The sequence below is a fragment of the Rissa tridactyla genome, chromosome 2, assembly GCF_028500815.1.
Source record: "Rissa tridactyla isolate bRisTri1 chromosome 2, bRisTri1.patW.cur.20221130, whole genome shotgun sequence".
NCBI classification, from domain to species: domain Eukaryota; kingdom Metazoa; phylum Chordata; class Aves; order Charadriiformes; family Laridae; genus Rissa; species Rissa tridactyla.
In genome coordinates this window covers 139,511,366-139,634,708 of record NC_071467.1, presented here as the reverse complement: position 1 = coordinate 139,634,708, position 123,343 = coordinate 139,511,366, and the positions used below count along the sequence as shown (strand labels likewise).

Genomic DNA, 123,343 nt, shown 5'->3' with positions numbered 1-123,343 from the left:
AAGTAGCAAAATATTTAGTAAGGAAGCCAAAGACTATGTGTTTCCTTAGTTTTCTGAGAAAAGAAAGAAATACGAGCGGCAGTTGCAATAAGGAACTAAGATCCTGGCTCTAACAGTGCCAAAGAAACTGTCAAAAATGTGACATTTAAGTATTTCCAGGCCAACTATCAGCCTTTGTATCTGAAGAAGAAAGTTATTCACACAGAACCTGAAATCGTCCAATTCATACTTCACCTTATAATTTCTATTTCAGACCATTTTAAAGAGAGTTAATAACAAATAAAGGAGAAAGGCAAAAGAGCACTTCTCCATGGCTTGCAGAAAAGCAGGTTCTGAAATCCTAACCACATAGGACCAAGGAAATGTCTTTTTTTTAGGTAATTTATAAATAAGAAAAGGATTGTGAGTGTGATCAACTACTGGAACAGGTTGCCCAGAGAGGGCAACCAACTGGGCAAGATCCCGAGCAACCTGCTCTAGCTGGCCCTGCCTTGTGCAGAGGAGTTGGACTAGATAATCTCCAGAGGTGCCTCCCAACCTCAGACATCCTGTGATTGTGTGATACCAGGCCATATTTCGCTGAGAAACTAACCCGTATGTCAGAAATTTCACTCAAAATACAAAAATGTTCTCATAAGCGTGCCTTACTCCTATTGCAACTCCTCAGCAACTGTGTGGATTGGGTCCCAGACTTATGAATGTGTACCTATTTCACCTGACTTTTCAAACACGATGTTAAAAAATTCATTTCTGATCTTCCATGAATGACATGAAAAATGCTTATTATCCCTTCCTCTGTTAAACAAACAACAGGTCTGACAGCGGAACAAACCATACAAAAATACACCCCTATACAGAAGCATTAGAAATCACAAATGCAATAATGAAAAAGATAAGCAAAGCAAATTTTTGCTTTGTCAAAGCAAAATTGATGACCTAACCCTACAGGTTTGGAAAGAACTGACCAAGAACCCTGGCATGCCAGAAAGAGCATGCTCCAGTTCAGATATCTCCCTGTTTTAAAGGTCTGAGATCCCTAATTTGCTTAAGAGAAAAGAAACACAAATGCACATGGGTTAGGGTAGGCACGCTTACCTGTTTAATACCTGGTTTTCCTGCATTGTAGTTTTGAGCTGACTACTAATTGAAAATGTTGCCAGCTATTTTAAAAGCTCTTTCATTTAAATAATAAATTCTACCCTATTAAGTTAATACCTTAGAGACATGTAAAAATCACCAACATTTTACGTAAAAGTCTCTTAGAACTCAAAAACTAGAAAAGTATTCCAAATCATCACTCTTGTACAAGGCATTTCTTTTTCTTTATGAAATAATGGAACTTACTAACATGTAATTGTCTATAAACACATCAATATAAATTGCTGTGTTATTTATTGCATGGCATATTCATTTATTCATTTATATATATTCATTGGGGATTGGACTAGATGACCTTTAAAGGTCCCTTCCAAACCAAACTATTCTATGATTCCATGATTTATATGCCTGTAAGTAATTCATTCCCACTATTTGCTGTTACAGTAAATTATTGGATCAATCCTCCGTTTTCATAGAATATTCATCTGCTTTTATTTTTCACCAGTTGTTTTGTTTGGTATGAGAAGTCTGTCAAATATAAACAGAATGTAGGCTGAAACATTACACAGAATTAATGCAAGGCTTGAAATAAAGAAATTATAGAATAATCAAAGTAACTAGTACATACTTAAAAGAAAAAAATAATTCAATCTGGCCTGCTTCCACCTTAAAAAATTAGTTTAATAGAAGCAGTTGTGACTTCACCTGGAAGACCAGCTAGTATTTTAAAGTATACAAACTAAACATTGCAGTAATGGCTTCATTTCTGCAAGGAAATGCTGACTCCTTTGTTTCTCTCGTTAATCCCTTTCATGGCAGATCTTAATCTCCCAAATCCTTAAAGTTCTTCTTTCAGAATTAGCAAGAATACCAAATGTTGTTTTTTCTTAGACAGCAAAAATTCAGTTTTGCTAAAAATACTAATTTTGCATAGGATCGTAGAAATGAAACTGTCGACTATAGGGAAAACTGAGTAATATTGCTTTGAACTATGCAGAATGGAATTTAGGACTAAAGATTCGTGTTCTGACCCAAGTAAATTCTCCTTAACTCCCTACTTTTTCCCAACCTCAGCCTTTCTGTGAATCTGTGATATTCTGTATTGGCTGTGCTGTTTCATCTACTCTAGAGATGCTTGTGTCCAGGCCATCGCACGGAAGTAAGAAAATTGTCCTCTCTTTGTTGACAGACAGAGCTAGCAACATATGACAATGCTTATGACATCCCTGTCACAGTAAGCAACTCTCCACAGATTCCCATCTCCCCTCCAAAAAGACCAGAAGTTAAAAAATGCAATGGCTGCTACAACCCCTTCCAGCAACTGCTGAAACAGAAAGCATCAGGGACCTGCCATTGACAACAGTGAATGAAAACAGAAGGGTGTTGGGCAATTGCTACCAAGGGGACTCTTGGTTTTGACTTTTCTCTGATTCAGCGGACAGTTACTTATCAATCACAGCATTTTTGACACTGCTTGTTCGGCTTCAGTCTTTTCAGCTGTTGGAGGAGTTACTTTGCCAGTCATTCTGGGACACTGTGGAAGCTGCCACTGTGAATACTTAAGTAGCTCACTGAAATTCCAGCAGCAGGAAAAATGAACTGACAGGTCCTCAGTAAAAAAAAATAAATAATAACAGCACATACGGAGCACTCAGCTGAACAGCTGATTGCACCAACACAGCTCTGTGCCCTGTGCCAGATGTGCACCACATTCTTGGCGTTACCAAAATGTATGATTTTTTGCCCGCAAATGTTTACCGTTTAGCAACAAAATTAGATTGTGTATGAAATACACAACGAACTCTCAGAAAACTATGTAAGAGTATTTCTATACTTTCTGTTACACTTACCCAAGGGCCCCAAGGTCCTTTAGGGCTAAATAGACCTTCCGGTCCCTACAAATAAAAAAAGGAAAGACAAAAATAAAGTACTTTTATTTCTTAACATTTTGTAATAATTACTAATAATTTGGTTGGATTGCCACAAATTTAAAAATACATTTAAAATAAAACATATTGATTTTTAATTCTTAAACATTAACTTAATAAAAAATTTCCTTTTAAACAACACACCAATATTCTTCACTGAAATACCCTGAACCATCCTCCTTCATAACAAACCAAATCTTTTGTTGCCCTTTATAGGCCTTCTTAGATCATTATGATTTCTGATCCTTTATAGATGACAAATGCTTGTTTCATCATTATCTTTTACAATGTACCTAAAAAAGTTTTATAATCCACCCCAAGAGGTTCTATGTACAGTTTTCTTGGCTGCTTTTTTAATGTTCAGGTGGCCATCAAAACATGCCCTGAATAATTTCCTGTTATCTGATAAAACAGTTTCCTTGGCTTCCTGAGAGCCTCTTAAAAGGCTGTTTAGGGTATTTTTTTGCCTTTCCCATATGAGGTATTAAATACTTCCTCTCTAGATAGATGTTTCAACTTTTTTTTTTTTTCTGGTATAATTCCCTTATTCCTAAAGAGATGCTATAAACCCCAGAGGAGAGACAAAATTTCCTGTGCCTTCAGAATATTACCATGTCGCAGATTACTTTTTCTTTCTTTTGACAAAACTTCTTTCCTTTGAGCTCTTTGATGAAATACTTTGCTTAATTACTTGCTCTCAAGGAATATACAAACACTTCTATTTTGTCTTTGACATAATATACAGGATGTAAGGAGAATTACTCAGAATTACCATTGATAGGATTTAGTTATGATCCATGTGACAAATCTAAGCAATGACAATAATGCCTATTTTTCAGCATTTTTTTTACTTACATAAGTGAGAAAATTTTGAGTTTATCCTACATGTCTAGGTAATAAGGTCTCGATTGTTCTTCCCCTGAGCATGTTTCTAAGTCTACAAAGTCAAACAAAGACTCCTGCCTGGCATCTGTAGGGCTTGGATTAGACTCCACATCCATTTGTGATTCCCATCACATTCAAAAACAGAGATGAGACAAAGGACACATCTAGAGAGCGTGTATAGAACACTTCTGTGTAATCACGGACAGGCTGGGTACCACGCCCTTTTATTAAGGTTGCACAATATTTCCTAGTTAAGACTCTAGTTTTCGTTGTTTATAGCTTTATGTAACTTTAAAGACATAAACTGAAACTATTCATGCCAGATGTCTTTCCGTCTAAGTTTTAGCGAAAGCAATCCAGTCATTTCCAAGAATGAGGCTAACGAAAAACAGGTAGTTCTCTTTGGTTAAAGAAAATCGGCATCCTTAATGTTTTAGAGCAGTAAGGTGTACTTTCCAAAGTACAGAGATTAGGGGAGAAGAAAGAAGGTGAAAGAGGGATGCACTTGCTGTAGTTCTTATGCAAATCTACTAAATTTTGGCCAAACTGTAAGCCTTTGGAAAAGATAATCTGCACCCACCCCTTAAGCAATTGGATTGGAACAGGGAAAAGAAATTGGATCGAGAAGCTACAGGGACTAAATGCAAAAAGGGCTGAAGAAGAAGGTGAGAGCCAGAGTCTGTCCTTGGTGGACGATATTCCTCTGTAGAGCTTGGAATCAGACTACATTTTTCCCAAGCTTTTCCATCGCTCTCTAGGGACAGTTCACGTCAATGGTAACAATCCAGTCTTGCCATCTTTTACCACATTAGCTCAAGAGGTAATGTCTGGGGAGAAGGTTTCAAATCTTACCTGAGAATAAAATCTGATCTTAATGAAGTCAACGTTTTCTATGAGGAGTATAACTCTAAGGAGTATAACTATAGTATTAGCCACATGATTCCTGCACTATATCCATAAAACATGTAAATACAATATACAATGAAACATTTCTTTTAGGTGGTTTAAAGAGCTTGAGTGTTGGAAAATAACACCATATCTCTGTTATCTGTTACAGTGATTACTGCTTTTTCAAAATGTGTACTCGATATTCCGCCAGAAAATGTTGCATTTTCATTTCCAGCTACAGGCCCTCATAATGCCTTTATCTGCAAGATTAGAAGTCCCTCCAGTGTCAGGTGTTTCCTCCGCTCATAGATAACAACTGACAGAATAGATCAGGAGAATAATTTTCACACAGAAAATATCCAAAATTTTTTAAGGCTTACTTGTTTTCTGAAGAATTCCAACTTCAATTAACAAGCCACTGCTAATATTTCAGAGGAATGTTACATCAGTTGTCACCTGCCCTCTTCTGACTACAGAAGTGGAGCTCCAGCGGGTTTGTGCATCCTGTTACTCAGCACTCTCTACTCCACACTGGCGAGAGGAATTTCTTAGCTGCAGCAACCGGCTTTGCAAATGCCAACCAATACAAAACACACCTCAACGGTGTCACCAGTTGGAACAGAAATACTCTTTCAACGGCACTAATATGTCATAGAATCACTTTCAGAGAAAGCAAACCTACTACATATGTAATTAAAATTTTACTTAGGAAGATACCCAAGCTTCCCACTGGAAGTTTGAACACAATTTTTTATCAGCCTCACTTATCAGTCATAGCCACCTCTCTTCATGGCTGCAGAAGTACTGGGTTTATTGCACATGCACGTAAGAGAATCTGTATTTGCGATGTCGACAATAGTGGGACGCAGAAAAAAAAGAAGGTAGGAGAGCTACCGCTACTAGAAAACTTGTGCATCACACCCCACTTCTGCATGCGAAGGACTCTGGGAAGCCATTTAGAAGGCAAAGAGGCGACAGCAGGCTCCAAAATGAACAAGATTTCCTGAGGTTTTGTCACTTCAGTTCACACTTGTTGCACTTTTCAGTGCGAACAATACCACTCGTGTTCCTGCTTACGCCTTACTTCCACTAATGTGGAAAAACCACCATTGTTGCCACTGTTACCCCTTTTTCCATGTCCTTGGCGTGCTTACCAACACTGACCCTCCAGCGATGACAGACGTTGAATGTTACATAAAGCACCAACATCAAATAAAATAAGGTGGGTGTCACATGACCCTTCCCCTGCTCTGTCACTGCCTCGTGGGGTGACCTCTGTTCACTGAGTCCTATGAATTCTTGTTCTTTTAAGAAGAAATTTTTCACTATGAGGGTGGTGAGGCACTGGAACAGGTTGCCCAGGGAAGTTGTGGATGCCCCATCCCTGTGAGTGTCCAAGGCCAGGCTGGATGGGGCTTTGAGCAACCTGGTCTAGTGGGAGGTGTCCCTGCCCATGGCAGGGGGTTGGAACTAGGTGGCCTTTAAGGTCCCTTCCAGCCCGAACCGTTCTGTGATTCTACGATTCCGACTGAAAACCCCCAGCGTTCCACCATCACTCACACCCCCCGAGCCCCGTCCGGGCCGGCGGCGCCTCTCTCCATGGGCCTCGCGGCCCGCCCCCCCCGGGGCGGCCCCATCGCCCAGGCGCCGGGCGTGACGTCACCGCTCGCCCCCGGCGGCGGCGGCGGGGAGGGGCGGAGACTCCCGCGGGGCAATGAAAGAAGCACGGCCCGAAGCCGGAAGGGAGCGAGCACCCCGTCGACCCACGCGCCGGAAGCGCCACGGTTTTTCCTTCCCCGCGCGCCGGAAGCGCCACGGTTTTTCCTTCCCCGCAGCCCCCGTAACCGGAAGCCCCCGTGCACCGCCCGGTTCTTCTTCTTCTTCCTTCTCCTCGGTCGGCGGGTCGGTGTCGGCGGGCCCCGCGGGGTGGGTGAGCAACCGCCGCGGCCGGTGGAGGTAGGGGGGTGATGGCGGCAGCCGCCTGTGCTCCGGTCCCTTCCCGCGGTGTCCCGGCGGGCCTCGGCGGCCTCGGAGGCCTCCTCCGGCCAGGCGGGCCGGGCCGCGTCCCGTCCCGGGGGCTCTGCGCCCCCCGGAACTCGTAGGAGCTGGTGGGGGGAGGGGGGTAACAGTCAGGAACACAGAGGAGGCCTGGTAGAAGTAAATAACGCTGCCTTTCCGCCGTTCCCGGTCTCGCATGTCCCTTTCTCCAATTGTGGAAGTTTATGGGATCTGTGGGGGCTTTTTCTTTGTGTGGAGGCACGTGCAATGATTCTGGGCTACTGAAAATGTAAATGGCAATCAACGGGAATGTAAGTTCATGAACGCTGCCAGGCCAAATATAAGTGAAGACAAGGTAATGTTGGGGTGGAAGGTGGGATTAGGAGCGCTAGAATAAGATGAGGAGAAAAAAAGTTGTATTTCTGTAGAAATCTTCAAAGGGGACAGGCCTTTCTGGGCATTGGAACAGACTTCAGACGAAATAGACACTCTAATTACTGTCAATTAGTGCACTTCAACTAGGCAGCAACATTTTCTCCTCCATGTTTTAGGGAGTGTCTCTTTACCAGCAGCACACCCACATATCATGCCACATCACATCTCATCTCAGTTAATCCCTTCTTCTTTAATACTGGTGTGGAGTTTGTAAACACAGCAAATCCTGTCGTCAGTTTGTAGGTGGCTGTGTTGGTCCTGTCTCTGTAGGAGACTAAGCAAAACCAAAGTGTGCTGCAGGAAAAGCGATGTAATGCAGAGAATGCTTAAGGTTTTGGCCTGAAATGTATACACGTTAAACCCTTGGGCTAAAAGTCATTCAGAACCATATTTTTGTTTCTTTAAAGATGATCTCATATTACAAAAGAATTTGGGGTTTGATAACGTCCCTACAAATTGTTTTCTCAACAGTTTCCATATGCATGGATATCACCTGAATTGTCTCACAAGGGCTTAAATTGTGTGTGAATTTAGCCTAAACATGAGTGGCTCCAAACCCGATATTCTGTGGGCCCCGCACCACGTTGACAGATTTGTTGTCTGCGATTCGGAATTGAGCCTTTATCACATTGACTCTGCTGTAAGTTCAGAACTCAAGGCGGGGTCCTTGCGGTTATCAGAAGAAACTACAGCTACGCTATTGTCAATAAATTCAGATACGCCGTATATGAAATGTGTGGCGTGGTATCCAAAGTACGATCCTGAATGTCTCCTTGCTGTCGGACAGGCCAATGGTCGAGTGGTACTTACTAGCCTTGGTCAAGATCACAACTCAAAATCTAAAGATTTGATAGGCAAAGAGTTTGTTCCCAAACACGCGCGGCAATGCAATACCCTCGCGTGGAACCCACTAGATAGCAATTGGCTCGCTGCCGGGTTAGATAAACATCGGGCTGACTTTTCGGTGTTGATCTGGGATATCAGTAGCAAATATGCCCCAGAGACTGCAGTTGCCACAGAGAAAGTAAGACTTTCAGCAGGAGATCCAGAAGCGGGACTGGTAGTAACGAAGCCACTGTATGAATTAGGACAGAACGATGCTTGTCTCTCTCTCTGTTGGCTTCCACGGGATCAGAAGCTTCTTTTAGCTGGAATGCATCGAAATCTGGCTATCTTTGATCTGAGGAACACAAGCCAAAAAATATTTGTAAACACCAAGGCTGTCCAAGGAGTGACTGTTGATCCCTATTTCCACGACCGTGTAGCTTCCTTCTATGAAGGTCAGGTTGCCATATGGGATTTAAGAAAATTTGAAAAGCCAGTTTTGACCTTGACAGAGCAACCAAAACCCTTAACAAAAGTCGCGTGGTGTCCAACAAGAACCGGACTGTTAGCTACTTTAACAAGGGATAGTAATATCATTAGACTGTATGACATGCAGCATACTCCTACCCCTATTGGAGATGAAACTGAGCCAACGATCATTGAAAGAAGTGTCCAGCCGTGTGAAAACTACATTGCTTCATTTGCCTGGCATCCCACAAGTCAAAATCGAATGGTAGTAGTGACTCCCAACAGGACTATGTCTGACTTCACAGTTTTTGAAAGAATTTCTCTTGCATGGAGTCCAGTGACATCCTTGATGTGGGCTTGTGGACGACATTTATATGAGTGTACAGAAGAAGGAAAAGCTAGTTCCTTGGAAAAAGACATAGCAACCAAAATGCGGCTTAGAGCTTTGTCAAGGTATGGTCTTGATACTGAACAAGTTTGGAGAAATCACCTCCTAGCTGGAAATGAAGATCCTCAACTGAAATCGCTTTGGTACACTCTGCATTATATCCTTTATATTACTGTAGTTTGTATCCTAAAGTAGTAATGTACCTTTATATGTAAACCAGTTATATGAAATGCATGAAAGTCTTTAAATATAATGCAACATCCTGTAAATATTTTGCACACGTTAATAGGATATGACTTTTAAATTTAAAAAAAAAAAAAAAGTTTTTCAAACACTTGGGAAAAATTAAGCTTCCTATACATGAAAATACTTATGAAGCAGTATACTGAAGATATGGATCAAAAACTTACAGGAAACAAAGGTCCCTTAGTTTATGCTGGCATTAAATCAATTGTGAAGTCATCTTTGGGTAAGAATGTTCCAACTTTGATAAGTTCTATTGTAGTGTGTTTACAGAATGATGCGCTCATGGGTTTGTCTTTAAAAATTATTGAAAGAGGCTATTGAAAAATACAGAAACAAAGTATTTGTTTGTGTTTTAATATATGTAAGTTAATAGTTTATATTACAGTAATTTCCAGAATTTTCAGTGTTCTTGGGAAGTCAGTAATCATAAAAACAAAATATCCTCAGATACCGTGAGATATCCTCACTATTTCAAACATCTGGATTTTGACTATGGTGCTGAAAATTCTCGCTCCCCACATAACTTTTATATTTTTTTGAAGTCCCACATATGGGTGTAGTTCTAGGAAGCTGACTTTACTGTAGTAAATGTACCAAGTACATTTATATAACTATGTTTAAATTAGCTGCCTTGTTCTGAAGTGGTAATCACCCTGGTGCATCTCATTATGCCTCTCATGCTCAGTAAGGTTTTTATTATTATAGTCTGTTATTTGAATCTTTCCTTCTTTATTCATTATGCGTCTTATTAATATTTATACTTCTTGGAGCAAAAAGTAACTCCTCAGTGGTGGGAAAGCTTCTAGCACGTTGATGCTTGCTAAGAAGAAAAAAACTGGTAGAGCAGGTCCTTGACTGTGTATTATGCCTTTTCAGTGCATAAGGATGCATTGATCGATCAATCCTGTCAACTGTAACAAGAACCTCCAAAATCTGAGGAGGTGAAGGAAAGAAAAAAGACTTAGTGGGGAATATGTGTCAAGTTTAGATGCATGATTTTGAGCAGATCAAAATGATTTTGTGTACGTTGCTCCTTACAATGGAGTTTTTAGCGATGTTGATTAAAAGCACCAAAATACGATACTCAGCTTTTGTACTCTGCTTTATGATTGAAATCCAAGCATTGTGATTCCAATTCAGATTGTGATTTAAGCATAATTTAACTTATTCACCATTTCTAGGAACAACAGAGAACCTCAGGCACAGCAGGAGTGGATCGGATAGACAGGCAGATATTATTCAGTATCTGAGTGAGGAGAGATCCTTGGCTTTGCAGCTCTGTGGGTGGATAAAGAAGGGAACTGACTTAGACGTGGAACCTTTTTTAAATTCATTGGAACAGGAAGGAGACTGGGAGCGAGCTGCTGCTGTAGCACTTTTCAACTTGGACATACGGCGAGCAATACAAATTCTAAATAAAGGGGCTTCCTCGGGAAAAGGTGCGTATTGTTTTTAGTATCTTTTATTTTGGTGTTACATCACCTTAGTAGATTTTTCAAATGTAAACAGAATTATGGAAGATAGTCTGGGAAAGATGCCTGTTGTCATATAAAATAGTTACGTGAAATGGTTGTACCTGGAGCCTGGGAATCTGACAAAGCCTGATCTTTCACTCCTCAGACTATCATGTGCCTTACTGTCTGGTTAAAGTAGATTGTACGTTTCAGAATTTCCTGTTGATAGATACCACAGAAAGTGTTACACTCGGAACTGGTGGGATTCTTCTATTTTAATGGCATCGTGTCTTGGCTTAGATGTCACGTTTATCTGCTTCCATTGGGCTGTACGCAGGTTTCCACCAGTGCAATGGCTGTGGAATAACTGAAATGTAATATTCAGGGTCTGCAGAAAACATTTGTTCTGGAGTAATATTTGGTAAGAGTTGTAGTGTATGAGGGAAAAGTTAAAGATACTGGAGCCAGGAGATGGAGGTATTTTTTTTCTGTTTTCTTGCCAGTATTCCTCCTACAACTCCGATTTGCATCTGCGTTCTCATATCAAATTTAAAAGACAGTCTTGCCACTAAAGTGGGCATGGAGCTGTTAAGGTTCTTTTATACTTAATATTGCCCCTGTTTGGTGGGGGGAAGTGTGTGTGTGCTTTCCATGGGGAAGGTTCAGAGCGGTGACACGCTATCTTCAAATTCAAAAAAATGAAATTGAACTTTCTGACAGAAAGAATATTTAGATGAAATAGATTTAATGTTTTTAGGAAACTTGGAAACTTGAAGCTGCTGTATGCAGTTGTCATCCTCCAGCTAGGTCTGTTAAGTGATGGCTATATATACAATCCTATCTTTTCATTTCTTGTGGATATGAATTATGGTAATTACAATCTTTTATGATAGTGATAGGAGTACCTTTAGCACTTCAAAACTATTTCAAAATACCAGAACCAGTGTGATGTTGCTTAAAGCTGTTGACTTACCTAAACAGAGGTATTTAAAGCAGAAGTTAAAAAATGCCTGTGTACACACATTTATTTTAGCTAGTGTTAATTCTCCTGCATTGTCTTGCATCCTGACAAAATGTTCTGTTTCAAACTGATGCTTTCAATTATAGTTTTAATAGGATTTTTTTAAGTCCTTAACTCGAATATTATTTCACTGTTTGTTTTTAATAAATCAGGTGATCTGAACCTTAATGTAGTTGCGATGGCTCTATCAGGCTACACAGATGAGAAGAACTCACTTTGGAGAGAAATGTGCAGTACTCTAAGACTGCAATTGAACAATCCATACTTGTGTGCTATGTTTGCTTTCCTGACAAGTGAGTCTGGTTCATATGATGGTGTTTTGGTGAGTAAATTTCTCTTACGTTAAAATTCCTTTAAGTAATAGGTGCATATATACACACATATATATACGTAGGGGAAATGCTATATACTCCATCAATGAATCAGATTAGAATGTATTATTTTCTTCTGATGCTGGCAGATAACATTTTTTTTTTCTGCTAAACAGACATCTTGCATTAGTGAATAAAACATGCATAAGCAGCCAAAATATCCAGTATAGTTCACACATTTTTAGAGGATTTTTTTAGCATGGAGTTATTAAACCACTAGAAATACATTATCAAAATAATTTAAGCAGGGCGGGGGAAAAAAGGGGAGAGGGACGTTAATAATAGAAATGCACAAAACAGAGTAAGTGCAGGGGAGTTTGCAGAGTTTTCATCAAGCTACATTTGCATTAAATTGTATTTTATTTTTCCTTGTTTACTTGTTAAAATAATTTCACTGTGTTGAAACAGTAAACCAAATAGTTTCACATCCTCTGAAATTGGTACAAAATTGCCTTGTGAAGAGCAAACTAAATGGTTAATTATGAGATACTTCAAGGATACTTGATCCTTGTCTAGAAAACAACAGAAGTATTTGATTCAGTAGGAATTATTTAGCCCAAGGGAGGACTCCTGTAATGTAACAGGATAATTGGCCTAAACCTGTTGAAAACAAAGTTGTCATAATATGATGCTTTTAGAGTATTAAAAAAAAATAAGAATCCCAGAGGAGAGAAACCTGAGTCTTTTTTTCCCTCTTCAAGAGACAGTGTTCTTGTTCTCTGGATGTTAGGTAATAATTTTATAATTGTTTTTTATTGATGAATTGGAAACTGACAGATCATAAAGTCTTTTATTTTTTATTTTAATTTTCACTTCAGTGAGACATGTTGAAGTTTGCGTGAAAAAGTTTTGCCAAGCACATGTCCTTGTTTTGTCAGTGTCAATCACTGTTTCTATTCTGTGAATATCAGAAGGGAAGAATATGGGCACAGCTAAGTACCAGAATTAATCTACTCAAGGATTTTTTTTTCTTCAGTGTCGGATCTAGTAAAAGGATTAAAAAGCAGAAAGTAAATAGTATTGTATTGCTGCACCTTGAGTGCCAGTATACTTGTGAGAAATGCATGCTCTGGGTATTAGGAATTAATTTTTTGAGGGGGTTGTTTATTTTGTTTATTAACTTTTAGTTGTAATTTTAGCAAGGAATTGAGTGGTTAGGCTAGTTATTTTGTACATATAGTAAATGAAGGTCTGTTTGGTTTTCTTCCCCCTGTGACTTGGTGAGACTCTTGGCTATATGTACTAGAAACACTAAGCCCAGCTCTACATGCCTTGCAAAGCTTCTTTTTCTAGAGTTTCATAAACCAGGTAGGATGTGTTGTACCAGGCTTTCCTGCCATTTGAGTAGATTGTTCCAGGAGCCACAGTCTTGCTCTCATAACCGTATCTGAGCATAAACATTTAATCTGATATGTAGCGTTAGCTTTCTTCAGATGTGATGTTGTCTTTGTACATAATCAATTTCATAGTATTAGTTATACAATAGTGTAAACGTTCTGACTTTTACAAACAATGTATTGAAAAAGCGGAAACTTGCATGTGATGGTAATATTCCCATTTTTCTTTCCAAAGTACGAAAATAATGTAGCTGTACGAGACAGAGTGGCATTTGCTTGCAAGTTCCTCAATGATGCTCAGGTAAGTTTGTGGTTGCATATTTGAGCAAACCGTTAAGCTGGACTTCATTTAGAGATGGAAGAAAGTCTGGGGTGGAGGGGTGAACAGCGCAAGCAGTGAGTCATGAGTGATTTGTTTTTTCTGATCACAGTAGGATATAATGTAGTATGATACAATCTGGTCTTCAGTGTGTACCTGAAGCTTGATTTTTGTTTATTTTTCTTGTTTGGCTGTTTTTTTAATTAGGATTCATGACATGCTAGTTTGTTAAATGCTATTGCATTACCTGTATATCTCTCTTACTTTGTACTTATTCAGTATTTTTTCCCAGATATTTATGTTCTCTTGAATTAAGACTTGGTTTTACAGCAGGAATGTTTTATTTTAAATTCACTGAAGTATTTAAAGAGTATATAACCTTCCTCTTTGCACGTCCTATCCGTAGCCCTAAACTTTGTTGATAAATACTTGAGTTCTTGCAATATAGTGGATATAGCCATATAACTTTTTCTGCATAACATCCAGCAAGCGGCATATTCTGTTAGCAGCAGACACTCTTAAAGAAAGCTATTCAAATCATTAAAAGTTTTGTCATACACCAACATAAATGAGTTAGGAAGGGATGACCAGATGGCAAAAGTTAAGTAATTTTTTTTTTTTTTTTTTTTTTTTTTTTTTTTTACAGCTGAACAGGTTTATTGAAAAGCTGACGAATGAAATGAAAGATGCTGGGAATTTGGAGGGAATACTGTTAACAGGGCTGACGAAAGATGGAGTTGACTTGATGGAAAGTTATGTTGACAGAACTGGGGATGTTCAGACAGCAAGCTATTGCATGCTACAGGTTAGTGTTTCACTCAAAAATAAATCTTTATAGAAGAGAATTAAACAGTTTCTTTACCAGTATAGTACTGGATCTTGTGAACTAAAAAGTATTTTCTATAATAAATTGGGACAATATGTATCATGCCTGTTTTGCGGAATCATCTGAAACAGTCAGCATTAATTGCAAACATGTATCTTCAGTCTCTCTGGTTGAGATAGCTTGAGGAGATGGTAGGGGAGAGAGGCAAAAAGAAAACATAGTCCTTTTCACTAGCTGAACTGGGAATACCTATTTCCCCTGCTTATTGCTGGTGTGTTTCCTGACAGGTTCATTATAATTTTTGCTTCCACAATTTTGAGAGAGAACTGAGGTGAGGTTTTTTTTGTTTGTCTGTAGGCATGGGGTTTGTGGTTTTTCTTTTATGATGGACTTGTGTTGGCCCTTACGTAGTTGCAGCTATTGCCAGCACTGTGTTTAACTGCATGTGTAATCATAACAATGATATAGACTGTGATATGTGACAGAATTTTATAATCCTCATATGACAGACACAAGTTTTTAGGAGAATATGGCAGCACGAGTATTTTCAGCTGGAGAGGCAGACTGAAGAAAATTTTATATCAAACTCACGTTACAGTTTAACAGAAAATTAATCTTTCTCTAGACAAATTACACTGTATTATTTCTCATATCTTGTAATATGCTTTGTAAAGCCTTTTGAAAAAGGTGAATAATATGTATTGTGTGTCTTCAATGTGAGTCTGACATTTTTACCTGACTGCTTTAGGGTTCTCCATCAGATGTACTTAAGGATGAGCGGGTTCAGTACTGGATCGAGAACTACAGGAATCTTTTAGATGCTTGGAGATTCTGGCATAAACGTGCAGAATTCGATATCCATAGGAGTAAGCTGGATCCCAGTTCAAAACCTTTAGCCCAGGTAAATGAATTCTTGTATGAAGTATGACCAGTCCAGAAAGGAAAGTGATGTGGTGCTTCTGCAGAAAAAAGTTGCTGGCCACACCTTGGCTTTTATGAGGTTTCATGTGCAAAAGAAAGATTTCAACTAAGGCTGCCCTAAAAAAGTAGCTGTGTTTTTTTCAAAATATTTTTTTAGGAAGGACTTGATAACTGTTTTGATAGAGAGTAAAGTACAAAAATATGGTAAACAAATCTACATTTCTTCATATCTAATCTAGGAAATTAGTTCCCTACCATTTTATTTGTCTTCCTTTTCTTTTTTCTTTTCTTAACCTGTTATTTGAAAGAAAAAGGCTTGTCTTTCAGAAACTGTAATTTTTCAACACTTTTTCTGGGGAAAATTTTTTCCTCCCATGTTGAAAAACAGTCAGAGATGTATCATCCAGCTGAATTCAGCATCAGTGTGAGGATGATGCTGAAACCAAGGAATTGAACCAAGAACTAGTTCAAATTGGCTCTGTTTTAATTGAAGCGAACCTCAAAGCTGTTTTGAAGCCCTTGAACTTTAAACTAAAAATGAACAGGAGCAACCTTCATTATCAGTTCTGAACATAAGCTAAAGCAAAAACTAACGCCCTGTCCAAATGCTATCTATTTAACATCTGGTAGCATTTTTAGCTAACTTGGTCTTACCACAGCACCTTCCACTCTCTAGTGTCTGCTAAGTATGTGAATTATGAGCCTTAGGGCCCAGGGGTTTCTAAGGATAGCTATTTTTGAATTCATGTATCCGTCACGGGTGTTCAAGGAGAGCTGCATCCGTACTGCTTTAAGTGGGAGGGAGTTGAGTTTACTGCTCGTTCCTTATATATCAACGTAAATAGCCCTGAAAGAGTTTAACATATGTGCTCCTTGGTATCACGTCATAACTTGTGGCATAAGGTATGCAGATAAAGATTATTAGGAAGATCCTCATGGTGGGGACTCCAGAATGGGTCACCTGACTATAAGGAGGGAGAGACCAGATTTGATTATACAGTATGTAGAGTAAACTTAATTTCTTTCATTACTGCAGATATATAATTTTATTATCTTAAATAATAGCTTTCCAAGTTTTAGCAATTATGCATGTTTTTATGTGCTTTTGAGGTAAGTGAGCATCATTAAGGACTACTTCTCAGGACTGTGTGCCACATCCATAAGCCAAAGTGCTGTTAGGAACTCCTTCACAAGTAGCCTTGGCTTTCCAGGGCACTCTCTGGAATATCTGGTAAATTCTAGTTTGAACAAATTCACTTACTGGTGTAGCAAAAGTGGAGCCAAACACAAAAATTAATGGGCTTTTGTTTTCCTTAGGTGTTTGTGAGTTGCAATTTCTGTGGAAAATCAATATCCTACAGCTGTTCAGCTATTCCTCATCAGGGGCGAGGTTTTAGCCAGTACGGCGTTAGCGGTTCACCAACTAAGTCAAAAGTTACAAGCTGTCCTGGTTGCCGTAAACCCCTTCCTCGCTGTGCACTTTGCTTGATAAATATGGGAACACCAGTTTCCAGCTGCCCAGGTATGACACAGTGGGTTTTAGTTATTCAGCTAGTGTACTAGTGAGAGGACTAATTAGTTCCTGTTGGACGATCTTCTGTTGCGCCTTTTTCCTTCTATTTGTACTCAGACTGTAAATATTCATACTCATCATTTTGAGGGAGGAAGACCATAATTGAAAACTTCTTTACATCCCATCTGATTTTATGATGAAACCTATGTCTCAGTTCTTTGGTGTCAGACAGTACACGTAGTTACTTGATTCCAACAGTGAGATTGTCAGTGAAATTCCATGGTTAGACAGGTGAAAAGATTCAAATATTGTGGTGGTCAATATTGTGAGCTTTAAAACTGTAAGAAATGGGAAGTGTGTTTGCTTGAGATGAACTGTAGGGATGCTACAGAAATCTTGGAATGTAAATTAATTGATTTTTAGCTGGAAGAGGAAGAGAATAAATTTAATGTGGTATACTTTCTGTCACTAAGTATGAAAGAGTGTATGGGTCATGCTATCACAGCTAAGAAATATTATGACTAGAATCTTTTGGTTCTAAATGTCTTGGGCTCAGCATTATACAAGCTCTAAATGAAACTGATTTTGCCCATATTTTTAAGTCAGTCTTGTTATAGAGCCATGCGCAGCTGCACAGTTGTCATCTATTTATATCTCTGTTCTCGTACTTTCACTGATCTGTTATGACTTCTTTATTGTAATTGTTCCAATTCATAGCTTTGATTTTTGTTGCTTTATATATATATATATAATTTCTTTATATTTCTTTTTAAAGCAGAACATTTCATGTGCAGTAGAACAAGCCCATAATTCACTAGAACGTAAATCAATCACTGAAACATAAATCACTGTTGAAAGAGATTCTGTCTGAAAAATTTATTTAATAGGCAAGTTTAACATGTCCCTGAGATGTGAAACAGCTCAGCAATACAATTCTTGTTTTGGCTTTCCACCAGTTCTTTTAATAATTTTCCTGGCTTCTCTTTTAAAATCAGGCCGCTTTTTCACATAATGTTCCTAACTTCAAATTTATTCTAATACTGTTACTGGGACTGAAATATAAATGAAGCATAATGACTTACAAGCATATTTGTGGGGGTGGGTTTGCCTCTGCACAGGAGGATCCAAGTCAGATGAAAAAGTGGATCTTAGCAAAGACAAGAAGTTAGCCCAGTTCAACAACTGGTTTACTTGGTGTCACAACTGTAGGCATGGTGGGCATGCTGGGCACATGCTTAGCTGGTTCCGGTAAGTTGATGTTAAAACCTTTCTTATTTCATGTGCGTATGCTGCACTGAGTAAGACTGGTCTGCTTTGCTGTATCTATCATAATGTTTTGTTGGTTTAGAACATGTGCAAAACTTTACTATGATGCTGAGTTTTTCTGAGATACTATGTCCCTGCACATACTTACATTTATAGATTACAAAAATCTCACTAGTTTTATTTTACCTGTTCTTTTCTCTTTTTCTGCTATTGCTGTCTAGGGACCATACTGAGTGCCCGGTTTCTGCCTGCTCTTGTAAGTGTATGCAGCTGGATACAACAGGGAATCTCATTCCAGCAGAGACTGTCCAGGCATAAATATCATTTGAAAACGCAGGGGTCTCTAATGGATGTCCATCGTAGTCGAAGCATATGTTTTAGACAAAGGTCATTTGTGACTTACTGACTGTGAAAAAATAAATTGCTATCAGATTAGTAAAATGATGCGTGTATGACTGTGCTTGGTAGAAACTGGTATTCCTGAAATGAGCCTCTGGGTTTAGCATGCGGTCCTTGTTCAGAGGATTGAAGCAGTTACGTTCAAAAGCGCTCCTCGAACTGTGGACTCTTTGGATTTGCTTTTAATAAAGTTTTCAGGGTAATGCTGATCAGCCCTTTTGTTTTCCAAAGAAAGCAGTGTTTATATGCTGTGAAAGTGGGCCTTCTAAATAAAGACCTGAAAAGTGTTCTTCAGAAGATCGCAAAGTGATGCTGGGGGTTCCTTTGTTCATTGTTTGATCACACTTTCTTGTATGGAAATGATCATTTCCTTCTAACTTCATTCAAAGTGCCACTGTTAATTGTATTCTAAAGATTTTTATTTTAAAGAAAAACCCATTTCTTTCTATTGCCAGGTTTTGTTAATAGTAAAGCAATACCTTGGCAATTCAAAGTCTTATTTAATTTACCTACATACCTAGCTGATGTGAATTTTAATGCTAAAGAATTTCGGAGCTTTGTCTCCTAGCGGTGTCTATATCCTAGAGAAGATTTCACCTGAAAAGTGCAGGTAAACTATAGGACGTTTCATTTGATTGGTTAATTTGTAACATAGTACTGTGAAGATCTGAAATCTCAAGGACTTGGAGGCTTGTAAATATTTAAGTTTTAAACTACATGCCGAGTTTTGAGTACAAAAATATTTAAAGACTTCTGGATAATCAGCATTTCCCTGTACTTCTGAAATATGCTGGGAGGTGCGAAACCAGCCCATATAAATCCTGCTTCTGGTCATTCGCGGACGCCAGCCTTCTCCCAGGAGGCTGCACAATGTTAGGTCATTGACCACAAGTAGTTCTAGATATGTTACCAGCTGGAATTAAGATTATTTATTAATTTGAGAGAGAGTCAATGATACTTTGTTAATACTGTGCCTAGGACCTAATCGGTATTGTTGTCCTTGATTTTGTAGGCAACAAAATTCACACAAATTAGGGGGAAAAAACCGAACCTGTTTTAAGGTATGTGATAATAACATCAGTTTACTTGGTGTGTGTTTATTTACTAGTAGAAACAGTCTATAAGTTACTTAACACTTGCGTGCTATGAAATACTAAATGGAATGCTAGCAATAAACTGGTACCATATTGCCACGACTGTGAAAATTGGTGTTTTAAAAGAGAATATATTGTAATACACCACTAGTTCTGAGTGTTCCAGTGTAGTTGCAACAAGATAGAATGTGGAAGTATTTTCTGTAGCTGTACATGATTGCATTCAGGACTTTCACTTATATTTTCTCATTTAACATTTACATTATAAAACATCTGCTGCGTTGATTTTCATCTAAAATTCTTGCCTAATCGACAAAGATCTTTAAGTTAAAAATCTACGAGGTACTTGTTATTTGTAGGCATGGGAGAGCAGTTACTTTTTTTTTTCTTGTTAGAATATTTATTTCTCTTTCTAGTATTTTTGCACACTTTATGTTGCTGTTGAAGAGCTCTTCAAAATTTATAAACTGGGGTTTAATGTATGATACTCTATTTATATAAATACAGGCAATAAAACTTGCTTTATGGAAATGAGGATTTTTAAGTGTCAAGGATGTGTTTTTATTCCTCTGTAGTAACAATGTTTAGTAAATTTCCTGATAAATTCCATGTTCAGGTGAATGCAACTACTAACTTACAATGTCTCATTTTCTTATGTAAAGAAATCTCATTTATAATGTTTTTGACTTGACTATACCTGTTTGTGTCAAATTCAAATTCTAGATGCTTACTTTGATACTCAGCATGTCTTTGAAATGTTTTGGATTATAAATGTGTGTGTATTCTGGCACAGTATAGCTACCAGTTTTGGCTGTTGCGATTGCTAATCAAACTTTCAGGCCAGTAATTACACCATTTGCAAAATTTACAAAGTAAGAGATGTATGTTTTTTAATGATCAGATTTTTTCCTTGTTTTGCTTTTAAATTAATAAAGCTGTGATTCTGGGGGTGATTTGTTCTCTTCTAACAAAAAGTATAGCTACAGACACTTTATTAGCTGCAGTTACTTTTACTGTTTTCTGCTATCTTCTCGACTCTGATAGAGTTAACTAGATGAAGATGGCCTTACATGCTAAAACGTTTTGACCCTATGGTCAGCGTGGTTCATGCTGATTATATTTTCATTATTATCACTTCATTATTTTCGTTTCATTATATGCTCCAGCCTTGCCTCCCTTCCCTGATTAAGCGCAAGCCCTTTCTTACCATATGCACAGGCTGCTTGCTCCATGCCCAAGCAAGGACAGCAGAGCAGTTCTGGTGATGGTGACCAGGCTCAGCCAGAGAAGTCTGTTGTGACACACCTGACAAGGCTTCTCCCCGCTTCCCACTGCAGCCCTAGGTTCCTGCATGGTGCTTCACTTCACTCTCCATTGCCTCTATTTCCTAATTTTTATTTGCAGTTTAGCCTGCTGGACAGCTAAAACAGACTGATGGTTTAAGAACCATTTTTTAAAACATAGCTCTCCAAAACTATTTAATGAAGACTGGACCACCTAGCAGCCCCTTCAACAAGGCAGGCAGCTTTAAGCTGCCTCTCCTTTTTGAAGCACTTAGTAACCAGCTTCTGCTAAAGCCTAACCTCCACTGCAGCCAAGGGAGCCTAGTTTGGGACCTGCTCAATCTCCTCTCCACCTTTCCAACAGCTATCTTGCCCAGTCTGTGCTTCCCTGTATCTCTGGCAGATGCCTCTTCTATACCAGTTTAATTTTTTCCAGTTATCCTTACTTGGCAGGATGCCCCATCTAAGTATAACAGATGTTACAGGAGGAGAAGGCAACATGATGGTGTCCCCGCATGCTGATGTTAGGAAGAGTGCTCCAAATGTTCCCTTAGCAAGGGCAAGGAAAAAGAGGCCAGGTGCCAGAAGTCAGTCACAAGCATAGTGGGAGCAGCAGGCTTGCTGTACTGCTCCACGTGACAGGAACCTCTCCCAGTCAGGCACAATTGCATCATTCACTTCATACCCCACTTTCCCTCCTTTATCACCCTCATGTCCTCCCAAAGCAGCGACCAGCTCCTATTCATACCTCCAGTTACTGGCCCTGGTTTTGGTGGCCCCTCTTTGGAGTTTATGATATGGTTGCCGTGGTGACTGTCCTTTGGTCAAAGACCCACAAAGCCACTTTTTCCTGTTTTATTCTCTACAAGGTCTAGCAGTTTCTCATACCTTCATCTGTTAGCGCAGTCCTGAGAATCAGCAGCCCCTTGGTTATTCCTTTCCCTTGGGTATCTGGAATGGCTGGCAGTTTCCCACATTGCTATCCTGGTAAATGCATATATGACCTGAGCATTGCTTTAATCTCAAGAATAGTTTTACAGTTCCTTGCATTGCTGTCTTGTTAGTATAGCCATATAGCCAGGGCAGGCCATTTACTCACAAACCTTGATACAGTCTAGAGGAGCAGATGAATGACAAGCACATAACAGAAACTTTTAGTTGTATACCACTTGCCTAGCCTTGTATCATCACTGCAGGACTGGGTGAACAAGAGGAGTCTTCCTTAAAAAAGGGAAACTGTAGCATTTACCACTCAGATGCATGCAAATATTTACACCCAAGACCACATATCCAAGGATGTCTCTAAATGGGGGTAAAGTGCTATAGCCATCTAGTGGCAGACTATTTTATTAGGCCTGGGTAGTCTTGGTAACCGAGAACTATTCGCACGTTAACATTTTACATAATGTGTATACATGCACAAAATACCAATTTTCCAAAGTGCAATGATACAAAAGGCTGTTAAATGCTGGGAAAACAAGCATGCTGTTATTAACAGTGTCATGTTAAGCACTAGAATATACCAGTGACAGCACTACAGGACGAAGCATAGCATGCCACATTGACCTCATGTTCTTGTTTGCTGTATGAGAGTGACTCTCATACTTCAGAAGTCCTCCTCCTTCCCAGTGACAATATCTGTGTCACTGTGTCTTCTAAGTAGAGGGGAAAAAAAAAATAAAAAAAAAAAAAATCACTGTTAACTTGATCGTCTGGTCACTTTGTAGTAACTTTGATAAATCTGAAGTCTTCAAAAACAAAGAAATTCCTTGACTGAAAATGGAGGTGTACATAAATAAGCACAAAGCTAGCAATCTTAATAAGGCACCAAATCTAGCTACTAAACCTGAAACCTGTTTGTATGAAACATGTATGTAAAAAAGATTTTTAAAGCTTTGAAATATTTATTAATTCACAAAGAATATTTTCAAGGTAACATAATCAAAGTGAAATCTAACTTAAGAGATATAAGAATTCTGCAAAGTGCTGTAAGTAGCCTGGACGATAACAAAATTGAGAATCGTGTGGAAGTTTATACAGTTAAAGTCATCCCGGTATGCTGGCTGTATCCTGGTACTCCTGCTTAGGCTCCCACCAAGAATGAAGGTTGTGGTGGGAACTCAACAGTGGCTGAAATCCCCGAGCCTAACTAGACATCCTCCAACTGTTTAATATCAGTGCAAAAAGCAAGTACCTTGTACTCCACTTTAACAAAGTTAAATCACCTGTATCTGGTAAAGCAGAACAGGAGTCACCATATACCACCATAGAAAACAGCACTCTAACATATCATACCGACACAAACAGTTAAATGTAGTCAGATATTTTTTTATTGGAGAAGAGACCATTTTCAAGATGCAAAATACCCTCCCCACATTCAATAAATTTGTATCAAAGCAAATGAAATTTAAAAATATTTACATTAAAACCCCACCAAATGGCTTCAGTATTAATTTCCTGTGAAGTATCCTAGAACCTCTACCAAAATCAACAAAAAGATACCTCCAAAACTTCAATTTCTAGCAAGTCCAATCCTGTAACGGAACAGGTCCTCATGGATGCAAAAGGGTTACATACATACAGTGAGATACCCACAGAAGTGTTCTCCTTGCTGTGTAAATTAATTTTCAAAGAAAACATTCTTCATCAGACACATAACAGCATCTTTTCAGTATATTTGTTGGAAATAAATGCAACTCTTAACATCCTGTCAGGCAAGAAAGCTACGGTACTGTTGATCCCTCTGAAGCTCTAAACATATGCTAAGAAAAATCAGTTGTTCCTCCCAGTACCAAACGGGAAGTACTCAGGGAATTCATGAATAATTTTTAGTGCTTCATTGTAGATTTCCAGATCTGAAACAGGGCAAAGAAAATGGTTATGATGCATAAGTTAAATTCCCCACAAGCAAGTGACAGCATTAAAGCACTGCTTATTTTAAAGCAGTATAGCTGAGTGTTCCCAGTCCCTCTCATTCTCCCCAGTTTTCCCAAGGCAGCTGTGCTCCCATTACTTGCTTTCTGGAGCATTATTTTTAGTCACACAAGGTCCAGTGCAAGGCAAGAACCACACGGTCAGGAGTGGGAGAATGACCAGATTGTGGCAATGATCTAGACTGGCTCCAGCTTCAAGTCAGTCCCTACAGTTTGACAGTAAACCAGTATATTTTGTACAGAATTTTTGCCATGACACTCTCTTTTTCTATGTTCTACTCCATATCTGGCAGCTTGAAGACCTTATCTGGCTCTCCCTTCTTACTTATCAAAGAAGAGTTCAGAACACAAAATGAATTTTTCATAATGTATATTCTTACTTACCAAATGGACTTTTATCTTCCCTGAACTGGACATATGACACACACATGATGGTTGCCTGGTTTGTTACTCTTCCCACTACTTCAATAACTCCCGAGATCTCTTCCTCTAGCTAGAAAACATACCAAAATTGAAATCGGTTTTACCAAATTAGCTGCTGTCTCTACTGCACGGCAATTGAGCTAGGAACTCTTCACAACTGAAGGTTAAGGTTTGTTCATGACAACAGATTTTGTTCCATGTCAAACAATACAGTACTACTGAAGATCCTCCCTCCCCAAAAAAAGCCACAAAAGCCTTGAGCCACTTACAGATTTACAGTTTTTGTAACCGGCAATTCAGTACCAACTCAATAAAATCAGGAAATTTTATTATAATTATATAAAACTCTGTCCTTTAATCACTGAACAGAGACTAATCTAGGACACAGAGGGCAGAAGAATCCAGATTTTAATGCACTGCATTCAAACCTGAGTTGATTACTGAACTCTGTAAGAGCAAAGGACTTTATCACACATGCCAGAGAGCAGTTCCAGTATTCCAGATTCAGGAGAAGAAATGATTTCTTAAGTAACCTGTCAGTAAGTGTTCAGAATACAAAGACATTGACAGTAACAAGCCTTTGGTTGAATTAAGAAAGAAACAAACAAACAAAAAAAGGCTAAATCTTACTCCAAAATCATACAGCTTGAATATGTTTTCTGTCTTTTTTAAGATACCCATTTTAAGACTGTGGTACTATTTCAGTACCGTTCTTCCAATATCTAACTCTAACTTTTCACTTCCTAGTAAGTTTCCTGGAATACGGCAATACATTCCCTCCCCATAATTTTCGGGTTCCCTGTTGAAAGAAGGAACTACACACACACAAAAGAATCTATTAAGGCGGGGGGAGAGTAGAAGGCATTTTGATTAGCAAATCCTGGAATTCCTCCATTTACATAAGGCAAACCAGAGAGATGAAGCCCACGTGCTGCTTCTGCCCACATCACTTCCTCCTCCCCTACACACTGATACAGCAGTGGAACACAGACTGTGAAGTGCCCAATATTGCAGCTACGCATTTATGAAATTCACCCATTTACTTCGTTATGGCAAGTTGTGGAATCATTGGTCAGATTCTGACATCTGAAGTCTTGACAACCCAAGGAGGAAACCTTTTCACAAGATCAAGAAAAGAGTTAAGAGAAATGCAGAACTTGTAGGAAAGACATTTTCTTGCAGTTTGAAAATGAAGTCAGCAAACTTCACATATACAAGACAAAACTCTTTGCCAGATCAAATGTCATTTTTCATCAACAAGGAGAGACTCCTGTCTTGAAAGTGCAATTATTCCACACAGAAATGGTGAGATTTTTCAGTGTTTAACAACTCATTCAGAGAAAAAGATGTAAAGACTACAGACATGCTCAGTTAATCTAGAGCATTTGCCATCACAACGAAAATAATTCTTTAATTACATTTGCTAGAGAAAAAAAAATAATACTTAAAGACAGAAGAGAATGCCAGGGTGTTATTCCTTTAGTGATACGTGATAACCCAGAAAGCAGTATTTTTGTGCAGTAGTTATAAACATAGCTTATACCCATTGTATTAATTACTTGATTTTTAAAATTTTTTTTAAGAAAGAATACTTCAAACTAACTGAAGCTTACTGGAATGCTATGGCAAGTGTTCTATGAGGATACAGACATGTCAACTCAAAAAACTTGAGAATACCATATTCTTGGGTTTTTTTGATTATCATCACAAAATATTCTGTTAGGCATATAAAGGCAATAAGAAAGAGGGAGGAAAAAGTGAAATTAAAATAAAGCTAATACCTGTAGTGGAACATATTACACTGTAAACAATGAATAGAGTGAGGCAAAGTAGCCAGACAGGGATGTGTCTGACAAGGAATGAGTTCTCTCTCTTAACATCAGCTGAAAATTGATGAAGACCAAAGCAGGTCATTAATACGAAGACTGCAAGTTAGCTGTAACTAGTTAAAAATTAATTAGTGAGAAGTTAGAATTAGTAAGATGCAGAGGCAATGAAACATAGGCAGAAAACGGAGAAATCATGGGCTATTTTATTTTCCTGACTAAAAATGTACTACATGCCAAGGCACGCACACGTTACAGAAGGCACAAAATCTCAGGAAAAGAAGAGATGTATTTTTTTCCTGACCAAAAACTCAATACGTGCAAGGCATGCACAGGTTTCAGGAGGGACGACACCTCTGGCATCCACAAGAGGCAACACCCAGTACTTCCAAAGCATTCCTTAACTTACAGGTTCGCTCAGCTCCACAGTCGTATGTTTTCCTTCTCCATCCGAAAGCACGAAAAGCTTCCCAGAAGGATGAATCTACAAAAGATGTTATGCCCGCGCGCTCAAAAGGCAGCCGTAAGCGGTTACGGGTTTCAGTGCCTCAACCAAAACCGCGCAACGGGCCTTTCTCAGAGAGAACCGACCGTTAACGGCCGCCTCCCCGCCTGACTGGAGCCGCCAGCCTCCCTCAGACCAGGGGGCAACGAGCCGCGCCAGGTAAGGCGACAGCCAACCCACACAGGTGTCCCCCCACCTCCCTACAGGGCCTCAGCAAGGCGACACAGAGCCACTCCCTCCCCCGAGGCCCCGCAGCGCGGCCCAAAGGGCGGCAGCGCCCCGCCGAGGAGATCCACGGACCTTCTCGACGCGGCCCACGAAGCAGACGGGCTGCCCGATGTGCTGCGCCAGGTGGCCGGTGGCGATGCGGCGCCGCGGCACCTCATACAGGTCGGCCATCTCGGGGCGATTTCCCGCCCTTCAGCGGAGGAAGGGGGGCGGGGAGGGGGGGGGGCGTTACCCTTGGCAACGGAAAGGCGGGGGGAGGGAAGGAAGTGTCGGGGCGGGATTTCCTCTTCGCCTGACGCGACCCGGAAGCGGCGGCGGCCGTCGGTAAGCGGCGGCGGCGGGTGGCCGGGTCCGTTTGTGACAGTGGAGCGGGTATCGCCGCGGCGGGGAGGCCGGCGGGGGGCTGAGCCTCCCCCTGAGGCTCAGTCCCCCGCCGGCCTCCCCGCCGCGGCGCCATCCGATGTATATTTTGTCATTTAATCCTTTTTTTCCCCCTAAATTACCCCTTATTTTCTCTCCCCTAACGGCACCGTTTCCCCTCACCCTTTAAATAGTCGCTCCCCTCCGGTCACCGCTGCCCAAGCTGAGCGCTCCCGTCACCGGCCTGTTAACAGCCCCTGGCGTCTTTTGCAGGCCGGAGTTGACATTCGAAACGTTGCGCGTAACGGCTGTGACACCCAGGCGTTCCCAGTATAAACTGGGAGAGGAGTGGCTGGAGAGGAACCTCGAAGAAAGGGATCTGGGGGGTGCAGGTTGAGAATAAGCTCAACCTGGCAGCCAAGAGGGCAAAACACATCCTGGGTAGAACCAGCTGGTCAAAAGACACATTTATCCCACTGTATTTAGTGTCGGTGCGGTCTCAGCTGGAGTACTGTTTGCAGTTTTGTGCCCTGTAATTTAAGAAGGATGTTCAGGTCCTTGAATGCATCCAGAGGAGGGCATAGACAAGTGTACTCTTCGCTGGGTTAAAAACTGGCTGGATGGCCGTGCCCAGAGAGTTGTGATTAATGGTGTGAAATCCTCTTGGCGGCCGGTCACCAGTGGTGTCCCTCAGGGCTTAGTTTTGGGGCCAGTTTTGTCTAATATCTTTATCAAAGACCTGGATGAGGGGATTGAGTGCACCCTCAGTAAGTTTGCAGATGATACCAAACGAGGTGGGAGTGTTGATCTGCTTGAGGGTAGGAAGGCTCTACAGAGGGACCTGGACAGGCTGGATCGATGGGCTAAGGCCAATTGTATGAGGTTTAATAAGGCCAAGTGCCGGGTCCTGCATTTTGGTCACAACAACCCCGGGCAACGCTACAGGCTTGGGGAAGAGTGGCTGGAAAGCTGCCCGGCAGAAAAGGACCTGGGGGTGCTGGTGGACGGCCAGCTTAACATGAGCCAGCAGTGTGCCCAGGTGGCCAAGAAGGCCGACAGCATTCTGGCTTGTATCAGGAATAGCGTGGCCAGCAGGAGCAGGGAAGTGATCGTGCCTCTGTGCTCGGCACTGGTGAGGCCTCACCTCGAGTGCTGTGTTCAGTTCTGGGCCCCTCTGTACAAGAGGGACATTGAGGTGCTGGAGCGTGTCCAGAGGAGAGCTACCAGGCTGGTGAGGGGTCTGGAGACCAGGTCATATGAGGAGAGGCTGAGGGAGCTGGGCACGTTTAGCTTGGAGAAGAGGAGGCTGAGGGGAGACCTCATTGCCCTCTACAACTACCTGAAAGGAGGTTGGAGAGAGGAGGGTGTTGGCCTCTTCTCCCAGGTGAATAATGACAGGACCAGAGGAAATGGTCTGAAGTTGTGGCAGGGGAGGTTTAGATTAGGTATTAGGAAGAATTACTTTACTGAAAGAGTGGTCAGGCCCTGGAACAGCCTGCCCAGGGAGGTGGTTGAGTCACCATCCCTAGAGGTATTTAAGAAACATGTAGTTTTGGCACTTCAGGGCCTGCTCTAGTGACAGAGATTGTAGGGTTGGTTTTTTTTGTGTGTGTATGGTTGGATTCGATGATCTCAAAGGTCCTTTCCAACCATGAAGATTCTATGATCCTGTGAAAGCTGGTGAAAGGGCTGGAAGGAGTGTCCTAATGAGGAGCAGCTGAGGACTTTGTCTAGTTTGGAGAGAAGGAGGCTGAGGGGTGACCTCATTGCTCTCTCCAGCTTCCTGAGGAGGGCAGGTGGAGAGGGAGGTGCTGAGCTCTTCTCCCTGGTACTCAGTGACAGGGCATGTGGGAATGGTTCAAAGCTGCACCATGGGAGGTTTAGACTGGACATTAGGAAGCATTTCGTTACCAAGAGGGTGGTCAAACACTGGAACAGGCTTCCCAGAGTGGGGGCCGATGCCCCAAACCTGTCAGTGTTTAAGAGGCATTTGGACAATGCCCTTAATAACATGCTTTAGCTTGTGGTCAGGCAGTTGAACTGGATGATCACTGATCCTTTCCACCTGAACTATTATGTTCTGTTCTATTGTATTCATTTAATTTAATTTATTTTCATTTCACCATTAAAGAGCTTACACTCCATCCCCATGGTCAGAGCAACTGATGGACATAGGACAGAGCTAGCATCTGGACGTGGCACTCTCACCATGCATCTTGCCTTTTTCCATGTGTGTTCCACGACTGTCCCTTGCGTGGAGAGGTTCCTCCCAATTTGCCTTGCAGCAAAGGTGGCTAATGGTATCCTGGGCTGCATTAGATGCATCCTTGCCAGCAGCTCAAGGGCAGTGATCCTTCCCCTCTGCTCAGCACTGGCGAGGCCACACCTGGAGCACTGCATCCAAGTTCTGGGTACGAGAGACGTGGGCATACTGGAGCGAGTCCGGTGAAGGGCCACAATGATGATTACAGGACTGGAGCATCTTACGTATGCAAAAGGCTGAGAGACCTGGGACTGTTTAAACTAGTGAAGGCTTGGGGAGATCTTATTAATGCGTATAAATACCTGAAAGGAGGATGCAAAGGGGATGGAGCCAGGCTGTATTCATTGGTGCCCAGAGGACAGGACCAGAGGCAGTGGGCACAAACTGAAACACAGGAGGTTCCCTCTGAACGTAAGGGAACACTTTTTTTGCTGTTAGAGGGACTGAGCACTGGCACAGATTGCCTAGGGAGGCTGTGGAATCTCCATCCTAGGAGATATTCAAAAGCCATCTGGACGTGGTCCTGGCTAACCCAGCTCTAGGTGTCCTGCTTAAGCAGGGGGTTGGACACAATGACCTCTGGAGGTCCCTTCCAACCTCAGCCATTCTGTGGTTCTGTGATTTGCTTTCCATTTCCAGGACTAGTGTTTCAGGAAATACTTGAGAAAATCTAACTCTGTCCTGACTTAAAAGGGTGATCCCAACACTGCTTATGTGCTAGCTGTCTCTTCTAACCAGCGGCAAGTTAGTTCAGCTTGCTAACCAGCACAAAGGGGGTTTTGTTTGTTGGCTGGGTTAGTGTTCTGATGGCTCAGCAAGCTCAATCATTACCGTCAGAAACTGTGCAGAACCACCATGTGGCCAGGAAGGGGTGTGCTGTGGGGTTATATCTTTGATGAGATGTAGCTGGTCCTCATCTCCTCAGTGTCACTAGGCCATTCACCTTTTCAGTAGTTTATTTGCAAGAGAATATCCTCATCTCCTTAGCATATCTTTAGAGATTTTAAAGGAGAGATGTTATAAATGTAACAGTTGGAGCAAGATGCAGCAGACTGCTGCAAAGTGTCTCTTCTAGGGCTATTTGTCTGCAACATGTTAAGGGTCAGCTGTTAGAAAAACATGTTGTGGAAGTGCTTACTTCCAGCTTACTTTGCAGCTGTTGAAGGTTTGCAGTCAAAAGAGAACTGTGTGCAGGAAAACAAGGAAGTTTCAACCTATTGAGTATTGTATCTAATAAACACCTAGCTTTCTATTTTAGCATTTTCTGTCTTCAGGTTTTTTAATGTTGACATCAGTTTGAGTACCGTTATTTCAATCCTGGCTCTGCCTTTGTCACCTATGCTTTTATTGTCTGACTTGATTGTGGTTGATTTTTTTATGATTCAGCATCTTTGAGTGTTTTTATACTATGGTAATGTGGGTTGCATAGTTCTTGGTCTTTCTGCTTCCCTTAAATTTTATGAAAACTTTAAATATTCCCATTTTATGTAAGTAAAAAAGGTCTTTGTTAGTGTTTTGTTATATGTATATACCTTTTTTGTATTTGTGTTTCTGTTGATGCTAACATTCCTTTCTTCTGTTTTCAAGAAGCACAAACTAAAGGAATATGACTAATATTAATGCCAGATAAAAGAAATGATATGTTGCTGTGGTTTTTTTTTCCTTCTTTACGTAGTAACTTACACTAGGCCAAAAGCTTTTAAACTGTTCTTTCAGTGTCACAGAGAAATCTTTTCGACATGCATGTTCATGGCTCTTAAATTGGTTGTTTTCATGTCATAAGCAGGGCTGTAAACATCTTGCTCTTTTTCTGATTGCTACTTTATTGGTAAATCACAGCAGATGCTAATATGGAAGAGAGAATTGCTCTGACGCCCTCTGTTTTCTCCTTCCATAGATTATATAGTTTAAACTACTAGATGTGAAATTATTCTGGTTCTTTCTTTAAGGTCAGCTTTGTGTCTTGTTCTGACCTCATTTCATCATTTATGCAATTACCGGCAGTGCCACTGCAATTCTGCTTTGCTGTACTCCTGGGCATCCTCTCTTTATCTTAGTCTGCATCTTTGGTGTTTTTAATATTAAATTACCTTTCTCCTCCTATCACTTGTGAACATGCAGGAAAAAGCTTAAAAGTAATGCTAAATATGCTAGGATCTTCATTGTATAGAAAAATGTTATTGGGTTTAAGGTATCGGTTTGGCTCAAAGGTCACCCATACTTCTTGTCAAAGGAGACTGACAAAATGCAGGAGGAATAAATTAACCCCTTTGTGCAGCTCTGTAACTCATCTTTGTCCAATCCCAAGTACGTTCTCAGAGCCTCACAGAAAGACAGAATATTTTTTGCAGCGTCACAGAATTGCTATAGTTCACAGTTTATTACTTGCTAATGACTGAAGTGGTGCCAAAAGCATTATTCTTAACTATCAGCGATTGAGATTGGAGAAAGAAAAAATTGTGTTCACTTTTTGGTGAGGGGGAAACATGAGGAGAAGGGAATTGCATATTCCTACCAAGGGAGATTTTTATCTTTAGGCAGTGAATTCAATTTCAGCTCTCCTATAGAAATAAAATTAATCCCATCTGGAAGGGAAAAGTGCTGTGCTATATAGGAGAAATTACTGCAGGAACGTGGCACTATCTCTGAATGGCGGGTGTATTTTCTGTGATTTTGTGCTGACAGCTTTAAAAAAAACCCACACAGCTAAGTGCTTTTTTCTCTAGTCTGTGTGACCATGCATGCAGGTCCACAAACTTCAAATTTAATTTTTACTCTGAAATTATACTTGTGCGGAAACTGGTTTTTCTCAGCTTTTGTTAACTGAAACCTCATCTTATCTAGAAGTAGTAAAACTCCAGCCTGATTCTGCAAGTGCTTAAACTGTGTTCTTATCTTCAAGAGCCTGAGTGTTTCCATTCAACTCTGTGTTTCTTTGTTGGACAGGGGCTTTGTTCTGTTTTTAACATGTAATTCAAGAAATTTAGTGGTTGCATTTTCCGTTGCTGGAGAGATTTATGTTTACTTTTGAAGTACCACAGTTGATAAAATTCTTAAGAGAGCAAATATCACAAATGTCTCAGCATTGCTTGTTCTACAGCTTTTCCTTTACCTATGCCATACTGTATACAGCTCTACTTTTTGTTTGTGGCCCCTTTCTATTTTGTTAGTTGTTCTTTGTTACTTAGTTTAAACTTAATATTGTGTTCAGCAAAGGTGCTGAAATACTGCAAGTAGTAGTTGGCAAGCTCCTTCCTCCACATTGGTTACGCAGACCTGTGAGATCTACAAGCACAAGTTTTATTTCTAAGTGGTGAACACCCAGAGAAGGAAACAGCCTCACTATGTTAGTCTTTTTAATATATGGATTCCTTACCACCTCCCCAACATTCACAATCACAAAATACAACAAACGCTATTTTCTTACTGCTGGACCAGTGGTTTTAAACAGTGTAAGAACTTGAGGCCTGAGTTTAGGGGGTACTTTTGTTTGCTTTGTTTGTTCTTCTGCTTCAAGCAAAAGGATGTGTAGGGTTTTTTGTTTTGTTTTCTGTTTGAGAAATACTGCTGGCAGTGGGCTTAAGTTAAAGCTACTTCAGAAACTGAAAACTAGAAAGTAAAGATCAAGACTCATGTATGTAGATAAAATGAATTTTCTGGAGTTCAGAAAAGATTGGGATACTCAGGCTGCCTTCTGTCAATGAAAAGAAAACATCTAGTATGTGAAAGTGCTTGTAACATTAATTTGCTAGATCAGATTGTACTGATTGTTAATTTACTCTGAACTGAAATGTCTGTTGTCCTTTAAGCAGTGAAATTTAGGTATGTTAAATATGCAGTATTTAAAAGGTGACATATGTGTGGTTTCCTGTAGGGCTCTTTTGTGCCATGTACATACAGATTAAGATGCTTTTCTTTGTGCAAGAAAGAAGGGAAGAGGAACACTTATGTGATAGAGCTGAAGACTGTACAGTAATGCAGATCTCAAAGAAAAAAATGGGATTGGAGCAACTGCAGCACTGGCACCTGAAGTGGCTGACTGGAATCTGAGCCTTTACGAAAGCTATCTGTAAGATTTAATGCATCAAGTTGATTTTACTTCTAGTTGTTGCACACTTAGGATGAAGGTTAAATTGCATTTTAAACTGTTCCACAACTGCCTCTCCTTCATACATCATCGGAGCAGAAACCTGACTCTTGAGCATTACAGCACAGGTTTTTACCACTTGAGCTATGGGACTGACAACCCTAATTGGTTGCAGGAGAAGACTTATTCCCCGAGGGCTGAAAAAGGAATATGCTGCTGGCGCCATGTGTTGAGCCTGGGTGTGGGGGAAGGTAACGAATAAATGAGGTAATTAGGAGTTTCTACTGTGTAATCTCCACGGAACTGGAAATATCAGTATTTCATGTGGTAAGGTAGGAAAACAAGCAAAAAGAAGTAAGGTGCAGATAAGTAACATTTTTTTAATTACTGCATACCTGGGACTGGATGGTTTGTTCTGTTCTTCTGTACATCAGTGTAGTTTATTTGGTTGCTAGAAATGGCACTGCGTCAGCATAAGCAAGCAGTAGCTGGCCAGCCTGCAGGGTATTCAGTCTTTAAGTCTCAGGTGTCAGGCCACAGTTTGAATCATTTCTGCTTTTGCCATGTTCTCTTTATATACTGTTTCTGAAAGCCAGTGCTTACACTTCATATTGGACTTTCTGTGATCTGGAGTATGGAAGTGTTTGCTATTGCTTGTAACAGCAGAGTGTGAGGCAGCTTATATCTGTTGAGTAGTCAGTGTTGATTGTGCAGTTAATTGCTACAGGTCACTGGCTAGGGGAAAAAGGGTCTTGCTTATGGTACCATGAATATTTGGGTGGGAAGTGAGGAATTCTGGCAAATAATTAATCCAGGATTTTTATCTTTCTTTCTTTTATTTTTCTTTAAATCCAAACACTACATGGTAGCACTGTTCTCTCTTTCCCACCTTCTAAAGATTCTTTTTTGTTAAATTTAGTGTGAAATAATGTTATCAAAACTTGACACTGTACAGCCCTTTTCTTTAGACTGGACTCCTTTCCTCTGTTGGAGGTGTTTATTAGATGTTGCTGTAGGGTTCTCAGTCCCTTCTCCTTTAAATGTTGGTGTCTGCAAAGTAAATCAAGATTCTGCTCCTCAAATTCTACTTCAAACGTGAAATGACATTATTCTACTTCTCCCAGTTTTATATTGGTATTTTAGTAGAGAAGAGCTTCATGTACCTTACTTTAAACCTTCCTCTCTGTGTTTGGCACACAGCGTGTTTCAGCCAGACCACAGGCTGCTCTGTAGGTTGGCCTTGTCCAGTGGTCCAAGTGGTCTGAGTTCAGCCCTCAGAGGCTGGAGGGAAGCACACCTTCAAGGGGTGGCTGCTGCTGCCATGCCTTTATAGTTCTATTGGTTGTTCTTCGCAAGAGCTTCCTTATAAAGCTTTTCTTTTAACTTTTCTTGGGAGAAACTTCTTAAGTCTACATCTCAAGGTTCAGAATAATTAGAGAATTTGCTTAGAAGAATGTTCCATGATGTATCCATGTTTATGGACTGGTTCATAGGACTGAATTTTGTAAAAGCTGGCCCAACTGCCTGTCTTTTGGCTAATGCTCGTGGGGGTTTTAATATGAATTTGTCCTTTTTAAGCTATTCCAAATTGCTTCTATGTAATCTTCCAGTCTTGAGAGAGAAGAGATACTGAGCATAATCTTTTGCAGTTAATGTTTTTATCCCACTGGTTTCCTTGTTGTGTTCTAGCTGTTGTAAACTCAGAGTTCTTAGCTGCTTTGGAAGATTCTTTTAATGAATTATTTTTATGAAAAATTTGCAACATATAATTTTGTTGCAGTTTCTTTTAAGGGAATCAGTGGTAACTGTTAATCAAATATACCCAAGTGTTAACCTGTCTCTAAGATCGCAAACTGGAAAAATGAAAATAGATAAGATGCTAATATTGTAGGGGTTAGTAGGTCTTTTTAATTGATGCACAGACACCTAAGTATTCCTGCATTATAAAGCTGCATTTTCTACAGGACCATGTTTTGGACTTCAAAGTTTAGATGCTTTAGAACTAACTCCAAAACGTTGTTACACAAACTTTCTCATCAAAGTAGCAGAAAAATATCAAAAGATACTGGATAAATGTTGAAGGGAGTTTCCTTCTTTCACTTTCCTTTAGAAAGGTTGAAGTTGTTTGAGTTTTTTTTGATTGTTCCACTCCATTCATAACTTTACAGAAAAGACTTTTATACTTCACTTTCTTTTTGCCTATTGAAGTCAATTGCTACATCAAGAAGGTAATCTGTATGACATACAAATGCCTGATATTTCAAATATGGTAATAAAAATTAAGCTGTAATATCATGTGTGTGGCCTTTGGCATGGTGTGAACTTCTTATGGTAAATTATGTTATCTTATTTAACATGTTTTGTCTTCATTTTAGATAACGACTTAGAAGAAAAAGAAAAAAAGAGGCTATGTTCAGCTTCTTCCGAAAAAGTCAAGATTCAAAGAAGGTTACAGTGCCAGAGAGAGAAGCAGATGGATTTGTTATTGTGGGTAAGTGGTGCTTCTCTATAAAATGATTCTTCTCATCTTTGAAATGTAAAAATTTCTTTGAGATGCGTAGACTAGATGAAATGTTAAGAGAAGCCATGATAAAAATTGTTCAGAATTCTTACTTTTCCTGAAGGAGTTCATATTCCTAGTCTAATCATTTGGACTAAATAGCAGAAGTTTTATTTCCATGGGTACGAACTCTTATTCAGGAGCCTTGAAAATGTAGTTTCTTGTTTTCCTCTCATGTTGTGAGCAAGAAGTTACATCTTTACAAAACAAGGAAGCTCAAAGCTGAGGCTTCTAGCTTTATGATTAGAGTTGTGGAAAGAGGAAATCTTATTGCAGTCGTTAGAGGACTGGTTTTTTTCAGGTTACTTGCTTTTAGTGTTACCTCCAAAGTCTTTTTATGTTAGAAGCCAAGAAGCATCTGTGTCTTTCACAATCTGACTTATGCTTAGTTTGATGGAAATTAAGAAGTATAGGCTTTTCAAAGTCTTTTTGTTATTTGAAAACTAATCTGAAGTGTACTCACCTGTGAACTGGCTAAATTTGCAACTTTAATCAAGCTCTTTCACAGTCTTGTAGGATGGCTAAAGCATGCAGAAAATAAAGAATTTATTGCTGTCATGCTGTAACTGATAATTTTCTTTTTCCTCTTTTGAAAATTTCTGTTTTCCTCCTTGTAAATCTGTCATCATCAATGTTCAGCTTCTGCTGCTCTGGTGTACTGACTTGTTCTTATCAGGAATCTTACAGTGTTTCTCTATGCAAGTGTTACTTTTTCTTGAGCATTTTCAAGTCATGAAAGCCTCTACATCATCAAAAGCTAACAATATGAGAGACTACTGGAACTCTTTCTGAGGAGAACTTACTTACATTCTTTGTAATAGCACTCCATTAAAACAAATCTGGTTTCACATCTGTGACTCTGTGTTGTCATGTTTAGTGGCTGCCTTCCACTGGGTTTTGTTCATCTGCACTGGTTTTGATGGTTACATGAAATCACTCCAGCATTTGCATTGTGGAAGGGTCAAAGGACACACATCGTCGTCCCAAAAAAGTCTGGAGACCATTTAGAGTTTCAAATTCTGTAAGAGGCAGAGTTCTACGCCCAAACGTTAATTATGTCCCACAATTGCTGATCCTGATTCTGCACTCAATTTAGCTTCACTACTTTTTCCTGAAATGCTGTCAGTAACTATTTAAACTTTGTTCGTATAAATTCATATTAAATTAATCTGTAAAATTAAACTTAAGTACTATTAATTTTGCTTGAATCTTCTCTTATTTTATTTCTATTTTTTATTATTTTTTGCTCAGACAAGTTAATTTAGCGACCTGCAACGAAATGGACTGTAATTTCATCTTAACTAACTTTTACTGGGCAGAGGAATTGCTGTCAACCTTGTCAGCGGAGCATATCACTGTTTTACTAGATGGAGGTAGTTGCAGAATTATAGGTCAGCACTTAAGTAGGTACTTATCTAGAAGTTTTGTTTGTCTAGGAATAGTGGCAGTTCAAGAAAAAAAAACAAAAAACAAACCCACAACACTTAGCTATTCTGCTAGTTACTTTTTTATTACTCAGATGGGAGGTTTTGAAGCTTTTTTTAAAGTTGGGTGTAAAATATTCTAGAATACCAGCACTAAATGTCTTTAATAAATCTCAGTAGGATTATAGGACCATTAGCGTGAATACTGCTGTAGGCTGTGAACGCTCTTGAAGGGAGTAAGAATTTAATTTCTTATGTTTTAAGTTGGTTCATAAACCCAGTCTTTCATTCAAAGCATGTAAGAACCAAAAGCCTAGTTTGCTGATAATCTGTGGACATGGGAGGAAGTGCTTTGCTTTCCTTTCCTGGAGAATGAAGAGGAAAAATGCATCCTTAGGGGATGCTGTCTCCTGATATCCACTGTTGTGGTCAGGAGAGCTTGTCTGTCACAAATCCCTTGCAAGATTGTTCACACCTTGCACCACTGATAGGGCAGCCAGGAGTCTTACTGTAAGTCCGAATGAGACCTAACAAGAAAAAATCAAATGCCTTGTCCGTTAAAGTATGAAAGAAATCTATTCAGTAATGTAGTGAGAGTACTGAGCATCACAATTAAATGTAGATAATTGTGATTTTCCTAACAGTATTGAATTATTTTAATCTCTTTCTATATCATCTGATATTTGAAAAAGAGGGAAGAGGGTTTGACGCTTCACCAGAGCTATCACCCTGTCAAATCTAGAGGATCATTTTTTTTGTTTTCAATTTTTTTCTTAACTCCTCCAAGTCCTGTTATATATTGTGATACTTTAAATCTATCTTTGCTTGTAGAATATCAATGGATTTGGATTTTCAGTATCTGAATACCTATTCTTTGACTAGAAAGATGATCCATAAAAACACCAGAAGCAACAAAAACAACTTTGCAGTATAGTAGCTGAAAGAAATTCTCTATTTTAGCTTTTGGGGCAAATATTGCTTGTGTGGGAGTCAAGAAAAAAAAAAAATCATAATTCACTTACTACCAAATAAATACAAAATGTAATTTTCTACCAGGGACTGAAGCATTTTTATGTCTAACTACCAGTTCACTTATTTTCCAGATACTGGTCATCTCATCTGTTCATGAAGCTGTAAAAGTAGTGCTTGTTCTGTAACAAGCATGACTATCACTCTGAAAAGGGAAAAGAGGCTTATCAAATATACACAACACATGCAATTGGTTTTGATGAGTGAATCAATTGCAGAAATACAAAAAACGTTTCAGAGGTTTGCCTGATCATCGTAAATTGTTTTTAAAGTTAACATTCTGAATGCCAGAATTCAGAAAACAAGTAAATTTTCAGTTAGCTTGGGAATTTTGAAGAGTAGTAGTTTTTAAGGAATTTCTCATGTTTTGTGACTTTTGTTATAGAAAATAAATTCCAGATTGCCATCCATTCCTACTGTTGCTAGCCACAGAGGAGATGACAGGTTAGTGCTAATATTTTGGTTTGGCACACAGCTAAAAATCTCCCATCAGATGGCAAAGATGCATGTGACTGGTAGTCCTAACCTCAGTCTAAGATGAGGAATTGAAAAACTGAGGCAGCAATGCTGCTTCCCATGTGGTTTTGCAAGAAGGTCAGAAACTCTGCAAACATCCACATGGTACTGATGGTTTCTCTGGGGTGGGTGGTGAGTCCTTTTTTCTTGAAGACAACTGAAATATCATAGAATCACAGAATGGTTTGAGTTGGAAGGCACCTTTAAAGATCATCTAGTCCATCTTCCCTGCCATGGACAGGGACATCTTTCACTAGATCATGTTGTTCAAAGCCCCATCCAACCTGACCTTGAACACTTCCACTGATGGGGCATCCACAACTTCTCTGGACAACCAGTTCCAGTGTCCCATCACCCTCATTGTGAGAAAAATAATAATAATAATAAAAAAATCACTTATCACAGAATATTGTTCCGTATGTGATCTTTAAAAAATACTGCTAAATATTAATTTTGTTTTCAAGTTTAGTTCAAGGTGCTGCTGTGCAGGATCTTAGTTACTTTTTCAGAAAAATCTGAAGTAAGCTAGTGTGGGAGCATCAAGTGCCAGTGGCTCCACCAGGCAGGGGAGCCTGCAGCCAAGCAAGGGTGCCAGGAGGCCAAGGGCCTGGGGAGAGACCTCACCAACAAGGGCTGCAGTCCCATCTTGCCTAAACAAGGACAGAAGAGCACTCGGTGCACTTGGGGCTGGACAACCCGTTTGGTTGTATTGTCTCTCACTACCATCTGGAGGCAGCACAGTTCTCCGAGGAGCTCTTGGTCTGAGCCTTTAACCATGCCTGAGTTCAAGTCTACTTTGTTTATTTTTAAATTGTGTTTTAAAGAGCAATTTGTTTCATGGATTTAAGAGTTGTTGGGTTTTGTGTTTTCTTTCAGGGATCTTTTTATGTGGTAAATTGGAATGGAGTAAATGGCTTGGAGAAGCTGGTGCTGATAAGCCTGACTTGTAAATCTATTTAACTTCTGTTTCTTCCTTGAACTTAGGAAAGCTTCCTGTTTCAGTTTTTTACATGTAAATTAACATGGATTTTCAATACTGACCAATGGCTTTTAAGTCAGAGCTCTGCTCTGCCTCAGGTGCACATCCCTAACAGGTGGTAGGGAGTATTGTTATTGACTTCGAGGGAGCATTTGACTGCCACCTGAAGGTTGTTTTCTGAGATTCAGTAATTTTGGTGTAGAGTTTTTCAAAATTTCAAAAGTACCCAAGGAAAAAAGGACAGGCACGGGACTCTTGTCAGAGTGGAGTGACTGTCCCAGATAACAGGGAGACTATTGCCATGATCAGCAGGAATTTTACAATGAAGATATACTCCTGCTCTGTAAACCTCCCTTTTCCCTACTGTGCTTTTCTAGATGCTTGGAGGCCACCTAGAACTAGTAAGAAAATTTTGTATTAACACTTATTGGTTATGCTTTTCACTTGGATCAAGCATGATTTTTGCCTGTTGTGTTTCCTCTCAAGAAAACATAAATAGTCAGAGACAAGAAATTAAGGGTCTCTTAAGTCTCTTCCCAATGTGGAGAAGGACTTGTGGTATTTGACTCCTGTCGAATTAACCAAAATGTACCTTCTGTTTCAATGCTGGTATCTGAAGAGAAGGAGCTCTACAGAACAAATGTGGTCAGACTTACACAGACATCTAAAACCTCACAGAAAAGGAGGTGGGATCTACTGTTTTTCATCCCGTGAGATGAAATAACAGGATAAGGCAAATATTTCTTCATTATTAAGGAAGTAAAAGAGAACTGGTATTAGATGAAAGGTGGAAAGTTCAGGAATGTTTTTGCAAGAAGGAAGGTATTGTAGAACTTATTGCTGTTACATGCTGAAACAAAGTCAAGTACATAACAGGCTGCAAAAAGAATACACAAGTTTGATAAATTATGATGGATGATAGCAGATATTCATATGTGAAAATTTTGGTGGTCAGATATGACCTTTTTATGATTTTTTTTAAGCTAATCTCTGCAAGGCATTTGAACCTTGGCTTTATCTTAAATGAGGTACATGAACTTTACTCTACTGTATCCAGTATATGTATTACTGATTAAATTCAGTATTATAATTCCTTCATACAGGGCATCGTCATCTGTAGGCAGGAGCATCCTCACTCAGCTATGAGACTGTGAAAAGTATGATTTACAGCCAAGTTAATGTTTCCCTTTATTAACTGAAGTTATATTGCAAAATAACATCCTTAACAAAGCAGGAAGTCTTCTGTACTGAAGATGTAAAAAAGTAAAATGATCAACACTAGTCAGTCTCTAGTTCTGGAAATCTTGACTCTGTTTTTCTGAAGAGCAATTTTACATATATATTTTTCCCTTCAGCTCTCTATTTCTGTTATGACATGAATGTATGCTGCATGCAGAAAGTATTTGGGGTACTTTTTATTGTGGAAGGAAGAATTGGATAAACCGCATATTTGAATTAAGGGACACCCCCACTGTCAGGCAGCGTGTAATAAAGACCTATTTGTTTACGTATTGATCTTAGTAATACAGACCTCTACATATGTTTTTAAGAACTTCTTAAATGTTTGTTCCTGAGAGAAATGTGCCGTTTTAAAATCTTCAAGAGTGAGTATGCTATAAAAGAAAATTTAATATCAATTTAATTTAATATATAATCAAAGGACTACCCCATACTAGATTTTTACTGCAATTCAAAGAGCTGTTTCGTTTCTCCCCTCTGTGTACACACTTCAAAAATTAAATGCATCGAGAGATTTGTAAAATATTGTGTTGCTGCTGCTGTTTATTTTCTAGGAGCTGGTAGTAATGTGTAGTAGATTCTTGTGAATCTCTACATTGTTTTTTCATTAATATTTAAGGAGCTTTTAGCGATGCTAGTAAGGAAGGCTGGGCTGCTGCAGTGTTTTAAAATATACTATTGCATTAAAGAAAGGCATAAGGCTTTGTGCCAGTTGGAAAAAAGCAGTGTCTCAGTGTCCTTTTACTTTCTGCATCAATGGGCTTATATTACGTATTTTTTTTATATAACAGTAAGTGCTTGTGTAGTTATTTCCAACCTTGCAGTTTTCCACTAACTAAGCTACTGTTTCATTATGTTGTTTAAGTTCAGAAGTATTTAATACTAACTTTATAATAATATGAGATTTGGAGAAATCTTTAAATTTTTTTTTATCTAAAGAATACTTTAGATGCGTCAGCCTATGCCAATGTAAGTGAGCACTTTTGATGCATACCAAGATGTTACTGTATTAAGTGACCTGTTTTCTTGAAGTGCTGCTTTCTGGGTTTTATACTTAAAAATCGTTAGTAGCTCATTTGGGTGTTGAATTTTACAGTCAGATTTGACTGAAAAGGGAGGAAAAGGAATTCAGAAGAAACAGTCCTCTCCTGTTACCGATCCTTAGTTGCATAAGGAGGTAATGGCTACCCTTCATTCAGTAATGAAGTCAAACTAATCCTCTTGGGTACTAATTTTGCACAAAAACAAACTGCGTTTTTCAATAGTGCCGCTAGATGGGGATTTCTCTTGTATTCAAGAGTTGTAGGGCTTTTCTCTCTTTCATGCACACACACACACAAAGTGGAGTAGTAGTAATTATCAGTACACCATTTTATTAGACTGTAGGTTTTCGACAGATTTATAAAAAGCTTTTTAAATCCTAATATCAAATCTATAATGGCATTCCAACCTAATAAAAATAATGAAGCTTGAAATGTTGACAGCATGTATCTAGATGTTGGCTTGTAATTCCTTCCAAACAGATCTGTTGAGGCCCATGTGGGACCTAAATAACACAAAGAGGTAAATTTGCATATTTTACAGCAGGGGGAAAAAACAGAATGCAAAAACATGAATAATTAGGAGCACAAGCTTCATGCTATATTAATACTGTTGAAAAGCATGTGTTGATTGTATTCTGAAAGCCAGTAGTGATTTGGTTGAGTGAACTCAGTCAGCATCTCTTATGCAGATTAAAGGAACTGGGTTACAGAACAACTGAAATTCATTGTTTTGCTGTGTAAGGAAGTGTATTTCTTGAAGGAAATATTTTTTTCATGGATTCTGTACAGCACAGGGAATCTTTTTTTAATGCCTCATCAAAGCATGTTTTTGTTGACAAAGGACTATTCAATTCTTCATTTACTTGTACACCTCTAGATTTTAAAAACAGTTCACTTGGCCACAAATCAGCTGTTAGTAATTTTAGCACCTTAGTATACATGACCTACTTACTTTTCAGTCCATTATATTTTTCTTTTTTTTTTTTCTTTTTCTTTCTAAGGCTTGAGCCCCTGAAACACGTTCATGGTGCTCTTTGCTATGTATTTGATTGTTTTTTAACTTGCAAAAATGCCCTTTTTGAAATGTTAGCATATGGGCCATTTTTTAATCGGAATATGAATCATTGTGTTGGCTTCTATTGATTGCGACATAAGATGTCTCACATAATTTTTATGAAACAAAGTTACTTACTTAAAAATGGTAAATAGTATTAAAAGTTATTTATTGATTGCTTTGGCTGAGTATTGTCTTGTCCCCTAACTCACAGCTATCTCAAAAAGTTACCTGCTTTTGAACACTGACTCAGAGGAGGAGAAGAGAAAGAAGATGAAGTCTTCTTGCTTAACTTATACAGCAGTTTTAATTCTGGAGAGAAAAAAGAAGTTAAAGAATGTGCTGCTGTATTATCGTGCTGTATTTAGTTTAGGGCTTTAAGACAGACAAAAATGCACAGAAACAAACATTTTCAATCTGTCTTTTCAGCACATCTTCTTAATTTGCATAACCAAAGGAGGAAAATGGTAAAATGTAGCAGTCTTTAGAAGTTGATGCAATTGTAAGAGGTTAAAGAGGCATCTGGCAAAAGGTTGTTTTGAGGTCACACATGCATCTGACAGTTTGCTGCCAGCCCTCTAAGAAAATATTGGTTGGAGTTGCATTCCTGTTTTTCATATTAACTGCCTTCTGACTTGATGTATAATAGCCACTTTCTACATGTCCAGGTCTCCAAACTGCTCCTGAGAGGTTTGGTCCTACTGATTTTAACTATTGCAAATAGTGATGGAAGTAGAATATGCTGAAGTAAGAAAATCCTTTTTTTGCTAGAAATTTATCCTCGGAAAAGATGGAGGCATTTTTTGGACATGACTGTTCTGCAGCGATGTATTTACATAGTCAACATAATACTCTAACCTTTGCTTATAGTAGGGTGATTGCTTTTGACACCTGGGTTCTGACAGTTTTACTCCCATACGTAGTATTTTACTCTCTAATAGTAGCGCCTTAGTGTATTGGTCCATGTAGCATTCTTAAAGCAATTCGCAGTTGAAATACAAGAAAGGAAAATACCGATTGCTTACTGTAACATAGCAAAATGTGGTGTAAAAGTAGGGATTTTCAAGTGTTGGTTGTAAACTTTGTTGCCAGAATATGCTGGCAACATATATCAATCATTATATCTCTTAGAATGAAAAGCTTCTTTGCTTTATGATGCAAAGAAAATAGTTCAAGATATGATAATATATTTTTAGCCCAAGTCTGATTTTCCTATATAACGTGAACTTACAGCTAGGGCTAACTGAAAAACAAGAGGTGGAAAATGTGTTGCAGCAGTGCAAGTTGCTATCCTGGCAAGTGATAAATTCAGGTTGAAGTCCCTCTTGCAGCAATTTACAGCGTAGTTAGAAGATCATTCTTTGCAAGGAGAGCCCTAGTCATTAGCCCATGCAATCACTGCCCGTCTGGTTGGAGTCATTCAGCCTACAGATGTTAATGTTCATTTTCTCTGAAGGAAATGTTATGTTGAGCTGATTTTACACAAACCCCTCCCTATCTCTGGCAAATAAATGTTTTTGTACATTTTTTCAGTGAAAGATGAAAAATTATTTTGCCAAAGATACATTGTCTTGTTTATTTTTAATTAGGTAGTATAAAGAAATTCAAGAAGGTTTGCTCTGTGTTTCACAAGTGTTTCCAGTCAGTCGTGTCATAGGCCTCAATATGAAATAGTAACGTAAGTGTAAGGTTTTTCTTTATAAAATGAAAGATGGCTTGTCACCTTGTGCATAAAGGTGATTTTTCTTTAGCTGTTCTTTCTTGATATACTGGGTTAAGTACCTTTCAGTGAGGGCCAAAGAAATTAAAAGATATACGTGATTTATCCGGTCAATTGTTTTGAACTTCAGTGCTGTTTCATCTACTTCTGCCGTAACACATCTTTGGTGGTTGCCAAAAATCTAATGTGCTTTCTGATCTCTGCTCACACAGCTGAATGATCTTCAGCTTTTTCGTGCCGCTTTTCCCCCATAAATGAGGGCTGCGTGGAGTCAGTTCTGAAATTATTCTCTCTTCTTTCAGTCAAAAATAAGCATTTGCTCACAGCATTGACCATGGCTTGCTGGGGAAATTATACAGTAATAATTTTTTGTGACTGTGATCACTTCACTTTGTACTTTTTATATCTTTTAGTAAATTATTCTAGTGCTATTTCCATTGTCATGGGGATGTCATTCTATGTGATAGTAAAAAATAAAGAGGGATGCAAAGACCTCCTAGAAGTAGTGGGCTGCTTTGTTTGTGCAGTTTATTTCTTTAACAATTGGCACACACTTTGCTGTTATTACAGTTAACCATGTACATCACAGGATGTAATCACAGTCTTAATTCTGTATATTGTTTCTTCAGTTTACATGGTTATTATCTACAAAAACTGTGTATGGGGCAAAAATGATAATGGACAGAAAATCATTCAGGAGCTTAAATGAGTTTAACTCAGGAATATTGATACACTCCCAGGAGTTGGGATAAATGTGGGACTTGAAATGCGCTCAGCAGATGTATACAGTCTCTTCATTTCCTTCTTGGTTTTGTCAGGGTGTCTAGGAGAAGTTAGGTGAATATGGATTTTGTATTTTGTCTATAACAATGCAAGTACGAACTGTAGAGAGAGCTCTCACAATAGGTAGTATTAAGTTGTCGATGCTGAGGTTTATTTGTTTTGGTGGAGTTTTTGTTTGTGGTTTTTTCCCCCTCTTTCAGTTACCCCCAGATTAATGATGAGGTCTTTGAGCATATGACCACCATTAAACCTGTACAATATTTTTTTTTTCAGTTAAAATGGGCAAGCTTCCCTAAAATGATCCAAAGTCCCAAAAAGATTTTTGCTGTTAGTTCATATCATTCAAAGTCTCTTTCTGCTGAGACCTGTCTAGACCAGCAATATACTGCAGTTGTTCATGAGTTTAAGCTCATAGCTTTTCTATTCCAGGGTGAATAAGGGAGAGAAACAACTTAAAACCCACAAGATTAAAATTAATCCTTCTTTCAGTTTGTATGAAACTTCAGCTTTTTGAGGGGGAGGGAATGGGACTTTATGGCTATTTCTTTGCCATTTTATTTTTTCAATAGGAACTTCCCTACATAATTTCTTCTGAACAATTTCATCCTTAGGTCTTGCAGAAGGGGAAGGTTATGACTAAGGAAGATTTGATTTACAAAAGCATTACAAAAGATGTTATAGCAGACAGCAGCCAATATTATCTTTAAAACATAGATATTAAATACACATACCAATGCACGTTTCATTAGGGGAGAAAAATAGGGGGGACATTTTTTTTTTTCCCTAGAACTGTTTTCTTTTACTAACCCACAAGTAATGTCAACACTTACAAAAAGATGCACAAAGAACTTTCCTTAGATTTAAACAAAATTTAACACACTGACTCCAGATAAATATAAACTTCAGTTGGATATACCAACTCTTAAGAAAATTTACTCCTACTTTACCACTGAGCGAATCAGAGGTGAGACCCAGGGAAGAACCAGTAGTAGTTTCTAACTTGTGCATTGTGTTTTAAAAAAAAAAAAAAGGAAAGAGTGAACCAAGAAGTAGAATTAAACATCTCTGAAATTCAGTTTTACAAAATGCGTTTTGAGCATATTTGCCTAAAATGGCCCACTGGCAAAAGCAGAGACCAGCAGTAAGCTTGAATTCTTGGTATGCTCTGAAGCTGAAGTGTCTGAATCAAGGTGCCATACATCAAGCACGTCTGTCCACTTGATTCAAAACCAAAAGCTGAAGTTACAGCATGTTCTTCTTGAAATATATTTGATGTGTACTTGTGCTTATTCAAGCATTCATCTGAGAAGCGGGAGACCTCAAATCTAGTTCTGCATAGGCTCAGGGCTGTCAGGTGCACATCTTCTAACATCGAAGTCTAAAATAGTCCAGTTGGGAGGACTTCCACTGTTTATATTGGCTGCACAGTGGTTTTACTTCAATAATGCAAGATGTAGGAGCTTCTCTGATACTGCATTAATCATTGAACTACAGTGACCTGGGAGTAAGGAGGCTGGAATATTGTTCTCTGCTCCTTAGCCTGTGCGTGTTGCAGGTTTGTGCTTTTTTTCCTTAACCCTAAATGACTTAAGGTTAAAAAAAAAAACCACAAGCAAACCCCAAAAACCAGTGTGAAGAGGCAAGAGTGTGTTGCCAACTCTTAGGCATCAGGCTCAGACTCTTTCTGATTTTTTTACCTCTGTCCCAGGCAACCTTTCCTTTTTGGGTGAACTGGGTCCAGCTGCAAATGGAAGGGGAGAAAGGTGCCCCAAGCAAATCAAAGTGCAGCTGACCGGGAGGGCTCCCCGTGGGAGGCAGGAGCTTGAATACCTTCAGACTACGCTGCCTAGATCTTGGGTCCATTGCTTCTTGAGTGGGCCAGTTAGAGGGTAAGGGGAAAAGCGGGATCTGCTCTGGTTTCCCCTGTTTTAATTTCCAGGGAAAAGGTGCCCGTTGTGCCTGGAGCATGCTGTGGGGGAGGCAGGAGTTAAAGCTGCTTCCCAATCAGATCCAGGACGCTTGTGTTCATGTGCAGAAGCGACAGCTAATGAATTTAGATCCCTAATGCGTTTTGTGGCTTCTGAGACAGCTGCTTTTTTAGATCATTGTTTCGAGTATGCCTTTCCAGGCATCATACCCATTCTAATCTTGTTGATAGCAAAATATGCGTACTGTGTGAAGATAATGAGTCGTAGTTTGTTATAATATGCTTTTCATTTTAAATAGCATTAAGCAGCAGTCAAATTCTATACTTGTGAGCCTTTGCTATTAGGCTAAATTACCTTTTTAGGAGTATTAAGAAACTATTAGAAGAAAGAAGGGGGAGAACTCAAAGAAAAAAAATTGAGGATCATATTTTCGGTGATATTCAGCTTGTCACAGCCACGAATGCATTCATTATCCGTCAAAAGTTGATTAAAATAAGCCCTACTTTGTTGCTGGGAGGTGTGTTGCAGGCACAGCTGTTGGGCGGAAGAGGGTGCGTTTTGTTTGTGCCTGCTCCTTCTGCCAGTTTAGCAATCCGGGGGGCACGGGCCCTGGCCACCCGGGGGGCTGGGACCGGCAACGCTGGCTGGTAAAAGAAATGGGATCTTCTAGGTAAAATAATAGTAAAAGCTGTCCATCACATTCTGATTCCAGGTTTGATTATAAGAAGTTATTGAGAAATTCAGATTATAAAATGTATTTGCCTGCATATTGCTTTTTTAAACCCGAAGCGCACAGTACGTGGAGATTAAAGTTGATCAGGGCCATAGTGCAATAGTGTTGATCCGCTCTTTATCCTTATACCCCAAGCAAATTTATCTTGCAGTGTTTGGGGTTTTTTGCAGTCTTCTGTTTTAAAACAAAAAAGCAAAGCATTTTTTTTTCTTCTTTTTTAAAGAACCCTCCCCCAGTATTCTTGTGATATCTTTTACTGGTTAAGCAATACAGGCTCATACCTGCTTAGTGTCAGCAGGTATCTTTCAGCTGCACGACTTACACGTTCACCTTCTTAACAGCTACTCTTGAGCAAGAAATACTTTCTTTTCTAACCTCTATTTCATGAATCAGGTGGAAAGCTAAGGATGTCTGCATTACTCGTTTGTGTTCTTATTTCAGAAGGTGTGATACGTCTAAGTGGTCTTCTCAAGTGCTTCCCTTCTCTCTTTTTTCTACGCTCTCCCTTGGGTCCAGCGAAACTTCTGAATTCTTGGGGTTTATATTCCTTTAAGTCTTCAGCACATTCCTGGCAGTATAAGCCATCTGTTTGCTTACATTCTGTACCTAAAGTCAATGAACTTCTTGTGCAGAGAATGAATTATGAAGTTAAGACATTTCTGGTGAGAACATGTCTAGGCACTTTTGATCTTGACTCTAGAGATCAGGCTCAACATGAAGTGCAAATGGACACATTCTCAGAGGCTTTTGCTTTAAAACTTTTCTTTCCATTCTACTATTGTCGACTTTCCTCATGTATGCCCTCTGTTACCTTTGCCAACTGGAGAGCAACCAACAATTAGTTTTGTTGTCTGTCTGTGTCACTTAAAGTAGCATAAGTGCTCTGATGTGATACCTGGAGTATTAAGGACCAATCTATTGATGTGCAGTGTTTCAGGAGCCCAGTGTATTCTGACCCTTCTGAGAGGACTGAACCATGTGCTGTGCTGACACGCTGCAAGCAAAAGATAATAGCCGGTATACTGTGGGGATGTTGTTTGACTTTTGCTTTTAGTTTTACTCTGCCAGTATGTCTGGGATGCTTTTTATTACTGTCAAACCACTCAAAAGAACAGAACTGGTGTTGAAATGAAAAAAGCAGACAGTTTTTGAGAGGTCAGGATTTTGAGTGTATTCTTTAAGATAACTAAATAAATAAATGCCATATAAACTGCCTCCAGAAATCATCTGAAGGTCAGAACATAATGTAACATGGTCCTTGTCCTTCCTTCTTCCCTTCAAAACAACACCACTTCTAACTGGGAACTTATATTCTGAATTATAAATTGAACGATGTGTATGAAACCTAGTTGTGAAGTACAATGTGCAGGTAATCACGATAAGTAATGTCACCCTCACTGCTTTAGAAACACGCTGAAATGCTAGTCAAGCAGAGGCAGAAATATCCTGAAGTGCATTTACTATTGCCGGTTGTTAAAATCCTGTCTACTTTTAGATATTCCTAGCTTCTGATACATTTATTAACGGAAGACAGATATAAGAGTCTCAGCTTGTACATTTATGGACAAACAGATAACCAAAGAAACAGCTTTCTGTATTCTTAAGTTCCCAACATTCTAGTGGGGTACAATACAAAGTAATTTTTCGTTTTAAATGGAAACATCTAATTTCTACGTATTACTATACATTCTGAAGCTAAGCATGATGGACTCTTCTAAGAGATGTGGTAAAGAATCTCAGGAACAGTTTGTAGATTCCCCTGGAACCTTAGGGATGTGTTTGTTTGGGGTCATGCCTATGGCCTTCCTAATTTCCCAAGATGGCTTTATGTACAATTATTTTTGTTGGTAAAACTGTTGAGGTTCTCTTGCCAGTGAGCATAATCCATGCTATAGTCATGGTGGAAGTGTTTGGATTTTTTAGATCTTGATGTAAACTTTGATGTAGATAGATCAAATAAATACAGTTTGAATAAACAGCATTGTGGATAGGAGAGGCTTTGTTATATTTAGTTTATTGTAAACTGAGTGTCTGGTTACCTTTTTTCCCCGTTAAGTTCCGTCCCTATTTTAGCATGGGAGGGTGAATTGTTGCCTCTTCTACCCTGCTTACATATTGTAGAGGAAATACTGGACTGTGGAGTTGATCCCTATGGAACACCACTAAAACTTTGCTGCATGTGCACCACCTGCTTCTGAACAAAATATTTCTAGCAAGCCATATGTATATGCTTTTCTATTGCCAATTCTTTTCTGAACAGTGAATTGAAGGAATAGCCTCAATTAAGTGTGTGCACTGGAGATAAATTTGGTATAGTATTAAAGTTGAAAAGATTCAAAGCTAAATGTGGAGTTAATCAAGTGAAGCAGAGCTCCGTGGCTCTTGGTCCTGTGAGATATTCCAGTGGAGATCTTCAAACAGCCAAATAACAGATAGACAGAACAGCAAAAGGCTGAAAAAGGTTGAATATCTGGTCCAGTCTCATAACACCATTAAATTCTTGCATCCTGGTATTCTTCACTTCAGGTGTTTTAGTATCTTCCATGATCATGCCCTCTTGACAAAGGGGAATTTCAGGACATTAAACATTGCATATGATGGAACCACTGCAACTCAATGCTCTTTTAATACCTTAGAACATGAGAGGAAATGTGAGAGGGATCAAATGTGTCTTTAATTTACCTTTGAAATAACTGATTTCAGGTGGCCTGTCCAGTAGGTTCATTTGTCAATGTAAATTAGAGTGCCCTTTTGACCCCAAAGCTAACAAATTTTAAAATTAAGAGGTCGACAGATAGAAAAAGCATAACTTATCAAAGACATGATGCAAAGTATTAGCTGTCCCTGTTCAGAATTCAGCTTCTGTTGTTCATAAGACTTATATCTTACAGAAACCAATAGCTCTTGGCCAGTTTCCAGACACTTGAGCAAAATTTTAGGTTATAATTACCCTTTACAGCTTCTTTTAATTAAAAAAAAACAAACCAACCAAACAAAAAAAAATCCCAAACAACAAAAACCCTTCATGTTGGCAACAATTTACTTGGGACTAAGTGCTTTCATTAAAATAAATATTGTACCAATGTGAAAATTTAGTTCTTAAGAAAATGAGCCTAATCTTTAGCAGTTCTTATATGTGAATATATTTCACAGAGATATGTGATTATCTGTATAAATTGTTGACTTCAAGATTTGGCCACAGAAAGGTTTTATTTCCCTGCGTAAACAAAAGCAATGTTAGTCTACTTACGAGTATGTTTACCTGTTATTTTTTGCATTGGATGTAAGTTGAAAGTTGATGACATCTATTTTGTATGCAACTGTCTGTGCGTTTTCAATATAGGAGGAAATACAATCAGTTCAGCATGACTGGATTACTATAAATAGTTCTAGAAAATACCTTCATTTCCTCTCCACATACATTTTTGTCATATGCCTTACCGGCTCTTTAAAAATCTGTATGATGTAATCAAAGTTGAGTGTTATATTTTCATTTTAAAAATGCAAAGTTATGACACAGAGTGGTGCCCATACTTGAAAAAAATAATAACAAAACAGAGCCCGTCTTATCAAAAATTTTGGGCGTGTTTTGCTCATCATTTTTTAGGGAGGTAGAGAATTTAATTACTGCAGATAATAGTGATGAAAGCAAGAATGGAATATATTCTTGTGCTAAAAACATGAAAAGTTATTTTGGGAACTAAATAGTACAGTTCTGCATTAAAAGGAAAAATACAGATTTCAGACCTTTTTTTTTATTCTAGTGGCAGCTAATTAGATAAAAATAATTCTACAGTCTGTCTAACTTAATATTCCTTTCTAGGTGAAAAAGATGAAGTTTTAAATAAGGTAGTTATGCTAAGTGTATCAACATCTGCTAAACTGGTGTGACTTGCCTGCTTATAACTAGTTATGAAAATCATGCGTTTTGTGAGTCAGATAAGCGCAGGCTGCAATAATATGCAATATATAACGCAACTGAAAGGAAAAGCACCTTTCAAAAGAGTTTGTTGTTCCATTATGAGCAAACCCCATAAGCCTGCTCTCCTATGGCTTTACTCTCCTATCGCTCACTAGCCATAGCCGCCCCCCTTATCCTCCTTCGGTCCCATCCCTTCTCCCACAAATCTCTCCTTTAATGGTTTGGCAAGGAAATGGCACTTCTGAGGCTAGCTGGTGTGCTGGTCCAAAGTCATGTAGCCAGCATATAGCCAGCACGCGGGATGGTAGCCACCCACAGATAAGGCTAATAGAGCACTTGGCTTTATGTCGCTGGTGGGTAACAACTGACTGGAGAGGCTGCTCACAGCCATGTAACTCTTGGCTGCACTGATCTGGTTTAGCAGCTTTGTTTTAGGGACTTGGTTGAAGCTTAATTGACACAGGCCAATGATCACAAAAGTTGTTAATGAATAACAAAAGAAAACACACAGGCCATCCAACTGCAAAAGCCTTTTTTTTTTTTTTTTTTTTTTAAAGAACTCTTAACTGCTTGAAGCTTTAAAAACACTAGCGTTTTTTTGTACCCGTTACCTGTGAAAGAGTATGCAGTTATTCTAAACTATCTTTTTCTTTTAGAAATGTTTCTAAACTTTTTAAAAATCTTTTCCTTTGTTGTAACCATTACAGAAAACTTTATTAAAAGTGGGAAAAGTAGTTTTTCATGCCGAGTCGCTGTTACTTTTGCTTTCAAAATTGGGTGATTCAGCATTGTAGTCTTTTATTGGTATAACAGTATCATTTATGTACACAAGGTCTGGTAGATTAGTTTTACATTTACAAAAACTCAAGTAGCTGTAGCTTAGCTTGTTCCACAAACGCAACTGAAGTATTGTGATACTGGATTGGTACTAATTCCTTTGTTTTTTTGACTGATACTGTTTTTATCCTGTATTTGGAATTATTTCACATAACTGATGAAACTCTGGTGGGTTTTACCCCAAACTTAGTTTGTTGGATTTTGTGTGTGTTGATTTTTTTTTTTTTTTTTTTTTTTTTTTTTTTTAAATAAGAGCTAGTCAAGTCTATATTTGACTTCCTTACCAAGAAAGTAACTTTCAGGAGAGCTGCAAAAAGGTCATATGTTGTTTCAGTTGAGAAAGACATTGGCACTGATTGTTCCCAGGGACTTGGTTCTCACTGTTCTATGTGGCAAGCAAGTTTTCCATCATTCATTTATGCCCATGCCGGGGGAAGATGACAAGCCATCTAGCCATATAAATGCTGGATGTTAAGGCGTGTGCCTTCCTGTTATGAAACTTGCTGCAATCCCCAAATTTGAAGTGTATGAGAAAGTGTGCAAGACATCAAGAACAAGGGAGTATGCAATGAAATAAATCTGCTGGAATGTAGATTGATCAGGGTGACTCTCCGTAGAAATAAAGCTATGAACTTTGCTGTCCCTAAAAGCATCTTATTAGGTGAGTTCAAAGCCTGTCACTGGTGAGATCACTCATTTGAGTGGAAACAACTATAGGCAACCTCTCTGAGAGCAACCATATGCCAGAAGCTGACTTAAGAGTATGACAAGCCAATGACGTTTCACAGATGCATCTTTCCATAAAAGAAAGTTGCTTGCTTTTTCAAATCTCCATGCTAGCTAGATACCTGGATGGTTTGATATCTCAAATGGAGTCCTTTAAAAGGGAGGAAAGGCAAGTATACAAGAGAAAACAAGAGTTTTTAGAAGTTCCATAAATTGGGAGCAGGATGCCACTGCTTTGTTCCTGAGAACACAAGTTGCCACCTGGTATTGCAGTGAAGGTGATTGAGGGTAGAGGGGTGAAGTATGATACATATTGGAAGAAAGAAGTCAAGTCTACGGAGGTATTGCTTGATAGCTTCAGAGACACCTAACTTTTAAAGCCAAGCATCATCCAAAGAAAGCAGATCCCTAAATTGATTGATATTGTTGGAGAAAATACAAACATAATGTCTGTGTGTCTACAGATACATCTGTATAGCTATTTTAAGTTTGTTGTTTAAGCTGGTAGATTCCAGTGTGTTTTCAACTGTAGTTCAGGTAGTTTTACTGGTATGTTTCAGGCGCTTACTACAGTACCTTGATACATGTAAGAAAACATGTTTTTTTAAATAAGAACTTTTTCACAAGTGGAGTGAAAGCAGATTTTTTCCACAATGAATTCAGTACATGTGCTGTGTCCTACAGTGAATTCAGGGTGAAGAAGGTTGGAAAACTTACTCCAGTGCTAGTACAAAAGATGGCTGATTATCAGCTGACTCAGATAAAGTTAGGACATTTTATAAGGCTGCAAAAAAATCTGTAACTCTCCAAAAAAAGTAGTCATATTTGTATTTCTGCTCTGTATGCACTCGTCTTTTTTCTCCTTCCTCTGTGTTGACCATGTTAGCTTTCACTAAGAATTGCAAAGTCTTGATATGATTAAGTGAAGTTTTTAGAAAGTTAAACAGTCTTGTGTACTTGACACATTGAGATAAGGTGTTTAATATTGCCTATAGATAGTACCTTCAAGTTTATTTTTAGTAAAAAGTAATTACTTAAGAATTCCCAAGTGTTGAACAGAGCAGTTGTCACCCTGAAAGTTTACAGGGGCAAGTTTTAGCTTGTACTGACTCCGACTGGGTAGGAGACATATATTCTAGTTTATCTGTTCACCATGGTGACTTGTGAGAATGAAACAGCGTAGCTGGTAGATCTGGTTTGATACTGAAGGAGTTCATCCATCTACATTGTCTACATTGCTGTATGTCCTAGTGTGTAAACACTGCTAAATTTGCGGGGCCTAGAAAACACAGAATGAAAGCATGTATCTATTTCTGCTGTAAATGAAAATGTACCTGTAGTTGAGGCTTCGTCTTAAGTGTGCCACTCACACTTTGAAAGTAGATGTTTGGAAATAGCTGATTAAGGGCAGAGGCAATTCGGAGAATTCGGAGGCAAAGTAATACAAAGACATGCTCAATATAAAAGTGAGGGAGCTGCAAAAATTCATGAGACGGATTGTATTGAGTAGGTCTAGAAGTTGAGTGTAGGTCTGGCATAGAGATCTTCTGTTGGCTCTGCTGACCAACGCTTAATACTAGTATCAGCCAAGAAAGGTTGATTGACTTGTCTTTCACTGTCGTTATGCGCTTCAGTTGATGAAGTGTTCTGTTGTATTTGGACAATGGTAGTGGTATGGTATTTTGGCGCCTTTCAAAGAATGTAAGAAAAGCTGTTGGGAATTCTGGGACTGTATACTCTCATGTGTTATTGATCCAGATTTCATATCGTATGTCTATAATAATTACCAATATTCTTTCATACTTTGTTCCATTCCATCCGGTCCAAGTACAAACTGAACTCTAGTTCTGTCTTCCAGTGACACAGCAGGTAAGTGCAGAGAAATCCGTGTATATGTATTAAAATAATTGTTTTTTCTAAGCGTTCAGTACAGTGGGTTCCAGAGCAAGAGAGCTGCACCTGCCCATTTGGTCCCATGCTGGCCTCACTGGTGTCTCAGAACCCACTTACTCTAGATGGGCTTTCTGGTTTTTCCTGTTGCTGCATCTGAGGTGAGGATTTCCTAATAACTGGAAGACTAATGGAGTTGTGTTGATCGTAGAGGGGGACTTTATAGGTGGAGCAAAGTTCTTTCTAGGTGGAGCTGTTCTACGTGTAGCAGTTTCCCCTCTCTGTACATAGTCCACCAGGGGGAGGTGAACACCAAAATTTGCAAGAGGAGCACACCAGCAGAGGGTCTGGCTAGGCCAGCCTTTTTGCATCTGGGACTACAATACCTTGTTGCCACCCCAGTGTGTCAGAATCAAGATGTGGAGTGGCAGGTTGTTTCTTGTACTCTAGAACAAAGAGCAAGGCCATCTCTATATTTTTAACTTTTTGCTACTATACCTTTGCCTTAGTAAAACCTTGTGAAAAAGAGAATGTTAGTGATACTGCTATGAATTTTCTTAAACCTTTCTGCCTGGATGGCCTGTGGCTTTTGCGATTGATTTAAGTTATATCTTCAGTGTGTCTGAGCTTGTCTGTATGGATGAGTCCAGACAGATTCCAGTTAATTTTGCCTCAACTTGGCAGGTTGTCTGGACATGGAACTTCTGTACTTTTTAAAACACAAAAGTGTTGAACTGTGTCTGAGCTGATGACCTGGCTGAGAAGAAAGCTTTGATTACCTTGGCACTAGTGACACGGTCATGGCGCTACATTGTCTAGGCTGGAGCTGCCTTGACTCCTGCCAGTGTAGAAGGGTTGGCAAAGGAGTTTGTCTGTCAGCATGTAACTATATAGGCACATCCTCCATCTCAAGGGCAAGCGTGTTACCAATCAGTCTCCAGACAGGAATGAGTTTAAAAGACTATTGAGATGAGGTGGTTCTTTAGGTTCAAGAGAGCAATAGAACTTAAAAAAAACTTAATTTGTGACTAGTGGCTGCTACAGAATTTAGAATATAACTTTCTTTACAATGTCAGTCCAGTAAAAGGTAACACAGGGAGGCTGTATTTGAACTAAAGGTCATATGTCTTACAATCTTTTGAGCATGTTCAAGAAAAGGAAGTCCTATTAAATGCTTTTTTTGGGCAGTCTTTTTCCAAAACTTCTAGTTTAATACTAAGTTCACTTAAATCTCTTCTCAACAACTGTCATTTTCCTAGGAATGACTATTTTTAGTCAAGCATTTTAATTGAAATTGGGAGCTTTCCTTAAAGCTCAGTATTTAACTCGAACAATTTTAACAGTTTGTCATTCTTAAAGAGCATATGTCATGATAAGCTTTCTTCCCTCAGTTATGTGTCCCATCTTTAGAAACTGAAAGCGGAGTTATGCTTTTTGATTTTTTTTTTTTGTTTTATATTGCATCTTATCATTAAGTGATCAGAACAGATCATTTGATTTTTAGCATGTACTACTTCTTTTCCTATGCATGAGTAAACAGAAGAAATGGGAAAAAATACTTGTATGTAGATTCTACCTCATTTTAGATCTCTATTTTTAATGGTAGATCCCGCATGTTATCCAGACACACTGTAGTATCTTACACAGCAGTGTATCTGTGTGTCTTTTCCTGTTTTTCGTATTTGCCTACCTGAAATCTGCTGGGTTTATAGTAATGATATCAACAGTTCTGGCTCACTCTTCAGATAAACAGGTTGTCCAGAATAGAATGGAAATGAACATCTGAGGATGTTCAGACTTGCCAATAAAATAAATTGTTAACTTCTCCTCAAGGTTATGTTTAGCACTTCCTTAAAAGAAAAAAGTAAGTCACAGGTTTTATAGCTGAATATACTGGATATGAAAACTTTCGTGACCAAGAGAAGTTGGAAAGACTGGGCTTCTCCTGCTGTGTCATTCTGATACCAGGCTACAACTGTGCTTGGTTTTTACAGATGTCTGTGGTGTTCAAAATACAAGCTGATAGGGGATACCTAGGAATATTTTCCCGTAGGTGCTGTCATGTTCTTTAAAGATTTATTTTTAACACTGTTAACATTAAGACTACAGTCATTTCCATTTTACCTTGGTCTAAAACTGTTTCATATTATTAGCTATCAAAAAAAAAAAAATCAAGTTGGAGGGAGGACAGTGGTTTTTCCCCCCATTGTGTTTAACATAGCATAGCAAAATTAGCCAGGTTGGCAGGGCTTGATGTAGAAGTCTTATGAGAAGTTTTCCATTAACTGGAAAGTCCTGTAGATGTCAACTTTAAAGGTAAAAATAGTTAAAGTTGTATACAACATGTCGTAAATAGTTGTCAGGTATATTTACATCTGATTTTTGCCATGGTATTTCTGGCCAGCTGTGGATTTTAGGAGAGCCACTAAAATTGCAGATGTGGAATATTTTGAAAGACTCTTTTTTGGGGGGTGAATTTTTTCTTTGTTTGCTCAAGAGATATGTTCTTCGGCAATTAGCACAAATCTGCTCTAGTGAACAGTGGTGCAGTTTATCTGTAATAGTTAAATCTGTGTCTGCTAAAGATCTTGCCTGATTCTTTACTGTTTGATATCAAGGACCACATTTATCAGGTTGGAAGGTATGAGAGAATCCAGGCTCTTACCACTAATTGTCTCCCTCCGAAGACTTTTATCCTGATTAGTGAGTTTTATGTTCTGGGTTGTTGGGTTTTTTTTAATTGTAAATTTATATGGTGAACCATGTTAGTTTTCCACTACATCCTGTGATAAGCATGTTTAGCTCGCAAAGAATCTCATCCTTGATCTTTCTCTTTCACTTTTGTGTTCGGCTGCTCCTGAATAACATACTAAAAATAAACTAAGTTTACTGAGATCTGTTGTTGACATTTGTGTTCAGTGAGTCATTGTAGTTTGTTACTATATGATTAAGATCTCTTTTTGTCTTTTAATCATACGTCCTTGTGGTGTACTCTTGAAAAGAAGTAATTGAATGTTGAAAATTCTGATTTCTGTCTTACCAATTTATTGAAGTCTAAATCTCTGTTTAATATTAAACTTAGTAGCTGTCTGTTGTCTGAATATATCAGGACTCAGCTACAGTGCATTATTTTTGCAGTAAAGGCTCAACACTTATATCAGCAACTAAATAGCAATAGTTCAATAGCAATGAAACTATCATGGATAGTTTCAATGACCCAGTACAGACTCTGGAATAGACTAAACAGGAATTTTCATTGAAGTGTGCCAGTTAAGGACACTTCTGATACTTTATGAGAAGAGGACATCTAGAATCTAGACTTCAGCTAATTACTTTCAAATGAAGCAAACGAGAGAAACCTGTCATAAGGCCTATGGGTTATTTTAAGTAAGGTTTTGGTGCATGCAATGTTAAACTTTCTGTAAGGGGATTGTAGGGCTGATATAGAGGATATATAAAGAAAATCTATATATCATATCCACTACATTTGCTGTCTTGCACGATATTTTGGGATAAGCTGGCAGATAGTTTTTGTTAGTCTGTGGTTCCATGGTTGCTTTTTGCATGCCTACGTGTGTATCCCCTGACAAGTGGCAGCCACATACCTTTCATGTGCCAACGTTGCTGGTGTGGCTGCACACAAGTTGGATCAGAGAACGGATCAACTAATGAGGTACACGTGGAGAGTCTGGCCTGAGGGCGATGATGCTGTCTGGCTGGGATGGGGATGCGGGTGGAGAGAGAGGGGGTTTCAGCTGCAGCTTGCACTTAATGTTGGTTAAATTGATTGTGAAACCAGCCCTCAAGGTAAACCTATTGAGCATATGTGTAGTTACTACACTTTTGTAAATAAACAGACACTGAGGAAAGTCTAGTGCTTCTTACAAGATCGTTATTACAGTTGTCTTTTCACAAGTGTGAATCAGAAAATAGGTGTAGGCAATGCAAGAGAGGCTTGTTTTCAATAGTAGTTCTTTTTCTGGAAACTGGTCACTTTTAAAACTCAACACAGAAGAAAGTAATTAGAAATATATCTTAGAATTAAGTGGACAATGTATTTAACATAAATGAAAAATCACTTTGTGTATCATGACTGTATTGATTCTGCTAACAGAGTTATTCAGTAGTTAGCTCTCTTACTGGTTTGGCTTGCTGCTTATACTGAATTTCCTTGTTTTTGTATTACCCAGCTAGATCCATCAGGTTAAATCAGTGAGGAGACAGAGACCACGGTACATCTGTGTGCACATCTCTGAGGCTTTTTTGGGTCCCATTGGAGGCTTCGTCAGAATTTTCTGTAGGTGCAAAATTCTGTCCTGGCACAGTTTAAGGCAAATGTGAACCTTGGTTTCTTAGCAAAGAATGTATTTTAAGGAGCTGCAAGATTCTTGGTATGAAACCAGGAATTTTTCTTCCATAAAAAACCCCACATACCAGCTGAAAAGTCCTGAGTCATTAATTTGTGGTTCAATTTTTGTCAATTTGTGTATGACTAAGTAATCTTGTTTTTCATTCAGTATCTTTTTTTTTTTCTTCATGTTTTATTGTTGCAATAGAGTATCACCAAACTGCCTAAAGATTAGTATATTCTTAACCTTCAAAACTTTCTTTTTTCCCTAAGCTGGTTTACTGTAAAGATTTCAAGCAGTTATACTTAGCAGATTAAAACCAGGACATACTGCTTCATAGAAAATCTTGCAAAATTAGGGAGCTATATGTAGGAAAACTCTAGTAAAACTAACTGCTTCCTTACACCATGCTTCAGTGCTGTACAACATATTTCAAGGTAACCAACATTAGCGCAGATGTAAGATTTATGTATGTATGTCCTCCCCATCTCAACTGTAGAAGGTTGCTGCTCTAATTTACTAGTGGAGTTATTTAATTACCATTTTAATTTTCTACTTCTAAAACTTACCACATGGAATCAGCTTTGTGCATGTTTCTTCAGAACAATTTTTAATCACATATTTGTACTTTGCATCTTTGCTTAAAATCATATAAATGGAGCAGATTCTTAAATGTCATTGAAGATGTATGTATTCATACACTTTTCGTATGCGTGGTATTATACCTCTGTTTACAGTGATAATACAGATGTTTTGAAGAAAATCAATATTTTGGGAGGTTGTCTGATTTGTCTACTTAGTGTATTACAACTTTCTGTTAAATGACAGATTGTTTCAAAATCTGTTTTTACCAAAAGGCTCTGTTAAACACAGAGCAAAAATAATTTATTGCTTGAAACTGAAAAAGCAGATTTTTTTTTAATACCTATTTGACATATACAGAATGTACAGTTTTAATTGACCAATATAAAGCTTTGGGCTTCGATCTAATCCTATAGCTCTGATCACAGAGCACGGGACTAGGTATATGGCAAGTAGAATTTCTCATCTATTGTCACTGCTCACTAACCTGAAGAAACTGTGCAGATACTGACACCATCGTTTCAAGGTTGATCAGACGTGCTTCAAAACACTACATTAGTTTGTCAAGAATTAATTAAGTCTCACTTTGGAAATACATGTACATTAAAAATCTGTAACCAGTTCAACTTGCAGTGTGCAAGCAGCAAATGAAGGAAACTACAGAATGAAAGAAAAATCACCTCCATTTTATGTATAAACAATGTTCTCACAGAGCATTGCTCAAGTAATACATCTTCATATTTACCAAACTTTCATGTAATAGAAATAGATGTCCAGCTGATAAGAGTTTGTTTTTTATAGCTTCATTTATGGCCCTATCACTATCCACAGAACTCGGAATGTAATAAATGACTCCCAGAAGTAGAACAACTAAATTATAGTTTAATGCAATAGTGCTGGAGGAGTGATTATGCTGTGCGTGAACACTCCTGCTGGCTAGTCGTTAGAGGAAGGGACATTGGATTATTTTCTGAGCATCTAGTTCTGAAGTCCTTGCTGAAGCAAAACACTGTTGTTTGGTGGGTTGTTTTTTTGGGGGGGGAGATTTTATTTTGTTAGTACAGGGACTATAGCTTGAAAAGAAACAGTCTATTAGAGGAAAATACAAGGTAATAAACTGGCTTAATTTCTCCTTTAGACATGGACATGTTAAATGCCAAAGCAAGACATTTTCCAGTATAGAGATGGAATAAAAAAGATTGTAGATAGCTTTCAGAAAATTGCAGTTGCAATTACTTATTCTCTTTTCCATCCCATGCCTTTAGTCTTTGTAATAAAAGCTATATTTCACCTCTGATTTAAACAAAATCGGTGTATAGTAGTAATTCCTGTTTGGTAATAACTTTGTTTTGTCTAGTAGCCAACTTTATGATACAGTGTTATGGAGAGTGCGTGCATATCACAAAAAGCCCCTGACCCAAGAATTTGTCGTCTGAAGGGTAGATAAGAGTTGCATAAATGAAGAAAAATATGAAAGATTGTGGAGGGGTTTTGCTTTTTTAAAAATAAAGTTGAGATGGTTGTTGCTAAACGGCAACCTGGTGTACGTGTTCCAGGGAGCAGAATTTTGGGAATCTTCTTGAAAACTCTTTATGAATTTTGTTTTGCAATTTTTCCCACACATGGCTGATGGCATCCGGGAGTTCATCAGAGAGACCAGCTGATGCTATCTTCCTGGGCACATTGGAAAAGAAAAATAGCAGCAATACAAATGGTGAAGGCTTATTTAGCTAAGGAGCTAATGTGGAAAGGTTGGCAGTGAGATGTAGTCAGAAAAGGAGCTCAGAATGATTTTTGGCATCAGCAATAATTTGTTAATTAAGTTGTCTGGAGCAAATCTTCGTGGTTGTAGCTAAAATGATGTCTGCACCATGCATAAGGACAACTTGGAGAGACTAGTGATGACTACAGATTTTTGTGCATTTCATAGAGACTTTTTAATTACAGAGTTACTGTATTAACTGATGCAGTGGGTTGCCAGCCATCATGAATTTAAAACCAATTTTCTCAACCTGACTGTCATCTCAGTAGAAGGTTTGAGACCTGCCCATTACATGGGTTTTGGATTATTATGCCTCAGACTAGCATATACTTGAGCTTCGAATACTGCTTTTCAGACTGGATTGTTACCTATGAAGGTTTTTTCTAATCAGCCATTATATTAAGGTCATTGCTGCCTTTTAAAGTACAGGAAACTCAATTAGTTACACTAATTGTTATTAATTTTTCTCCAAGTCATAGTTGCAGTATGTTCTAGGGCAAATAGGCCTCTGATTTTGCTTTGAAAAGAGATGAAGTGCATCAGTATGGTCTCTTCTGTTGGCTGGTCTGCAGGGTTGGTGACCAGCAGCTGTGGGGATAGGAACTGCTTGAGCTGCTCCAACTGGTGTGCAATAGCCTTACTGCGATAACGTGCAAGACTGTACTTGAGGTTTTGGCCAGATGGTGTCAGTTATGGAACCAAGAACCGAACTCAGGAAATGCAGAAGTTCAGGCTTGATTACACTGCGTTAACTGTTTATCCATACACATCATATTAACGGCTCTAATTAATGACAACAGGCTATTTTAAAATATAAATGTTAAAGATGTGCCTGTACTTTGCTTTCTGTGCTTAAAAATGATCTCTGCCTTATGCTATGGATTCTTTGCTCTAATGTCTTTGAACTTAAAATGGCAGAAATTTAATTGAATTTGCCTTGTGTTTCAAAAGCAGATTAGTCTTTGAATTTTTAGTTCAGAATCTCTCTCCCTAAAACACAGTATATGAGAACATACATACATGTTATATTGAAAGCTTCTGTACTTCTCCTCTGCTTCTCAAAGGAAATATTGAACAGTTGTAACTCTGAGGTAACCTGATCTCTTGGTGACTGGCATAGCGTTTGTCTTTCAGAATTATTTTTTGGTTCATTTAGGTTTTATTTTACATGCTTCATATGTTTATTTGGTAAAATGCCCTTAGGCAGGACAGCTTTCATAGCCAGAGTTAGTGTCTCCTATTAACCATTGTATCATTAGAAAAACTAGACCAGCTTTTTGGCGACACCAGCCCTTCTTCAGGTGTGAAAATGAAAGCTGCTGCTGCTGCTTCTCAGCCCGATAGTATCTGAAACAGTTGCTCAAAATGTAGGTAAACTAAACCATCCTGGGAAGAAAAGAGAGTTGATGCTTTTAAAAGCAGAGGAAGAGCTAGTGTGGGTGGGAGGGAAAGGTGGTAGGTACACAGATTTTTATGGAAGGGAGAGGGTAGTAGGGGATGGGGATTTAGAATTACCGTAAAACAAAGATCTTTCTTGAGGCCACGAATATTAATGTCCCTCAGAGAAAATAACAGATACTACTTACAAACTATGTGCAAACCTATAGTCAACTCCAGACAGTCATTTTGCATTCATACTCCATTTTAAAAGCTTAATTGCTTTTGGTTTTAGGCTTAAAGGACTTCTGTGACCCAAAGACCAATATTTCTGTCTACTCTAGTTGATCTAAGAAGATATATTACCTTTGCTTATAGACTTTGTCCTGCCTCATTTCTTAGACCTTTACAACTACATCAAACCACTACTGCAGTTATTTTTTGAAGTTGCTTGTTATTTGTCCGTACTCTGTCTCTGTCTCTCTGTCAGAGATTTATTTTATTCTGGTAGTCGTCTGAAAGCGTGTGTGGAAATAATAAGAGGTCATCTTGGATATTTCCCCCTTCACTCTTTCTTGGCCACCATTTTACATTTAACACAATCTACTATTTGGGATCTCCAGCAGGTCAGGCTTGTTTTTCAGTGAGATAAGTAGACATAATTGTTATTATCCCAAAGATAGGTCCATTGTATTGTTACTGGGCCCAAAGCAAAACATGCATTTGAACTGGAAAGTTGAGCTTATTTAAAGTACCAGCCCAATTTAACTTTTCTTGCATTCACACTAAATGCAACACTTGTGTTTGTGTGTTGTTTCTAAGCCAATTACTCGCATACGTTTAAAAAGCAATCAGATCTGGTCTGTTAGGTCAAGATAATATGAACATAAATGCACATTCTTACAAATAAGCTGCCCTAAAATATAAATCAGAAAAACAAATGTAGTGTGAAATACTATGTAAAACTCAGGCATGGCATAATTAGCAAAGGAGAGTAGAAATGCTGTTTGTTAGGACTTGAATAGTAACAGTCAATTAATTTCTCACAACGGGAAACAGCAAAGCATTTAACAAAGAAACATCATCTGTCTCTACAGCATAAAGACTATACAAAGAATCACAAAACTGAGACAATTAGTAGATCATAAGTCATGAATTAAAAAAACAGCAGGGATTGACTTCGTATTTCTTTGCAAAGAAATCTGTCTCTGTACATTTTAATAATGGATAGATTTTAAATGTTTTCAAATAGTGTATGAATGATGCTATTTTATATAAAACAAGCACGTACACAATGCACAGTTAGGTATGCATGTTGTGGTAAATAACATATGCAATGTAATTGTAGGCTTGATAACCTAGGCATAGCTATCATTATTCAAACTAACTGTAAAAAACTTAGAGTATCAGTTCAAAGTTAGCTAGTAAGGATATGATTAATCTTTCTTCCCTTCCTTTTCCTCAGTACCAGAATGGAAGTGATGTAAGTTGGATAAACAGAGAGGCAAAGCAGCATTGTGTTAGATGCAGAAAGAAAACAGTTATAAACAAATCAAGAGTTCAAGCTTGATTTGAAGTCAAATCAAGTCAAATCTTACCATAAAACATTTAGCACTTCTACTTTAATACCTTGAATTGGCCCCAGAAAGTTTCAGTGAACATGTTAACTCGCTAGACTCCAATTCCGGTACCTTCATTGAATTCCTTGTACTGGATCACGTGGATATCTGTGACAAGCTTATTTTCAGTATATAAACAGCAGAACCATTCTCTTCCTATAGCAAGCTTGATCTCGCATCTAAAGTTAATTACTTTTCATAGGATCAGGGTCAAACCTCATGAGACGATACAAGGGTATTTTAAGGGTAACACAATTAAGGGAAGAAATAACATTATCTGGAAACGTTCCCTTATCTGGAATTTCTGGCTTCTCCGCAGCTTTTCCAAACATCACATGTCAGGGCTGTTGGGAAAGGTACACCTTTCCATTTAGTTTCCCAGAGCATGCGGGGATCTGCGTAGCAATGTTTCGATTTATTTGAATTATTTTGAAAAAGGCTGATGCCAAATAGATATTCAGTAAATTTTTAATAGAAGTGCTAAGTTGGCTAGTGATACCATGTGTTTTGATGGCGCTGCTTTTTACTCTTGTTTACTTAGTATTTTGAAAGTCCTGTTACAAAGCATATGTAACTTGGTGTCACTCCTCTGGTTATGTGGAAAAAAAACCCCAAATCCTTCCCTCTTTTTCCACACCCAACAACAATAACAAAAAAGAAAATATTGGGCCTCATTTAAAATAGAGAGATGAAGGCTAATGTAAATTGATTCCAGAAACAGTGGGTAAGGAGGAAACAGGGAGCTGGGGGAGAACAACTTGACTCTGCATCGCCTCTTTTACCCACAGAGGAATGTTGCCAACAAGAATATGGACTTGCTGGAAATTAAGTAAAGTGATCCTTCTCAGAGCAGAAAAAAAGTAAAATAAATATGTCTGAGTTGCTGGGTTTTTCAATGTCTTTTATATCTGCTTCTGGGCCAGTGCAGCAACACAGTTTTCATTAGTCATGGCAATCTAATCCAACAGTCATACACAGAGTGTAATATGCTTGATAGTGGTGCTGCAGTCCGATATGCGCATACAAACCTTGTCCAACAGTTAATGTTTAACTTTACTGGTTTGCCTTTGGTTTGTATGTTTACAACTATTTTTTTTTTCTTCTGCAATGTTTTAACACACTTGTCCACTGTAGAAGTACTTTAAGTGTAATACTGGGAAGCAGTAGCAACATCTCGGAAATTGTGAATGCCCCAAAACACTTGGCAATAAGAGATTGAAAATGTACTGATATCTAGAGGAATTATCAAGTCAGATGCAAATGAAATTTAGAGTATGCACAATGTGACACTTCATACTGAATCCCAGGCTGCAATTTAAAAAAGTAATTTGGATTCTATTGGAGATGCATAAAGTGATTTTTTTTATTTTTTTTTTAGATTGCCCTACTTCATTTTCAGCAGAGTTCTAATAGTCTTTTTTCTCTGTGGGGATAACTACTCTGCCATTGCAACTTTAAAATGCCAGCAGCTTCTGCTGCAAATAATTTTAAAGAAACATTCTACGTAGGGATAATTTCAAAGCAAGAGGAAGAATTTGAAAACAACCCTTCATATATGCCTCTAGAGAAAGCATCACAAATATTTCATGTAAAATGGCTGACTTCCAGTGCCAAAGACACGGGGCTTTTTGATTGGTATATTTGCATATTAAAACTTTGTGCAATAAACAGTGTTGCGTTATGTGTGATAAGTGATGAAATTTTAGAGCTCAGTGAATTGCTGATTTTTAGTTGATCTGCAGTAAACGTCCATCAGTATTCACACACACCCTTTCTGAGGCACAGCCCAGTACTATCTTCAAATGCCGTTCTTACAACGTCCTTCTGTTTAAAAAAAGAGGAGAGATAATTTATGAATCTTGTGGAGCTTTGCCCAAGAGGCTTCCATTTAAGGTACAGGTAGAACTGATGGGTTCATTTGACAGATCAGAGTCACTGAAAGGGGCTGGCTGCTGCTCCCCTGCACCTGAGTCGGTTTAGCCACTTGTCTGATTTCTTGGTGATTTGATTCATTTCACTAAGCCGGTGAAAAACAAGTCACCCCACACACACACATGCTTTGGGGTTTCCTGCCTGCTTAATAGACTGAACTGTCTCACCAAAGCGTCAGACGAACAGCAGAGGCATTTTGAAGGACCAGCTCCTTTAGTGAGGTCTAACCTTGGCTTAGCTGTCTTAAAACTACAGGCTAGGAATGACTGCATGGTGCATCATTTATAAGAAACAGAATCATGTTACTTCAGGTAAATGCTCTGTAAAATCAGCTTGAGATACCATTCAGAGGTCATGTGTTTTGAGTTGCAGCAAAAATGCAAAGATGTTCTGCTGTTGTTGAACAAGTATTTGAGCAAAGATGGAGAGTAGTAACGAGAGCGTAGAAAGGAAGTGGCATAACTGGGAGATAAAAATGCCTAGAAGAGCTTCATTAAGAGCAAAAGAAAATGGAAAGTACTGAACAAAGGGGTGGCTTTTTTGTTCTGTTAACAATAGCCCTCAAAGGCAAATATTGCCATCGAGAGAAGATGATTTAAGCTGTGGCTGATAGTCCAAAAGAACATGGTCTTCCCAAATGTTGATTCCCATTTGCCTTAACTTTTACATAGGCCCAAGCAGCAATATTGCACATTTTTTGTGCTGTCCCATAGAATATATTTTTTGAAAACATTTAGCCCTTTCAAATCCAGTAGCTTCATGTTTGCATTGCGTCTGAAGAGACTTAAAACATAAGTTGATCACTGAACAAATGTTTTATTAGTTAAATGGGAGCTTGCAGGCAGTACTTAGCTGATTCTGTGTACTGGTTACTTCACTTTTTTAATCTCTAAAATGTGCATGTGATAAAATCAGCCCTTGTCAGTTCTCTGAAATGCTGCATATTTAGTGAGAAGTAGGAATGAAAGCATACAGAAGCCACTCGGCCACCAATCTAATGCTGGAGAAAGGAGGTCACTGTGCAGACTGGGTGATGAGTGTCTTTGTGAAATTTGAAAGTGGAAGCCTGTCCAGGATGGCGACTCGCATAATGTTGGCCAAAGCCTTCACACGCAAGTTGTATTACAAAGGCACTGTGCTTTTGCGTTCCTCTCCTGCCCTGTATGTCAGTGACTTCAGCCTCTCAGTCTTGTCTTCCAGCTCTTTAGCTTGCCGCTCAGAGTGCCTATTTCTATACTTACTTTACCTTTTCAGAACAAACTTGTATCAGTAAATGCTGTGTGGAAAAAAAGGAAAACTGTATCACCTTATCATTATCAATAAAAAATTAAAGCTATAAAACACATCCTGACTTTATACACAGCCACTGCTCTAAGTTGCTCCCCCATGCCCTGAATGTTGCAATCCCTGGTAGGAGATCAGTCATAAGGGTAGGAGAGGATAAACATTATGCAATATGGAAAATGTTCCATTGCAGCGTGAAGAACCTGGTGTTGCTTTCCAATATATATCCATTTATTGATAATATTAGCGTGGTAGTACTGAAGCTAATCTATTGCCTCTTGAAATTATCTCTTTCTTTCAGCTGTCCACACTGAAGAGGACTTTTATAAGGGGTTTTTGTAATGGAAAACATGTAGCTTTTGAATCTGGTGGTATTATACTCTTTCAAATATCACTATCACAAATATCACTGCCACTTTCAAATTAATGGAAGTGCAGATGATTGAGAAAAAAGGGTTCATGTGATTTAAATGGTTTTAATCCTGGATTATTTCAGTCAGAACTCAACCTTAAAATATAGTAATACTAAGTGGGAGGGAAATGCTTGGGATTTTACTGCTTTTCATAGTAAATGACAATGTATCTAGCTTGTTCCAAACATTTATCAAGATTTACTTCCTAACAAAGGTTATGATAGTATCCAGTTGATTCCATTACTCCCAGGGTATTTTATCAAAGGGAGAATTGAATCCAAACACTCCCTCTCCCCCCTTGAAACACTGTTAGGTCTGCTTATTTCTGATTCTGATCTTACTTTTGATCTAGACTTTGCAGGTTGTGCCTTGCACTTTGTCACAAAATCCCTGTCAATCTTAAATAGCTGGGATTTCAGAAAAGGTACTTTATAGCCTTGTGATACCCAGTACAAACTTTCATACTGGCTACATGACTAACACAATGACTGCTGTATATGCATAGTGCATTTTGGTGTTTGTGAAAGTATATTGATTGTAGTTAGTTTTCATTTTACATACCTAAATGTCTAAGTTTAGCTTCCTTTTGAAGCAGCTATGTATGAAGCATATATATTTGAAAATGTTGCTTCAAGAAAGTTTTGAGGTCTTACTTAGATTTTTGACCTTAGTTTCCTTACTAGCTTTCTTTTGAGCCCTTCAGGAATGTCACCTGATTTCTCTTACTAACATTGCTGTAGTTGCAGCTCTTCCATCTGAGTGCATTGGAAAGTATTACCAAAAGTAAAAACTACAAAAGGAGTCTCATAATACTCTGTTATGGGTGAAACAACTTTCTTTAATTTGCATCCTAAAGCTGATTCTGCATTTCTTTTAACTGAAAACCCCGAGACTAGATAATGTTCTTGATGAAACATTTACTAGATTATTAAAGATTAGACTTTCTTTTAAGTTTCTCATTCTCCCCATCTAGAAATATTCAGTTGCCATAAGAAAATGTTGACACGTGATATGCACACATAATAGACATCACATGAGTTTTTCAGTAAAAGCTTGTAATGGTTTCCTCCCCTGATGAACTCAAGTGAGATCTTTTCCTGCTGGTGCAAGGCTTTGGCCCATCTGGACTGAAAATAAAGATTCAAAATGGAGGAACAGCCAGCAAATAACTAACTTTGCCTCTTTATAAAAACACTGGAGGGCTTGGAGGACACAAGGATCCTAGAATTTTTTCAAGTATGTATTATTAGGAAATGTGCTACAATAAGAAATGACTTTTTGAAGAAACCAAAAAAAAAAAGTAATATAGGCTTAATATGTAGGTCCACTCATTCCTTCCCTCTTTTCCCCCTGCTCCTTGTATGTCAGTTATCCTGAAAACACACACACAAAAAGGTTTCTGGGAGGACCAGAATTCTTGTAGTCCTGACACCTAGGGATTTTTCTCAGGATTTATTGCAAAATCTGGCTGAAGGTTTTTCTACACTTGGAAGCTTAATTTCTTTCTGCACAGCTCTCCTTGTTTGTGAAATTCGTGAAGATGTAATGATTTTTGAGCCTTATATCCTTGTGTCTTGTGGTTGAAATGAGTTGCCTTTTCCTCTTAGAAGACCGGACTGAAAGAGGGGCTGTTGTGTTGATCACGGTTTGGTTTGCTTTTCTTAATCTGGCCTGAAAATTGCTGGAAACTGTACTTTGGGGAAAAAATTAAACACTGTCTCTTGACTGGGTTACAATGTTACCTGAATTTCAGAAACATTTTCATATTAAAGGACAGGCTAGGGAACACCAACATGCTGGGTCCATTGACCTGGATTGGTCAGGTGCAGTAACGAGTTGAAGTCTCTTTCTCGAAACTTTGCGTGGCCTCCAAACAGCTTGTCTCTTCCCTGCCTGCTCAAGTAACAGAACTGAAAGTTGGAAGTAGGGCAGGATTCTTCCTTTGGATACATGTATATCCTGTATATCCTAGAGTAAAAATCAAATGTAGATTCCAATCATTAACTTTTGCTCCTAGAAGTATGGATATTCAATGCTTACACTATTTTATATGCAATCTTACCAAAGTGAACATACAGTTTGACAGTTACTAAGGAGTAACTTCTAAAATGAAACTAGTAGTTTTCCTTCAAGAAGTTCAAAAGTTGTGCTGAATTTAACTGCCTCAAAGACTTTTAAAAAAAACACCAGCGGGAAGTGGCACAATAACTTTGGGAGAGGAGCTGTGGAAAGACCATTATGAAACCTTATTTTTCTTAGGGTTAGAACTTGTCTACAGAAAACCTAAAAAAAAAAAAAAAAGAAAAAAACCAAAAAAAGCCCCAAACAAATCAGTTCTGTACTATGAAATACAAGGTTTTTAAAGTGAAAGTAGTGTTTCCATTGAAATTGGAAATTATCATTTGCAGCTAAACATTCGCTTTCTCTTCATCTTTCACAGTCTCTTTTTTTGTTTACAGAACAGACTAAAAAAAACCTTTAAAAACAATTTACAAATCTGTTAACCTTTTCATATGGAGTGTGTTGACTTTTGAAGCTAAATCCACCAACTAGTTCTTAAAATACTGAGATGATTTTAAAGAAATACTCAAAATATATTCAGTGTTGTTAGTTTGTTACCCTGAGTTATTACTTTCAGACTACGTTAAAAAAGCAACGAAGATGTAAAATTTGCTTATCATCATTCTAAAACGCTGCAGTCATACATGTAGCCTAAAACCAATCCTCATTAATTGGCAACACAAAATCAAGCCTTTTCCAACTCCTAAAGGTAGAATGAAAAGTAAATTAGACTAAGTTTTTGGGTTTTCCTCTTTTTATATGCTAAAAAATATAATATTCTGAAACCTTGTGTAATGTCTAGTGTATACTTAACCTGGTGTTTCTAATCTAGCTCAAGTACAATAGGGATAAAGGCAAATGAAATGGTGATAGGGAAGCTAAAGACAATATATTTAAAGAGAAATCCTTAATGCAGCTCAGCTTTTTTTTTCATTACTGGGAAATGAGTAAATTTAAACACCTTCAAGGAGTTGGTTCTCATTTTTTAATCAGTTAACATTAGCTTAGGGAAAAATCCTCAATAATTTCATTTGAATAAAATTTATTCCAGTGTTTATTTCTGGCTAAAACATCAACTAAATTTCATGTAGCCAAATAACTAAAAACCAGAAATCTGAGTAGCCATTCACTATTTTTGAAGTATAAAAGTTAACTTCGCTGTGGAATGTTTCCTGGACACATGCAAGCCTGACCGCCAACAAAATGTTATTAGGATATTGTAGGAAACACATGTAATAGTTTTGGTTCTGTTTCAGCATTTTTGTGGGTGTGTTTTGGCTGTCTTATGTTTTTTATTATTATGAACACCTACCTTTTGTTGTGGTTATCTAAAAACAGGAGGTGACACATACAGAGGTTGTGCATTGCAAGTTGTACTAAACATGACTTTCATCCAGATTACATATTATGACTTAATTTGCTGCACTTTGTGTTCAGATTATTTTATTTCATATAAGAAATGGATGGTCTTGGAGAGCAGGTCATCAGGAGTTGATTGATATTTTATCTCGATGAAGGAAATTACAATTTTTTCTATCATTGTGTTAATGTATAACAATAAAAATAATAATAATTTGTATGAGTTATCCTGTCACTGAATATGATATTTAATAGCTTCAGCAGTGATCAGCTGATGAGCCATATCTCAGTTTGTTGGGTTTTTTAAAGTTAAGAATTGCAGGTTCTATTTAATACATCTGCAGACTTGCTGTAGATGGCCATTAAAAGTATCTACAGGAACCCATGTGGTGTCTGTATGCTTGGGGGAGGGGTTGGTTTTGGTTTTGTTTTTTATTCATAGAGGAACACTGACGTAGAAATCAAAAGCTCGGAGTAAAAAGAAAACACTTGTTTCCAGAATAGTGAAGACTGTTTTTTTTTTTTTTTAAGTCTTTGAAAATTTGGAAGTCGTGTGGTTTGTTTTTATTGTGAAAACTCTCAGGAAGAACAATTCAGAGTCGGTGCCATTCTTCCCAGCTGAATGGCGCTTGGTTTGTGAAATGGAGCAGCTGCGGTAGTTTTAGCTTGGCTCACAAAACCATTTGCTTTTTAATCAAGAACTTCAGATTCTATGGTGGTTGTTCGTGATGGAGATGGCCAGCTATGCCCTGTGAGACAGCTGTAGTATAATTGAGACAGACTATGTGAAGCAAATATAAATGCTGGATGGATGTCTTAAAAGCAAAATATTCACTAAACTGTAGCTGAATTTTTAAAAAGATGAGAAGCATTTATACAGGCAAGAATTTACTACACAATGAAACATCTTATGTATAGAGCTGTTCTTACATATATTGCATAAAACAGGGTTTAAGTTCAGCATTAGCATTCATGTTATACAGTGCAATAATCCGGGTTTTGGTGAAGTGTGTACGTAACTGCATAAGGAGAAATGCCCATTTTTCCAAAAACATTATTACAAATACAGTTGAGGTCTCTTTCTTAAATTGTCTGGGATGCATTGTTTGTCTGATTGTAGGTATACATGTGACATGTTCATACATATGCCTATTTTAAGAAATAGATGCCTGTATTTTATCAAATGAAATAGAAACCTACCAGAGGCACCGAGAGGAGTCATTAATCTTTGGTGGCAGTTATGGCAGTTACACATTTAGAAAAACTTTTTAAAGCAGGTAACTGTTGGGGAAATAAGTGCTCCATCTTGTATAATGTAAAACCTCAGACTGACAGTTTGTTTTAGAAGGTATTTTTCTAAATAGCAGTGTTTGACTAAACCAAAAATATCTTCTTTTGTATCACAGATCAGAAAGTGCTGGCCATATGTTAAAAAAAAAAAAAGGCTGAGTTTTAACATTTTGTAGTAATTTTATAGTCACAGTTAATAACTATTTTGAACTTGGATTGCCTAGTTGTATGTTTCATGCTGAACTATACATTCTTTATATACATGACAAGTTTGTTATGGATTAATTACACAGATTAGAATGTTTCGCTCTCTCCAGACAGGCTATTCCATTCTCTTGCTGCCTTTTACATAAAGTTTAGCTTAACTTAAAAAAAAAAACCCAACTGTTCCCAAGTAATATGAAAATAACGGTCCTTGTGGCGGAATATGATGTTGCTCCTAGATGTTCTCCTTTGTTTTCAAACACTTTGTCCCATTTTATGTTTCCGATGTGTGCAGTCTCAAACCTCTTTGATGCTGACTAATTGAGGGGGGGGAGAAAGACAATGTAAAAGGGTTAATCCATTACACTGTATTAATGAGTCAGCTGGATCCCTGCCATTCTCTCATTTCTGGTTCACTTAGCACCGATTAGCACAAATGACACTTAGTTTTGTGGGAAGCAAGCTGGGAGGACGGTAGGTAATGCAGACCTCAGATGAGAACAGCCTGGTCTCAGGTTAATACAGGTGAATAAATCCATGCCGTGTGGGTTGAGATAAGAAAATAATCCTGTTTTCCTGCTGGACCCCTGGAAACTCTGAAAATGTTGGTAGGGCTGGGATATTTTAAACTCACACGTAGTAGATCAAAAGGTGGTGAGGTTGTTTTCTGAACTCCATTCTCTGATGTGCTGCTGGGGATTTGAACTTTGGATATGCTCACCTGACACCCACGCATTAGAAGCAACGTGGTGGAAGAACATCATTATTTGCATGTCTGTGCAACTGAGAGCCCCGTTCTAAAATCCAAGACCTCTTGTGACAAAGTTTTGAAAAGGTTTGATTGGGTATTAATACAGCAGTAATGTTTCTATGGTCTGTCCTGAGCTTTTAAGTTGTGATTCTGGCACAGTAATAAAGAGACACTAATTCTAAGATGTATTGTATTTTCATTACTTTTGATTGCAACTATAACTGTAAATTGATTAAAGCAGCAGATGGGGAGAAGGAAACAGCTTTAGAACCCACTCGTAGTCCATTTACTTTTTACAATGTTTTTTATTAATTTAGAAACAAATTCAAGCAAAGAGACTCAGTATCTCTCTCTTAAACCTTAATTCAACATATACACTGAAGTCCAGGAGACTCCTGTCCCCTGGTGTTTCTGGCTTGGATCTTCCCATGGTTAAGGCAAAGACCCCTGTTCTCACTTCATTCCTTCACTGCAGGAATCATTTCACCTGCACGGATGCAAAAAAAAAAATATATGTGGGGTGGCTGCAATATGGTATGGACCTCAGGTAACTAGAAGGGGGTCAAAGTGTGTCTTGGGCCAGAGCATTTTCTTCCTCCCCAAATCACTTCAGTTGCTGAGATGCTCTTAGAGGCATGCTCACATCCCATATATGAAACTCTGCTCACTGTAGCAGTGCTTTTCTTCTTATTGTAACCTTTCAGAGAGCTCCAGCCCTTCACGTTGGAGAATGGCGTAGAAATCATGGATTAGGTTGCTTATAGAAGTGTTTGACTTCAGATGTCTTCCTCTGGGAGCAATTGTTCCCATTTAGTCATTGGATGGAAAGACGCTTCTCTGCATACGGAGCAGGTGTTTAACATAGGTGCCTCCTGGTCACTTTTTGGGGAAGCCTCTTAGCAATGGCTGTGCGGGGAGTCTAATCTCTTAATTCAGGGGTCTATGTTACAGCTGTTCCCCTTCCCCAGTAAATTAGCCCCAAAACATTTTGTGCATTTGTACACCACACCTACATTTTAACAAACTCAAAACAGGCACAGTCTTCTAACCTCCATGTTGCTTAGAAAGTTTGAGACTGGTTGGTTTTGAGGCCTTCATTCCTAATTAATCCCTTTGGGGCAGGACAGTAAAGCAAAGCAGTTTTTTTCTAACCACAAAAGCTTTAAAGTTAAGTGGTGTGGAATATCTCAAAGGCAAAATCCTGTATGCTGACTTCTCCCATGTCTGGTCTTACTCATCTAAGAGGTGTTTGGCCAGTAGTGGTTTTGGGAGAGAGGATAATTTGATTTTATCAGATTGCTGCCACCCAAAAGCAAAGGTGCTACTTTCCTCCGCTTCAGTGAATCTTACTTTGCCCCATCCCCAGTGTTTGCTGGACTTTGTGAATCAGCTGAATTCCCAGAAAAAGATGGGTTAATAAGCGCAAAGTCTGATGTTTGTCAGAGTCAGCGCAAGGGCTGGGCCTTCGAGTGAGAGGAAGAGGAATTCCCCTCCTTAATGGCAGTGAGCTCGTGTGGTCTCATGCAACATCACCGTCATTCAGGTGATTAAGGATGATTGATCATACTGCATGCAGAAATAGTTGCTCTGTTGAGAAAGTCACCCCATCTTAGGCTAGCTCTGCATGCAGCTGGGCCGATCCTTTGGCCCCCTGAGGGAGGGCCAGTTCTTTCATCCCACTTCAGACTCTACACTCTTTCCATTTAATTTTCTGCAATTTTGTGAACTTTCTTTGGATTCGTGTTGTGCTGTTCTGGTAAGGTGAGTTGGTTCGAAGGGGTTGAGTGATGGAGCCAGGTAAGGTAAGAGGGAAGACAGAAATGGGAGATGTGAATGGAAACACAACCTTGGGCATTGGCAAGCTGCTCAATTGCCTCTTAGTGTCTCATCACTCAGTACTATTTAGATACCTGAGGGGGAGCCAGGTCTCCTTACCAAGGTAAGAGCAAATTCGGCCAGCTGAAACAGTTCTGCATTAGAGAGCTGAGCTAACACCCTGAGGAGCCAGGCTAGCCTCAGAACAGATGAGGGGAATGGCAGGAGCAAACAGCTCAGAGCAGAGAGGAGAGACGGATCCACCCATTTTGGCAGCATTGAGTTGGTCCGATGGCAGCCATGTACGGTATCTGTCCCACTGCAGTGCTTGTGTGCATAAACCTCGAAGCATGAAGCCTGTGATCCTCGCCTCTTCTCAAAGGAGATACAAAATCAGTTTTCTTCCAGACAGAGGCAGTGTCTTTGGGGAAGAAAGTGGTGTAATTTTGCGTTCATGGCCCTGGATTTTTTTTTCCTTCTAGTTTTTCTGCACATCAGGCTGCATAATGATTGTGGGCAGATCCTGAGGAATTCAGGTTCTGAATATAGGACACATTTCCGAGTAGAGCACACGTAAAGCAGTAACTGCATCATGGAAACTGAATTCTCTCTTGTTTTGTGAAAATCATTAATCTACCGTAGTAGCTGCCTATCAGATACAGGAGTTCAGGTCTTTGTGACCTAGAATTTCATCTGCCAGTTTTCAACCAGTTGAATAGGTATCTGGTAACACTGCCCTTTGTGCATGGGATGGGTTGGTTCGTTGGCTTGTTTTATAGGGAGACAGCAGGGTGACATTGTTGGTCTGTGCTTTTCTCCAAGTACTGAGTTGAAAATGGAGGTTGTAAGGAATGTGGCTAGAAATGGGAAAGAATATCAATATGATTGTTTCAGGTCTTGTCTTCGCAAAATCCCTCATGTTCAGGGTTCATCTAAGTGCATCTTAAACAGAATTTATAAAAATTGTGTGACCTTACCTACTTTTTTACTGCTATACCCACAAGAAATTAAATACTTGGCTGGATTCTTGGCGTTGATCAAGTAAAATTTCAGAGTTTTCATAAAATTATTTTGCCATGGTAGTTATTAAAGCCAGTTTATCCAGACTAATGCTGTTTGCTTCCAGAGATGGCTCCTTGGACACAGCAGTTCAGCTTTGTGTAGTGGGTGTTCACTTGTCTGATTCTCTAGGGCTGCCAAAGTAAAAGTGAAAACAAGTTTCTCGTGAGGAGCAAGCAGAAGACAGAAAGCTGGTTGTTGCACTGTTGACCCCTTAGGAAGAAAAGGAAGAAAACTAAAACCAGGTATTAATCTCTAGTTTCCTGCACCCTACTGATAATAACAAAAAGGAGCATTTCCTAATATAATAAATTGTTTTGGTTTTGGGGTATGTTTAAGAAGTTCGTAATGGTTTTGATATGTGAGTGTTAGCACACTTTTGAAACGTCCCATTTTGATTTCTATAATGTCTAGAGTGGAGTCTACCTTTAGGTCTGAAATACCGCCTTTTTTTTTCCACAATGGAAGGCAAGACTGTTGCTGTGGTAGGGTATATTTCCACAGGACAACTGAGCCACTTAACTATCTCAAGAATGGATCATCCTGCTTCTTGCATCTGGAAGCAGAATTATTTTCCACCATCCTTGTGCCAGCTCTGGGGCTCATTTGACGTCTGTGATTTAGCTCACTCAACTGCCAGAAAACTAACACAGCAAGAAATGGAATATGTATTTATCTTTTTTAAGCAGTTCAGTGAGCTCAGGTGGCTTGGCAAAACCTCAGGAGACTCTGGAAACCACGACAAAGGAAAGAGCAGGAGCACCAGGGCTAGGAGGAGAGGCAGGACTGTTCCTTTTGGCAGCACCATGCTGTTAGCCTGACTCAGCCATGTTGTGAAAACTCACCCTTAGGTAATAGTGTTCACACTACAAGTTGACTGACGGTTCTTCAAATAGTAGCCAGAAGGGAGTTACCAGATGTGCGTGGTTTGTTTTTGTAGGGTGGCCTTGTCTGTTTTTGGTGTGTTGTGTTTTGAAACAGATACTTATTCTATTCTAATCGTGTTATTGCATGAAAAAGCACTGCAGAAAAATTACATGTGCAGGGCGGACCTGTCTGGGAACTTCACGTTGAGCAAGTTGGTAAGGAGCCACAGAACCTGCAAAAATTTGTACTGCAGCCTCTGGGACAATCTGCCCGTTGTATTCTGGGGAATTCAGAAACCTTTCTACTTCTGGTCTGCTGAACGTTGCAAGCTTGAAAGCCTGAGACAGAGAGCGGTCCTTCACCTTTGAACATCAGGAAGTTTTTCTTGGAAGATCTGGTAGCCCCTGTTAACACAGCTGACACTTCACCATGGATCATGAGCGCCCATAGGCCTGGAGTTCCCTTGAAACCCTGGCCGCAGAGTTTGAAACCCACAGCAGCTCAGCCCGCTGGCTCCCCACGGCCCCTGGGGAAGCGGGTGGTTGCCATCTCAGGAAACAAGAAATGTTCTTTTTTTGAAAACTGCTTGTCTGCCTTTGTGCTCTTGAAGCTGGTGTGATCCTATGTGGGTGTTTTGTTGTTGGGGTTTTTTTGACAAATTTAAATGTTTTGGTTTCAGCTGGAAACTGCCATTTCTGTGCAGTGTTTAGGGAAGGGACTGATGTACAATGTAGGCATAAATGATTGTAGCCCACAGACAGTTCCACACCATTAACAGCTGAGGATAAAAGTTACAGCCGGCTGTAACCTTTCTTCATTTTTTCCATGTATGGTAAGAATATGGTCCTGGCGGGTTTTAGGTTTTTTACCTAATTATTCAAGTACTGCACAATTTTATTTTTTTTCTGGTTGCTTTGTGAGCAGTGTTAATGTCACTTTTTGATGCACACGCAAATATTTGGACATTTCATTAAAAGGTGCAGCCAAAAACATATCAACTGGACTTTTACATCCGTTGCCCTCATATCTTTATAAATAGATATTTTAACATGGTGATGCTCTTTTAGCCTTTGTAAACTAAATACCTCTATTCAGAAATTCTCATTCGTCTCTTTTCCCCCCCAAAATAACTCCTGCCCTCCACTTTGGATACTTTTAAAGAATTCTGCTAGTGCTTTTTTGTGATGATACTTCAATTTTTTTCCTAACACATCTCCACTACCAGGTTTGTGTAATATGAAAATGCAATTGAAGGTTCAAACAACAGTTAGAAAAGCTTTAATGTACAAATGCCAGAAACACTAAAAATCTGTGAATATTTAATGCCATTTATCTCTTTGCCTTTAAAATCAAACAATTTAACAGTAATATGTTGAAGGGAACGTTTCCATGTTGTTTACACACAAGTCAAAAGTAAACAAGAAGTTCTATAGTGTAGTTTCTTCTACAAAGCTGGCTTTAAAATAAAGTTCCTAGAACTACTAAACCAGCTTAAAGCACAAAGGTAATCGGAAAATAACACTTTAATCCTTGTTAATCCACATTATTGACCTATGTGCTCTAATTAATAAATAAATAAATAAAATTATGTAGTTCTTTAATCATCTGTGTGGAACTGGTTATTCATGAGAGAGGTCTGATCCAAAGATAAGCTACTGTGCTGATTTTTGCCATTTTTGAGGACAGATTAGATGGATGTATGTTTTATTTTGTGAGGAGACTACCTACTTCTTAAACTGTTTTGTTTGGTTGTTTTTTAGTTTTAGATCCCCTTGCTAAGACTGAGGTAGATCAGAAGACGGTCGTAATACAGTAGAATTAACAGTGTAAACCAAAAGTAATATTTCAAGGAGTTTTGGAGGCAGGGATATTTCATTTGGTTTATTGAATTATTTGTTGAGATTGCTTTTGGATGTAGGTTTTTCTTTCTTTGATATTCAGAACATTTGTGTAACAATTTTAGGTATGTTTATAAACTTGTACTTGTTACTACACAAAATCCAAACAGAGAATTTATACTTCTGTTTAGAGGAAAACAAAATATGCTGTATTCAGAAATACTCTGCGAGCATGTGTCACAAATGCAAAAGCAGCATTGGATGTAACATAAGGTTCTCTCCTCAGAATTGACATTGTCTACATTGTCACGGTGACATAAGATTGCCAGGCTGTGGTCTAGAAAATAACCTTCAGAAAAATGCGGGGAGGGAAGCTTTTTGAGCCACGATGTTTGTAAGCTTAGATACTGTGATTTAACTCTCTGCATTAGATATATCGGTGCCTGTATGTCACACAGACACATGTAAGCTGTGTATGAGTGTGTCTATATAACTGTGTGTGGTGTTTGGGTTTTAAATTAATTCTGCTTAACTTTGTTTCAGAATTGAGTGGGGGCTTCCATGCCTCTGAGAGTATGGTAGCACTTTAACTATGAAATGATTATTACTTTGGAGAAGATCTCTTATAATTACGTCACATAAAAGTTACCTTAAATGAGTGTTCTGTCCTATGCATTAATTCTTCTCCCACAAAGTATTAACTCATCTTTCTGGTACTTTCAGAGTTTCTAGATGTGAGAAAAAACATTTTTAATAACTAACATGAGCGTCGTAGGCAGCTGCTCACGCATGAAGCCTAGTTACTGGGATGAGGTTGTATATGATGCCCATTGCAGTGCATCCCACAGCAGCTAGTGGCACAGAGATGTAAGTGGCCCTAATATGAGTAGACTGAATGCTTGATTTACACATTTTTCAGAGGGATTTTCCCTATTTTTTCATTACATAAAACTTTTTTCTTGTTTAAATATGCCTAAAATGTTATCAAGATAGAATAAAACACAGCATTCCCTGGAATAGGAGAAAAGACGAAGTCCAGTTTCTCAAGGACCTTCTTGAGGATCTCCTAGTTCTTCTATCCTGCCACAATAGCCCTGGCTATTTCCCTACATTATTATAGTGGCCTCCTTTGCCTTCATTCCCAGTGGCCAACCACAGCAATATTTGCCAGTTGACCTGCTAGCTGGCCAAGAAGAACAGAGAGCAATGGTTTTTTCCTTCAGCAGGGTCATTACTCGTGGTCTCTTTTTACTACCCAGCTACAGATGATTATATTCTGTAAACATCTTTGAGTCTTCTATATCTGTGCCAGTTTCAACCACATTTGGCAATGTTTTCCTGCGTTATCAGGGACAGAAGATTGGTCATGTAAATCTAATTCCTTAGGAAACCATCTTAAATTTGCATTATTTGTTTGATTTGCATTTATGTAGCAAGCTTCATATGCAAATATTAGGCTAGCAGCACCTCAGTTTTTGACAGGCAAATAATTTTAATGCATGCTGGACCTACTGGCATGCAAGTTACACAGTGTAACCAAGAGGTTGAGCAGGCAGACCACACTGCATCTTTTTAAGTACTAGGAAAATCTCTGTCCTCGTCAAAGTGGGCTTCAATGTGCTGTTTTCATTCTGGACAGGATTGCCTTTGGAACCACATCATTAATAAAACGGGAGGAGGAGAGTCCTAATCCCATAGTTAAATGAGGATAGTGAAATAATCTTAATTTCATAGTGAAAGTTCAGTGTTATAAGAAATATTTACCTTTTGAACAACACCTGATCCTGTAATCTGAGATAAGTTTTATAGATTGGTTTAACTAGTGACAAGAAAATTAATAACTGCTAAAATGTGTTTAAGGGGAGGTTGCTTGCCAGCAGTACTCTGTGTGAGCTGTACTATTGTCTTCAACTGAGTTTGATGTTGTTACTAATGTTTCCCCAAAGCTTTTTACCGCTTGTCAGGAATGGAAGAGGTAAAGACTTTTATTGTTTTGAGATTAAATTTTTTATCATCCTTCCAAGCAGAATAAGAAAATGCAGGAAGGATTGTGAAGATCATGACTGTCGTATTCTCATCAAAGGTAAAGAAGACAAAGTTAGGCAAGAGAAACAGAGAAACAGAGCAAATAGAGGCAAATAATATTGTCTTTATCCTTTGGAAAAGCAAAAAGGATCTACGGTGAGACTGTAACCATGGAAGAAAATCTAGCTTTCAAACTGCAGCTTCTTTTGCACTTGCTGTGTACCAATCCATCCATATGTCGAAGTTGGATTATTCTAAGTGTAGACATCTTTCGTTACCCAGGAAGCAGATTTGAGGGTGAAGTGGAAAGGAAAGAGATTATATAAATTAACACTAAACTTCTCCAAATGTCTAAAAATTTAAGGGACTTCTTGTTTTATTCTTAACCTGAAAACAATATACTTATTCTGTGGGATGATTGAGCTGCTCTAGATGACCATGACAATAAGCTAACACTCAGTGATTATGTAAATGATAAATCTTAAAAAAAAAAAGAAGTAATCATTTTATAAAACTTTTCTTTTTCAAAAAAGTAGATGAAATGCTTTACTTCCTCAGAAAAGTATGATTCATTTGGGCTTGGAAGGTTGCATTTGTTTTGATACAAAGGGGAGGGGCTTAATTGAGAAATAAAGTGAATGACGGGAAGATTTAAAAGTTCTCTAGGAATGTCAAGAACTGCATCTTAATGCATGTAGAGACTGGCCTATGGCATCTAATCTATGCCTTCCAGGCAGTTTTGCAGATTATTTTTTTTTTAGGACAATGTTAATGGTAAATGCTAACATGTAATAGATATGCTGGGGGCTTATCCGCAGAGCAGTATCAGTTAAACAAAGGAAGAGGAGTGAATAGTTTTGAGGTTCTCCCTGAGGCATGGGCACACATGCCCAGGTAAGCACAATTGTTTGGTCAGAAGATTTAGAGGATGTACACTTCTCTTGGGTAGCTTTTGCTTTCAACTTCTTTCTTGTAAAATGATTGAATGTGTCATAAGCCCTTACTTGGATCTGTACTATGTTGGTTGCTTCAGTACTAAGGATGTATTGAGTGTCTGGTAAGTCATATCACCTGCTCATTCTGACAGCAAAACTAGATAAGAAAGGTGCGGCAGCATCTAGGGTAATGAACTCTAGAATGGTATTTCCAAATAACAAAACGGAAAAGTGAGATCTACTGAAAGATAGGCTGTGGTGAGGGGATTCAGTGTTTTTGTGAGCTACTTAGAAAGGCTGGTATGCGCATATAATTGAGGAGAAAGTACTTGCATGGATGCATCACATCAGTAAAAGAGAATGAGATTGATCCTCAGCATTTCTTTATGCCTGACATGAAAGCATCATAAGTTAAAACCAAAGTAAAATAACATTTCGTCATAGGGGTTCCTGGCTCATGGATGAGAGAATTCTACAGCTTTCTTTGACTGTGACTGTGGACCTTGAGGTAACAAATAGTAGAGGGATAGATATAAATGAGAGATGAGAGGGGCTGTGGAATCTCCATCTTTGAAGACTCAAAATTCAGCTGGACAAGCACCCGAGGAACATAGTTTCCACTTTGAAGTTAGCCCTGTGCTGATCTGGAGGTTGGACTAGTGTGACCTCCAGGGATTTCTTCCAACCAAAATTTTCCTGTGAAACTTTGGCTTTTGATCATCAGCAGCTTTCATAAGGAGTTGGGCACCTCTTAAAAGCAAGCCATATAAATGGGTGTCAGGGGAGTTGGAATGATTTAGCCTCAGTGAAGTGGTTGGAGATGGAATTGGATTTAAACTCTAAGGGTCTTTTGTTTTAGGATCCAGGAAAGCTTTGAAAGAAGTCAAACTTTTAAGAAGTTGGAAATACGAAAAAGCACAGAAATAAAAAGCTTTTTGGAAACTTAAAAGTATGTAGAAAAGGGATACTGGAACTCTACAGGAGCCTCTAATCCTCTCATATTGTTTTTCTGTTGTCATCTTCCTAAAAGTTCTCATTTGTGGGGGAAAAAAAGATTTCTGTAGGGGAGTTTTTAATCTGTGCTTTTGCTGCTATCTTGATAGTGGGCTGCAGGTTGAGAAGACCCTGACAGAATTGTTTAGGAAAATGGAGATTCTGCATTAAGATCACCTGCAGAAGGTTGGGATACCAAAACAATGGGTGGCAATTTGGAGTGCCACTCCCATAATCTTCAGTGGCATGTGCTGTAGTTGGATTTGCTGTCCCCCTTAATTGGGAAAGGACTGAACCTTCTTGCTTCATGTCTGTAAATGCAAAACCAGTCGGGATAATGTTTACCTTGTTACGGGGGGGAGTTCCCCCCTCCCTTTTACAAGTTTGAAGAAATCAGTCTTTCAGAGTCCTCACTCTGCAGGGTTTATATAGATTTTTCTAATGATTTGTCAGGATAATTAGAGAAGATACTGGTAAGTTCTACTCCTGATCAAAGATTTTTTTGTAGGACCCCTTAATACCCAGCTATGAAAACACTGGAAACTCAATATAAGCCTGCTAAAGACTTACCATGTGCCTGCTTAGGTTAACACAGACCTCTGCCTTAGCATGGGCTTACACGAGTTTACACGACTTCCTTCTCATTCACCCTTATGCAGCATAAACTCTTAAACTCTTGTTTTGCTGAAACTTGCAGCTGTGGAGAATCTTTTTGCTGATATATTGGATTTTTAGAGGGTATTATTAGCGTGTTGAAATGAAACTGCTGTTGATACGAAAAGCTTTAATATGAAACCAGGATGAGGTGACCTGAAACTAGGATGATTTCATTGTTTTGCCAACTATATGTATTGTTATAAGGCTATTATGTCTTGGCCAAGTGCACATGGACACTAATGAGGATTAATGTGTAGGTTTTATAACATTAATGCCAGATAGAATGGTAGTCCCACTTCTAAGCAAAGAGAAGAACCAGCTATCCGTCAATGCGCCATCTCTCCCATTGAACAGGACAGCAACTGGCCAGTACCTTATTTCATTCAGATGGATCATTGAGTGGTCTGTTAATCACCAACGGGAACTGTCAAATTACTTACAGCTTATTATATTTTGCTATAGTTGTGTAATATCCGTTCAGGGGGGTTGGACTAGATTAAAGATCCTTTCCAAACCAAACCATGTTGTGATTCTATGCTCATTAGCAAAGATTTCTAAAGTTCTTCCCTTTGTCTTCTGTTAATTGTCTTGATTCCATAAAGCCAGCACAATTTTGTGTTCTGGGTACTGCCATCAGTGTTCCCTGGTACCACCCCACTGGAGTCCCCGGGTCACTCATTGGGTAGGAATTGGCTGGTAAACATATTTGACTGATCTTCTGGATTGGCAACTCAGCACTCTTCTGTGGTACTAAATGTAACGATGGACTCTTCTTGAAAGAAACCAGGGTGAATGAGATGAGGCTCAAGGATACAAGTGTCAGTGAGGAGAACAGCAGCCACCACTTGACATCCATTGCTGATTGCCTGTCTGCTGTACGCACAAAGAAAGGAAAAGAACTTTTTACTAATAAGCTTGCAGTGGTGCTGGAAGTAAATGGAAGCTGTGGCAGTGGGTGCTGGAGAAACAAGCAGGGCTGGGGAGAGACTGAGCAGAAACACATTTCATCCCTGCTGAAGGAGCCGGAGGCTATTTAAATAAGGCTGGGAAGAGCAGGACTCAGAAAAGTGATACTATCAAACCCCTTTACATGCAAGTGCGATTGTAGGGACTCCTGAGACTCAGACGTTCAGAGGGGAGGGGGAATTACAGTACTTCTTGAATACCTCCCTAGGCTGAAAGCGTTGCCACTATCGATGGACTGAAGCCTGAAGTTCTGTTAGTTAATTCTGGAGCAGGGTGACTTAAAATTGGCGTATCTAGCCTGGTTTTCTTCCTTGTCTCAGGGAGAGAGAGGAAAATTTACAAGTAAGAAAGAGAGGCAAGAAACTGCAGTAAAACCTTGATGCTTCCACAGATTCAGCCTTTCCTGTTTTCAGATCCTACTGCGTTGGGTTTCCTCTCTTAAAACTTTTTGTCTTTTTGCTTCCAAGTAGAAGCCTGAATACACTTCGTTCTTGCCATTTCTATGCAGGATAAAGAAGATAATGACAGGCAACAAGGAGTTAAGCAACTAACAGCTATTTTGCAATATAATGCAAAATACCTGTCTTCCTTTTGAAGCTGAAGGTGAGATTTTAAAATCCATGTATTTGATAACTGGTTACTACTTGCTGTGTTGCATATGCTTCACTGTCTCACAGGGCTCTTGCACAGACCAGGACAAATGGCAATCTAAGTTATAGAAGACTCTAAAATACACTTAAAATTGGTTTTAATTTTTTAAACTGAGGGTGGGACAGGCTTTTAAATGTTTTCTGTCGATCAAGAGACTACACAGCTTGAGGATAACAAAGTGCTGGAAGAGGGAAGAGTATAAATAGAAACCCCACTTCCTTGTTGAGTAGAAGCCAAACTTGTGGTTGAACCTTTCTCTATGAGAGTTCGCTGAGGTCCAGATAGGCAGCCGAATACAGATTTCTGAAAAAAACCAAAAAATTCTGAGGTCTGAGGGAGGATGGACATAGTGCATACTGAAGACTGGACTGCGTATTTCTTTCCTGTGCAACACCTGGCTGGAGCTCTTGGAAAAAGAAGATACCAGTGGAACTTGGGGAATGTTGGTGTAAATCCAGCACCAGCTCAGTGAAAGGAGAAGCGTTTGTCTGACCTTTGAGTGCGATGCCATTCATTTGGGCCTGGAAGAGGCTTACTATAACTTAAAAACAGCCTCCCAGGACAGAGGATTTGAAATATGGGCTTATCTGGACAGTAGGATCTAGTGCTCTCTTTTCAAACTTGAAAATATTTTTCTGTTGATAAGTAAGGGAATATTTTACAGCAATAAGCATGATTAATTTTTCCTGATAAATTTTCCCAGTAATGTTGTGTGTATTACAAATTATGCTGCTGATGTTTAAACCATATTACACTGCATGGAGCACCCTTCGTTTCTAATTCTTACAGTATCTAAGTATTATATGACATTTTTAGATATATGAGTTAGATTTTTTTTTTTAATAGGAAGTTTATGACTAAAATATTGCATAATGCTTTTAAACCAAGGGATATATGATCCAGAATCTAATTGTTTTGTAAGATTAATCATTTTGTCTGTTATGTCTTGGTTAAAATACAGCTTTAAACTTGCTCTAGTTCAAACAAATTAATTCAAGAAATATGGCCTATATTTATACCGGAGGTTAGGCTATATGATTACGGTGGTCCCTCTGGCCTCATCTATGAACGTATTTGCTGTTCAGTTCTGATGAAAGACTTTTTGGGGGAGTGGTGGTGGGTATTTGGTAGCCCTTCCTACTAAGGTAACATGTTTGTGATTTTTTCAGAGACAGATTTCAGTAGCTTAGTTTGGCAAAACTGTAATTATGTACCTATTTCCGTCAAGATTGTGTAAGGGGAATTGTTTGAATTTGGGGTTTTTTTCGGAGCATTTGGGGGGGAAGAGTGATTTTGTTGGTTGCCTTTTTTTTCCTCAGTCAAAAAACCATCAACCAAAACGTGTAAAATGGTCAAAAGAATGCACATTAGTTCCTGCTCCCAAAGGTCTGTGCTCTCATGGAATGTTTGTCCATTCGGTGTTTACTTTCGTCTGCCTTCCTAACATGTAGGTAGATGGGAAGAGGAGATTGCAGGGTTGCAGTGGAGAAGAGGAAAAGCCAGATTAGAGGGAGGCATTTGAAAGGCTGAACCTGGAGAGGGGAGAGAAACTATAACTTCCACTTTAGGTCAACGGGAAACCAAGGCAAGGTGAACAAAAAAAATTTGGGAGTGGCTAAACAAGATGGGTCAGCTATGGCAAACTTGATAAGATTGGGAACTGGTGGAGCTGGGGAAGTATGTGAGAGTTAATTCGTTATTTGGGCTACTAGAAATAAGGATGACTAATCTGTTTGAATATTTGAGATAGGAACTGGTGAAACTAGTACACTGAAAATACTGATTTCTCTGGAAAACTGTTCTGTCCTAGCAGACATCTTGGGCAACTGAAATAATAACAGTCCATACACAGATTCATGGCTTATCCTTGCAGGACCATACGCCTGAAAATTTGGCAAGATGTTGGGGTTTTCCCATTTGCTCTTTTTTTTTTTTTTTTTTTTTTAAACAAAGAGGAGCTCTTCATTAAAGTTCAGTTTACAAAGGCAATTAGAGTTGTGAAACACTATAGATATTGCTACATTTTGGCCTCCTTAAGAACTTATGACCTCTGGGAGTTGGATGTGAAAGTTCTAAGTCAAAAAATTTCATTTCTTTCCAAATGAGCTGTTCTTATTCTTCCTTTACTGTGAAGAGTTTTACATGTTTGACCTCTTGGTCCTGATTTCAAACAAAGATTTCTTTTCATCTTAAGGAAAACTAATCACAGGAAAAAAGTATATTTCGGATAGCATTAACACACATGAATTTGGTCTTTTGCTTTTTGCATATAAAAACTTCCAAATACTGTCTCAGGAGCGGTATTTAAAGACAAGGAATAAAAAGTTGGTTCCTGTGTTTCTTAGGTCTCCAGTGTAACTCTCTTTCAGTATGTTTATGCATACACCCAACTTTACCCAGTATGAGTCATCTCACTGACTTCAACTAGCTGTCCCTTTGCTACTGACTGGCTTTGCAGCTCTTCTCTTACACGCTTGATGAGTCCTTGTCCAGCTCACTGCAGCCAACTTGCATCTTCACAAGTCTCTGGGCAGCCAGCATAAGTTCCCTTGAGAAATACTGATTTTAGGGACGGGTATCCTGTGGAGTCTTTCCTCCTGCATCCGTCATGGAATGTAGGACTAGAAGGGAACAGAAAAGGTCGTTCATGTTCCTTCTCTTGGCAGGATTGAAACCATTCACAATAGATGTTTCTTCAACCTACCTCTGAAATCTTTTGGAGATGGACCGATGTTTAAAGAGACCATTTCCATAGGTTGTTTCAAGTGCTTAAGTAGCCTTACTCCTAGAGAGACTGATCTAGCTAAATTTGGTACTATTTAAACTCGTTTGCACTCTCATCCACAGCAAACGTACCCAAGATATGTCTTACTGTCCTCTTCATATATCTGTTAACCATTTTCATGCCTCCCCAAGTTTGTGCAGTCTTTCACTGCAGAGTGCATTTACAAGACCTCTAATAATTTTTCTTTGCAGGCCTCTTTACTTCATTACAAATGGAGACTACTGGTTTGACATAATTTATTTTCATGGCTGTTACCTCATTATCTTATAGGTGCTTGTAAATTTTGTTTTTCACAGTATTGTGGGGTGGAATTGAAGATGAAATGACTCCCCATCTCCTTTGGTCTGTCCCCCCCCCCCCCTTTTTTCTTAAGAGAAGGTGTGAATACAAATGCTTTGGAGTATTTTATGTAGCGAATTACTAGTTTATTGAGAAGCGTTTTTCAACTCCAGAAGAGATCTTGAAAAGTGTAGACACTAATGGAATTAATAGGCATTAATGACCTATAACAAAGATAATTTATTGATGATTCTCAGAATACACTTTTAGGGGATATTTGGGGATTAAAAAGCATGCCCGATGACTAAATATTACTGCTTGTTTTCATAAGATACGTTACCAAATACTGCATTGTACCTGAGGGACCTGACTAGTCAGTCCTTGGAGTCTGATGACAGCGTGGAGCAAGCATACGTGGACCTGGGTGTCATTGGCTTCCAGGCTAACCAGGCACGGGCAGAAGCTGGCTGCTGTTCCCGACAGCTTCTGCCAGGTGCACCGGCTCTAACTAAACCTCTGGAGAAAATGCAACAGGAAAGGCAAAAACACAGGCTTAGCAAAGGAGTTAAACTGCAGTAACTTGAACCCTTTCATTTGGAATTGTTGCTGCAGGACTCTTTAAGGATACAGACTTTCAAAACACTCCATTACAGAAAGCAGTATCAGTTCAAATAAAGATAAAGTCAGAATTTTGTGACTAAATCTTTTGTCTTTCTAAGTTGTCTCCTCTTACAAACTTTTTGCTGAGTAGCACTAACAGCAGAAGGAGATAATCCACAAAATCTTTACAACTTCTCCTACAACCTCCCACCGACAAAGAAGATTGGAGAAAATAGGTTAGGTGGATATTTGTTTTGCAGTGTCTGAGAAACTCATACTGCTATGTCTCCTTTGTTTGACACTTTGCCAGTATTAGAACTTAATGGTCCTGAAGTGTGCAAAAATAGGGACCTTGCTTTTTTTCTTTTTCTTTTTTTTCCTCTGAGTTTTTCCCTTTAACCAGTTGGCACAGATTTATTCACAGGTTTTGCAGACCGCTTCTCAATATTTTTCTCTTTCCTTGCATTCAAAATTATAAAATATAAATTTGACAACAGAATTCCTCCATTCCCAGGGAACTGTATAATTTGATTTTAGGAAGACTCAAGAGTTTTTCTTATTCCATGTAAAATATGAAGGATTTCAGTGATTTAATAGGTATTTTTTTACTTTGCTAGGAGAGACAATTGATGATCAAAGTAGAGAATCAAAGGATAAAACTTCATTTCCAGAGACCAGACAGATGTACAACCAACCTCCACAGGTAAGAGACTATTTCTTTATGCACACATGATGAAACTTCCATAGCGGCTCATTTAAGAAGCATGAATGTCCTGCAGGAGACAATTTCAACACATTCACATCTTCCATAGAATGAGTGCCTACTCAGCCTTCATTGTCATCTGTCAAAAAAGAAGCATTGCTAGTAATTAGAGGGCAATATTATCAAGGCCACTGATATTGATTTGAAAAAGGAAGAGTAAGAAGGCTGGGCTGTGTATGGTATTGCTGAGTATCTTATTTTTATACTTGAGACGTGCAAGCATGAAACTGTAGCTGGAATGTTAATGAATTGCATAGAAGCATTAGCGTAGTGAGTAGTAATGGAAAATGTTAAACATTTACATAGGTCATTTATTTCCACAGCTACCATTATAAGTAACATGTTGTAAACCTGTGAGTATAATAGACTGTCTTCATTGTGTGTTTGCTTTCTGTCTCAGTACTGTGTGGCTATAAATCTTCTTTTTCTTCTTCTGGTTTATTTAATATTTAATCCATGTTACCAAAGAGGGCTTTTCAGAATATTTCTGCATATGATGTGCACATATTTTCTTCTCCACCTCCTCTGAAAATGATTTTGCAAGGAGTATGAGCCTTTTTTCCCTTGCCATATAGTTTTAGATATTTGCAAGATAACTGTGAGACATTTTGCTTGGACTTTTTGTGCTTTTGTGGTGATTTTGTTTTTGCTTAACCTATACTTTCTCTGTCTCTTTCTCATATCTAGCCTTGGAACTAACTGTCTCTCTCTCTCTCTCTCTTCCCAATGACATTTTAATATTTATTATTGCTAAGTCCCTTGGTATATCAGAGTTGTTGCATACCAGATAATGTTGCATCCTGAAGATTGGTCAACATGTGTGTGATCAGTAGTCTCCTTTTTTAATTTCAAATTAAAAACTGTATCTGATACATAAATCTTTAATTCATTGTAAGTAATGAGTGGCTTGCCTTCTGATAATGTGGGAGTATGAATTTGTTACAATTAATTGCAAAATTTTAGTCTGACTTCTGGATCCGTGCGCATCTGAGCCAGGGTGTTTTGCAACCGAAGTCCTGCAATTTTGAGGCAGTATAATGCATTGATGTTGTGGTTACCTATTGCACAAACATAGTTTCTCTTAATGTGATGTTCTTGCTAGGTGTTGTGAACCGCCAGTTATTGTAGCGTCAGTGGTTTGTTCAATTCTGTGGAATTTCAGGAAAATAGGAACTTGTGTAGATTTTAAGTGTTTATGAGTTAGAGGAAAGAAGCAAAGCTTTCAAAATAAAATAGCAGACATTACAGTGAAAATGAAACACAGATTTATTTTAACTTTTCTATTAAAAAACTTATCTGACACAAAAATACTGGTATGAACTGGCTTGCGACAGCAACAGTTAAATTAAGACACAGCATTTGGTAGTATCTAAGTTATTAATTCCAGTCTAGATTTTGGTATTTTGACTTCACATTTACTTGAAGGAATTCTCAGTTTCTCAAATTAAATAGAGTAACTGAGGATCATGGAAATTAAATGGATAATTCCGGCCATTAGGAAAGCAATATTCCTATTTGCAGTGGTGAGTATATTTTTATAAATTTGTGGAAGAATTCTACCAATTTAGTGAAACTGGAAAAGCATTGTATTACATGTTCAATATGTCATCGAGACATAGAACGTTAATTGAAATAATAAACTTAGCATTAAAACAAGAATACTTCATAAACATAGTACAGCATGTTAAAAGATATTTGTTAGGCTGCAAAGTAGTATCAGATATTTGTCATGCAAAGTTGAACAGAAGAGTGTTGAGTTCTTCAACTGCATCTTTCAGTTGCTGGGAACTTGCTTTTATTTTTAAATATAAACTATTTTACAACTTATTAGATACAGACTTTTTGGAACATGAAAAGGGCTTTTAAAAATGTGATATAAAGAAGAATGAAGTAATACGTTGTTCATGGGTCACTTCCTTATTCAAAAGGGAAATGAGCTTGAGTTTGATTTTTTGAAGTAAGTATCTTCCGGAGTATTTTTTAGTAACTGTCGTCATCTTTGGAATTTCCCATTTGCTTAGGTACTATTGGATTTGTTTGCTGTACAATTACTGAATTCTCAAGCACGTATTTTTGTGTAATCGCACATAAATTATTTAACCTAATGCACAAGTAAAAGTTTACACCAAGATCAGCTTGCTGCAACTAGCAATATGTAACAGAACCTCTTGTAACAACTGCCATACCTGCAGTCTGCATTATTTTAAGAGGTTTTGATATTGCATGCATGTTAGAGGAACTGCAGAAATTTAGAAATTTGTTGGAGGAAGGGTGTTCCCAAAGGCCAACTTTAGTCAAAACTTTTCGTCTTCTGCTGCAGAGAGTTGGAACAGAAGCTCCTGCTTTGACCAATCCCATGTGGAGTATCATCTCCATCTCGGAAGGTATGGATGGAGGTTTGGGAGGGTCATCTCCCAGTGCCGAGTCAGTCCTAGTGAGATGCATTGTCCGGCATGGTAATGAGTGCTCTGGACCTAATCAGACATGTATGATCCTGCTGAAGTTGCTTCAGGCTCATGAACTAAGTCATACGCACATTTAAGTGCTTTTCTGGATTGGGGCCAGAATACTTAGCGCTCTGCAGGGCCAAGAACTTAAATTAGTCTCTTTGTGACGCTGAAATACAAAGCTTCTAATTTTAACTGCAACACCATCATAATAGAAAGAGATATTATGTTTTATTTTATCATGCTTGCGAGTTTTCCATTATTATAGTACAATTTTTCAGATAATTCAATCTTTATCTGCTTTCACTGGGAATTTAAGGTTATAGAAAATAGCATAATGGAAAGGTTAGTTTTGATATATGAAGAGTGCTAGAAACCCTAGAAATGTGGTGGGGTTATTTTTGATAATGAGCTATTCCATTGGTGAAGCAAATTAGTGCAACCATGTATTTTTGTCCTACTGTGAGAGCAATTATGTAGCATATCTATTAGGAGACATAAATATTTTTGACAGATGGTATGGCTGTGAATTAGGATTTATGAAGATTATTGTATGTCTGGTGTCCAGGACACCTGGGATTATTAAATTGATGTAAGAAACAACAACAAAAAAAATTACATTTCTGGTAATAGCTGCAGTGTTTTGTATCTCCCTACTGTCACCTTAAGAAGCAGCTCGTGTTGATTTGATATTGCACATTTTGATAATCTGACGTGCTTTTTAGCCAACTGATACCAGCAGATTTAATGGGTGAAAACTGTACCAGTAAGTGTATTAAAATTAACTACCAAAAAATGAGAGCTGTCTTTAGATTGTGAATTAAGATTTTTCTCTTGCTGTCTGTTCTTTTGTTTTGTTTTGTTTTTCTTTATAGTCCTATTTCTCCCTCAAACACTTAATAGTTATTGCCTTCTATCTAAGGAGCTTGTTACATGTTTTCTAGGGCAAGAGAGAATCCCCCAAGGGATTGCTTAATCCATAATTATCTAATTTATATGTTGTTGTTATAGCCACTCTTAATTATATACCTTGCTGTGATACTTATCGTCATAGGACATAGTTTTCTTTATGAATTGCAATAGTTCTGTTATGGTTCTTGTGCCCTTTCTTTTCATAATTTGCTACTATAAACTGAGAACATAGCAGATAGAAAGTCCCTGTTTCCTGAACTAAATTTAAAATCGTGTATGGTTTTCTGCATATAGATAGTGGTGTGCACTGTTTTGGGCAAGTATCTAAATAAATTAGAAAAAATATTTTTATATCTGAATTGGAAGATAATATCCTCATTAAATTGATCCTTTGTAAAGCTGCTATATAAGGATTCTGAATAGATGTAAATAAGAGTTTCCTAGGCATCTAGTTAGGGGTCATATTAGTCAATTGGAAAGACAGAAATACTATGAGATATAAAATATCAAGGAAGAGATAATGGTAGGTGTGAGTGCATGGAGTAGGGGAAAAATTAATTTAATTTTCTTTTTACTCATGTAGAGAAATTAGCAAGTATTGCTGAAGACTATTAAGATATCCTTTAGAGCAGATCACCTGATATAATTCCAGGGTATGAATAATGATAATTTAAATATTTTTTTTTTTAAGAAAAAAAAAGATAACATTAAAATTAATTGGTTCTTCCAGACCTATTATTGCCCAGTTTTTACTAAAACTTAGCTGACTGGATTATTTTTACACGTTACTGGAAAAGGAGCTATTACTGATCATGTCTCTGTTCAGTCACTCAACTCTTAGTTTATGGTTCAGAGGGACCCATATTTAAAATCTCGAGAAGGCTGTTCTGGGATAGATTTACTGCACCATTTTAAATTCCCTACATTTGCTTTAGAGAAGGGCGTTTATATTTCAGAATTATTGGCCAATGTTTGTGATTAATTTGCTTCATTTTGACAAAATATAGTTTCTACAGAAAATGTTGCTGCTTAAATTGTCTTTTTGTTTTTTAAGCTATCATAAGCTAGAATTCTAGTCATGGCCTGGTAAGATTAATTGCTTGTCATATGTCATATTAACTCCAAGATCTTCTTTTTCACCTACAAAGCCCTTAAAGCATGTTGTTCCATATTTTCTGTCTTCTTGATTGGGTATGTAAGCAATAATCACTTAATGAAATTATCCAGTCTTAGAAGGGACTGGAATAAGTCTGCGTCAGGTCATCAAGCACGTTCTTTTCTCTGAATGCTGGTACTGTCAGAAGAAAGATCTTATGTTTTCCTCAACTATTGTGTATGATCATAAGCTATAGGAAGTGAAGTTTTAACATTACCTTTAAAGAAGGATGACTAGTTTTTGGTGTTGGCAGCTGCAATGGAGATCACCTTTCTTAGTTCCCTTCATCCTTTGCATGTATAGTAAATAGCTGGCAGTTCTGTGCGGCATCCATGTGCAGCCACAGATTGAAAGTGTGTATGAAGTAGAGCTGCCATATGATAAGGGTTGTACATGGTTGTGATCTTAGTGAGAACGAAGGTAAATAGCCCAGTCAGCTAAAAAAAAGTGAACAACTATCACACGTTACACATTACAACTATTACTATGCAATAGTATATTTACTTTATAAAACTTCATTATATTGTAATGTTCATATTGCTCTCTGTTTGATAACTGACCAAAATATTTGAGAGGTCTTTTCATATTCGGAAGACCTCCAGGATGTATGAATCAGTGGACTTCTGTCTGCCTTCAACAGTTGAGCAACTTGCGGGGGACAGTGGATGTACATATTATATATAAATATATTAGGTGTATGTACACACTCGTGTAAAATTTAAGCAAACATGATCATTCATAAGAAAGTCTGCTTCTGCACGACACAATGGATAAGTTACTATGGCCTCACAAACAACATTTTATAAACTCTGATTTGTGCGATCTGTTGACCCAGGGTCAACCAGTAAGACCCGGGGGTGTCTTGTAGGACTATCACCTTGTAGGGTTTTTCTCAATTCTAAAAGTGACTAGTTAGACTTTTTATCTGTGTAACATGATACACAGCTGAGGTCATTTCAGATATTTAGTAATCACAGTAACATCAAGAATGCTATGTCAATTGTCTTTTTCTTAAAGGGAAGTATTATATTTTTAGATACAGGGAACTGGAGCGGGAGTTGAGAGATGTGAATTAAAGCGGTTGTCACCAACTTCCTCTCTGAACTTAGAAAACAGTTAATTTTCAAAAAAAGTAATGCAGCTCACTCTTACAAAGAGTTTTTCTATAGCACTTCTTAAGTGTGAAATACTTTTAAACCCTTTGTTTAACTTCAGCTGAGATTTCATTACAACAAGAACTAAGGAAGCCTTACAGTCTTTTAGAATGGGAGTTCAATATTCTGTCTGGCCAGAAAATACATGTAAACACAGCAACTGGATTGACTGGAGCATCTCTCCCTCCCACAGCCCTGCCTGTGGAGTCCGGAGTCAGTGCTGTGGTCAGGCTGTAGGACTGGTGAGGTCTGAGCAACAGAAGGCAAAACCACTTCCCGCAGGGAAAGAATAGCACACAAGTATGGTGTATTTTCATCGTTTAGGGTGTATAAATAGCAATGTGCATATCCACATGTAAAAAGTCTATAAAATAGTAAAATTGGCCTGATTGATTGGCAATTCATTTTGTGACCAAGCACATGTATCCAAAAACACAGTTTGCATACCTCCCTATTTAGTTTGGACAGAGAGTCACTGCATGCTTGACTTAATTGCATGCTTATTCACTTACATTGGATGGTTATTTGTAGCAGGAGATGCTCAAATTGGGTGCCCAGGTGTTCCCATTGCATTTTTTAGCCTTTCTCTAATTTGGGGATCTTCTGACTAGCTTAATCCCAGATAAAACTACTGATTATCCTATATCTCTTGCCCAAACCCATGAGGTTAGACTAAAAGCCAGTAATGCTGGTTCACTTTGCTGCTGTCAACAAATTGATTGGTCACTCATCCTGCCTCTGGGAGCAGCCCTTCTGGGCTTTCCAAATATTAAAATTGATCTAAAATGCAATGTAGATAATACATCACTTGATGAGACTGAGTGCTAATACAGCCTGATGGTACAGTGATATTTACAACATGATGCATTAGTGTAAAATGGTGTCTGAAAGATTAGTATAGGGCAGCTTATTAATAATTACTCTAAACACTAAGTATGGAAGACAACAATGTCTATAGGTTAGTTTCACTGCCACTTTCAGCAGAAAAACCCAAAAAGTGCAGACAACAGTGGACAGTGCATATTAATGGAAAGGAAATACAACGTGAAAACTGTCTCGTTTCAGTCTAAAGTGCTAATACTGATAAGACAGGAATATGTTTTACCTGTACTTGCCATCAGTGTGGTTTGAGCCTTTCACCATAATGTGCTGCTGCGGTAATTTCTGCCTTAAAAAAATCCCCCAAACTTCACTACTCCTTAGTTGAATCAGACTTGTGAAAGACGGTGCATTGGGTAGCACATAGTCAAATTTTGTTCTAAAGCCCTTTTTAAAAATACAAGATAAAATGGAAATTATTTGTTTGCAAATTTCTTTTCTTTCCTTCCACAGTATAACAAATTTTAAGAATACTTTTCTAGTGCTGTAATGCAATTAATAGACCTGCTTGATAAAAAAAAAAATCTATTTTAAAAGCCAATAAAGTACTTTTCTTCCTGTTCATTATCGTCCAATTATCTTCCTTCCATAGCGAACCAGGTGGCTGAAAGAGGCCACCTTGATTGAACAAGATGACCAATATTTGTTTCCTTTTGTTTATTTTATTAATTATTTGGTCCTTTACTGCTTTAAAAGTCATTGTACTTTTATTCCTGCATCCCAAAAGCCTAAGCAGTAGGTGTTGAGGACAACTCAGTCTTGTTACTGGTTGTGGATTGAAGCTTTACACTCTGGCTCCCGGTAAGCTGTTTGCTGAAGGGGCTGTTGACAAGTGCTCCAGCTACACACTGTGTATGGAGGAACTTAAGGTCAAGTATCCATCCTTGCTTTCTCTTATTGACTTGAATCTCTATGGAGAGAGCAGTTGGAAAGTTGGATTAGGAGATACTTGCCTAACTCAGTTTTTCAGCATTAGAATATTTTAAATTTGTAAATAGGACACATTGCTAGTCTTGGACACATGTCTGGATTTTAAGCAGCGCAATAAAACCTTCAGAATAAGTCACTTAGTACAGTAATTTTTATTCACACATCTCCCTGAGAACCCCTTCATGTTCTTCAAGATAGAGGAGAGAGACCATTAGGAAGATCCAGGGGTTTAGTTACCTAATGAAACTTCTGAAAGCACCGCTGAGGACATTGTTGGCAGGTATCACTGGAGGAATCTTCACCTGGGTTCAGACTAGTAATTCTTTTCTGTTCACTGTACTTAATTAGCTTTTTTCTGAAAAACAAATCCAAGATCATTTCCTTTTCCTTTCCTCTTGTTGTAGGTGGAAATTGTTATTCCTCTGTCTTTTTCCTCTCGCTGATATTAATGTTCTAGGGAGACATTTCACGAATGTTGCTGACTACCTCAATTACTCAAGGAGAGATTTCCTTTTCTTCTCAAAACAATAACTTCTGATTTACACAGCTTTTGCCAGTTGTTCCGATTTGCTTCAATAGATAACGGAATTTGAACAGTTAATAACTGAATTTTGTATTACATTAGGAGTTCAGGTGGTGGCAAAATAAATGTGAGTACTTTGTGCTTTTGGATGACACTGAAGTTACAGAACAAATCCATTATCAGCATTTATCAGACTTATCTATTCATTTTATAATATATTGACTTGTCCTTCAGTTCTGATTTGTGGCTGCGGAATGAATTGCTGGATGTCTAGAGCTGCCTGCATTTTCAATTACAGTTCTTCTGGCTTGCAGTTTACTTACTATAGTAATTTGCATGAACTTTTTTAATCTTTGAACACGCATGCTACAGAAAAAATAAAATCTGGCCTAGTTAGTAACGTTTCCTGGCACTGGCAGAAGCACAACGTGCTGAATATTGTTCATGTTGCTTATTATAATGTATGAGATCTTTTCTATGAATAGCTTGCATAGTACTTCGAAGGAACAGGGAACTTGATAAACCATTCCTTACTGAACCCACGTCTCTCCATTTCTTCTAAGATAATTCTTATCAAAATATTCATGTTGCAGAGGAGACTATTGTGCAAAATTCAGCTGTTAGGACAGTGCCCTAAGCTGGGGGCCCTCCTCTGGAGAGGCAGAGGGAGGCAACAAGAACAGGAACTCTGCTACTGAGGGGGTATAAATGCTGATACACCTCTTCAGTTGTCAGATTCAAAAGTGCTAAAATCGGTTGGGATAGAAGGAAAAATAAGCAAATAATTATTTTCATGATGGTGGGAAATTAAGACTTAGAATTTTAATAAAGATTTAGAATCCTTTTCTGCTTGCTTCTTATTTCTGCTTGCTTCTTATTTCTGCTTTCCCTTAATTCTACAGTCTTTCTTCATGTTGCATCTTACCCCTGTTTGTTCACAATTTTATAGTTTCTCATTATAGGTGCCCGCGTTTGAGATGTTATGGTTCTCTGTCTTTAAACAATTATTGAATGAAATAATTAAATAATAGGAATTAGGAATAAAAATATCATTATACAATTTCAGTTACATTAAGTTCAATATATTTGCTGAATTTATCACCATCCCCCCTCCAAATATTTTCTGTGCCTAATTGTTATTATAGGGGATTGACTGAAACCAGAACCTTAATCTTGTTCTGGTTTGAGTTTGCAAAACTGTTAGGAAAGAAAAAGAATTTTTTTCTTACAGGATGAACAAATGAGATAGTTGGTTTAGGGAGTAGTTACGCAGTCATTTGTGGTACTTAAGAATACTTTTCAGGGTAGAATTGTGTTTTTCACAGGCATCTCTAGTATCTACTAGGATAACTAAACTAAGACTCTTTCATTGTGGAACATTTGGAATATCCAGAGTTCAAATGGCAACCTCGCAAATCTCCCCCTCTGCAGAGATTAACAGTTTTATGTGTTTGAGAGAGCAAGGACTAATTACAGAAAGTTCATTCTGCATTTAAACTATCAAATTGTTCCTACATTAAAGAAAAAGCTAGTTCTAAATAATTGCACTTTTCTAATTGCTTTAATGTCAATAAGGATGTACAAATGTACATCGTTATTGATACTGAAAGTGTGGTTTAGCAAAGATTCCCCTACTGTTCATGGCAAGCCAGGATACTCGGTGGGGAGCTTTGCTATAATAATGAAAAACTGTAGAATGTCACAGGTACTTTTCACTGTTTCTTTAGAATTTTTTTTATTTAAGATTTCAGCAACATTAACTTGACCTTGATTCCATTGTAGTCTAAGGAATGGCTGAAAAGCATGCTTTAAAGTGGAAAATGAAAAAGAAGAATAACTAAAATTTGTGTCACAAATCAGTAAAAATATACTTAAATGCTTATTTTAAAATCTGGTTCTGTTTTACTCTGAACAGCAATAGTGACAAATGGAGAAAAAACATGCTGCCTACTAATCACACAAAATTTGTACAGGTAGCAGGAGCTCTTTAAGAAAGACAAATCACTGCTGTGTTGCCGAATGAGAGTCATAAGAAGCTGGGAAACAAGAGCCCAAAGCAAATGGGAAAGCTGATTTCCATTGACAGCCATTGTTGCTTCTAAAAGCCTCTCCAAGGACTTGATCTTAGCCCGAAGCTTTCAGCATGGAAGTCTGCCCTGTCACAACCACTGACAACACCAATCTTAGGCTAGTATTACAATCCCATTCACTGCAGTTCTGTTAAGAAAGAAATGAAGTGACCAGAAGCCATTTGGATATGGCGATGAGCTACTGCAAGGTCTCCAGCACTTTTTCTTCCATTTACTTTTGTTCTCACAGTTAGAAATAATTTTTTTTCTTGAGTCCCTGGAGGGAATGCTGACTAAACTTTTGAGTGAGCCTTGAAAGAATAGCAGCTCTCATGATTCACGTGAGGTTTTCTGAACCATCTCAGGGGCATCCGTATTGTGCTTGTCCGGGTGGGTTTCTTCCTTTCTTACAATTCTGTAAGCTCACATACTTATTGCTGTGTTGAGCGTGGGGGTGTTTTGCTGTTGATTTTTTGGGTTGGGTTTTTTGTGACATTTAAAAACTGTCGTGTCATGAACGCTTTTCCCCCCTCCAGCAAGGTTTTACTGATCCTTTTCTCCTAGCTTAAATTTTTTAATACAAAGTACTAAACATTCAGAGCGCCTTGTGAGTAATTCTCCTCTTCCCCTCTGTTCCTCTTTGCCATTACTGATCTTACTTGAAATGTGGATCGTTTTCATCAATACTCGCTCTGGAATTCCTACAAATTTTCTAAAAAGGCCTAAAAAGAAAGCATCAATTGAAACACAATTGGAAGAACAATCCCTTAAGACAATTTCCATTTCTAGATATGTGAGAAATAACTTCACAGTGCTACATAAATTCTGAGATACATTATGGTACACTATTTGCTGTAATACTGCAAAATTGCCTGAAATAAAGATAATATTTCTAAATGATCAATAGTGTTGCAGGTCTCTGTCATAATTATGATATTGCTGGATACTTACTAAATATTCTGGAAGAACGAACATACAGTGTGTTCCTCAAGGCTGTCTTTTTAAGGAAAATGGGCCTTCTGGAAAAAACCCCAAACCTTTATTTTTTTACAGAAAGTACAAATTTCTTGAAATGAATCACTTTTTACTAGAAAACCTTGTTGAACAATTTGGATGATAGTACTGATCTTTGATTTTTCTTCAGAGCACTGTAAATCCAGCTTCTCAGTACATTATAAACTATGCATTTTTTCTTCCTTACGAGACTCTTGGCAGACTTTATGGTTAGCACACAGAGATGCAGCAAATTAGATGTTTTTAAAGGCAGCCGAGAAAGATTTTAAAAAAAAAAAAAAAAAAGGAAAAATTTACCATAGAGGACAATTTTGTAGTTAGTTAGTTTTGAAATAACACATAACACCCTTGTTGTCAAAGCACAATAAGTATCTGGTGGCCAGCTACCATATATATTTACACACTGTTTCTTTTATCCCTGTTCATTTGGATTGCAAACCAAGAATGAAGAAGACACCTTGCTTATTTGAATTAAATTTGATTACCATATCTTCCGTAATTTTAACTGACTTTTTGACTCCCTGGTGTTTGGTGAAATGTAAATTGTTTGGTGATCTTCGCAGTGCATTCAATTAATATTTCTCATAGCAGGATTGTGTGTCATAGCATTTGGCAGTGCTTTGTTTAGCTAATGTCTAGAGAATATGCTCTGAATAGATTGTATTCTGGATAAATAAGTTAGGCATTTAAGTAGGAACCAGTGTGACTAATGTGGGATATCAAATTCTGTAGGACTTGCAGTTCTATATATGCTTGAAGAATGCATACGTGAAAACATAAGCCATTTCATAACCTTGGCTTTGATTGCATCACATAGCTTTGTGCTGGTGTTTGCATTGGAACCAGCTTGGGCGATCTCAGCATTGATGGGTGATTGATGCTCTTTAGTAGAGTGTCCAGTTCTTCATTACGTTACCACAGTCGCTATAAAAGCCTGCTGGTCAGGTTGGCTTCGTCAAGGTCTTTTCACTGATGTGGATTCTCCAGCATATGAGTGAAATATGTCTTAGCCCCCTTAAAGGATGTCTTTATGATTTGGAAGCACAAAAATATGTCTAGCTTGATAAGATCTTGCACATGAGGCCATTATTTAAGTATCACTGCAGGAACGCTCAGAAACAATTCTGAATAGCAAAGGGCAATGATTGCCTGTAATGACTGCACTAGGCAGAATTGAAAAATTACTTCTTGAGACCTGAAATGCTGAGAAAATTTTATATACAGAAACTTTTTTTCTTTGTATGTAGATACCTAGTAGTCGATATGATACATAGATAATACAATATATGCCATAATACATATGACACACTGTGTACCAGATAAAAGGATGGACTCCACAGTATTCAAGGAGTTAAACTGCAAATGTGACAGAATTTTCCATCAGCATATCTTCAGTTAAATCTCCAGGTTAACTTTGACCAGCGTTTTTCTACCATGTTTGGGTTTTGCATACTTCGTTAAAGAATTGTCCTCCCGGGGTTTTGTATTTTTCCCATTGCATAATTTGTTGGGACATCAGTCCAATAATAGTGACGTAACATGTGACTTGCTATAAATGAAAAAGTGAGTGTGAACATTTTAAGATAGTGAAAAATAGCCGTTTTCATGGGAGAGATAGTAGTGGTTTATGTGTGAAACTAAAATAGGAAATCTCGAGTACTTTTCTCATTTCTGCTGTGAACTGGTCTTGTCATATTGGACCCAAGACCTTCCCATGGGGGGCTGGGTAGACTGGGACCCAAAGACCATTGGATCTGAGATCAGAGTATGGCATTTGTTATACTGATGTGACACTTTTCTTTGCTCCTGACTTATTTGTACTATGTTGCTCCCAGCCATTTCGGGCTTTATTTATGGTACTGTTTTGACTATTCAAATAGTATCAGCATCTATAGACTATTAAGAGCCTCCCTGACAATATGCAGAGATTGAGTATGGTAAAATGATGTTTAACAGTAAAATAATTCTGATGTAATTCATCCTTCCTTACTGCAGTATTGCTTTGAAACGTGGAGCGGGACTTGAGAGTGAGGAAACCTGGTTCTTGCTCTGTCCTTGTCAATACACAGTATCTGCTGCGTGCAGAAAGGGTTTTAGTTTCTGGGGCTGCCCATTTGGCACCCATCTAAGAAATGTAAGGTTTCTGGAGGAAAAAAGAAAATCCAAGCTAGTTTGTGCTTTCCGATTATTTTTTTTTTTCCTCTTTGAAGTTAGTTTTGCCACATGACAGTCTAATTTGCATTGTAAATAAAGTTCATCCAGCTTGTGGGACAATTAAGATATAAACAGGTGTTCATAAAGTTATAATTTGCCAAACAAAATAAACATTAGATTTTAGGGATTTCTGATTATCATCTGAGCTATGGGAATAGGACAGCGAGCGAGGGATCATTTTTCCCCGGAATGTGGGAGTGGGGGGAGGCAGAAGGGTCTTTGAAGATCTTGTTTAATTGATTCCTAGATGTAACCTTTTCCTGTTTTTCATTTGGGGTTTCTGGCTCCACTCTCCCCTTCAGAATACGGGACTGACGTAATATAAGCAAATACCAGCACCTCAATAAACGCCCCGCAGGTTATTTCTTTCAAGAGGGAATGTAACAAATTTGTGCAGAGTAGAAATTAAGGCAAGTTTTTAAGTTTACAGCAGCTCCCAATTTAAGTACTTATTTAAATTATTGTGGGGTGTTGTTTTTTTTTCTCAGATAAATATCATTAACATCAATAAATGTTCTGTGTGTTTGGCAGTGTTCATAGCAAGAGAACATGTCTATAGCAGAAGATGTTTATGAATTTTATTGTGATGCACACCTTGAGCTTATTTGGGCGTGACAAGAAGGAAGACTTCTGTAAGCGTTATCAATTAGCAGCTATAGAAACTAAGATTCCTTTTAAAGTGAGAGCTGCTGACCTTCGACTTGAAGATAACTGTGCTGGTTAGAACAGACAAGAGGTTTTAGGATTTTTCCTGAACTTATAGATTTATGGTGCTGTTGCTTGTGGTTTATGGCTCAGAGCTTGGAAAGCTGCAGTAAGAGAACTATGCAGGCTGTATTCCTAACTTCTCTGCTAGCTTTCCTATTTTCCCTGCCCTCTAAAGATACCAGCATCAGTAAGGAAAGCTAAAAGAAATCTTCCTTATCAGCTCTTGCCTCTGCTGTTGCACGTAGCTTTCTGAAGAGCTGTCAGCTACTAATAAGAATAGACAACTAAGAAGAGGAAAGCTAAGGGAAATGGAGAACAAGAAGAAATATCAGTAAACTGTAGCTGTAGGAATTCTGTAGTACAGACATGTCAGTATTACAATAGCTCAGGGAATATTGCTATAGCAGGAGAAACACAGTGCCATAACCTGTCTATCTCCAGAAGGCTCTGAAGTGGCCTAGACGAACAGACAAAATGAGACTACTCTTTCCTTTTTGATACCTATGAAAGAAAATGTCTTATACCAATTAGCCAGAAGGTGTTCTGAAAGAGGAGGGGAAAAAAATCAAACAGGATTTATACTGGGAAGTGAATCCCAGGAGCTCAGTAGGAAGGTGCTTTCCTCACTTGCCTCCTTTGGAGCTCATTCGCTCCTCTTCTGTTTTGGATCATGACCAGTAAGTTTAGTAGTTGTATCTAGCAGTTGTTCCTTTTAATAAAACTTCTTAACCTTAGGAAATTTTACATTATTATCCTGTGACATAATAGAACGGATCTTGTGAAGTTTATCTTAAGCTTTAGGTTTCTAATCATCATGAGCGTAAACGAAATTTTCCAAAAGAGGGTCCATTTCAGAGCATGCAGCGCCACTAACCCCTTCTGTCCCAGTAGCTTACGGAGGAGCGAGCTTCCTCCATCACCTAAGAGAAGTACTGACTCTGAACTGACTTAGATTGGCAAGATTATCTGTTTCATTGTTCATAGTTTAATAGAAGGTTTAATGTTTGTTTATCTGTCCTACTAGATGAAATGTTGGGCTGTGTAAGGAATGAGTAGCGCTCAGATTGTGTTCAAGTCAAATCCGGTCCTTCCTTTGAGAAGCAGATGGAGGGCCTTTTACCTGGATAAATGCTTGGCTGTGTTACATACTCCCAGGCTAGAAAACAACCCCACCCCACCACCCAAACTGTCCTTCTGTCAAACAGCCACAACCTCAGGTTCTCCATAACGACCACGACCTGTAACATTCAACTCCAACACAGGTCAGATCTTGAGCAGCACAGCTGCCCTAAAAATGGAATGATTTAGGATGAAAGCGACCTCCATAAAACCAGATCCATTTAACTCATGATCGGTTGAACATGAAATCAGCTTTTAAATCTTTCAGTGCTCTCCCTTTCCTAATGACAGTGTAAGCTTTGGACTTTTCTGGCTGTGCGCTGAGTGTGGAGGTTGAAAGGAAGAAGTCAGGACTGCAATTAGAAATTCATGTCTAATGTTCCTGGCTCTGACATGACTTGTTAAGCACTTTTGAACAAATTATTGAATATTTCTGTATGTGTGCTTATACAAAATAGAAATCCATATAACAAACATCTTATTTCTAGAGATGATATGAGAGCTATCAGTTTGCATAGCATTTTATTGCTATAAATAGTAAAACAAGTTAGATTTGATTTCTAGAGGCAGAGTAAATAGTATTTTCTTTTTTTTTTTTTTTAAACAGTACAAGTTTTAGGATAGACACTTAATAAGGTCATATTGGTGGGCCAATAATCAAAGCTTGCAAGTCTGTTTGGTCCGGCATCCTATCTCCTGGCATTTTCTGTAAATTATATTGATTTCTTCTGTATGGCGGTGTTTTTTATTTCATTGTTGGTTTTGGTTCAGGGGTTTTTTTTAGGTTTTTTTGTAAGTTTTGATAACTTTTTTTCTTATAAAACACATATTTGGCAATGTATATATTGCCATATAATAGACCTCACCAGCCAGTCATACAATTCCATTTCAAATTTGAAAGCAACATCAGAATCACTACGAAATAAGTGGGATAGGAGTGTTTTTTAATCGTCAAAGTCATGCCTTTGTTGGACAACTTCTGAAAAGGCACAGGGGGAACAAAAGATGGAACTTCATCAGTTTATGAAAGGAATTACATGAAGTAATTTCCCCTAAACAGGCCTGGACGTAATGACAAAAAGGTCCTACCAGCCTTATGGATTTCATAAATGCAGAGTAACATTAGGTGGAGAAATCACACTAATCATTCAAAAATATCTAATGTTGCTTTAGCCTTAAGTCAAGTCAATCTGACCCAAAGAATTATATCGAGATGCATTAAGAATTGCTATTTTATATCTGCCTGATCCAAAATCTGAAACTGATTTTGTTTTTTAATTTATTTTTTTGTTTTCATTTATTAATAGGTCATGATGGTTCTAAGTAGAAAGCCTTAGCTGCCTGATTCGTAGTGTCTAAATTTCTGTTCTTGTGTTCTCTTTAGGTAAATACAGGGCACCGATCGCAGTTGACTGTATCAAGTGCAGAGGTGGGAAATGAAAGGAGTCAAAATTTGGAAAGCAGCCCTTTCATGTCAGATCTTCTGAGTGACGTACCCTTTGCCCTAGCACCACATGTGTTAGCAGTACAGGGCACCCATAATGACGTTCCTGACCGATTGCTCACCTACGACATCAATGATAATTTATCAAGATTTTGGTATGACTTTACGCTTGAAAATTCAGTGCTTTGTGATCCTTAATGTTTTGGGTTTTTTTATTTCTTCTGTTTATGTCAAGGAAGAAGTCATAAGGTGAAGATAAAGACTTACTTTAATTGACTTGATATTTTGGGGGCCTGCCACTGGTACATCAGATGCATTGGATCAAAAGGATTATTACTGTGTTATATTTCTTAGCTTTACGTGGACTGTAACTTACTATGTTAAACATTCTGTTTATCTCCAAAGAAATCAAGCAAAACTGTTTCAGCCTGAATAGGAGACTGGCTGTTGGTATCTACTACCAGTAGGTAGGCTGCAGACACAAACATTTCATAACTTTAAGATGAAGTCTACGCACATCTGCACTATTTTGTTATTTCACTCAAACACATAGATCCTGTTACACGTGTTTCTTTAAGATCACCTCTGATTTCCTACAGATAGAAACTAGTATTAATGCTAAAGCAATGCTGCTTTGCACTACTGGACAGACAGCTTTCCAGTTGAACCAAGTTTTAAAACTCAGAGTTAATTATAAGTACTTAGATAATTATGGAGACGTAATAGAATTGGTTAAATTTACCAATTTCATTGTGAAAATGAGTTGCTCCGCTCCCTTTCCAGTAGATGGTATTTTTGTCCATCTCGCTTTGTGCCTGGAGAAGTCCTCCCCGCCTGCCTGTTGGCTGCTGTTTGTTCTCAGTACCACATGTGTTCCTGATTTATACACGGATCAGCTTTTCCATTTTAACCTCTTTGCCCCCTGAAGAAGGAAATCTCAGGACACGTACTTTTAATGGTCACACCCTTCTTTTTTTAATTTGTGTGCCAGAGATACAGATGGCAATGTTTAACAACAGGAAAACATTACATTGTTTCTTATCCAGCTAAATTAAATGGCTAAGTACCTAAACATGCGTTCTCACAGACCACTGCGTCCCCTGCTCACAAACTTTAGAGTATGTTTTGCCCGACTAAAACCAGAGCTGCCGTTGCGTGAGCAACAGCGCGCTCATGTAACATCACGATTTGTGATGAATAATGATCCGTGGGACACAAAAGGCTACACTTGTTTTCTCTCTTGGAGTAGAATATTTATATTTTGCCAAATGTCAGTGGATATTTTCATATATTTTCTATGCTCTGTGATAGCTTAAAATACGTATATTTTCAGACTTGCATCCTCTTACAGTATTTGAGATAAATACTGTAAATGATGGAAAAATTACATTGTGAATATGTCTTAGGTTGTTAAATAATTGTGGTTTAGATTTTTTTTTTTTTAAATGTAAGTATTTAATATTTTTGAAAGCTATGTTTGTAAATGTTTTGAAGTTATTGTTTCAGGGAAAATATCTGTGCTGCACTCCAATAAATAAAAAAGCTAATTAACATTGAATTATTTTTTATGTGTGAGAGTAATTGCTTGGCTTCACCTGTATTGTATACTGTAGCTGTGACCATTCAGACTTCATGGGAGCTTGAACCTGGAAATTCAATTTGGAAATCTTCTCAGCGTTATTTAAAAATCGAGGTCATTCTAATGAAAAATATCACACTTTCATCTGATGTATTCTGTGTGCTATGTTGGGGACTTGCAGTGGTTTAGGTGGCATCTATGACGCTGCTCTGAGGTTAGTATGGCCGGGAGCTGGGAAGTACTCAGACCTCTTAAAAGGAAGAATTAATTTGACCAAGTTGTTTAGAACTGGTTTGTGTGCTGAGTTTCCTAGTTAACACATACCTGTAGCGCTAATTTTAATTTTCATGATTGTTTTATATTTAATTGTTAAAAATTAACCATTCTGCAAATTGCACGTTTCCATTCAAGTTGTCCATTTTACATCTGAAATGTTTCTGCAGCTCAGCTGGTCTAGAAGCAGAACTGCAAAACACTGTTGAAGACCAAACAAACCCACAGTACTTGTTCTCCCCTTGTTAGCTGACTTGGCATATAGTTTTTTGCATTCATTTTTTGCTTAAAGTTAGATAATTTATCTAAAATAATTACATCTTGTCAAAATCGCGCTCTGTTACACTCACAAGCATCCTTTCAAAAGAAAAGGAGAGGCAAAGGAGAGTAGGGAGGAGGTTGTACTCACCCACGATGAGAAATGTGGACGGTAGGTTGAACATTTGGCCTTCATCCTTAATCGTGTTCCGTAAAGGGTAAAATTTACACCTAGCAAGAATACTAGTAATGAGCAAGGGTTCTGGGAATGTGTCTCCTGACTGCCCTCTCTTTAGCAAGGGCTGGGGCACAAACCTCTCCCTTTGCTTGGGATCATCCATAAAAAGTGGATTGAAGCCTAATGGTATCCAGACAGCAAAGGTGAATTTCTTCCCACTGGGATAAGAAAAAAATACACTTAAACTTTTATGAATTAGTAAGATTTATTTATATTACTATTTGCCCACTAATAACATGAAGATGGCACAAAATCTTTGAAGAATTAAAGATTTCACAGAGTCTTAGTGCATATAAGAATGTGAATTGTTCGTGTAAGATATGTTTAACATCATACACTAAGTGATTATTGCACAGAATATATGTGTATCTGTCACTGTCAACAAATACAAATGGTTCTATACATTGTCATTCAAACATTTGACTACCGATGAAGGAATATAGTTAATTTTTTAAAAATTTAAAGCTATTAAAATATAATCAATATTGACATCAAAATAGTAAACATCCCTGGCTGTCCTTTCTGTGTATTCTGTATGTAAAAACGCGAACTTGAATAGAATTCTTTGCTCTGTGTTAAGAATATGTATGTAAATTATTTAGACAGAACTGAAAGGTATTTCATAGCTGATGTCATTAACGTCAGAATTAAGACAGGTTATCGACTCCAGAACTAATAATGAAAGGCTGAGGTGTGATCCTGTGCCAGTCAAGTGCTATCAATGGGAGCTTTGTCACTGCCATTAGTGGACATACTGGCAGGCCTGCACTCCTTGATTAAATAGTTTATTTCGAGTTAGTTTGGTTCACGGGAGATTCTGAGTTTCATTTGCAGTTCTCTACGGTTGCCTTGCAAGAGATGTACTCTGCGTTGTGTGATAGCTTCCTTATGGAACTTTCTAATAAATCAAACATAACAAGACTCTTCTTATTTCCTCTGGAAAAGTTGTAAATACAGGCTCTGGAAAAGTCTAATTTTAAAGGTAGAAAAAGGGGAGCGAAGCCCACATGTTGAAAAGTAAATCAAAGAATAATTGCATCCAGAGCAACCCAACAGAAGACTGATCGGGAGCTGGTCCCTACAGACGACTCCGTGGTGGCAAAGTCAGAAGTGGAACCAGGCAATGCCGTGTCCAGCAGGTCAGTCGAGGAGGTGGTTACAGATGCAGTTTCTCATGTTTTCCATAAATTATGATCCAAACCCTCACGCTACAGTACTGCAGCTGGCAAATACGCACTTGTGTGCTCACAGCTGAGAGGTTTTGACCCTAGAGCAAATAAAGGAAAAACGCAAAGAGCATATTCGCTGCGGTAATTACAGTATCTCAAAATAACGCACAGTTTCTTGCATTTTTAGCTGGAGAACTTGTTATTTCACGAAAGCACTAGAGCAGCCTCCTGGGCAAGACGAGTGGGTTGTTCTGAACAATAGCATAAAACTTGCGCGTGAGAAACCGCTCTCCTCCTCCCCACCACCACCCTCTTGTTATGACACGATAAATCATCTTGCTTTGGGTTTTCTCCACTCAGCCTAGTGAGCATGGGGAGGAACCAGAAGTGCAACTCCTAGGGGTAAGTCATTCCCTTCTTAAGTAATTGCAACTCTTCTACTGATGACAGGGCAATTCCAGATTAACCAGATTTCCTTTCGAAGCCGAAGAGTGTCTGTTACGGCAACAAAGAGGTAGAAAATCCTCCTTAAATTCCAAAGGTAGGCTCCTGTTAAGTGCCATAGGAAGACGAAGGTTTAATAAGCCAAGTTGTGTTCGTTCAGCCCATCTGCTGTGCTGCAGCTCTTCATCAGCATTAAGCTTGGCATTCTGTAGCGAGCTTGCAAAGTTAGAAATAGGTACATTCAGCCCGATTTCTTCCCATAAATATGTCAGATTCCTTAAATTAAGGAAAATTACTGATCTCCCTGTATCCTCCTTTGAGACCATGTCCTTTCTCTACCAGTTATATATTTACGTCCTTTGAGTCTCCTAGAGAACTACCTTTTTCTTTTCAACATCATTCACAGAGATGAGATGGGCTTCATTCTGCAAAAGGGATCTGTTCCCATAGACACTTTCTGTCTGAATCCTCCTTCTGTCTGAATCACAACCATCCAAAAGAAGAAATGTAAGTATTCGTGCTGACTGGAGGGGGAGGAAAGCAGCCACCTTGTTCCCGTTGCATTGACAGTCGGTTAACGTGAAAGCATTACTGCCCATAGAACAAAACTGACATTTTTGTCGGTTCAGAATTTCATCCTTTTCAGATGCCAGGAGCGTAAGAAGTAAACTTGATCCTCTGGGCACGGCATCTCACTGTCTGTTTGGTTCTGGAGCACAAATTTTAAGTTCTATGTACAAGTATGCGATGTTTCTCTTTGCACTATCTGTTGGTAATAAGTAAGACTGTTTTAATTCTCCTGCACGCGCTGCCGGGCCGGCTGAATCAACTAAAAAGCAGTAAGATCCAAAGCACTACTTTGACCTCTGTGGGTGCTGTCCTTAGGAAGCAAACTCTGTGTGCAGAGCTTTCTTTTCTGGGTGCAGAACTTAATTCTCCTCCGTGTATAAATATACTTAAGCATTCAATAGAATTCCTAAAAAATAACATTTTGAACTTTATTTTCTGAAACATATTAATGGAAAGCTTTTCTACCTTTACGGTGAACGCTATAGATCTTGACTAAGCCTGGCTGTTCTACATGCAATTACTTAGAGGCCATTCAAAATTATTGGTTTTTTACAGATATCTACCTACCGTGAAACAGCGTTCTCGTGTGTTCGTTATTTCTTTTAATTGTATAGAAGGAAAAATTCATAGTAGAATTACATCAAACTAAAGGGGAGGGGACACACACATGTAAAGCAGTTTTCATTGAACATTATTTCTGTAGTAGCTAACATTGGCTGTAATGAAAATGTGGAAACTAAATGAAGTGCAGGTGGTAGGAATACGATGACACTATCACACCGGTGATCTGGATCAGGAAGTAGATCGGGATTGCGCCCCATAGTGTCTTTTTTGTGTGTAGATGTAGTAGACAGCACAACAGTCCCTCTGCTAATGCCGCTGTACATTAACATAAATAATGGGAGAGTAACGACGGACTACATACTCTTTTCCAGATCTCAGAGCAGATACTGCTTTTTAGTCTGCAGCCTTCCGTGTACAAGTCTCTCTGGACTGTTTTACTCCAAAAAAAAAAGTCAGTGAATATTCTATTAAAGTTTGGTTTCTGATGAGGTATCAGGGTAGCTCGAAGAGCTTTGCTGTATCGCAGCTCAGTGGTTCCTCAAATCCATCCCTTCTGCAGAAGCAAACCAGTCCGAGCATGCTGCAGGGCTCATACAATAAACCGGGAGCTGTGAAGCTTTCAGCGTTGTACTGCAGGTTCTGGTGAGATGTTAGAGAAGCCTTTTTTTAATTCTGTGGCAAAAGAGAGTATCTAGCGGTCGAAGTGGAAGTTACGATGACCCCAGAAGGATGCAGCAGCTGTAGAACAGAGACAAGAGAGGGCTTAGTTCTGCCAGCCAATTCAATTCACTTTTCCTTGCTGCAAAGATAAAATAAACTCTTGAGATCAAAGATCTCATTTACAAGGCTGTCCTCTTAAGTCAGTCGACACATGCACTTCAATAACAGAACATAAAAGAAACTGCTCACAAGCAAACAGAAAAAAGATGAGCCTCAATTATAAACATCCCTCCTCCAACTGTTTGTGGCTACCAGCATTATGGTTAGAGTAGCCACTCACGTCCAAATGTTCGTGTGACTGTTCCCAGAGGTCAGCTTTGGGCATCCATCTGAATCCCGCTGCAAAAGAAGCCTGAAGCAGATGGGCTGAGAAAAAAGAGGCTCAGGTGAAATGGACCATCAGGGTGAGAAGGGAATGACTTATTTACAGCAACTGATACTCGTTAGAACTGACAAAGACTATGGGACTTTAGTCTGACCACTGTGTCACCCTTTTTATGCAGAGATCTGCTATTTGTCTGTTTTCCTTAAGAAAATTAAGCAATGTGTGATGTTTTTTGAAACTGTACTGTAATTTCCTTTTTCAGCTGTTTTTAGAAACTACTGGTGCAGCTGCTTGGCTTACTCTGCTCTTAAAGACATTTTTAGATCCCTGTAACTCTGATTTTGTCCATTATATGTTTCGAAAGGGCTTTTGTCAAAGGCTTTATGTTACCAATTGATTCAAAGGATCTTTTTGTTGTTATTTGACTTTTATATCTTTTGCAGTTTGGTTAGTTCAACTTCAGTTATCTCTCAAATAAAACACATTTACACTTCTCCATCTGCTTGACAGGGTGGAACAAAACACGTGCAGTAAATTTATCCCAGAAAGGATTGCCAAATTTTATTTCAAGTACTATTACAGTATGTTCAGATATTACTTATCAGTCTTAGTATTATTATGGCTAAAATTGGACATCCAGGGTTAAAATATTCTCTATCTTTCGATGCAGTTCAACTCATGTTGTAAATTAACTCACGTTTTTGGGAGCAGGCAAAGTGGGAAGGTGTCATGTTGGCAATTGATACTGGATTAATACAGGGATTTAAAATTACCTCCTTTTTATGGGTTTGCTGCATGTAGTGTGCAGTACATGCATCCACTCAGGGGTACAGTTAAAATAACTGCTTCAAAGCTGGAAGTCGCCATCGGGTTTTTAAATGGCATCAAATACGAGGCTGTTGGTTGGAAATGTAGTGCCTTGCTGCAGATCTCCAGAATGCTTTACAGTAGAAATCAGTGTTAAGATTCATCTTCAATTTTAATATCATAAATTAAATTGAAGACAAATCTTAGGACAGCTGTAAAAAAATAAAGTGAGTGAACAAAGGTCGCTGATGTCCTTTTGTTTACTTAGAGGCTAGCTCACAAAATTATTCATGTTGCAGTTATTTCCATAAAAAATTCTGTACGGCAGATCGTTGTTCTAGCTATTGATTTGCACAAATCTAAGAGAGTCTCTACAAATAAAGCCACTTTCCGGGGTGATAGGCTTTGTCCAAAATTGTTCCCCTTCATATTTAAGACCTCTAAGTCTTCTCAAACCAACCTTCTTCACCCCCACCCCCACTGGCTGTCTCTCCTTCAGAAGAAAGTTGCTCCCTATTTTAGAAACATCAGTCTGATGCGTCCTGGGGGATACTCTGCTCCGTCCAGGTGGGTCCTGACAGATGCTTTGCTTCTGGGATGGGGCATCTCCTGGTAGAACGGCATTTCAAGGGTGATAGTCCTTAAAGAAAATGATGCTGCACATCAATGCCCTGTGGGTAAAATCAATGCAGTCTTGACCAACTTCCATTCCTATCTCCTACATGACTAGCCACGCAGTGACAGAGACCTGACACAATTGCTCTAAGCATGCAAGTGGTGCTCACGTCCTGCTCCGTCTTCTTGGAAAACAACTTGCCTTTAAAAACTTTGAACCGAGCAAGATCATCTTCTGGTGATCCACCAATCTCAGCAGATTGCCTGGGCCGTTTCGCCCTGCTTAGACCAAAAGGGGAGATTTAGGCCAAGACGCTAAAGGCTGTCTCCTAGCAGAGGAAGTCATCCCAAGAATGATCTCTTCACCGTAGACATCAAAAAGAAGTCAGATAAGACTTGCTCTGCGAGGATCTCCTGTAGCAATGGAAGTCTCTCCCTGTTTATAAGAATATGTGCATAGTGACTAAAAAATCACTTTTTGGCATTAGATTGGTTTGCATATCCTTGTCTTCCTGGCACAGAGTAGGAAAAGTGCTCCTAGTGTGTCCACTGCAACAGCAACCTAGCTGTACAAAGACTATTGTCTCCAAAATAAAAATAATTGTTAGTTAGGGAGAATAAAAGCCAACTAGTACACCCTTCTTACACAGATGAGGTAATTCAAGTGAAGGATAAAATCTTTCTTGGAAATTTGCAAATAGATTATTGTGTTTTTAGAGAAATTGCAATTAACTGAACACGGCCTTTCTGGCACCTTCTGCCTCATCTTCCTTCAAAGAGTTATTTTGGCTCTTACACAGACCAATATTCTGCTTCCCCAACGGAACAAACTATGACGATAATGCTGAAAAAGTTCTCCTTTGAGACACTGTTCGCTTCTGATATATCACTTTAGTCTGGAAATCATGACCCAGTAATTTGTCAGTCTCCAAGAAGACAGTCCACCCTCTTTTAGGACTCACTCCAAAACTGGTCTCAGAACAGGTGATCTGTGCAAAACCATCTCAGCAAACTGGATCAGCTTAGGCATTGCCAGAGCGTTAGAAGACGAGAGAAGGCATGGCCTCAATGGGATTTAATCTAGACTGGTGACATCAGAAATTAGAATATGCTACACATACACAAAAAAGGGGGAAAAAAGAGGTGGCTGCTTGGCACTTTGCTCGTATTTTTAAAAATCCTGAGAGTCTACTTTGTAATAGCCGACAGAAATGGTGTTGAGAACACGGCAACACTTGGCTTCCTCTGGTTACTTTTTCCCCCTGTATATATCTATTGGTCTTAAAACTCCTCTGACCCAGAGAAAGCCTCTTCTACAGTGTTTATTACATTATTAAGATGAGGAAATTTGGGGTAGACAGAGAAGAGGGACGATTCTTATCTGAAAATTTCCTCCCTTGAACCTTTTGTCCTGGGTACATCCAACCTGGACCTGTAGGTGCCTTTCGTAAGTGCCTGGTGGTTATGCTGGCTCAGGCCAGGACTGAAGGTCCAAGCGGGGAATTTCTGAGATGCAAGTCTTCTCTCTTCTCTGCTTCCTCCATGCCGATGTGCTTAATTACAGTCCCAGTGATCCTAGTTTCTATCTGCTCGCAGGAGGGCAGGGGAAGAGGAGCTCTTTGGCCAACGTTAAGATGAGAATCACCCTCTGGCTTGTCCTCCCTTCCCTACACAAGGAGCCAAGAGTGACTGCTGCCGCCAGAGACGGCTCCAGCAAAGTGCCTGGAAATGGGACCAATTTATCCATCTCTGCCTTTTTTTGTCCTACTTCTTTCCCAAGGAATTATTGCTGCAGAGATCAGACCTGTCGTTAGCGGTGGAAGGCTGTATTACAAATAGGAATTCATTTACTTTTAAATAATTATTTTGATTTGTTCAAAGTGTTTAAGTCCTGACAATGTGGTCTGGGAAAGGTTCAGTGGGCTGTTTCTTTGCTCCAGATATAATGAAAGAGCTGGTCTGCTGCCAGCCGTGGAGGGAGGAGGAGGAAATTAGAATATGCAGCATTTAAGGGAAAAGTCAGATAAAAATAAAACTTCATTCCGTAGATACAGTTTTAACTATGAAGTGAACAGCAGTTCAAAGCAGAGGGATATAGAGGAAGTTCATTTATAATGACCACTTCCTAAAGTGGATCTAAGTGGAATTCAGAATATACTGCGTAGTTGTAGGCCAGCAACCGGCATTTTTCAGTCATCTGCTGCTTTCTCCAAATGTGTGAGAAAATGGCCTTGTGAGTCCACGTAACTTTTCACGTGGGTCAGTGGCCAGTTGGTGCCTACATCTTCTCCTCAGCATTGAGGTATTTTACGCATACACAGAAATAGCAGTTCTGATAGGAAAAAGAGATTTTTGCACAAGCTTGGGTTTCAGCAAAGTTGTTATCATTTAGATCATCATAAGCGAGAACAGGATTTGCCCTAGAGGCTATAGGAAAATTAATGTGAAAAGTTTGGCCAACAGAAATGTGTCATAAACTCAGGTACATAGAGAGAATGTAGATATATATTATGTGTGTGTGTATATGTGTAGGTATAGATAGATATACAAGACGATTATTCACAAAGAGATACATTGTGTGAGATTGGTCTTCAGTTTCTGCAGAACGATTTTCTTATGTCCTTTAATTCAGATGTCAGCTGCTTTACTGATTTTACTGGCTGGAAACCTGTGTCGTTTTGCAATACCTGCTGTTAATAACGCAGTTACCATGTGAAGAAGAAGAAAAAAGAAAAGTGTTCTTTTGGTTTTTTGATGCCCCATAAAAAATAGTACTTAAAATTTTCCCAATTGTAACTTGCGCGAAGGGGCAAAGTGTCGATATACCTATATGAGGTTGCAATTTCTAGACCTGAATCTTTGCTGGTTTCATGCGAACCATGTGCCTTTAAGAACAACTCTCTATCCTCATAATTCCTTATTATAGGAAATTGCAGTTGGCAGCAATCAGGTTAAGTATTTAAATATTTTACATTTAATTGAGGGGATTAAATTCACATTTCCAATTTAAAATGTTTTCCCATCTTAACTACAAACCTGGTTGTATGGTTTAAATACTGACTTAGTATGAAAATACTTGATTTCATGAACACAGAAGAAAATACGTTATTATCTTTTTCTTGTCATTTAAAGAAGAACACGTTCTCTAGCAGGAACCAAATTGTTTATTATTTTGATTGCTCCCTTCCCTTCACTCCCCTTCTCCATCCCTCTCTCAGTGTCTGATTTTTAAGTGTCAAATGTGGAGAAAATCCTCATGATGAAAGAGCTGGCAGAATCTGGTCAAGAACAGTGATCCCTCTTGGTAGGGGATCCAGCTCATTTTTTCTAGTCTACATTTTCTTACTTTTTTTTTTTTTTAAAATCTAAGTCACTTAGGTATTTCCAAGAATGAGGCTCGGGGAAAAGGAATTCTGGTGACCTCTTCTTTGAAGTAGGATTTTAAAAAGGATGGGGAGAAAGTCTATTAAAACGTGGCTGCCTTCCATGCTTTTTTTTTAAATCGCGCTGTTTGTGTGTGCGATTCCCGCCAAGGAGCCCGTCTGCATCTTGTGTGTTCCAGGCAACAGCCCTCGCCTGGCAACTGCATCCCATCTCCAGTTTTAGGGAACTCTGTCTCACCTTTTCCCTGCCCTCAGCAGATATCTGAGAAATTCACCGGTACGGTCTTCTCTGCTTTTTTCGTGATGGTTTCAGCTCCCAGTCCGGTGAGACAGCTGAACCCCAGCGCTGCTGATGGCCCAGGTGGGGCGGCAGTTCGAGACAAAGTAATGGATTTCGGGGAAAGGGGGGGTTCACACCGTCCTGGGGTTGTTTTTTCTTATTTAAATCTAGACAATTTCAGCCACAGAAATTCTCATCCAAAAGAGCATTAGGATTGCAAAGCTAAGCATGGGAATTCTGCAGCTTTGGGGGGAACAGTCTGCGTCTGGAGCATTTTCCAGAAACTCAGCAAAGTGGCTGTTAGCACAGGGTTCCTCAAAGGCGGCCGACGTGGGAGCTGTGCTTTGTGGGCCAGCACGTTCGGCTAATTGCCCATCTCGCTGGCCCAGATTGGAGCCTGCAGCCCCTCGCTGGGTTCACCTGCTGTTGCTGGAGACAGAGCGATCATTGATCTCAGGGGAAGCAAGGAGATCAATTGGGAGCCAGGGGCTTTTTTTGCTCCTGTGACTGGTTGTTGCTCCCATTTCCAAGGTCCTGCCAGATCTGATCCCTGCTTCTCATGGACACGGACTCCTTCTTCACAGTTGCTAGTAATTATACGTCTAATTCAGGGGTCAGAAAGACTTCTTGCCTCAGATACACACCCAAATTTTATCCTGGGTGCTCATCAAGACAAGGCCGTGGCGTCTGCTATTTTTTCCCCACGTTGCCTTCATTTGGAAGGAATGTGTGTGGGTAGAGGAGGAGCTGTGGTGCATTTCAGCAGATCCCCATCCGGACCATCAGAGATCCAGGGCTGCAGGACACAGCATCCCGCATCCCAGAGCACCCCTTCCCAAAGTTCACATTCGGCAGCAGTCTGACGGCTTTCACGAGGGTCTCTTGACCCTCGGGGTTAAATCCTCGCCTTCCTCCTCTGTGTCAAGCAGGGGTGTGTGTGTTCTACCTTTAGAGGCTGGCTATAACGAACAGAAGGTTTTAAGAAAAACATTCTGAGAAGGATCATTCGAGTACAGTCTGTTCACAGTCAAAATAAAATACCATTGGAAAACAAATGTTTCCAGGTGTTGCTTGGAATGAAGGATGAACTAAGCCTGATGTCATGGCCAAACAAGTTCTACACGCTTGGGTCCACCACAGCAACATCAGGGCTCCCTTGGTGCCTCAGGCGGACCAGTGCCATCTCAACTCTGTGGAAGCATCGCTCCTTGGCCGGAGGTGCTCAGGCAAACATTCGCATCCCTCTAGGACCATCTCTATTAGGCAAAGCCAACTTAAAATCAATCTGCTGCTTACTGGGGCAACCTGCAAGCTGTCTCACAGTGGACACGGTGTAATCGCAATTTCTTAACGTGCTGAGCGAGGATGCAGTGGAAGCAGCAAGTAATGGAATAGCCGGGTTTGAAATGGATACGGGATGGTCACACCTGTGCAGGATGAGAGGTTTTCTGAAAATCCATCCATTCTCTTAAACAGACATTGGTTTAAGATGATACTCCGGGTACTATGCTTTGTTAATACCCAGAGTATTAAGACTTTTCTTTAGCCTTGCCCGTGCTACAGCAAGTAGTGCAGCCCAAGAGGAGTGGATCTAGTGGGAGATGTCCTTGCCCATGGCAGGGGGTTGGAACTAGATGATCTTTAAGGTCCCTTCCAACCCAAACCATTCTGTGATTCTATGATCTGTAAAGTAAAAAAAAATCCTTTACCCCATAAAGTGAAAAAAAAACAACTGAGGGTCTAACACCCGCACTTACAAGCATTTCTAGTTTAGGCTACTGTTGCTCTTGTCCCACGGGCCTAATGTTCCCTGGACTCCGAAGCACATCTTCTGGTTTAGTTGCATTCAGAAGGAAAGCCGCTTGCTGCGAGATGGCTCCGTGATTCAAACGGGAACACGGTAAGTTGGGATGATCCGGAGATGGGACTCCCAAGTGGAAACGCCAACATCTGTGCACCCCTGGTATTTAAATAGGACTTCACTGCAAGAGCTCCGCGAGCACGGTATCGAGCTGAAGAACTGCTGAATGTTCTTGTGAAGTCACAAAACAGGGATTTGTTACGGCAATTATATAATTATTATGTAATTGCTAGAAAAGTGGGATTTGTCATAAAATCAGTTATCCTCTTACCCTCTCGATGAAGATCAGACAACTATATTTTGATTCCAGAATACCCAATTTCCTATTTCCATTCACGCTCTGGATATACTAAAATACTACAATAAATTATTCTGAAATTGCCCTTAATTCTCCGTGCTTTGCCCTTTGTACACATAACTGTTGGGGGGACAGATTTTGTATTTTTTGGAAGATTTAAAAAAAAAAATTCAATTATTCCCAACTGAAAGGAAATAAATCCATTATGCAGTCACAAAAGAGGTCACTTATGGGTTTGCATTACTTAAAACTGAAAAATAATCTTTTCCACTTTTAATATTATTTTTTGGCAAAGAAATTTTCAAAACAAACTAACACAAAACATTGAAACAGATATTAATGAAAAACTCTTCTTTTCCTTCCAAGTAGAAAATTACCAGAATAGTGAAGCACGTGAAGACTTTAAATTTTGATGACTATTGACTTTCCGGTGGAAAATATTCTCAGTAAAACTGATTAGTTGCTTCTTTAAAAGTAAGAAGGAATATAAACAATGCTTAGTCGGAACGTGTCTTAAGCTATCCAAAGCAACTATAAGATTTTAAAGCCTCCTCCAGGTTCTTCATCATCATTATCTAAGACAGCCTTCAAATTATGATTTGCCACCATTAGTGAGCTTCGTGATGAGGATTTTTTAACTGGAAAAGGAAATAAGGATGTGAATTGTGTTTTGTGTATGGTGCATGTGCTTTCATAACTTTTTTCCTAATCACAGCATGAGATGTAACACGGCCTCGTAGTGCCTACTGAGAGCTTCGGTTGAAAGAAGCAGCCACTTTTCAATATACAGCCTTCAGATGTATCTTTATATGACTCATATATATATATATATATGTAGCTTTATATGACTCATATATATATATATATATGTAGCTTTATAGGACTCCTATATTGAGGAGCTTTATATTTCTCCTCCAAACAGTCACCTCCCCTAATCCATACTGTATCGAACAATTTGAAAAATAACATCATTTATGGGAAGGCAGTCACCCACAGAAAGCATAATCACATTTGATTTTAGAAAATCATAATGAATTGAATGCGCTGCCTGGATCTCGCTTGCCTGTTTGCCTTTTACAAAGGGATATATGGGCTATGGATAATTTATAAACAAATAGTATTATATTATTGATCACTGATCTCCATGGTTACTGGGCTCCTCCAGTTTCATCTTGGCTTCTATGTAATTAAACCTTGTTGCACACGTACAGCAGTGCCAGATAGATAAGGCTGGAAACACAGGAATCGTTACAAAAGACAGAGAAGGAAATTTCCTTTATGGAATAACTGGCAAAGCTCTTGTGTCTCTACATATGGAATTGGTGAAGAAAAAACTCAAACAACAGAAACCGAGTGCTTGGGAGTAACAGTGAACTGAAGTTAGTGGTGTGCTGGTCAGATTTAGGTCCTGATCTTTTTCTGTGGTATTGTTATAGACCTTTTTTTGGTGTTTTCCGCCTTGTTGTCATACTGGGATCTGTAAGAATGCCCTCAGTTGAGAGTTGGTCTGTTCTAATGTGACTACAAAGTAACGTTAAGTACTCAGGCTTGTACAATTAATTTTTTAAACATTTCTTTTTCTTCCTCATTGCTGTATGAAAGACCCAGACAATCAATGGGTGTGTTTTTATTAAAAAAAAAAAAGCAACATGAATATTCTTACACATATAATATTAAGTACTGTAAAACTGAGCTTTCTCCCTCCCTCTATTTTTCAGTTACAGTAATCTCAGACAGTTCTTGGAGCAACAGTATGGGGAAAGTTTAAAGTAAACTTTAGTGAAATTTACTTTTTTAACAAACATGTTTTGAATACTCTTCTATGTCACCTTTGAACTGACCCGAAGCAGGTTAGTCCTCTTCTAGATACCTCGAGTCCAAGATATCTAACTATTTTAAAATGCAACTAAGAACTAGTGGAGGAAGATTTGCGTCTTGAAACAGCTTTGAAAAAAATCTCTCTTTTAGTCTCCGTGCACTGATTATTCTTTCACTTTTCCTTATCAGAGTCTTTTCCATGTAATTTTAGTTTCCCCGTTTCTGGATTCAATTTCCCCTAGCTTCATCTTTGTGGCACATTTATCCTGCCGCAAGCTATTCCCCGGGGCTGTGGATATCTGCTTTCCAATCTAATGGCAGAGGTAACTGCTCTGAAGGGCACGGTCACCTTTACCATGGCAGCTACCAAAGGGCTCACTGCCTG

The 123,343-nt window shown here is 38.6% G+C and overlaps 3 protein-coding genes across 9 annotated transcripts; 2 read left to right on the top strand and 1 right to left on the bottom strand.

Annotated features, from left to right (window-relative positions):
- The first annotated feature begins 6,549 nt into the window (after positions 1-6,549).
- On the top strand, positions 6,550-20,628 carry MIOS (meiosis regulator for oocyte development). 3 transcript variants are annotated; one of them, XM_054189372.1, is made up of 11 exons: positions 6,550-6,725; positions 7,704-9,070; positions 9,284-9,382; positions 10,341-10,598; positions 11,787-11,956; positions 13,578-13,643; positions 14,308-14,466; positions 15,236-15,388; positions 16,726-16,930; positions 18,040-18,169; positions 18,409-20,628. In XM_054189372.1, exons 2-11 carry the CDS (start codon positions 7,774-7,776, stop codon positions 18,503-18,505), a joined length of 2,634 nt encoding a protein of 877 aa, XP_054045347.1. In that variant the 5' UTR covers positions 6,550-6,725; positions 7,704-7,773; the 3' UTR covers positions 18,506-20,628. The 3 variants fall into 3 exon arrangements, with proteins under 3 accessions (XP_054045347.1, XP_054045345.1, XP_054045346.1); XM_054189370.1 differs by having other exon boundaries at positions 6,550-6,755; XM_054189371.1 differs by lacking the exon at positions 6,550-6,725 and having other exon boundaries at positions 6,803-9,070.
- Positions 20,629-23,270: 2,642 nt separating this feature from the next.
- Positions 23,271-27,109, bottom strand: RPA3 (replication protein A3). Its single transcript, XM_054189378.1, has 4 exons — positions 26,951-27,109; positions 26,555-26,629; positions 24,281-24,389; positions 23,271-23,818 (listed from the first exon to the last, which is right to left on the bottom strand). The coding sequence occupies exons 1-4, from the start codon at positions 27,047-27,049 to the stop codon at positions 23,736-23,738; spliced, it is 366 nt and encodes a 121-aa protein (XP_054045353.1). The 5' UTR covers positions 27,050-27,109; the 3' UTR covers positions 23,271-23,735.
- Positions 27,110-27,653: 544 nt separating this feature from the next.
- On the top strand, positions 27,654-109,375 carry UMAD1 (UBAP1-MVB12-associated (UMA) domain containing 1). 5 transcript variants are annotated; one of them, XM_054189376.1, is made up of 5 exons: positions 28,424-33,570; positions 35,964-36,079; positions 91,042-91,127; positions 93,508-93,571; positions 107,697-107,796. In XM_054189376.1, exons 2-5 carry the CDS (start codon positions 35,998-36,000, stop codon positions 107,750-107,752), a joined length of 288 nt encoding a protein of 95 aa, XP_054045351.1. In that variant the 5' UTR covers positions 28,424-33,570; positions 35,964-35,997; the 3' UTR covers positions 107,753-107,796. The 5 variants fall into 5 exon arrangements, 4 of the variants coding, with proteins under 4 accessions (XP_054045351.1, XP_054045348.1, XP_054045349.1 ...); XM_054189373.1 differs by lacking the exon at positions 93,508-93,571 and having other exon boundaries at positions 33,359-33,570; positions 107,697-109,369; XM_054189374.1 differs by lacking the exons at positions 28,424-33,570; positions 93,508-93,571 and adding an exon at positions 33,627-33,855 and having other exon boundaries at positions 107,697-109,369.
- Positions 109,376-123,343: the final 13,968 nt, after the last annotated feature.

What these genes read in the sequence shown, in the direction of transcription:
- RPA3 (XM_054189378.1), bottom strand. Translation starts at nt 27,049, where the DNA reads ATGGCCGACCTGTATGAGGTGCCGCGGCGCCGCATCGCCACCGGCCAC. An exon ending in TCGTGGGCCGCGTCGAGAAG is followed by an intron (nt 26,630 to 26,950) that starts GTCCGTGGATCT and finishes CATCTTTTGTAG; the next exon opens with ATTCATCCTTCTGGGAAGCT. An exon ending in CTGTGGAGCTGAGCGAACCT is followed by an intron (nt 24,390 to 26,554) that starts GTAAGTTAAGGA and finishes TATGTTTTCTAG; the next exon opens with CTAGAGGAAGAGATCTCGGG.
- MIOS (XM_054189372.1), top strand. Translation starts at nt 7,774, where the DNA reads ATGAGTGGCTCCAAACCCGATATTCTGTGGGCCCCGCACCACGTTGAC. An exon ending in GTTCATATGATGGTGTTTTG is followed by an intron (nt 11,957 to 13,577) that starts GTGAGTAAATTT and finishes TTCTTTCCAAAG; the next exon opens with TACGAAAATAATGTAGCTGT. An exon ending in GTTCAAAACCTTTAGCCCAG is followed by an intron (nt 15,389 to 16,725) that starts GTAAATGAATTC and finishes TGTTTTCCTTAG; the next exon opens with GTGTTTGTGAGTTGCAATTT.
- UMAD1 (XM_054189373.1), top strand. Translation starts at nt 35,998, where the DNA reads ATGTTCAGCTTCTTCCGAAAAAGTCAAGATTCAAAGAAGGTTACAGTG. An exon ending in AGATGGATTTGTTATTGTGG is followed by an intron (nt 36,080 to 91,041) that starts GTAAGTGGTGCT and finishes TTACTTTGCTAG; the next exon opens with GAGAGACAATTGATGATCAA. An exon ending in TGTACAACCAACCTCCACAG is followed by an intron (nt 91,128 to 107,696) that starts GTAAGAGACTAT and finishes TGTTCTCTTTAG; the next exon opens with GTAAATACAGGGCACCGATC.